This window comes from Pipistrellus hanaki, assembly GCF_964339955.1.
Source record: "Pipistrellus hanaki genome assembly, chromosome: 16".
NCBI classification, from domain to species: Eukaryota; Metazoa; Chordata; class Mammalia; order Chiroptera; family Vespertilionidae; genus Pipistrellus; species Pipistrellus hanaki.
In genome coordinates this window covers 49,150,261-49,294,439 of record NC_140518.1, presented here as the reverse complement: position 1 = coordinate 49,294,439, position 144,179 = coordinate 49,150,261, and positions in this window count along the sequence as shown.

The following is a 144,179-nucleotide window of genomic DNA, read 5'->3' as shown; positions in this document are numbered from 1 at the left end:
GACCATGTTCCCGAGCTGCCTCAGTTCATAACAGTGTGTAGGAAGTTGTTTGATAAAGTGGGCAAAGCTTATTCTTGGACCAGAAGGCAGAATATAGGAAACATCATGAAAACATGAATAATTCAGTGAAAATGACTGTAAACAGATGAGAACTTGTTTAGAACAGCTGAAAGAGAATCTCCAAATCAGTTCTTAGTGTAGAAAAGGTAGCTAAGATAAGGGAAATCCTTAATTCCAGTTAAGATCACATGAAACACTGTATGAATCCTATATTCATTACTTAAAGGAGACTAGAGTGGTAAATGTGTGTTATAGAAGGCAGAATACCATTGAAATAGAGAAAGAAACATGTTCGGCAGCTTTGGAAAGCCTTACCCTTCACTGAAATGTAGTACTACACTCTATAACACAGTTGAGAGACAATGTTCCCTAGCTGCCTCAGTTCATAACAGTGTCTAGGAAGTTGTTTGATAAAGTGGGCAAAGCTTATACTTGGGCCAGAAGGCAGAATACAGGAAACTACATGAAAACATGAATAATTAAGGGAAAATGACTGTAAACAGATGAGAGCTTGTTTAGAACAACTGAAAGAGAATCTCCAAGTCAGTTCTTAGTGTAGAAAAGGTAGCTAAGATAAGGGAAATCCTTAATTCGAGTTAAGATAACATCAAACACTGTATGAATCCTATATTGTTTACTTAAAGGAGACTAGAGTGGTAAATGTGTGTTATATAAGGCAGAATACCATTGAAATAGAGAAAGAAACACTTTCGGCAGCTTTGGAAAGCCTTACACTTCACTGAAATGTAGTACTACACTCTATAACACAGTTGAGAGACAATGTTCCCTAGCTCCCTAAGTTCATAACAGTGTGTAGGAAGTTGTTTGATAAAGTGGGCAAAGCTTATACTTGGGCCAGAAGGCAGAATATAGAAAACTACATGAAAACATGAATAATTCAGTGAAAATGACTGTAAACAGATGAGAACTTGTTTAGAACAGATGAAAGAGAATCTTCAAGCCAGTTCTTAGTGTAGAAAAGGTAGCTAAGATAAGGGAAATCCTTAATTCCAGTTAAGATCACATGAAACACTGTATGAATCCTATATTCATTACTTAAAGGAGACTAGAGTGGTAAATGTGTGTTATAGAAGGCAGAATACCATTGAAATAGAGAAAGAAACATGTTCGGCAGCTTTGGAAAGCCTTACACTTCACTGAAATGTAGTACTACACTCTATAACAGAGTTGAGAGACAATGTTCCCTAGCTTCCTCAGTTCATAACAGTGTCTAGGAAGTTGTTTGATAAAGTGGGCAAAGCTTATACTTGGGCCAGAAGGCAGAATACAGGAAACTACATGAAAACATGAATTATTCAGGGAAAATGACTGTAAACAGATGAGAGCTTGTTTAGAACAACTGAAAGAGAATCTCCAAGTCAGTTCTTAGTGTAGGAAAGGTAGCTAAGATAAGGGAAATCCTTAATTCCAGTTAAGATCACATGAAACACTGTATGAATCCTATATTCATTACTTAAAGGAGACTAGAGTGGTAAATGTGTGTTATAGAAGGCAGAATACCATTGAAATAGAGAAAGAAACATGTTCGGCAGCTTTGGAAAGCCTTACACTTCACTGAAATGTAGTGCTACACTCTATACAGAGTTGAGAGACAATGTTCCCTAGCTGCCTCAGTTCATAACAGTGTTTAGGAAGCTGTTTGATAAAGTGGGCAAAGCTTATACTTGGGCCAGAAGGCAGAATACAGGAAACTACATGAAAACATGAATTATTCAGGGAAAATTACTGTAAACAGATGAGAGCTTGCTTAGAACAACTGAAAGAGAATCTCCAAGTCAGTTCTTAGTGTAGGAAAGGTAGCTAAGATAAGGGAAATCCTTAATTCCAGTTAAGATCACATCAAACACAGTATGAATCCTATATTGTTTACTTAAAGGAGACTAGAGTGGTAAATGTGTGTTATATAAGGCAGAATACCATTGAAATAGAGAAAGAAACACTTTCGGCAGCTTTGGAAAGCCTTACACTTCACTGAAATGTAGTACTACACTCTATAACACAGTTGGAGACAATGTTCCCTAGCTCCCTCAGTTCATAACAGTGTGTAGGAAGTTGTTTGATAAAGTGGGCAAAGCTTATACTTGGGCCAGAAGGCAGAATATAGGAAACTACATGAAAACATGAATAAATCAGTGAAAATGACTGTAAACAGATGAGAACTTGTTTAGAAATGTTGAAAGAGAATCTCCAAGTCAGTTCCTAGTGTAGAAAAGGTAGCTAAGATAAGGGATATCCTTTATTCGAGTTAAGATAACATCAAACACTGTATGAATCCTATATTGTTTACTTAAAGGAGACTAGAGTGGTAAATGTGTGTTATAGAAGGCAGAATACCATTGAAATAGAGAAAGAAACATGTTCGGCAGCTTTGGAAAGCCTTACACTTCACTGAAATGTAGTACTACACTCTATAACACAGTTGAGAGACAATGTTCCCTAGCTGCCTCAGTTCATAACAGTGTGTAGGAAGTTGTTTGATAAAGTGGGCAAAGCTTATACTTGGGCCAGAAGGCAGAATACAGGAAACTACATGAAAACATGAATAATTAAGGGAAAATGACTGTAAACAGATAAGAGCTTGTTTAGAACAACTGAAAGAGAATCTCCAAGTCAGTTCTTAGTGTAGAAAAGGTAGCTAAGATAAGGGAAATCCTTAATTCGAGTTAAGATAACATCAAACACTGTATGAATCCTATATTGTTTACTTAAAGGAGACTAGAGTGGTAAATGTGTGTTATATAAGGCAGAATACCATTGAAATAGAGAAAGAAACACTTTCGGCAGCTTTGGAAAGCCTTACACTTCACTGAAATGTAGTACTACACTCTATAACACAGTTGAGAGACAATGTTCCCTAGCTCCCTCAGTTCATAACAGTGTGTAGGAAGTTGTTTGATAAAGTGGGCAAAGCTTATACTTGGGCCAGAAGGCAGAATATAGAAAACTACATGAAAACATGAATAATTCAGTGAAAATGACTGTAAACAGATGAGAACTTGTTTAGAACAGATGAAAGAGAATCTTCAAGTCAGTTCTTAGTGTAGAAAAGGTAGCTAAGATAAGGGAAATCCTTAATTCCAGTTAAGATCACATGAAACACTGTATGAATCCTATATTCATTACTTAAAGGAGACTAGAGTGGTAAATGTGTGTTATATAAGGCAGAATACCATTAAAATAGAGAAAGAAAGACTTTCGGCAGCTTTGGAAAGCCTTACACTTCACTGAAATGTAGTACTACACTCTATAACACAGTTGAGAGACAATGTTCCCTAGGTCCCTCAGTTTATAACAGTGTGTGGGAAGTTGTTTGATAAAGTGGGCAAAGCTTATACTTGGGCCAGAAGGCAGAATATAGGAAACTACATGAAAACATGAATAATTCAGTGAAAATGACTGTAAACAGATGAGAACTTGTTTAGAACAGCTGAAAGAGAATCTCCAAGTCAGTTCTTAGTGTAGAAAAGGTAGCTAAGATAAGGGAAATCCTTAATTCCAGTTAAGATCACATGAAACACTGTATGAATCCAATATTCTTTACTTAAAAGAGTCTAGAGTGGTAAATGTGTGTTATACAAGGCAGAATACCATTGAAATAGAGAAAGAAACACGTTCGGCAGCTTTGGAAAGCCTTACACTTCACTAAAATGTAGTACTACAGTCTATAACACAGTTGAGAGACAATGTTCCCGAGCTGCCTCAGTTCATAACAGTGTGTAGGAAGTTGTTTGATAAAGTGGGCAAAGCTTATACTTGGGCCAGAAGGCAGAATATTGGAAACTACATGAAAACATGAATAATTCAGTGAAAATGAATGTAAACAGATGAGAACTTGTTTAGAACAGCTGAAAGAGAATCTCCAAGTCAGTTCTTAGTGTAGAATAGGTAGCTAAGCTAAGGGAAATCCTTAATTCGAGTTAAGATAACATCAAACACTGTATGAATCCTATATTGTTTACTTAAAGGAGACTAGAGTGGTAAATGTGTGTTATATAAGGCAGAATACCATTGAAATAGAGAAAGAAACACTTTCGGCAGCTTTGGAAAGCCTTACACTTCACTGAAATGTAGTACTACACTCTATAACACAGTTGAGAGACAATGTTCCCTAGCTCCCTCAGTTCATAACAGTGTGTAGGAAGTTGTTTGATAAAGTGGGCAAAGCTTATACTTGGGCCAGAAGGCAGAATATAGAAAACTACATGAAAACATGAATAATTCAGTGAAAATGACTGTAAACAGATGAGAACTTGTTTAGAACAGATGAAAGAGAATCTTCAAGTCAGTTCTTAGTGTAGAAAAGGTAGCTAAGATAAGGGAAATCCTTAATTCCAGTTAAGATCACATGAAACACTGTATGAATCCTATATTCATTACTTAAAGGAGACTAGAGTGGTAAATGTGTGTTATATAAGGCAGAATACCATTAAAATAGAGAAAGAAAGGCTTTCGGCAGCTTTGGAAAGCCTTACACTTCACTGAAATGTAGTACTACACTCTATAACACAGTTGAGAGACAATGTTCCCTAGGTCCCTCAGTTTATAACAGTGTGTGGGAAGTTGTTTGATAAAGTGGGCAAAGCTTATACTTGGGCCAGAAGGCAGAATATAGGAAACTACATGAAAACATGAATAATTCAGTGAAAATGACTGTAAACAGATGAGAACTTGTTTAGAACAGCTGAAAGAGAATCTCCAAGTCAGTTCTTAGTGTAGAAAAGGTAGCTAAGATAAGGGAAATCCTTAATTCCAGTTAAGATCACATGAAACACTGTATGAATCCAATATTCTTTACTTAAAAGAGTCTAGAGTGGTAAATGTGTGTTATACAAGGCAGAATACCATTGAAATAGAGAAAGAAACACGTTCGGCAGCTTTGGAAAGCCTTACACTTCACTAAAATGTAGTACTACAGTCTATAACACAGTTGAGAGACAATGTTCCCGAGCTGCCTCAGTTCATAACAGTGTGTAGGAAGTTGTTTGATAAAGTGGGCAAAGCTTATACTTGGGCCAGAAGGCAGAATATTGGAAACTACATGAAAACATGAATAATTCAGTGAAAATGAATGTAAACAGATGAGAACTTGTTTAGAACAGCTGAAAGAGAATCTCCAAGTCAGTTCTTAGTGTAGAATAGGTAGCTAAGCTAAGGGAAATCCTTAATTCGAGTTAAGATAACATCAAACACTGTATGAATCCTATATTCATTGCTTAAAGGAGACTAGAGTGGTAAACGTGTGTTATACAAGGCAGATTACCATAGAAATAGAGAAAGAAACACGTTCGGCAGCTTTGGAAAGCCTTACACTTCACTGAAATGTAGTACTACACTCTATACCACAGTTGAGAGACCATGTTCCCGAGCTGCCTCAGTTCATAACAGTGTGTAGGAAGTTGTTTGATAAAGTGGGCAAAGCTTATTCTTGGACCAGAAGGCAGAATATAGGAAACATCATGAAAACATGAATAATTCAGTGAAAATGACTGTAAACAGATGAGAACTTGTTTAGAACAGCTGAAAGAGAATCTCCAAATCAGTTCTTAGTGTAGAAAAGGTAGCTAAGATAAGGGAAATCCTTAATTCCAGTTAAGATCACATGAAACACTGTATGAATCCTATATTCATTACTTAAAGGAGACTAGAGTGGTAAATGTGTGTTATAGAAGGCAGAATACCATTGAAATAGAGAAAGAAACATGTTCGGCAGCTTTGGAAAGCCTTACACTTCACTGAAATGTAGTACTACACTCTATAACACAGTTGAGAGACAATGTTCCCTAGCTGCCTCAGTTCATAACAGTGTGTAGGAAGTTGTTTGATAAAGTGGGCAAAGCTTATACTTGGGCCAGAAGGCAGAATACAGGAAACTACATGAAAACATGAATAATTAAGGGAAAATGACTGTAAACAGATGAGAGCTTGTTTAGAACAACTGAAAGAGAATCTCCAAGTCAGTTCTTAGTGTAGAAAAGGTAGCTAAGATAAGGGAAATCCTTAATTCGAGTTAAGATAACATCAAACACTGTATGAATCCTATATTGTTTACTTAAAGGAGACTAGAGTGGTAAATGTGTGTTATATAAGGCAGAATACCATTGAAATAGAGAAAGAAACACTTTCGGCAGCTTTGGAAAGCCTTACACTTCACTGAAATGTAGTACTACACTCTATAACACAGTTGAGAGACAATGTTCCCTAGCTCCCTCAGTTCATAACAGTGTGTAGGAAGTTGTTTGATAAAGTGGGCAAAGCTTATACTTGGGCCAGAAGGCAGAATATAGAAAACTACATGAAAACATGAATAATTCAGTGAAAATGACTGTAAACAGATGAGAACTTGTTTAGAACAGATGAAAGAGAATCTTCAAGTCAGTTCTTAGTGTAGAAAAGGTAGCTAAGATAAGGGAAATCCTTAATTCCAGTTAAGATCACATGAAACACTGTATGAATCCTATATTCATTACTTAAAGGAGACTAGAGTGGTAAATGTGTGTTATAGAAGGCAGAATACCATTGAAATAGAGAAAGAAACATGTTCGGCAGCTTTGGAAAGCCTTACACTTCACTGAAATGTAGTACTACACTCTATAACAGAGTTGAGAGACAATGTTCCCTAGCTTCCTCAGTTCATAACAGTGTCTAGGAAGTTGTGTGATAAAGTGGGCAAAGCTTATACTTGGGCCAGAAGGCAGAATACAGGAAACTACATGAAAACATGAATTATTCAGGGAAAATGACTGTAAACAGATGAGAGCTTGTTTAGAACAACTGAAAGAGAATCTCCAAGTCAGTTCTTAGTGTAGGAAAGGTAGCTAAGATAAGGGAAATCCTTAATTCCAGTTAAGATCACATGAAACACTGTATGAATCCTATATTCATTACTTAAAGGAGACTAGAGTGGTAAATGTGTGTTATAGAAGGCAGAATACCATTGAAATAGAGAAGGAAACACTTTTGGCAGCTTTGGAAAGCCTTACACTTCACTGCAATGTAGTACTACACTCTATAACACAGTTGAGAGACAATGTTCCCTGGCTCCCTCAGTTCATAACAGTGTGTAGGACGTTGTTTGATAAAGTGGGCAAAGCTTATACTTGGGCCAGAAGGCAGAATACAGGAAACTACATGAAAACATGAATTATTCAGGGAAAATTACTGTAAACAGATGAGAGCTTGCTTAGAACAACTGAAAGAGAATCTCCAAGTCAGTTCTTAGTGTAGGAAAGGTAGCTAAGATAAGGGAAATCCTTAATTCCAGTTAAGATCACATCAAACACAGTATGAATCCTATATTGTTTACTTAAAGGAGACTAGAGTGGTAAATGTGTGTTATATAAGGCAGAATACCATTGAAATAGAGAAAGAAACACTTTCGGCAGCTTTGGAAAGCCTTACACTTCACTGAAATGTAGTACTACACTCTATAACACAGTTGAGAGACAATGTTCCCTAGCTCCCTCAGTTCATAACAGTGTGTAGGAAGTTGTTTGATAAAGTGGGCAAAGCTTATACTTGGGCCAGAAGGCAGAATACAGGAAACTACATGAAAACATGAATTATTCAGGGAAAATGACTGTAAACAGATGAGAGCTTGTTTAGAACAACTGAAAGAGAATCTCCAAGTCAGTTCTTAGTGTAGGAAAGGTAGCTAAGATAAGGGAAATCCTTAATTCCAGTTAAGATCACATGAAACACTGTATGAATCCTATATTCATTACTTAAAGGAGACTAGAGTGGTAAATGTGTGTTATAGAAGGCAGAATACCATTGAAATAGAGAAGGAAACACTTTTGGCAGCTTTGGAAAGCCTTACACTTCACTGCAATGTAGTACTACACTCTATAACACAGTTGAGAGACAATGTTCCCTGGCTCCCTCAGTTCATAACAGTGTGTAGGACGTTGTTTGATAAAGTGGGCAAAGCTTATACTTGGGCCAGAAGGCAGAATACAGGAAACTACATGAAAACATGAATTATTCAGTGAAAATGACTGTAAACAGATGAGAACTTGTTTAGAAATGTTGAAAGAGAATCTCCAAGTCAGTTCCTAGTGTAGAAAAGGTAGCTAAGATAAGGGATATCCTTAATTCGAGTTAAGATAACATCAAACACTGTATGAATCCTATATTGTTTACTTAAAGGAGACTAGAGTGGTAAATGTCTGTTATATAAGGCAGAATACCATTGAAATAGAGAAAGAAAGACTTTCGGCAGCTTTGGAAAGCCTTACACTTCACTGAAATGTAGTACTACACTCTATAACAGAGTTGAGAGACAATGTTCCCTAGCTCCCTCAGTTCATAACAGTGTGTAGGACGTTGTTTGATAAAGTGGGCAAAGCTTATACTTGGGCCAGAAGGCAGAATATAGGAAACTACATGAAAACATGAATAATTCAGTGAAAATGACTGTAAACAGATGAGAACTTGTTTAGAACAGATGAAATATAATCTTCAAGTCAGTTCTTAGTGTAGAAAAGATAGCTAAGATTATGGAAATCCTTAATTCCAGTTAAGATCACATGAAACACTGTATGAATCCTATATTCATTGCTTAAAGGAGACTAGAGTGGTAAATGTGTGTTATAGAAGGCAGAATACCATTGAAATAGAGAAAGAAACATGTTCGGCAGCTTTGGAAAGCCTTACACTTCACTGAAATGTAGTACTACACTCTATAACAGAGTTGAGAGAAAATGTTCCCTAGCTGCCTCAGTTCATAACAGTGTTTAGGAAGTTGTTTGATAAAGTGGGCAAAGCTTATACTTGGGCCAGAAGGCAGAATACAGGAAACTACATGAAAACATGAATTATTCAGGGAAAATGACTGTAAACAGATGAGAGCTTGTTTAGAACAACTGAAAGAGAATCTCCAAGTCAGTTCTTAGTGTAGGAAAGGTAGCTAAGATAAGGGAAATCCTTAATTCCAGTTAAGATCACATGAAACACTGTATGAATCCTATATTCATTACTTAAAGGAGACTAGAGTGGTAAATGTGTGTTATAGAAGGCAGAATACCATTGAAATAGAGAAAGAAACATGTTCGGCAGCTTTGGAAAGCCTTACACTTCACTGAAATGTAGTACTACACTCTATAACAGAGTTGAGAGAAAATGTTCCCTAGCTGCCTCAGTTCATAACAGTGTTTAGGAAGTTGTTTGATAAAGTGGGCAAAGCTTATACTTGGGCCAGAAGGCAGAATACAGGAAACTACATGAAAACATGAATTATTCAGGGAAAATGACTGTAAACAGATGAGAGCTTGTTTAGAACAACTGAAAGAAAATCTCCAAGTCAGTTCTTAGTGTAGGAAAGGTAGCTAAGATAAGGGAAATCCTTAATTCCAGTTAAGATCACATCAAACACTGTATGAATCCTATATTGTTTACTTAAAGGAGACTAGAGTGGTAAATGTGTGTTATATAAGGCAGAATACCATTGAAATAGAGAAGGAAACACTTTTGGCAGCTTTGGAAAGCCTTACACTTCACTGCAATGTAGTACTACACTCTATAACACAGTTGAGAGACAATGTTCCCTGGCTCCCTCAGTTCATAACAGTGTGTAGGAAGTTGTTTGATAAAGTGGGCAAAGCTTATACTTGGGCCAGAAGGCAGAATACAGGAAACTACATGAAAACATGAATTATTCAGGGAAAATTACTGTAAACAGATGAGAGCTTGCTTAGAACAACTGAAAGAGAATCTCCAAGTCAGTTCTTAGTGTAGGAAAGGTAGCTAAGATAAGGGAAATCCTTAATTCCAGTTAAGATCACATCAAACACAGTATGAATCCTATATTGTTTACTTAAAGGAGACTAGAGTGGTAAATGTGTGTTATATAAGGCAGAATACCATTGAAATAGAGAAAGAAACACTTTCGGCAGCTTTGGAAAGCCTTACACTTCACTGAAATGTAGTACTACACTCTATAACACAGTTGAGAGACAATGTTCCCTAGCTCCCTCAGTTCATAACAGTGTGTAGGAAGTTGTTTGATAAAGTGGGCAAAGCTTATACATGGGCCAGAAGGCAGAATATAGGAAACTACATGAAAACATGAATAATTCAGTGAAAATGACTGTAAACAGATGAGAACTTGTTTAGAAATGTTGAAAGAGAATCTCCAAGTCAGTTCCTAGTGTAGAAAAGGTAGCTAAGATAAGGGATATCCTTAATTCGAGTTAAGATAACATCAAACACTGTATGAATCCTATATTGTTTACTTAAAGGAGACTAGAGTGGTAAATGTCTGTTATATAAGGCAGAATACCATTGAAATAGAGAAAGAAACACTTTCGGCAGCTTTGGAAAGCCTTACACTTCACTGAAATGTAGTACTACACTCTATAACAGAGTTGAGAGACAATGTTCCCTAGCTCCCTCAGTTCATAACAGTGTGTAGGACGTTGTTTGATAAAGTGGGCAAAGCTTATACTTGGGCCAGAAGGCAGAATATAGGAAACTACATGAAAACATGAATAATTCAGTGAAAATGACTGTAAACAGATGAGAACTTGTTTAGAACAGATGAAATAGAATCTTCAAGTCAGTTCTTAGTGTAGAAAAGATAGCTAAGATAAGGGAAATCCTTAATTCCAGTTAAGATCACATGAAACACTGTATGAATCCTATATTCATTGCTTAAAGGAGACTAGAGTGGTAAATGTGTGTTATAGAAGGCAGAATACCATTGAAATAGAGAAAGAAACATGTTCGGCAGCTTTGGAAAGCCTTACACTTCACTGAAATGTAGTACTACACTCTATAACAGAGTTGAGAGAAAATGTTCCCTAGCTGCCTCAGTTCATAACAGTGTTTAGGAAGTTGTTTGATAAAGTGGGCAAAGCTTATACTTGGGCCAGAAGGCAGAATACAGGAAACTACATGAAAACATGAATTATTCAGGGAAAATGACTGTAAACAGATGAGAGCTTGTTTAGAACAACTGAAAGAGAATCTCCAAGTCAGTTCTTAGTGTAGGAAAGGTAGCTAAGATAAGGGAAATCCTTAATTCCAGTTAAGATCACATCAAACACTGTATGAATCCTATATTGTTTACTTAAAGGAGACTAGAGTGGTAAATGTGTGTTATATAAGGCAGAATACCATTAAAATAGAGAAAGAAAGACTTTCGGCAGCTTTGGAAATCCTTACACTTCACTGAAATGTAGTACTACACTCTATAACACAGTTGAGAGACAATGTTCCCTAGGTCCCTCAGTTTATAACAGTGTGTGGGAAGTTGTTTGATAAAGTGGGCAAAGCTTATACTTGGGCCAGAAGGCAGAATATAGGAAACTACATGAAAACATGAATAATTCAGTGAAAATGACTGTAAACAGATGAGAACTTGTTTAGAACAGCTGAAAGAGAATCTCCAAGTCAGTTCTTAGTGTAGAAAAGGTAGCTAAGATAAGGGAAATCCTTAATTCCAGTTAAGATCACATGAAACACTGTATGAATCCAATATTCTTTACTTAAAAGAGTCTAGAGTGGTAAATGTGTGTTATACAAGGCAGAATACCATTGAAATAGAGAAAGAAACACGTTCGGCAGCTTTGGAAAGCCTTACACTTCACTAAAATGTAGTACTACAGTCTATAACACAGTTGAGAGACAATGTTCCCGAGCTGCCTCAGTTCATAACAGTGTGTAGGAAGTTGTTTGATAAAGTGGGCAAAGCTTAAACTTGGGCCAGAAGGCAGAATATAGGAAACTACATGAAAACATGAATAATTCAGTGAAAATGAATGTAAATAGATGAGAACTTGTTTATAACAGCTGAAAGAGAATCTCCAAGTCAGTTCTTAGTGTAGAATAGGTAGCTAAGCTAAGGGAAATCCTTAATTCGAGTTAAGATAACATCAAACACTGTATGAATCCTATATTCATTGCTTAAAGGAGACTAGAGTGGTAAACGTGTGTTATACAAGGCAGATTACCATAGAAATAGAGAAAGAAACACGTTCGGCAGCTTTGGAAAGCCTTACACTTCACTGAAATGTAGTACTACACTCTATACCACAGTTGAGAGACCATGTTCCCGAGCTGCCTCAGTTCATAACAGTGTGTAGGAAGTTGTTTGATAAAGTGGGCAAAGCTTATTCTTGGACCAGAAGGCAGAATATAGGAAACATCATGAAAACATGAATAATTCAGTGAAAATGACTGTAAACAGATGAGAACTTGTTTAGAACAGCTGAAAGAGAATCTCCAAATCAGTTCTTAGTGTAGAAAAGGTAGCTAAGATAAGGGAAATCCTTAATTAGAGTTAAGATAACATCAAACACTGTATGAATCCTATATTGTTTACTTAAAGGAGACTAGAGTGGTAAATGTGTGTTATATAAGCAGAATACCATTGAAATAGAGAAAGAAACACTTTCGGAAGCTTTGGAAAGCCTTACACTTCACTGAAATGTAGTACTACACTCTATAACACAGTTGAGAGACAATGTTCCCTAGCTGCCTCAGTTCATAACAGTGTGTAGGAAGTTGTTTGATAAAGTGGGCAAAGCTTATACTTGGGCCAGAAGGCAGAATATAGGAAACTACATGAAAACATGAATAATTCAGTGAAAATGACTGTAAACAGATGAGAACTTGTTTAGAACAGCTGAAACAGAATCTCCAAGTCAGTTCTTAGTGTAGAAAAGGTAGCTAAGATAAGGGAAATCCTTAATTCCAGTTAAGATCACATGAAACACTGTATGAATCCTATATTCATTACTTAAAGGAGACTAGAGTGGTAAATGTGTGTTATAGGAGGCAGAATACCATTGAAATAGAGAAAGAAACATGTTCGGCAGCTTTGGAAAGCCTTACACTTCACTGAAATTTAGTACTACACTCTATAACACAGTTGAGAGACAATGTTCCCTAGCTGCCTCAGTTCATAACAGTGTGTAGGAAGTTGTTTGATAAAGTGGGCAAAGCTTATACTTGGGCCAGAAGGCAGAATACAGGAAACTACATGAAAACATGAATAATTAAGGGAAAATGACTGTAAACAGATGAGAGCTTGTTTAGAACAACTGAAAGAGAATCTCCAAGTCAGTTCTTAGTGTAGAAAAGGTAGCTAAGATAAGGGAAATCCTTAATTCGAGTTAAGATAACATCAAACACTGTATGAATCCTATATTGTTTACTTAAAGGAGACTAGAGTGGTAAATGTGTGTTATATAAGGCAGAATACCATTGAAATAGAGAAAGAAACACTTTCGGCAGCTTTGGAAAGCCTTACACTTCACTGAAATGTAGTACTACACTCTATAACACAGTTGAGAGACAATGTTCCCTAGCTCCCTCAGTTCATAACAGTGTGTAGGAAGTTGTTTGATAAAGTGGGCAAAGCTTATACTTGGGCCAGAAGGCAGAATATAGAAAACTACATGAAAACATGAATAATTCAGTGAAAATGACTGTAAACAGATGAGAACTTGTTTAGAACAGATGAAAGAGAATCTTCAAGTCAGTTCTTAGTGTAGAAAAGGTAGCTAAGATAAGGGAAATCCTTAATTCCACTTAAGATCACATGAAACACTGTATGAATCCTATATTCATTACTTAAAGGAGACTAGAGTGGTAAATGTGTGTTATAGAAGGCAGAATACCATTGAAATAGAGAAAGAAACATGTTCGGCAGCTTTGGAAAGCCTTACACTTCACTGAAATGTAGTACTACACTCTATAACAGAGTTGAGAGACAATGTTCCCTAGCTTCCTCAGTTCATAACAGTGTCTAGGAAGTTGTTTGATAAAGTGGGCAAAGCTTATACTTGGGCCAGAAGGCAGAATACAGGAAACTACATGAAAACATGAATTATTCAGGGAAAATGACTGTAAACAGATGAGAGCTTGTTTAGAACAACTGAAAGAGAATCTCCAAGTCAGTTCTTAGTGAAGGAAAGGTAGCTAAGATAAGGGAAATCCTTAATTCCAGTTAAGATCACATGAAACAGTGTATGAATCCTATATTCATTACTTAAAGGAGACTAGAGTGGTAAATGTGTGTTATAAAAGGCAGAATACCATTGAAATAGAGAAAGAAACATGTTCGGCAGCTTTGGAAAGCCTTACACTTCACTGAAATGTAGTACTACACTCTATAACACAGTTGAGAGACAATGTTCCCTAGGTCCCTCTGTTTATAACAGTGTGTGGGAAGTTGTTTGATAAAGTGGGCAAAGCTTATACTTGGGCCAGAAGGCAGAATATAGGAAACTACATGAAAACATGAATAATTCAGTGAAAATGACTGTAAACAGATGAGAACTTGTTTAGAACAGCTGAAAGAGAATCTCCAAGTCAGTTCTTAGTGTAGAAAAGGTAGCTAAGCTAAGGGAAATCCTTAATTCGAGTTAAGATAACATCAAACACTGTATGAATCCTATATTCATTACTTAAAGGAGACTAGAGTGGTAAACGTGTGTTATACAAGGCAGATTACCATAGAAATAGAGAAAGAAACACGTTCGGCAGCTTTGGAAAGCCTTACACTTCACTGAAATGTAGTACTACACTCTATACCACAGTTGAGAGACCATGTTCCCGAGCTGCCTCAGTTCATAACAGTGTGTAGGAAGTTGTTTGATAATGTGGGCAAAGCTTATTCTTGGACCAGAAGGCAGAATATAGGAAACATCATGAAAACATGAATAATTCAGTGAAAATGACTGTAAACAGATGAGAACTTGTTTAGAACAGCTGAAAGAGAATCTCCAAATCAGTTCTTAGTGTAGAAAAGGTAGCTAAGATCCGGGAAATCCTTAATTCGAGTTAAGATTACATGAAACACAGTATGAATCCAATATTCTTTACTTAAAGGAGACTAGAGTGGTAAATGTGTGTTATATAAGGCAGAATACCATTAAAATAGAGAAAGAAAGACTTTTGGCAGCTTTGGAAAGCCTTACACTTCACTGAAATGTAGTAGTACACTCAGTAACATAGTTGAGAGACAATGTTCCCCAGCTGCCTCTGTTCATAACATTGTGTAGGAAGTTGTTTGATAAAGTGGGCAAAGATTATACATGTACCAGAAGGCAGAATATAGGAAACTACATGAAAACATGAATAATTCAGTGAAAATGAATGTAAACAGATGAGAACTTGTTTAGAACAGCTGAAAGAGAATCTCCAAGTCAGTTCTTAGTGTAGAATAGGTAGCTAAGCTAAGGGAAATCCTTAATTCGAGTTAAGATAACATCAAACGCTGTATGAATCCTATATTCATTGCTTAAAGGAGACTAGAGTGGTAAACGTGTGTTATACAAGGCAGAATACCATTGAAATAGAGAAAGAAACACGTTCGGCAGCTTTGGAAAGCCTTACACTTCACTAAAATGTAGTACTACACTCTATAACACAGTTGAGAGACAATGTTCCCGAGCTGCCTCAGTTCATAACAGTGTGTAGGAAGTTGTTTGATAAAGTGGGCAAAGCTTATACTTGGGCCAGAAGGCAGAATATAGGAAACTACATGAAAACATGAATAATTCAGTGAAAATGACTGTAAACAGATGAGAACTTGTTTAGAACAGCTGAAAGAGAATCTCCAAGTCAGTTCTTAGTGTAGAAAAGGTAGCTAAGATAAGGGAAATCCTTAATTCGAGTTAAGATAACATCAAACACTGTATGAATCCTATATTGTTTACTTAAAGGAGACTAGAGTGGTAAATGTGTGTTATATAAGGCAGAATACCATTGAAATAGAGAAAGAAACACGTTCGGCAGCTTTGGAAAGCCTTACACTTCACTGAAATGTAGTACTACACTCTATAACACAGTTGAGAGACAATGTTCCCTAGTTCCCTCAGTTCATAACAGTGTGTAGGAAGTTGTTTGATAAAGTGGGCAAAGCTTATACTTGGGCCAGAAGGCAGAATATAGGAAACTACATGAAAACATGAATAATTCACTGAAAATGACTGTAAACAGATGAGAACTTGTTTAGAACAGCTGAAAGAGAATCTCCAAGTCAGTTCTTAGTGTTGAAAAGGTAGCTAAGATAAGGGAAATCCTTAATTCGAGTTAAGATAACATCAAACACTGTATGAATCCTATAATGTTTACTTAAAGGAGACTAGAGTGGTAAATGTGTGTTATATAAGGCAGAATACCAATGAAATAGAGAAAGAAACACTTTTGGCAGCTTTGGAAAGCCTTACACTTCACTGAAATGTAGTACTACACTCTATAACACAATTGAGAGACAATGTTCCTGAGCTGCCTCAGTTCATAACAGTGTGTAGGCAGTTGTTTGATAAAGTGGGCAAAGCTTATACTTGGACCAGAAGGTAGAATATAGGAAACTACAGGAAAACATGAATAATTCAGTGAAAATGACTGTAAACAGATGAGAACTTGTTTAGAACAGCTGAAAGAGATTCTCCAAGTCAGTTCTTAGTGTAGAAAAGGTAGCTAAGATCCGGGAAATCCTTAATTCGAGTTAAGATCACCTGAAACACTGTATGAATCCTATATTCTTTATTTAAAGGAGACTAGAGTGGTAAATGTGTGTTATACAAGGCAGAATACCATTGAAATAGAGAAAGAAACATGTTCGGCAGCTTTGGAAAGCCTTATACTTCACTGAAATGTAGTACTACACTCTATAACACAGTTGAGAGACAATGTTCCCTAGCTGCCTCAGTTCATAACAGTGTGTAGGAAGTTGTTTGATAAAGTGGGCAAAGCTTATACTTGAAGCAGAAGGCAGAATAAAGGAAACTACATGAAAACATCAATAATTCAGTGAAAATGACTGTAAACAGATGAGAACTTGTTTTAGAAGAGCTGAAAGAGAATCTCCAAGTCAGTTCTTAGTATAGAAAAGGTAGCTAAATCCGGGAAATCCTTAATTCGAGTTAAGATCACATGAAACACTGTATGAATCCTATATTGTTTACTTAAAGGAGACTAGAGTGGTAAATGTGTGTTATATAGGGCAGAATACCATTGAAATAGAGAAAGAAACACGTTCGGCAGCTTTGGAAAGCCTTACACTTCACTGAAATGTAGTACTACACTCTATAACACAGTTGAGAGACAATGTTCCCTAGCTCCCTCAGTTCATAACAGTGTGTAGGAAGTTGTTTGATAAACTGGGCAAAGCTTATACTTGGCCCAGAAGGCAGAATATAGGAAACTACATGAAAACATGAATAATTCAGTGAAAATTACTGTAAACAGATGAGAACCTGTTTAGAACAGCTGAAAGAGAATCTCCAAGTCAGTTCTTAGTGTAGAAAAGGTAGCTAAGATAAGGGAAATCCTTAATTCCAGTTAAGATCATATGAAACACTGTATGAATCCTATATCGTTTACTTAAAGGAGACTAGAGTGGTAAATGTGTGTTATATAAGGCAGAATACCATTGAAATAGAGAAAGAAACACGTTCGGCAGCTTTGGAAAGCCTTACACTTCACTGAAATGTAGTACTACACTCTATAACACAGTTGAGAGACAATGTTCCCTAGCTCCCTCAGTTCATAACAGTGTGTAGGAAGTTGTTTGATAAAGTGGGCAAAGCTTATACTTGGGCCAGAAGGCAGAATATAGGAAACTCCATGAAAACATGAATAATTCAGTGAAAATGACTGTAAACAGATGAGAACTTGTTTAGAACAGCTGAAAGAGAACCTCCAAGTCAGTTCTCACTGTAGAAAAGGTAGCTAAGATAAGGGAAATCCTTAATTCCTGTTTAGATAACATCAAACACTGTATGAAATCTATATTCATTACTTAAAGGAGACTAGAGTGGTAAATGTGTGTTATATAAGGCAGAATACCATTGAAATAGAGAAAGAAACACTTTCGACAGCTTTGGAAAGCCTTACCCTTCACTGAAATGTAGTACTACACTCTATAACACAGTTGAGAGACAATGTTCTCTAGCTCCCTCAGTTCATAATACTGTGTAGGAAGTTGTTTGATAAAGTGGGCAAAGCTTATACTTGGGCCAGAAGGCAGAATATAGGAAACTACATGAAAACATGAATAATTCAGTGAAAATGACTGTAAACAGATGAGAACTTGTTTAGAACAGCTGAAAGAGAATCTCCAAGTCAGTTCTCAGTGTAGAAAAGGTAGCTAAGATAAGGGAAATCCTTAATTCCTGTTTAGATAACATCAAACACTGTATGAATCCTATATTGTTTACTTAAAGGAGACCAGTGGTAAATGTGTGTTATATAAGGCAGAATACCATTGAAATAGAGAAAGAAACACTTTCGGCAGCTTTGGAAAGCCTTACACTTCACTGAAATGTAGTACTACACTCTATAACACAGTTGAGAGACAATGTTCCCTAGCTGCCTCAGTTCATAACAGTGTGTAGGAAGTTGTTTGATAAAGTGGGCAAAGCTTATACTTGAAGCAGAAGGCAGAATAAAGGAAACTACATGAAAACATCAATAATTCAGTGAAAATGACTGTAAACAGATGAGAACTTGTTTTAGAAGAGCTGAAAGAGAATCTCCAAGTCAGTTCTTAGTATAGAAAAGGTAGCTAAATCCGGGCAATCCTTAATTCGAGTTAAGATCACATGAAACACTGTATGAATCCTATATTGTTTACTTAAAGGAGACTAGAGTGGTAAATGTGTGTTATATAGGGCAGAATACCATTGAAATAGAGAAAGAAACACGTTCGGCAGCTTTGGAAAGCCTTACACTTCACTGAAATGTAGTACTACACTCTATAACACAGTTGAGAGACAATGTTCCCTAGCTCCCTCAGTTCATAACAGTGTGTAGGAAGTTGTTTGATAAACTGGGCAAAGCTTATACTTGGCCCAGAAGGCAGAATATAGGAAACTACATGAAAACATGAATAATTCAGTGAAAATTACTGTAAACAGATGAGAACTTGTTTAGAACAGCTGAAAGAGAATCTCCAAGTCAGTTCTTAGTGTAAAAAAGGTAGCTAAGATAAGGGAAATCCTTAATTCCAGTTAAGATCATATGAAACACTGTATGAATCCTATATCGTTTACTTAAAGGAGACTAGAGTGGTAAATGTGTGTTATATAAGGCAGAATACCATTGAAATAGAGAAAGAAACACGTTCGGCAGCTTTGGAAAGCCTTACACTTCACTGAAATGTAGTACTACACTCTATAACACAGTTGAGAGACAATGTTCCCTAGTTCCCTCAGTTCATAACAGTGTGTAGGAAGTTGTTTGATAAAGTGGGCAAAGCTTATACTTGGGCCAGAAGGCAGAATATAGGAAACTCCATGAAAACATGAATAATTCAGTGAAAATGACTGTAAACAGATGAGAACTTGTTTAGAACAGCTGAAAGAGAACCTCCAAGTCAGTTCTCAGTGTAGAAAAGGTAGCTAAGATAAGGGAAATCCTTAATTCCTGTTTAGATAACATCAAACACTGTATGAAATCTATATTCATTACTTAAAGGAGACTAGAGTGGTAAATGTGTGTTATATAAGGCAGAATACCATTGAAATAGAGAAAGAAACACTTTCGACAGCTTTGGAAAGCCTTACACTTCACTGAAATGTAGTACTACACTCTATAACACAGTTGAGAGACAATGTTCTCTAGCTCCCTCAGTTCATAATACTGTGTAGGAAGTTGTTTGATAAAGTGGGCAAAGCTTATACTTGGGCCAGAAGGCAGAATATAGGAAACTACATGAAAACATGAATAATTCAGTGAAAATGACTGTAAACAGATGAGAACTTGTTTAGAACAGCTGAAAGAGAATCTCCAAGTCAGTTCTCAGTGTAGAAAAGGTAGCTAAGATAAGGGAAATCCTTAATTCCTGTTTAGATAACATCAAACACTGTATGAATCCTATATTGTTTACTTAAAGGAGACCAGTGGTAAATGTGTGTTATATAAGGCAGAATACCATTGAAATAGAGAAAGAAACACTTTCGGCAGCTTTGGAAAGCCTTACACTTCACTGAAATGTAGTACTACACTCTATAACACAGTTGAGAGACAATGTTCCCTAGCTGCCTCAGTTCATAACAGTGTGTAGGAAGTTGTTTGATAAAGTGGGCAAAGCTTATACTTGGGCCAGAAGGCAGAATATAGGAAACTACATGAAAACATGAATAATTCAGTGAAAATGACTGTAAACAGATGAGAACTTGTTTAGAACAGCTGAAAGAGAATCTCCAAGTCAGTTCTTAGTGTAGAAAAGGTAGCTAAGATAAGGGAAATCCTTAATTCCAGTTAAGATCATATGAAACACTGTATGAATCCTATATCGTTTACTTAAAGGAGACCAGAGTGGTAAATATGTGTTATATAAGGCAGAATACCATTGAAATAGAGAAAGAAACACTTTCGGCAGCTTTGGAAAGCCTTACACTTCACTGAAATGTAGTACTACACTCTATAACACAGTTGAGAGACAATGTTCCCTAGCTCCCTCAGTTCATAACAGTGTGTAGGAAGTTGTTTGATAAAGTGGGCAAAGCTTATACTTGGGCCAGAAGGCAGAATATAGGAAACTACATGAAAACATGAATAATTCAGTGAAAATGACTGTAAACAGATGAGAACTTGTTTAGAACAGATGAAAGAGAATCTTCAAGTCAGTTCTTAGTGTAGAAAAGGTAGCTAAGATAAGGGAAATCCTTAATTCCAGTTAAGATCACATGAAACACTGTATGAATCCTATATTCATTACTTAAAGGAGACTAGAGTGGTTAATGTGTGTTATAGTAGGCAGAATACCATTGAAATAGAGAAAGAAACACGTTCGGCAGCTTTGGAAAGCCTTACCCTTCACTGAAATGTAGTACTACACTCTATATAACACAGTTTAGAGACAATGTTCCCTAGCTCCCTCAGTTAATAACAGTGTGTAGGAAGTTGTTTGATAAAGTGGGCAAAGCTTATACTTGGGCCAGAAGGCAGAATATAGGAAACTACATGAAAACATGAATAATTCAGTGAAAATGACTGTAAACAGATGAGAACTTGTTTAGAACAGCTGAAAGAGAACCTCCAAGTCAGTTCTCAGTGTAGAAAAGGTAGCTAAGATAAGGGAAATCCTTTATTCCTGTTTAGATAACATCAAACACTGTATGAAATCTATATTCATTACTTAAAGGAGACTAGAGTGGTAAATGTGTGTTATACAAGGCAGATTACCATAGAAATAGAGAAAGAAACACGTTCGGCAGCTTTGGAAAGCCTTACACTTCACTGAAATGTAGTACTACACTCTATAACACAGTTGAGAGACAATGTTCCCGAGCTGCCTCAGTTCATAACAGTGTGTAGGAAGTTGTTTGATAAAGTGGGCAAAGCTTATTCTTGGACCAGAAGGCAGTATATAGGAAACATCATGAAAACATGAATAATTCAGTGAAAATGACTGTAAACAGATGAGAACTTGTTTAGAACAGCTGAAAGAGAATCTCCAAATCAGTTCTTAGTGTAGAAAAGGTAGCTAAGATAAGGGAAATCCTTAATTCGAGTTAAGATAACATCAAACACTGTATGAATCCTATATTGTTTACTTAAAGGAGACCGGAGTGGTAAATGTGTGTTATATAAGGCAGAATACCATTGAAATAGATAAAGAAACACTTTCGGCAGCTTTGGAAAGCCTTACACTTCACTGAAATGTAGTACTACACTCTATAACACAGTTGAGAGACAATGTTCCCTAGCTGCCTCAGTTCATAACAGTGTGTAGGAAGTTGTTTGATAAAGTGGGCAAAGCTTATACTTGGGCCAGAAGGCAGAATATGGGAAACTACATGAAAACATGAATAATTCAGTGAAAATGACTGTAAACAGATGAGAACTTGTTTAGAACAGATGAAAGAGAATCTTCAAGTCAGTTCTTAGTGTAGAAAAGGTAGCTAAGATAAGGGAAATCCTTAATTCGAGTTAAGATCACATGAAACACTGTATGAATCCTATAATCATTACTTAAAGGAGACTAGAGTGGTAAATGTGTGTTATAGAAGGCAGAATACCATTGAAATAGAGAAAGAAACACTTTCGGCAGCTTTGGAAAGCCTTACACTTCACTGAAATGTAGTACTACACTCTATAACACAGTTGAGAGACAATGTTCCCGAGCTGCCTCAGTTCATAACAGTGTGTAGGAAGTTGTTTGATAAAGTGGGCAAAGCTTATACTTGAAGCAGAAGGCAGAATAAAGGAAACTACATGAAAACATCAATAATTCAGTGAAAATGACTGTAAACAGATGAGAACTTGTTTTAGAAGAGCTGAAAGAGAATCTCCAAGTCAGTTCTTAGTATAGAAAAGGTAGCTAAATCCGGGAAATCCTTAATTCGAGTTAAGATCACATGAAACACTGTATGAATCCTATATTGTTTACTTAAAGGAGACTAGAGTGGTAAATGTGTGTTATATAGGGCAGAATACCATTGAAATAGAGAAAGAAACACGTTCGGCAGCTTTGGAAAGCCTTACACTTCACTGAAATGTAGTACTACACTCTATAACACAGTTGAGAGACAATGTTCCCTAGCTCCCTCAGTTCATAACAGTGTGTAGGAAGTTGTTTGATAAAGTGGGCAAAGCTTATACTTGGCCCAGAAGGCAGAATATAGGAAACTACATGAAAACATGAATAATTCAGTGAAAATGACTGTAAACAGATGAGAACTTGTTTAGAACAGCTGAAAGAGAATCTCCAAGTCAGTTCTTAGTGTAGAAAAGGTAGCTAAGATAAGGGAAATCCTTAATTCCAGTTAAGATCATATGAAACACTGTATGAATCCTATATCGTTTACTTAAAGGAGACTAGAGTGGTAAATGTGTGTTATATAAGGCAGAATACCATTGAAATAGAGAAAGAAACACTTTCGGCAGCTTTGGAAAGCCTTACACTTCACTGAAATGTAGTACTACACTCTATAACACAGTTGAGAGACAATGTTCCCGAGCTGCCTCAGTTCATAACAGTGTGTAGGAAGTTGTTTGATAAAGTGGGCAAAGCTTATTCTTGGACCAGAAGGCAGAATATAGGAAACTACATGAAAACATGAATTATTCACTGAAAATGACTGTAAACAGATGAGAACTTGTTTAGAACAGCTGAAAGAGAATCTCCAAGTCAGTTCTTAGTGTTGAAAAGGTAGCTAAGATAAGGGAAATCCTTAATTCGAGTTAAGATAACATCAAACACTGTATGAATCCTATAATGTTTACTTAAAGGAGACTAGAGTGGTAAATGTGTGTTATATAAGGCAGAATACCAATGAAATAGAGAAAGAAACACTTTTGGCAGCTTTGGAAAGCCTTACACTTCACTGAAATGTAGTACTACACTCTATAACACAATTGAGAGACAATGTTCCTGAGCTGCCTCAGTTCATAACAGTGTGTAGGCAGTTGTTTGATAAAGTGGGCAAAGCTTATACTTGGACCAGAAGGTAGAATATAGGAAACTACAGGAAAACATGAATAATTCAGTGAAAATGACTGTAAACAGATGAGAACTTGTTTAGAACAGCTGAAAGAGATTCTCCAAGTCAGTTCTTAGTGTAGAAAAGGTAGCTAAGATCCGGGAAATCCTTAATTCGAGTTAAGATCACCTGAAACACTGTATGAATCCTATATTCTTTACTTAAAGGAGACTAGAGTGGTAAATGTGTGTTATACAAGGCAGAATACCATTGAAATAGAAAAAGAAACACGTTCGGCAGCTTTGGAAAGCCTTATACTTCACTGAAATGTAGTACTACACTCTATAACACAGTTGAGAGACAATGTTCCCTATCTGCCTCAGTTCATAACAGTGTGTAGGAAGTTGTTTGATAAAGTGGGCAAAGCTTATACTTGAAGCAGAAGGCAGAATAAAGGAAACTACATGAAAACATCAATAATTCAGTGAAAATGACTGTAAACAGATGAGAACTTGTTTTAGAAGAGCTGAAAGAGAATCTCCAAGTCAGTTCTTAGTATAGAAAAGGTAGCTAAATCCGGGAAATCCTTAATTCGAGTTAAGATCACATGAAACACTGTATGAATCCTATATTGTTTACTTAAAGGAGATTAGAGTGGTAAATGTGTGTTATATAGGGCAGAATACCATTGAAATAGAGAAAGAAACACGTTCGGCAGCTTTGGAAAGCCTTACACTTCACTGAAATGTAGTACTACACTCTATAACACAGTTGAGAGACAATGTTCCCTAGCTCCCTCATTTCATAACAGTGTGTAGGAAGTTGTTTGATAAAGTGGGCAAAGCTTATACTTGGGCCAGAAGGCAGAATATAGGAAACTCCATGAAAACATGAATAATTCAGTGAAAATGACTGTAAACAGATGAGAACTTGTTTAGAACAGCTGAAAGAGAATCTCCAAGTCAGTTCTTAGTGTAGAAAAGGTAGCTAAGATAAGGGAAATCCTTAATTCCAGTTAAGATCATATGAAACACTGTATGAATCCTATATCGTTTACTTAAAGGAGACCAGAGTGGTAAATGTGTGTTATATAAGGCAGAATACCATTGAAATAGAGAAAGAAACACGTTCGGCAGCTTTGGAAAGCCTTACCCTTCACTGAAATGTAGTACTACACTCTATATAACACAGATGAGAGACAATGTTCCCTAGCTCCCTCAGTTAATAACAGTGTGTAGGAAGTTGTTTGATAAAGTGGGCAAAGCTTATACTTGGGCCAGAAGGCAGAATATAGGAAACTACATGAAAACATGAATAATTCAGTGAAAATGACTGTAAACAGATGAGAACTTGTTTAGAACAGCTGAAAGAGAACCTCCAAGTCAGTTCTCAGTGTAGAAAAGGTAGCTAAGATAAGGGAAATCCTTTATTCCTGTTTAGATAACATCAAACACTGTATGAAATCTATATTCATTACTTAAAAGAGACTAGAGTGGTAAATGTGTGTTATATAAGGCAGAATATCATTGAAATAGAGAAAGAAACACTTTCGGCAGCTTTGGAAAGCCTTACACTTCACTGAAATGTAGTACTATACTCTATAACACAGTTGAGAGACCATGTTCCAGAGCTGCCTCAGTTCATAACAGTGTGTAGGAAGTTGTTTGATAAAGTGGGCAAAGCTTATTCTTGGACCAGAAGGCAGAATATAGGAAACATCATGAAAACATGAATAATTCAGTGAAAATGACTGTAAACAGATGAGAACTTGTTTAGAACAGCTGAAAGAGAATCTCCAAGTCAGTTCTTAGTGTAGAAAAGGTAGCTAAGATCCGGGAAATCCTTAATTCGAGTTAAGATCACCTGAAACACTGTATGAATCCTATATTCTTTACTTAAAGGAGACTAGAGTGGTAAATGTGTGTTATACAAGGCAGAATACCATTGAAATAGAGAAAGAAACACTTTCGGCAGCTTTGGAAAGCCTTACACTTCACTGAAATGTAGTACTACACTCTATAACACAGTTGAGAGACAATGTTCCCGAGCTGCCTCAGTTCATAACAGTGTGTAGGAAGTTGTTTGATAAAGTGGGCAAAGCTTATTCTTGGACCAGAAGGCAGAATATAGGAAACTACATGAAAACATGAATTATTCACTGAAAATGACTGTAAACAGATGAGAACTTGTTTAGAACAGCTGAAAGAGAATCTCCAAGTCAGTTCTTAGTGTTGAAAAGGTAGCTAAGATAAGGGAAATCCTTAATTCGAGTTAAGATAACATCAAACACTGTATGAATCCTATAATGTTTACTTAAAGGAGACTAGAGTGGTAAATGTGTGTTATATAAGGCAGAATACCAATGAAATAGAGAAAGAAACACTTTTGGCAGCTTTGGAAAGCCTTACACTTCACTGAAATGTAGTACTACACTCTATAACACAATTGAGAGACAATGTTCCTGAGCTGCCTCAGTTCATAACAGTGTGTAGGCAGTTGTTTGATAAAGTGGGCAAAGCTTATACTTGGACCAGAAGGTAGAATATAGGAAACTACAGGAAAACATGAATAATTCAGTGAAAATGACTGTAAACAGATGAGAACTTGTTTAGAACAGCTGAAAGAGATTCTCCAAGTCAGTTCTTAGTGTAGAAAAGGTAGCTAAGATCCGGGAAATCCTTAATTCGAGTTAAGATCACCTGAAACACTGTATGAATCCTATATTCTTTACTTAAAGGAGACTAGAGTGGTAAATGTGTGTTATACAAGGCAGAATACCATTGAAATAGAAAAAGAAACACGTTCGGCAGCTTTGGAAAGCCTTATACTTCACTGAAATGTAGTACTACACTCTATAACACAGTTGAGAGACAATGTTCCCTATCTGCCTCAGTTCATAACAGTGTGTAGGAAGTTGTTTGATAAAGTGGGCAAAGCTTATACTTGAAGCAGAAGGCAGAATAAAGGAAACTACATGAAAACATCAATAATTCAGTGAAAATGACTGTAAACAGATGAGAACTTGTTTTAGAAGAGCTGAAAGAGAATCTCCAAGTCAGTTCTTAGTATAGAAAAGGTAGCTAAATCCGGGAAATCCTTAATTCGAGTTAAGATCACATGAAACACTGTATGAATCCTATATTGTTTACTTAAAGGAGATTAGAGTGGTAAATGTGTGTTATATAGGGCAGAATACCATTGAAATAGAGAAAGAAACACGTTCGGCAGCTTTGGAAAGCCTTACACTTCACTGAAATGTAGTACTACACTCTATAACACAGTTGAGAGACAATGTTCCCTAGCTCCCTCATTTCATAACAGTGTGTAGGAAGTTGTTTGATAAAGTGGGCAAAGCTTATACTTGGGCCAGAAGGCAGAATATAGGAAACTCCATGAAAACATGAATAATTCAGTGAAAATGACTGTAAACAGATGAGAACTTGTTTAGAACAGCTGAAAGAGAATCTCCAAGTCAGTTCTTAGTGTAGAAAAGGTAGCTAAGATAAGGGAAATCCTTAATTCCAGTTAAGATCATATGAAACACTGTATGAATCCTATATCGTTTACTTAAAGGAGACCAGAGTGGTAAATGTGTGTTATATAAGGCAGAATACCATTGAAATAGAGAAAGAAACACGTTCGGCAGCTTTGGAAAGCCTTACCCTTCACTGAAATGTAGTACTACACTCTATATAACACAGTTGAGAGACAATGTTCCCTAGCTCCCTCAGTTAATAACAGTGTGTAGGAAGTTGTTTGATAAAGTGGGCAAAGCTTATACTTGGGCCAGAAGGCAGAATATAGGAAACTACATGAAAACATGAATAATTCAGTGAAAATGACTGTAAACAGATGAGAACTTGTTTAGAACAGCTGAAAGAGAACCTCCAAGTCAGTTCTCAGTGTAGAAAAGGTAGCTAAGATAAGGGAAATCCTTTATTCCTGTTTAGATAACATCAAACACTGTATGAAATCTATATTCATTACTTAAAAGAGACTAGAGTGGTAAATGTGTGTTATATAAGGCAGAATATCATTGAAATAGAGAAAGAAACACTTTCGGCAGCTTTGGAAAGCCTTACACTTCACTGAAATGTAGTACTATACTCTATAACACAGTTGAGAGACCATGTTCCAGAGCTGCCTCAGTTCATAACAGTGTGTAGGAAGTTGTTTGATAAAGTGGGCAAAGCTTATTCTTGGACCAGAAGGCAGAATATAGGAAACATCATGAAAACATGAATAATTCAGTGAAAATGACTGTAAACAGATGAGAACTTGTTTAGAACAGCTGAAAGAGAATCTCCAAGTCAGTTCTTAGTGTAGAAAAGGTAGCTAAGATCCGGGAAATCCTTAATTCGAGTTAAGATCACCTGAAACACTGTATGAATCCTATATTCTTTACTTAAAGGAGACTAGAGTGGTAAATGTGTGTTATACAAGGCAGAATACCATTGAAATAGAGAAAGAAACACTTTCGGCAGCTTTGGAAAGCCTTACACTTCACTGAAATGTAGTACTACACTCTATAACACAGTTGAGAGACAATGTTCCCGAGCTGCCTCAGTTCATAACAGTGTGTAGGAAGTTGTTTGATAAAGTGGGCAAAGCTTATTCTTGGACCAGAAGGCAGAATATAGGAAACTACATGAAAACATGAATTATTCACTGAAAATGACTGTAAACAGATGAGAACTTGTTTAGAACAGCTGAAAGAGAATCTCCAAGTCAGTTCTTAGTGTTGAAAAGGTAGCTAAGATAAGGGAAATCCTTAATTCGAGTTAAGATAACATCAAACACTGTATGAATCCTATAATGTTTACTTAAAGGAGACTAGAGTGGTAAATGTGTGTTATATAAGGCAGAATACCAATGAAATAGAGAAAGAAACACTTTTGGCAGCTTTGGAAAGCCTTACACTTCACTGAAATGTAGTACTACACTCTATAACACAATTGAGAGACAATGTTCCTGAGCTGCCTCAGTTCATAACAGTGTGTAGGCAGTTGTTTGATAAAGTGGGCAAAGCTTATACTTGGACCAGAAGGTAGAATATAGGAAACTACAGGAAAACATGAATAATTCAGTGAAAATGACTGTAAACAGATGAGAACTTGTTTAGAACAGCTGAAAGAGATTCTCCAAGTCAGTTCTTAGTGTAGAAAAGGTAGCTAAGATCCGGGAAATCCTTAATTCGAGTTAAGATCACCTGAAACACTGTATGAATCCTATATTCTTTACTTAAAGGAGACTAGAGTGGTAAATGTGTGTTATACAAGGCAGAATACCATTGAAATAGAAAAAGAAACACGTTCGGCAGCTTTGGAAAGCCTTATACTTCACTGAAATGTAGTACTACACTCTATAACACAGTTGAGAGACAATGTTCCCTAGCTGCCTCAGTTCATAACAGTGTGTAGGAAGTTGTTTGATAAAGTGGGCAAAGCTTATACTTGAAGCAGAAGGCAGAATAAAGGAAACTACATGAAAACATCAATAATTCAGTGAAAATGACTGTAAACAGATGAGAACTTGTTTTAGAAGAGCTGAAAGAGAATCTCCAAGTCAGTTCTTAGTATAGAAAAGGTAGCTAAATCCGGGAAATCCTTAATTCGAGTTAAGATCACATGAAACACTGTATGAATCCTATATTGTTTACTTAAAGGAGATTAGAGTGGTAAATGTGTGTTATATAGGGCAGAATACCATTGAAATAGAGAAAGAAACACGTTCGGCAGCTTTGGAAAGCCTTACACTTCACTGAAATGTAGTACTACACTCTATAACACAGTTGAGAGACAATGTTCCCTAGCTCCCTCATTTCATAACAGTGTGTAGGAAGTTGTTTGATAAAGTGGGCAAAGCTTATACTTGGGCCAGAAGGCAGAATATAGGAAACTCCATGAAAACATGAATAATTCAGTGAAAATGACTGTAAACAGATGAGAACTTGTTTAGAACAGCTGAAAGAGAATCTCCAAGTCAGTTCTTAGTGTAGAAAAGGTAGCTAAGATAAGGGAAATCCTTAATTCCAGTTAAGATCATATGAAACACTGTATGAATCCTATATCGTTTACTTAAAGGAGACCAGAGTGGTAAATGTGTGTTATATAAGGCAGAATACCATTGAAATAGAGAAAGAAACACGTTCGGCAGCTTTGGAAAGCCTTACCCTTCACTGAAATGTAGTACTACACTCTATATAACACAGTTGAGAGACAATGTTCCCTAGCTCCCTCAGTTAATAACAGTGTGTAGGAAGTTGTTTGATAAAGTGGGCAAAGCTTATACTTGGGCCAGAAGGCAGAATATAGGAAACTACATGAAAACATGAATAATTCAGTGAAAATGACTGTAAACAGATGAGAACTTGTTTAGAACAGCTGAAAGAGAACCTCCAAGTCAGTTCTCAGTGTAGAAAAGGTAGCTAAGATAAGGGAAATCCTTTATTCCTGTTTAGATAACATCAAACACTGTATGAAATCTATATTCATTACTTAAAAGAGACTAGAGTGGTAAATGTGTGTTATATAAGGCAGAATATCATTGAAATAGAGAAAGAAACACTTTCGGCAGCTTTGGAAAGCCTTACACTTCACTGAAATGTAGTACTATACTCTATAACACAGTTGAGAGACCATGTTCCAGAGCTGCCTCAGTTCATAACAGTGTGTAGGAAGTTGTTTGATAAAGTGGGCAAAGCTTATTCTTGGACCAGAAGGCAGAATATAGGAAACATCATGAAAACATGAATAATTCAGTGAAAATGACTGTAAACAGATGAGAACTTGTTTAGAACAGCTGAAAGAGAATCTCCAAGTCAGTTCTTAGTGTAGAAAAGGTAGCTAAGATCCGGGAAATCCTTAATTCGAGTTAAGATCACCTGAAACACTGTATGAATCCTATATTCTTTACTTAAAGGAGACTAGAGTGGTAAATGTGTGTTATACAAGGCAGAATACCATTGAAATAGAGAAAGAAACACGTTCGGCAGCTTTGGAAAGCCTTATACTTCACTGAAATGTAGTACTACACTCTATAACACAGTTGAGAGACAATGTTCCCTAGCTGCCTCAGTTCATAACAGTGTGTAGGAAGTTGTTTGATAAAGTGGGCAAAGCTTATACTTGAAGCAGAAGGCAGAATAAAGGAAACTACATGAAAACATCAATAATTCAGTGAAAATGACTGTAAACAGATGAGAACTTGTTTTAGAAGAGCTGAAAGAGAATCTCCAAGTCAGTTCTTAGTATAGAAAAGGTAGCTAAATCCGGGAAATCCTTAATTTGAGTTAAGATCACATGAAACACTGTATGAATCCTATATTCATTACTTAAAGGAGACTAGAGTGGTAAATGTGTGTTATACAAGGCAGATTACCATAGAAATAGAGAAAGAAACACGTTCGGCAGCTTTGGAAAGCCTTACACTTCACTGAAATGTAGTACTACACTCTATAACACAGTTGAGAGACAATGTTCCCGAGCTGCCTCAGTTCATAACAGTGTGTAGGAAGTTGTTTGATAAAGTGGGCAAAGCTTATTCTTGGACCAGAAGGCAGTATATAGGAAACATCATGAAAACATGAATAATTCAGTGAAAATGACTGTAAACAGATGAGAACTTGTTTAGAACAGCTGAAAGAGAATCTCCAAATCAGTTCTTAGTGTAGAAAAGGTAGCTAAGATAAGGGAAATCCTTAATTCGAGTTAAGATAACATCAAACACTGTATGAATCCTATATTGTTTACTTAAAGGAGACCGGAGTGGTAAATGTGTGTTATATAAGGCAGAATACCATTGAAATAGATAAAGAAACACTTTCGGCAGCTTTGGAAAGCCTTACACTTCACTGAAATGTAGTACTACACTCTATAACACAGTTGAGAGACAATGTTCCCTAGCTGCCTCAGTTCATAACAGTGTGTAGGAAGTTGTTTGATAAAGTGGGCAAAGCTTATACTTGGGCCAGAAGGCAGAATATGGGAAACTACATGAAAACATGAATAATTCAGTGAAAATGACTGTAAACAGATGAGAACTTGTTTAGAACAGATGAAAGAGAATCTTCAAGTCAGTTCTTAGTGTAGAAAAGGTAGCTAAGATAAGGGAAATCCTTAATTCGAGTTAAGATCACATGAAACACTGTATGAATCCTATATTCATTACTTAAAGGAGACTAGAGTGGTAAATGTGTGTTATAGAAGGCAGAATACCATTGAAATAGAGAAAGAAACATGTTCGGCAGCTTTGGAAAGCCTTACACTTCACTGAAATGTAGTACTACACTCTATAACACAGTTGAGAGACAATGTTCCCTAGCTGCCTCAGTTCATAACAGTGTGTAGGAAATTGTTTGATAAAGTGGGCAAAGCTTATACTTGGAGCAGAAGGCAGAATAAAGGAAACTACATGAAAACATCAATAATTCAGTGAAAATGACTGTAAACAGATGAGAACTTGTTTTAGAAGAGCTGAAAGAGAATCTCCAAGTCAGTTCTTAGTATAGAAAAGGTAGCTAAATCCGGGAAATCCTTAATTCGAGTTAAGATCACATGAAACACTGTATGAATCCTATATTGTTTACTTAAAGGAGACTAGAGTGGTAAATGTGTGTTATATAGGGCAGAATACCATTGAAATAGAGAAAGAAACACGTTCGGCAGCTTTGGAAAGCCTTACACTTCACTGAAATGTAGTACTACACTCTATAACACAGTTGAGAGACAATGTTCCCTAGCTCCCTCAGTTCATAACAGTGTGTAGGAAGTTGTTTGATAAACTGGGCAAAGCTTATACTTGGCCCAGAAGGCAGAATATAGGAAACTACATGAAAACATGAATAATTCAGTGAAAATGACTGTAAACAGATGAGAACTTGTTTAGAACAGCTGAAAGAGAATCTCCAAGTCAGTTCTTAGTGTAGAAAAGGTAGCTAAGATAAGGGAAATCCTTAATTCCAGTTAAGATCATATGAAACACTGTATGAATCCTATATCGTTTACTTAAAGGAGACTAGAGTGGTAAATGTGTGTTATATAAGGCAGAATACCATTGAAATAGAGAAAGAAACACTTTCGGCAGCTTTGGAAAGCCTTACACTTCACTGAAATGTAGTACTACACTCTATAACACAGTTGAGAGACCATGTTCCCGAGCTGCCTCAGTTCATAACAGTGTGTAGGAAGTTGTTTGATAAAGTGGGCAAAGCTTATTCTTGGACCAGAAGGCAGAATATAGGAAACTACATGAAAACATGAATAATTCACTGAAAATGACTGTAAACAGATGAGAACTTGTTTAGAACAGCTGAAAGAGAATCTCCAAGTCAGTTCTAGTGTTGAAAAGGTAGCTAAGATAAGGGAAATCCTTAATTCGAGTTAAGATAACATCAAACACTGTATGAATCCTATAATGTTTACTTAAAGGAGACTAGAGTGGTAAATGTGTGTTATATAAGGCAGAATACCAATGAAATAGAGAAAGAAACACTTTTGGCAGCTTTGGAAAGCCTTACACTTCACTGAAATGTAGTACTACACTCTATAACACAATTGAGAGACAATGTTCCTGAGCTGCCTCAGTTCATAACAGTGTGTAGGCAGTTGTTTGATAAAGTGGGCAAAGCTTATACTTGCACCAGAAGGTAGAATATAGGAAACTACAGGAAAACATGAATAATTCAGTGAAAATGACTGTAAACAGATGAAAACTTGTTTAGAACAGCTGAAAGAGATTCTCCAAGTCAGTTCTTAGTGTAGAAAAGGTAGCTAAGATCCGGGAAATCCTTAATTCGAGTTAAGATCACCTGAAACACTGTATGAATCCTATATTCTTTACTTAAAGGAGACTAGAGTGGTAAATGTGTGTTATACAAGGCAGAATACCATTGAAATAGAGAAAGAAACACGTTCGGCAGCTTTGGAAAGCCTTATACTTCACTGAAATGTAGTACTACACTCTATAACACAGTTGAGAGACAATGTTCCCTAGCTCCCTCATTTCATAACAGTGTGTAGGAAGTTGTTTGATAAAGTGGGCAAAGCTTATACTTGGGCCAGAAGGCAGAATATAGGAAACTCCATGAAAACATGAATAATTCAGTGAAAATGACTGTAAACAGATGAGAACTTGTTTTAGAAGAGCTGAAAGAGAATCTCCAAGTCAGTTCTTAGTATAGAAAAGGTAGCTAAATCCGGGAAATCCTTAATTCGAGTTAAGATCACATGAAACACTGTATGAATCCTATATTGTTTACTTAAAGGAGACTAGAGTGGTAAATGTGTGTTATATAGGGCAGAATACCATTGAAATAGAGAAAGAAACACGTTCGGCAGCTTTGGAAAGCCTTACACTTCACTGAAATGTAGTACTACACTCTATAACACAGTTGAGAGACAATGTTCCCTAGCTGCCTCAGTTCATAACAGTGTGTAGGAAGTTGTTTGATAAAGTGGGCAAAGCTTATACTTGGGCCAGAAGGCAGAATATGGGAAACTACATGAAAACATGAATAATTCAGTGAAAATGACTGTAAACAGATGAGAACTTGTTTAGAACAGATGAAAGAGAATCTTCAAGTCAGTTCTTAGTGTAGAAAAGGTAGCTAAGATAAGGGAAATCCTTAATTCGAGTTAAGATCACATGAAACACTGTATGAATCCTATATTCATTACTTAAAGGAGACTAGAGTGGTAAATGTGTGTTATAGAAGGCAGAATACCATTGAAATAGAGAAAGAAACATGTTCGGCAGCTTTGGAAAGCCTTACACTTCACTGAAATGTAGTACTACACTCTATAACACAGTTGAGAGACAATGTTCCCTAGCTGCCTCAGTTCATAACAGTGTGTAGGAAATTGTTTGATAAAGTGGGCAAAGCTTATACTTGGAGCAGAAGGCAGAATAAAGGAAACTACATGAAAACATCAATAATTCAGTGAAAATGACTGTAAACAGATGAGAACTTGTTTTAGAAGAGCTGAAAGAGAATCTCCAAGTCAGTTCTTAGTATAGAAAAGGTAGCTAAATCCGGGAAATCCTTAATTCGAGTTAAGATCACATGAAACACTGTATGAATCCTATATTGTTTACTTAAAGGAGACTAGAGTGGTAAATGTGTGTTATATAGGGCAGAATACCATTGAAATAGAGAAAGAAACACGTTCGGCAGCTTTGGAAAGCCTTACACTTCACTGAAATGTAGTACTACACTCTATAACACAGTTGAGAGACAATGTTCCCTAGCTCCCTCAGTTCATAACAGTGTGTAGGAAGTTGTTTGATAAACTGGGCAAAGCTTATACTTGGCCCAGAAGGCAGAATATAGGAAACTACATGAAAACATGAATAATTCACTGAAAATGACTGTAAACAGATGAGAACTTGTTTAGAACAGCTGAAAGAGAATCTCCAAGTCAGTTCTTAGTGTAGAAAAGGTAGCTAAGATAAGGGAAATCCTTAATTCCAGTTAAGATCATATGAAACACTGTATGAATCCTATATCGTTTACTTAAAGGAGACTAGAGTGGTAAATGTGTGTTATATAAGGCAGAATACCATTGAAATAGAGAAAGAAACACTTTCGGCAGCTTTGGAAAGCCTTACACTTCACTGAAATGTAGTACTACACTCTATAACACAGTTGAGAGACCATGTTCCCGAGCTGCCTCAGTTCATAACAGTGTGTAGGAAGTTGTTTGATAAAGTGGGCAAAGCTTATTCTTGGACCAGAAGGCAGAATATAGGAAACTACATGAAAACATGAATAATTCACTGAAAATGACTGTAAACAGATGAGAACTTGTTTAGAACAGCTGAAAGAGAATCTCCAAGTCAGTTCTAGTGTTGAAAAGGTAGCTAAGATAAGGGAAATCCTTAATTCGAGTTAAGATAACATCAAACACTGTATGAATCCTATAATGTTTACTTAAAGGAGACTAGAGTGGTAAATGTGTGTTATATAAGGCAGAATACCAATGAAATAGAGAAAGAAACACTTTTGGCAGCTTTGGAAAGCCTTACACTTCACTGAAATGTAGTACTACACTCTATAACACAATTGAGAGACAATGTTCCTGAGCTGCCTCAGTTCATAACAGTGTGTAGGCAGTTGTTTGATAAAGTGGGCAAAGCTTATACTTGCACCAGAAGGTAGAATATAGGAAACTACAGGAAAACATGAATAATTCAGTGAAAATGACTGTAAACAGATGAAAACTTGTTTAGAACAGCTGAAAGAGATTCTCCAAGTCAGTTCTTAGTGTAGAAAAGGTAGCTAAGATCCGGGAAATCCTTAATTCGAGTTAAGATCACCTGAAACACTGTATGAATCCTATATTCTTTACTTAAAGGAGACTAGAGTGGTAAATGTGTGTTATACAAGGCAGAATACCATTGAAATAGAGAAAGAAACACGTTCGGCAGCTTTGGAAAGCCTTATACTTCACTGAAATGTAGTACTACACTCTATAACACAGTTGAGAGACAATGTTCCCTAGCTCCCTCATTTCATAACAGTGTGTAGGAAGTTGTTTGATAAAGTGGGCAAAGCTTATACTTGGGCCAGAAGGCAGAATATAGGAAACTCCATGAAAACATGAATAATTCAGTGAAAATGACTGTAAACAGATGAGAACTTGTTTTAGAAGAGCTGAAAGAGAATCTCCAAGTCAGTTCTTAGTATAGAAAAGGTAGCTAAATCCGGGAAATCCTTAATTCGAGTTAAGATCACATGAAACACTGTATGAATCCTATATTGTTTACTTAAAGGAGACTAGAGTGGTAAATGTGTGTTATATAGGGCAGAATACCATTGAAATAGAGAAAGAAACACGTTCGGCAGCTTTGGAAAGCCTTACACTTCACTGAAATGTAGTACTACACTCTATAACACAGTTGAGAGACAATGTTCCCTAGCTCCCTCATTTCATAACAGTGTGTAGGAAGTTGTTTGATAAAGTGGGCAAAGCTTATACTTGGGCCAGAAGGCAGAATATAGGAAACTCCATGAAAACATGAATAATTCAGTGAAAATGACTGTAAACAGATGAGAACTTGTTTAGAACAGCTGAAAGAGAACCTCCAAGTCAGTTCTCAGTGTAGAAAAGGTAGCTAAGATAAGGGAAATCCTTAATTCCTGTTTAGATAACATCAAACACTGTATGAAATCTATATTCATTACTTAAAGGAGACTAGAGTGGTAAATGTGTGTTATACAAGGCAGATTACCATAGAAATAGAGAAAGAAACACTTTCGGCAGCTTTGGAAAGCCTTACACTTCACTGAAATGTAGTACTACACTCTATAACACAGTTGAGAGACAATGTTCCCGAGCTGCCTCAGTTCATAACAGTGTGTAGGAAGTTGTTTGATAAAGTGGGCAAAGCTTATTCTTGGACCAGAAGGCAGTATATAGGAAACATCATGAAAACATGAATAATTCAGTAAAAATGACTGTAAACAGATGAGAACTTGTTTAGAACAGCTGAAAGAGAATCTCCAAATCAGTTCTTAGTGTAGAAAAGGTAGCTAAGATAAGGGAAATCCTTAATTGGAGTTAAGATAACATCAAACACTGTATTAATCCTATATTGTTTACTTAAAGGAGACTAGAGTGGTAAATGTGTGTTATATAAGGCAGAATACCATTGAAATAGAGAAAGAAACACTTTCGGCAGCTTTGGAAAGCCTTACACTTCACTGAAATGTAGTACTATACTCTATAACACAGTTGAGAGACCATGTTCCCGAGCTGCCTCAGTTCATAACAGTGTGTAGGAAGTTGTTTGATAAAGTGGGCAAAGCTTATTCTTGGACCAGAAGGCAGAATATAGGAAACATCATGAAAACATGAATAATTCAGTGAAAATGACTGTAAACAGATGAGAACTTGTTTAGAACAGCTGAAAGAGAATCTCCAAGTCAGTTCTCAGTGTAGAAAAGGTAGCTAAGATAAGGGAAATCCTTAATTCCTGTTTAGATAACATCAAACACTGTATGAATCCTATAATGTTTACTTAAAGGAGACCAGTGGTAAATGTGTGTTATATAAGGCAGAATACCATTGAAATAGAGAAAGAAACACTTTCGACAGCTTTGGAAAGCCTTACACTTCACTGAAATGTAGTACTACACTCTATAACACAGTTGAGAGACAATGTTCCCTAGCTGCCTCAGTTCATAACAGTGTGTAGGAAGTTGTTTGATAAAGTGGGCAAAGCTTATACTTGGGCCAGAAGGCAGAATATAGGAAACTACATGAAAACATGAATAATTCAGTGAAAATGACTCTAAACAGATGAGAACTTGTTTAGAACAGCTGAAAGAGAATCTCCAAGTCAGTTCTTAGTGTAGAAAAGGTAGCTAAGATAAGGGAAATCCTTAATTCCAGTTAAGATCATATGAAACACTGTATGAATCCTATATCGTTTACTTAAAGGAGACCAGAGTGGTAAATGTGTGTTATATAAGGCAGAATACCATTGAAATAGAGAAAGAAACACGTTCGGCAGCTTTGGAAAGCCTTACCCTTCACTGAAATGTAGTACTACACTCTATATAACACAGTTGAGAGACAATGTTCCCTAGCTCCCTCAGTTAATAACAGTGTGTAGGAAGTTGTTTGATAAAGTGGGCAAAGCTTATACTTGGGCCAGAAGGCAGAATATAGGAAACTACATGAAAACATGAATAATTCAGTGAAAATGACTGTAAACAGATGAGAACTTGTTTAGAACAGCTGAAAGAGAACCTCCAAGTCAGTTCTCAGTATAGAAAAGGTAGCTAAGATAAGGGAAATCCTTTATTCCTGTTTAGATAACATCAAACACTGTATGAAATCTATATTCATTACTTAAAGGAGACTAGAGTGGTAAATGTGTGTTATACAAGGCAGATTACCATAGAAATAGAGAAAGAAACACGTTCGGCAGCTTTGGAAAGCCTTACACTTCACTGAAATGTAGTACTACACTCTATAACACAGTTGAGAGACAATGTTCCCGAGCTGCCTCAGTTCATAACAGTGTGTAGGAAGTTGTTTGATAAAGTGGGCAAAGCTTATTCTTGGACCAGAAGGCAGTATATAGGAAACATCATGAAAACATGAATAATTCAGTGAAAATGACTGTAAACAGATGAGAACTTGTTTAGAACAGCTGAAAGAGAATCTCCAAATCAGTTCTTAGTGTAGAAAAGGTAGCTAAGATAAGGGAAATCCTTAATTCGAGTTAAGGTAACATCAAACACTGTATGAATCCTATATTGCTTACTTAAAGGAGACTAGAGTGGTAAATGTGTGTTATATAAGGCAGAATATCATTGAAATAGAGAAAGAAACACTTTCGGCAGCTTTGGAAAGCCTTACACTTCACTGAAATGTAGTACTACACTCTATAACACAATTGAGAGACAATGTTCCTGAGCTGCCTCAGTTCATAACAGTGTGTAGGCAGTTGTTTGATAAAGTGGGCAAAGCTTATACTTGCACCAGAAGGTAGAATATAGGAAACTACAGGAAAACATAAATAATTCAGTGAAAATGACTGTAAACAGATGAAAACTTGTTTAGAACAGCTGAAAGAGATTCTCCAAGTCAGTTCTTAGTGTAGAAAAGGTAGCTAAGATCCGGGAAATCCTTAATTCGAGTTAAGATCACCTGAAACACTGTATGAATCCTATATTCTTTACTTAAAGGAGACTAGAGTGGTAAATGTGTGTTATACAAGGCAGAATACCATTGAAATAGAGAAAGAAACACGTTCGGCAGCTTTGGAAAGCCTTATACTTCACTGAAATGTAGTACTACACTCTATAACACAGTTGAGAGACAATGTTCCCTAGCTCCCTCATTTCATAACAGTGTGTAGGAAGTTGTTTGATAAAGTGGGCAAAGCTTATACTTGGGCCAGAAGGCAGAATATAGGAAACTCCATGAAAACATGAATAATTCAGTGAAAATGACTGTAAACAGATGAGAACTTGTTTTAGAAGAGCTGAAAGAGAATCTCCAAGTCAGTTCTTAGTATAGAAAAGGTAGCTAAATCCGGGAAATCCTTAATTCGAGTTAAGATCACATGAAACACTGTATGAATCCTATATTGTTTACTTAAAGGAGACTAGAGTGGTAAATGTGTGTTATATAGGGCAGAATACCATTGAAATAGAGAAAGAAACACGTTCGGCAGCTTTGGAAAGCCTTACACTTCACTGAAATGTAGTACTACACTCTATAACACAGTTGAGAGACAATGTTCCCTAGCTCCCTCATTTCATAACAGTGTGTAGGAAGTTGTTTGATAAAGTGGGCAAAGCTTATACTTGGGCCAGAAGGCAGAATATAGGAAACTCCATGAAAACATGAATAATTCAGTGAAAATGACTGTAAACAGATGAGAACTTGTTTAGAACAGCTGAAAGAGAACCTCCAAGTCAGTTCTCAGTGTAGAAAAGGTAGCTAAGATAAGGGAAATCCTTAATTCCTGTTTAGATAACATCAAACACTGTATGAAATCTATATTCATTACTTAAAGGAGACTAGAGTGGTAAATGTGTGTTATACAAGGCAGATTACCATAGAAATAGAGAAAGAAACACTTTCGGCAGCTTTGGAAAGCCTTACACTTCACTGAAATGTAGTACTACACTCTATAACACAGTTGAGAGACAATGTTCCCGAGCTGCCTCAGTTCATAACAGTGTGTAGGAAGTTGTTTGATAAAGTGGGCAAAGCTTATTCTTGGACCAGAAGGCAGTATATAGGAAACATCATGAAAACATGAATAATTCAGTAAAAATGACTGTAAACAGATGAGAACTTGTTTAGAACAGCTGAAAGAAAATCTCCAAATCAGTTCTTAGTGTAGAAAAGGTAGCTAAGATAAGGGAAATCGTTAATTGGAGTTAAGATAACATCAAACACTGTATGAATCCTATATTGTTTACTTAAAGGAGACTAGAGTGGTAAATGTGTGTTATATAAGGCAGAATACCATTGAAATAGAGAAAGAAACACTTTCGGCAGCTTTGGAAAGCCTTACACTTCACTGAAATGTAGTACTATACTCTATAACACAGTTGAGAGACCATGTTCCCGAGCTGCCTCAGTTCATAACAGTGTGTAGGAAGTTGTTTGATAAAGTGGGCAAAGCTTATTCTTGGACCAGAAGGCAGAATATAGGAAACATCATGAAAACATGAATAATTCAGTGAAAATGACTGTAAACAGATGAGAACTTGTTTAGAACAGCTGAAAGAGAATCTCCAAGTCAGTTCTCAGTGTAGAAAAGGTAGCTAAGATAAGGGAAATCCTTAATTCCTGTTTAGATAACATCAAACACTGTATGAATCCTATAATGTTTACTTAAAGGAGACCAGTGGTAAATGTGTGTTATATAAGGCAGAATACCATTGAAATAGAGAAAGAAACACTTTCGACAGCTTTGGAAAGCCTTACACTTCACTGAAATGTAGTACTACACTCTATAACACAGTTGAGAGACAATGTTCCCTAGCTGCCTCAGTTCATAACAGTGTGTAGGAAGTTGTTTGATAAAGTGGGCAAAGCTTATACTTGGGCCAGAAGGCAGAATATAGGAAACTACATGAAAACATGAATAATTCAGTGAAAATGACTCTAAACAGATGAGAACTTGTTTAGAACAGCTGAAAGAGAATCTCCAAGTCAGTTCTTAGTGTAGAAAAGGTAGCTAAGATAAGGGAAATCCTTAATTCCAGTTAAGATCATATGAAACACTGTATGAATCCTATATCGTTTACTTAAAGGAGACCAGAGTGGTAAATGTGTGTTATATAAGGCAGAATACCATTGAAATAGAGAAAGAAACACGTTCGGCAGCTTTGGAAAGCCTTACCCTTCACTGAAATGTAGTACTACACTCTATATAACACAGTTGAGAGACAATGTTCCCTAGCTCCCTCAGTTAATAACAGTGTGTAGGAAGTTGTTTGATAAAGTGGGCAAAGCTTATACTTGGGCCAGAAGGCAGAATATAGGAAACTACATGAAAACATGAATAATTCAGTGAAAATGACTGTAAACAGATGAGAACTTGTTTAGAACAGCTGAAAGAGAACCTCCAAGTCAGTTCTCAGTATAGAAAAGGTAGCTAAGATAAGGGAAATCCTTTATTCCTGTTTAGATAACATCAAACACTGTATGAAATCTATATTCATTACTTAAAGGAGACTAGAGTGGTAAATGTGTGTTATACAAGGCAGATTACCATAGAAATAGAGAAAGAAACACGTTCGGCAGCTTTGGAAAGCCTTACACTTCACTGAAATGTAGTACTACACTCTATAACACAGTTGAGAGACAATGTTCCCGAGCTGCCTCAGTTCATAACAGTGTGTAGGAAGTTGTTTGATAAAGTGGGCAAAGCTTATTCTTGGACCAGAAGGCAGTATATAGGAAACATCATGAAAACATGAATAATTCAGTGAAAATGACTGTAAACAGATGAGAACTTGTTTAGAACAGCTGAAAGAGAATCTCCAAATCAGTTCTTAGTGTAGAAAAGGTAGCTAAGATAAGGGAAATCCTTAATTCGAGTTAAGGTAACATCAAACACTGTATGAATCCTATATTGCTTACTTAAAGGAGACTAGAGTGGTAAATGTGTGTTATATAAGGCAGAATATCATTGAAATAGAGAAAGAAACACTTTCGGCAGCTTTGGAAAGCCTTACACTTCACTGAAATGTAGTACTATACTCTATAACACAGTTGAGAGACCATGTTCCAGAGCTGCCTCAGTTCATAACAGTGTGTAGGAAGTTGTTTGATAAAGTGGGCAAAGCTTATTCATGGACCAGAAGGCAGAATATAGGAAACATCATGAAAACATGAATAATTCAGTGAAAATGACTGTAAACAGATGAGAACTTGTTTAGAACAGCTGAAAGAGAATCTCCAAGTCAGTTCTTAGTGTAGAAAAGGTAGCTAAGATCCGGGAAATCCTTAATTCGAGTTAAGATCACCTGAAACACTGTATGAATCCTATATTCTTTACTTAAAGGAGACTAGAGTGGTAAATGTGTGTTATACAAGGCAGAATACCATTGAAATAGAGAAAGAAACACGTTCGGCAGCTTTGGAAAGCCTTATACTTCACTGAAATGTAGTACTACACTCTATAACACAGTTGAGAGACAATGTTCCCTAGCTGCCTCAGTTCATAACAGTGTGTAGGAAGTTGTTTGATAAAGTGGGCAAAGCTTATACTTGAAGCAGAAGGCAGAATAAAGGAAACTACATGAAAACATCAATAATTCAGTGAAAATGACTGTAAACAGATGAGAACTTGTTTTAGAAGAGCTGAAAGAGAATCTCCAAGTCAGTTCTTAGTATAGAAAAGGTAGCTAAATCCGGGAAATCCTTAATTTGAGTTAAGATCACATGAAACACTGTATGAATCCTATATTCATTACTTAAAGGAGACTAGAGTGGTAAATGTGTGTTATACAAGGCAGATTACCATAGAAATAGAGAAAGAAACACGTTCGGCAGCTTTGGAAAGCCTTACACTTCACTGAAATGTAGTACTACACTCTATAACACAGTTGAGAGACAATGTTCCCGAGCTGCCTCAGTTCATAACAGTGTGTAGGAAGTTGTTTGATAAAGTGGGCAAAGCTTATTCTTGGACCAGAAGGCAGTATATAGGAAACATCATGAAAACATGAATAATTCAGTGAAAATGACTGTAAACAGATGAGAACTTGTTTAGAACAGCTGAAAGAGAATCTCCAAATCAGTTCTTAGTGTAGAAAAGGTAGCTAAGATAAGGGAAATCCTTAATTCGAGTTAAGATAACATCAAACACTGTATGAATCCTATATTGTTTACTTAAAGGAGACCGGAGTGGTAAATGTGTGTTATATAAGGCAGAATACCATTGAAATAGATAAAGAAACACTTTCGGCAGCTTTGGAAAGCCTTACACTTCACTGAAATGTAGTACTACACTCTATAACACAGTTGAGAGACAATGTTCCCTAGCTGCCTCAGTTCATAACAGTGTGTAGGAAGTTGTTTGATAAAGTGGGCAAAGCTTATACTTGGGCCAGAAGGCAGAATATGGGAAACTACATGAAAACATGAATAATTCAGTGAAAATGACTGTAAACAGATGAGAACTTGTTTAGAACAGATGAAAGAGAATCTTCAAGTCAGTTCTTAGTGTAGAAAAGGTAGCTAAGATAAGGGAAATCCTTAATTCGAGTTAAGATCACATGAAACACTGTATGAATCCTATATTCTTTACTTAAAGGAGACTAGAGTGGTAAATGTGTGTTATACAAGGCAGAATACCATTGAAATAGAGAAAGAAACACGTTCGGCAGCTTTGGAAAGCCTTATACTTCACTGAAATGTAGTACTACACTCTATAACACAGTTGAGAGACAATGTTCCCTAGCTGCCTCAGTTCATAACAGTGTGTAGGAAGTTGTTTGATAAAGTGGGCAAAGCTTATACTTGAAGCAGAAGGCAGAATAAAGGAAACTACATGAAAACATCAATAATTCAGTGAAAATGACTGTAAACAGATGAGAACTTGTTTTAGAAGAGCTGAAAGAGAATCTCCAAGTCAGTTCTTAGTATAGACAAGGTAGCTAAATCCGGGAAATCCTTAATTTGAGTTAAGATCACATGAAACACTGTATGAATCCTATATTCATTACTTAAAGGAGACTAGAGTGGTAAATGTGTGTTATACAAGGCAGATTACCATAGAAATAGAGAAAGAAACACGTTCGGCAGCTTTGGAAAGCCTTACACTTCACTGAAATGTAGTACTACACTCTATAACACAGTTGAGAGACAATGTTCCCGAGCTGCCTCAGTTCATAACAGTGTGTAGGAAGTTGTTTGATAAAGTGGGCAAAGCTTATTCTTGGACCAGAAGGCAGTATATAGGAAACATCATGAAAACATGAATAATTCAGTGAAAATGACTGTAAACAGATGAGAACTTGTTTAGAACAGCTGAAAGAGAATCTCCAAATCAGTTCTTAGTGTAGAAAAGGTAGCTAAGATAAGGGAAATCCTTAATTCGAGTTAAGATAACATCAAACACTGTATGAATCCTATATTGTTTACTTAAAGGAGACCGGAGTGGTAAATGTGTGTTATATAAGGCAGAATACCATTGAAATAGATAAAGAAACACTTTCGGCAGCTTTGGAAAGCCTTACACTTCACTGAAATGTAGTACTACACTCTATAACACAGTTGAGAGACAATGTTCCCTAGCTGCCTCAGTTCATAACAGTGTGTAGGAAGTTGTTTGATAAAGTGGGCAAAGCTTATACTTGGGCCAGAAGGCAGAATATGGGAAACTACATGAAAACATGAATAATTCAGTGAAAATGACTGTAAACAGATGAGAACTTGTTTAGAACAGATGAAAGAGAATCTTCAAGTCAGTTCTTAGTGTAGAAAAGGTAGCTAAGATAAGGGAAATCCTTAATTCGAGTTAAGATCACATGAAACACTGTATGAATCCTATATTCATTACTTAAAGGAGACTAGAGTGGTAAATGTGTGTTATAGAAGGCAGAATACCATTGAAATAGAGAAAGAAACATGTTCGGCAGCTTTGGAAAGCCTTACACTTCACTGAAATGTAGTACTACACTCTATAACACAGTTGAGAGACAATGTTCCCTAGCTGCCTCAGTTCATAACAGTGTGTAGGAAATTGTTTGATAAAGTGGGCAAAGCTTATACTTGGAGCAGAAGGCAGAATAAAGGAAACTACATGAAAACATCAATAATTCAGTGAAAATGACTGTAAACAGATGAGAACTTGTTTTAGAAGAGCTGAAAGAGAATCTCCAAGTCAGTTCTTAGTATAGAAAAGGTAGCTAAATCCGGGAAATCCTTAATTCGAGTTAAGATCACATGAAACACTGTATGAATCCTATATTGTTTACTTAAAGGAGACTAGAGTGGTAAATGTGTGTTATATAGGGCAGAATACCATTGAAATAGAGAAAGAAACACGTTCGGCAGCTTTGGAAAGCCTTACACTTCACTGAAATGTAGTACTACACTCTATAACACAGTTGAGAGACAATGTTCCCTAGCTCCCTCAGTTCATAACAGAGTGTAGGAAGTTGTTTGATAAAGTGGGCAAAGCTTATACTTGGCCCAGAAGGCAGAATATAGGAAACTACATGAAAACATGAATAATTCAGTGAAAATGACTGTAAACAGATGAGAACTTGTTTAGAAGAGCTGAAAGAGAATCTCCAAGTCAGTTCTTAGTGTAGAAAAGGTAGCTAAGATAAGGGAAATCCTTAATTCCAGTTAAGATCATATGAAACACTGTATGAATCCTATATCCTTTACTTAAAGGAGACTAGAGTGGTAAATGTGTGTTATATAAGGCAGAATACCATTGAAATAGAGAAAGAAACACTTTCGGCAGCTTTGGAAAGCCTTACACTTCACTGAAATGTAGTACTACACTCTATAACACAGTTGAGAGACAATGTTCCCGAGCTGCCTCAGTTCATAACAGTGTGTAGGAAGTTGTTTGATAAAGTGGGCAAAGCTTATTCTTGGACCAGAAGGCAGAATATAGGAAACTACATGAAAACATGAATAATTCACTGAAAATGACTGTAAACAGATGAGAACTTGTTTAGAACAGCTGAAAGAGAATCTCCAAGTCAGTTCTTAGTGTTGAAAAGGTAGCTAAGATAAGGGAAATCCTTAATTCGAGTTAAGATAACATCAAACACTGTATGAATCCTATAATGTTTACTTAAAGGAGACTAGAGTGGTAAATGTGTGTTATATAAGGCAGAATACCAATGAAATAGAGAAAGAAACACTTTTGGCAGCTTTGGAAAGCCTTACACTTCACTGAAATGTAGTACTACACTCTATAACACAATTGAGAGACAATGTTCCTGAGCTGCCTCAGTTCATAACAGTGTGTAGGCAGTTGTTTGATAAAGTGGGCAAAGCTTATACTTGCACCAGAAGGTAGAATATAGGAAACTACAGGAAAACATGAATAATTCAGTGAAAATGACTGTAAACAGATGAAAACTTGTTTAGAACAGCTGAAAGAGATTCTCCAAGTCAGTTCTTAGTGTAGAAAAGGTAGCTAAGATCCGGGAAATCCTTAATTCGAGTTAAGATCACCTGAAACACTGTATGAATCCTATATTCTTTACTTAAAGGAGACTAGAGTGGTAAATGTGTGTTATACAAGGCAGAATACCATTGAAATAGAGAAAGAAACACGTTCGGCAGCTTTGGAAAGCCTTATACTTCACTGAAATGTAGTACTACACTCTATAACACAGTTGAGAGACAATGTTCCCTAGCTCCCTCATTTCATAACAGTGTGTAGGAAGTTGTTTGATAAAGTGGGCAAAGCTTATACTTGGGCCAGAAGGCAGAATATAGGAAACTCCATGAAAACATGAATAATTCAGTGAAAATGACTGTAAACAGATGAGAACTTGTTTTAGAAGAGCTGAAAGAGAATCTCCAAGTCAGTTCTTAGTATAGAAAAGGTAGCTAAATCCGGGAAATCCTTAATTCGAGTTAAGATCACATGAAACACTGTATGAATCCTATATTGTTTACTTAAAGGAGACTAGAGTGGTAAATGTGTGTTATATAGGGCAGAATACCATTGAAATAGAGAAAGAAACACGTTCGGCAGCTTTGGAAAGCCTTACACTTCACTGAAATGTAGTACTACACTCTATAACACAGTTGAGAGACAATGTTCCCTAGCTCCCTCATTTCATAACAGTGTGTAGGAAGTTGTTTGATAAAGTGGGCAAAGCTTATACTTGGGCCAGAAGGCAGAATATAGGAAACTCCATGAAAACATGAATAATTCAGTGAAAATGACTGTAAACAGATGAGAACTTGTTTAGAACAGCTGAAAGAGAACCTCCAAGTCAGTTCTCAGTGTAGAAAAGGTAGCTAAGATAAGGGAAATCCTTAATTCCTGTTTAGATAACATCAAACACTGTATGAAATCTATATTCATTACTTAAAGGAGACTAGAGTGGTAAATGTGTGTTATACAAGGCAGATTACCATAGAAATAGAGAAAGAAACACTTTCGGCAGCTTTGGAAAGCCTTACACTTCACTGAAATGTAGTACTACACGCTATAACACAGTTGAGAGACAATGTTCCCGAGCTGCCTCAGTTCATAACAGTGTGTAGGAAGTTGTTTGATAAAGTGGGCAAAGCTTATTCTTGGACCAGAAGGCAGTATATAGGAAACATCATGAAAACATGAATAATTCAGTAAAAATGACTGTAAACAGATGAGAACTTGTTTAGAACAGCTGAAAGAGAATCTCCAAATCAGTTCTTAGTGTAGAAAAGGTAGCTAAGATAAGGGAAATCGTTAATTGGAGTTAAGATAACATCAAACACTGTATGAATCCTATATTGTTTACTTAAAGGAGACTAGAGTGGTAAATGTGTGTTATATAAGGCAGAATACCATTGAAATAGAGAAAGAAACACTTTCGGCAGCTTTGGAAAGCCTTACACTTCACTGAAATGTAGTACTATACTCTATAACACAGTTGAGAGACCATGTTCCCGAGCTGCCTCAGTTCATAACAGTGTGTAGGAAGTTGTTTGATAAAGTGGGCAAAGCTTATTCTTGGACCAGAAGGCAGAATATAGGAAACATCATGAAAACATGAATAATTCAGTGAAAATGACTGTAAACAGATGAGAACTTGTTTAGAACAGCTGAAAGAGAATCTCCAAGTCAGTTCTCAGTGTAGAAAAGGTAGCTAAGATAAGGGAAATCCTTAATTCCTGTTTAGATAACATCAAACACTGTATGAATCCTATAATGTTTACTTAAAGGAGACCAGTGGTAAATGTGTGTTATATAAGGCAGAATACCATTGAAATAGAGAAAGAAACACTTTCGACAGCTTTGGAAAGCCTTACACTTCACTGAAATGTAGTACTACACTCTATAACACAGTTGAGAGACAATGTTCCCTAGCTGCCTCAGTTCATAACAGTGTGTAGGAAGTTGTTTGATAAAGTGGGCAAAGCTTATACTTGGGCCAGAAGGCAGAATATAGGAAACTACATGAAAACATGAATAATTCAGTGAAAATGACTCTAAACAGATGAGAACTTGTTTAGAACAGCTGAAAGAGAATCTCCAAGTCAGTTCTTAGTGTAGAAAAGGTAGCTAAGATAAGGGAAATCCTTAATTCCAGTTAAGATCATATGAAACACTGTATGAATCCTATATCGTTTACTTAAAGGAGACCAGAGTGGTAAATGTGTGTTATATAAGGCAGAATACCATTGAAATAGAGAAAGAAACACGTTCGGCAGCTTTGGAAAGCCTTACCCTTCACTGAAATGTAGTACTACACTCTATATAACACAGTTGAGAGACAATGTTCCCTAGCTCCCTCAGTTAATAACAGTGTGTAGGAAGTTGTTTGATAAAGTGGGCAAAGCTTATACTTGGGCCAGAAGGCAGAATATAGGAAACTACATGAAAACATGAATAATTCAGTGAAAATGACTGTAAACAGATGAGAACTTGTTTAGAACAGCTGAAAGAGAACCTCCAAGTCAGTTCTCAGTATAGAAAAGGTAGCTAAGATAAGGGAAATCCTTTATTCCTGTTTAGATAACATCAAACACTGTATGAAATCTATATTCATTACTTAAAGGAGACTAGAGTGGTAAATGTGTGTTATACAAGGCAGATTACCATAGAAATAGAGAAAGAAACACGTTCGGCAGCTTTGGAAAGCCTTACACTTCACTGAAATGTAGTACTACACTCTATAACACAGTTGAGAGACAATGTTCCCGAGCTGCCTCAGTTCATAACAGTGTGTAGGAAGTTGTTTGATAAAGTGGGCAAAGCTTATTCTTGGACCAGAAGGCAGTATATAGGAAACATCATGAAAACATGAATAATTCAGTGAAAATGACTGTAAACAGATGAGAACTTGTTTAGAACAGCTGAAAGAGAATCTCCAAATCAGTTCTTAGTGTAGAAAAGGTAGCTAAGATAAGGGAAATCCTTAATTCGAGTTAAGGTAACATCAAACACTGTATGAATCCTATATTGCTTACTTAAAGGAGACTAGAGTGGTAAATGTGTGTTATATAAGGCAGAATATCATTGAAATAGAGAAAGAAACACTTTCGGCAGCTTTGGAAAGCCTTACACTTCACTGAAATGTAGTACTATACTCTATAACACAGTTGAGAGACCATGTTCCAGAGCTGCCTCAGTTCATAACAGTGTGTAGGAAGTTGTTTGATAAAGTGGGCAAAGCTTATTCATGGACCAGAAGGCAGAATATAGGAAACATCATGAAAACATGAATAATTCAGTGAAAATGACTGTAAACAGATGAGAACTTGTTTAGAACAGCTGAAAGAGAATCTCCAAGTCAGTTCTTAGTGTAGAAAAGGTAGCTAAGATCCGGGAAATCCTTAATTCGAGTTAAGATCACCTGAAACACTGTATGAATCCTATATTCTTTACTTAAAGGAGACCAGAGTGGTAAATGTGTGTTATATAAGGCAGAATACCATTGAAATAGAGAAAGAAACACGTTCGGCAGCTTTGGAAAGCCTTACCCTTCACTGAAATGTAGTACTACACTCTATATAACACAGTTGAGAGACAATGTTCCCTAGCTCCCTCAGTTAATAACAGTGTGTAGGAAGTTGTTTGATAAAGTGGGCAAAGCTTATACTTGGGCCAGAAGGCAGAATATAGGAAACTACATGAAAACATGAATAATTCAGTGAAAATGACTGTAAACAGATGAGAACTTGTTTAGAACAGCTGAAAGAGAACCTCCAAGTCAGTTCTCAGTATAGAAAAGGTAGCTAAGATAAGGGAAATCCTTTATTCCTGTTTAGATAACATCAAACACTGTATGAAATCTATATTCATTACTTAAAGGAGACTAGAGTGGTAAATGTGTGTTATACAAGGCAGATTACCATAGAAATAGAGAAAGAAACACGTTCGGCAGCTTTGGAAAGCCTTACACTTCACTGAAATGTAGTACTACACTCTATAACACAGTTGAGAGACAATGTTCCCGAGCTGCCTCAGTTCATAACAGTGTGTAGGAAGTTGTTTGATAAAGTGGGCAAAGCTTATTCTTGGACCAGAAGGCAGTATATAGGAAACATCATGAAAACATGAATAATTCAGTGAAAATGACTGTAAACAGATGAGAACTTGTTTAGAACAGCTGAAAGAGAATCTCCAAATCAGTTCTTAGTGTAGAAAAGGTAGCTAAGATAAGGGAAATCCTTAATTCGAGTTAAGGTAACATCAAACACTGTATGAATCCTATATTGCTTACTTAAAGGAGACTAGAGTGGTAAATGTGTGTTATATAAGGCAGAATATCATTGAAATAGAGAAAGAAACACTTTCGGCAGCTTTGGAAAGCCTTACACTTCACTGAAATGTAGTACTATACTCTATAACACAGTTGAGAGACCATGTTCCAGAGCTGCCTCAGTTCATAACAGTGTGTAGGAAGTTGTTTGATAAAGTGGGCAAAGCTTATTCATGGACCAGAAGGCAGAATATAGGAAACATCATGAAAACATGAATAATTCAGTGAAAATGACTGTAAACAGATGAGAACTTGTTTAGAACAGCTGAAAGAGAATCTCCAAGTCAGTTCTTAGTGTAGAAAAGGTAGCTAAGATTCGGGAAATCCTTAATTCGAGTTAAGATCACCTGAAACACTGTATGAATCCTATATTCTTTACTTAAAGGAGACTAGAGTGGTAAATGTGTGTTATACAAGGCAGAATACCATTGAAATAGAGAAAGAAACACGTTCGGCAGCTTTGGAAAGCCTTATACTTCACTGAAATGTAGTACTACACTCTATAACACAGTTGAGAGACAATGTTCCCTAGCTGCCTCAGTTCATAACAGTGTGTAGGAAGTTGTTTGATAAAGTGGGCAAAGCTTATACTTGAAGCAGAAGGCAGAATAAAGGAAACTACATGAAAACATCAATAATTCAGTGAAAATGACTGTAAACAGATGAGAACTTGTTTTAGAAGAGCTGAAAGAGAATCTCCAAGTCAGTTCTTAGTATAGAAAAGGTAGCTAAATCCGGGAAATCCTTAATTTGAGTTAAGATCACATGAAACACTGTATGAATCCTATATTCATTACTTAAAGGAGACTAGAGTGGTAAATGTGTGTTATACAAGGCAGATTACCATAGAAATAGAGAAAGAAACACGTTCGGCAGCTTTGGAAAGCCTTACACTTCACTGAAATGTAGTACTACACTCTATAACACAGTTGAGAGACAATGTTCCCGAGCTGCCTCAGTTCATAACAGTGTGTAGGAAGTTGTTTGATAAAGTGGGCAAAGCTTATTCTTGGACCAGAAGGCAGTATATAGGAAACATCATGAAAACATGAATAATTCAGTGAAAATGACTGTAAACAGATGAGAACTTGTTTAGAACAGCTGAAAGAGAATCTCCAAATCAGTTCTTAGTGTAGAAAAGGTAGCTAAGATAAGGGAAATCCTTAATTCGAGTTAAGATAACATCAAACACTGTATGAATCCTATATTGTTTACTTAAAGGAGACCGGAGTGGTAAATGTGTGTTATATAAGGCAGAATACCATTGAAATAGATAAAGAAACACTTTCGGCAGCTTTGGAAAGCCTTACACTTCACTGAAATGTAGTACTACACTCTATAACACAGTTGAGAGACAATGTTCCCTAGCTGCCTCAGTTCATAACAGTGTGTAGGAAGTTGTTTGATAAAGTGGGCAAAGCTTATACTTGGGCCACAAGGCAGAATATGGGAAACTACATGAAAACATGAATAATTCAGTGAAAATGACTGTAAACAGATGAGAACTTGTTTAGAACAGATGAAAGAGAATCTTCAAGTCAGTTCTTAGTGTAGAAAAGGTAGCTAAGATAAGGGAAATCCTTAATTCGAGTTAAGATCACATGAAACACTGTATGAATCCTATATTCTTTACTTAAAGGAGACTAGAGTGGTAAATGTGTGTTATACAAGGCAGAATACCATTGAAATAGAGAAAGAAACACGTTCGGCAGCTTTGGAAAGCCTTATACTTCACTGAAATGTAGTACTACACTCTATAACACAGTTGAGAGACAATGTTCCCTAGCTGCCTCAGTTCATAACAGTGTGTAGGAAGTTGTTTGATAAAGTGGGCAAAGCTTATACTTGAAGCAGAAGGCAGAATAAAGGAAACTACATGAAAACATCAATAATTCAGTGAAAATGACTGTAAACAGATGAGAACTTGTTTTAGAAGAGCTGAAAGAGAATCTCCAAGTCAGTTCTTAGTATAGAAAAGGTAGCTAAATCCGGGAAATCCTTAATTTGAGTTAAGATCACATGAAACACTGTATGAATCCTATATTCATTACTTAAAGGAGACTAGAGTGGTAAATGTGTGTTATACAAGGCAGATTACCATAGAAATAGAGAAAGAAACACGTTCGGCAGCTTTGGAAAGCCTTACACTTCACTGAAATGTAGTACTACACTCTATAACACAGTTGAGAGACAATGTTCCCGAGCTGCCTCAGTTCATAACAGTGTGTAGGAAGTTGTTTGATAAAGTGGGCAAAGCTTATTCTTGGACCAGAAGGCAGTATATAGGAAACATCATGAAAACATGAATAATTCAGTGAAAATGACTGTAAACAGATGAGAACTTGTTTAGAACAGCTGAAAGAGAATCTCCAAATCAGTTCTTAGTGTAGAAAAGGTAGCTAAGATAAGGGAAATCCTTAATTCGAGTTAAGATAACATCAAACACTGTATGAATCCTATATTGTTTACTTAAAGGAGACCGGAGTGGTAAATGTGTGTTATATAAGGCAGAATACCATTGAAATAGATAAAGAAACACTTTCGGCAGCTTTGGAAAGCCTTACACTTCACTGAAATGTAGTACTACACTCTATAACACAGTTGAGAGACAATGTTCCCTAGCTGCCTCAGTTCATAACAGTGTGTAGGAAGTTGTTTGATAAAGTGGGCAAAGCTTATACTTGGGCCAGAAGGCAGAATATGGGAAACTACATGAAAACATGAATAATTCAGTGAAAATGACTGTAAACAGATGAGAACTTGTTTAGAACAGATGAAAGAGAATCTTCAAGTCAGTTCTTAGTGTAGAAAAGGTAGCTAAGATAAGGGAAATCCTTAATTCGAGTTAAGATCACATGAAACACTGTATGAATCCTATATTCATTACTTAAAGGAGACTAGAGTGGTAAATGTGTGTTATAGAAGGCAGAATACCATTGAAATAGAGAAAGAAACATGTTCGGCAGCTTTGGAAAGCCTTACACTTCACTGAAATGTAGTACTACACTCTATAACACAGTTGAGAGACAATGTTCCCTAGCTGCCTCAGTTCATAACAGTGTGTAGGAAATTGTTTGATAAAGTGGGCAAAGCTTATACTTGGAGCAGAAGGCAGAATAAAGGAAACTACATGAAAACATCAATAATTCAGTGAAAATGACTGTAAACAGATGAGAACTTGTTTTAGAAGAGCTGAAAGAGAATCTCCAAGTCAGTTCTTAGTATAGAAAAGGTAGCTAAATCCGGGAAATCCTTAATTCGAGTTAAGATCACATGAAACACTGTATGAATCCTATATTGTTTACTTAAAGGAGACTAGAGTGGTAAATGTGTGTTATATAGGGCAGAATACCATTGAAATAGAGAAAGAAACACGTTCGGCAGCTTAAGGAAAGCCTTACACTTCACTGAAATGTAGTACTACACTCTATAACACAGTTGAGAGACAATGTTCCCTAGCTCCCTCAGTTCATAACAGAGTGTAGGAAGTTGTTTGATAAAGTGGGCAAAGCTTATACTTGGCCCAGAAGGCAGAATATAGGAAACTACATGAAAACATGAATAATTCAGTGAAAATGACTGTAAACAGATGAGAACTTGTTTAGAACAGCTGAAAGAGAATCTCCAAGTCAGTTCTTAGTGTAGAAAAGGTAGCTAAGATAAGGGAAATCCTTAATTCCAGTTAAGATCATATGAAACACTGTATGAATCCTATATCCTTTACTTAAAGGAGACTAGAGTGGTAAATGTGTGTTATATAAGGCAGAATACCATTGAAATAGAGAAAGAAACACTTTCGGCAGCTTTGGAAAGCCTTACACTTCACTGAAATGTAGTACTACACTCTATAACACAGTTGAGAGACAATGTTCCCGAGCTGCCTCAGTTCATAACAGTGTGTAGGAAGTTGTTTGATAAAGTGGGCAAAGCTTATTCTTGGACCAGAAGGCAGAATATAGGAAACTACATGAAAACATGAATAATTCACTGAAAATGACTGTAAACAGATGAGAACTTGTTTAGAACAGCTGAAAGAGAATCTCCAAGTCAGTTCTTAGTGTTGAAAAGGTAGCTAAGATAAGGGAAATCCTTAATTCGAGTTAAGATAACATCAAACACTGTATGAATCCTATAATGTTTACTTAAAGGAGACTAGAGTGGTAAATGTGTGTTATATAAGGCAGAATACCAATGAAATAGAGAAAGAAACACTTTTGGCAGCTTTGGAAAGCCTTACACTTCACTGAAATGTAGTACTACACTCTATAACACAATTGAGAGACAATGTTCCTGAGCTGCCTCAGTTCATAACAGTGTGTAGGCAGTTGTTTGATAAAGTGGGCAAAGCTTATACTTGGACCAGAAGGTAGAATATAGGAAACTACAGGAAAACATGAATAATTCAGTGAAAATGACTGTAAACAGATGAGAACTTGTTTAGAACAGCTGAAAGAGATTCTCCAAGTCAGTTCTTAGTGTAGAAAAGGTAGCTAAGATCCGGGAAATCCTTAATTCGAGTTAAGATCACCTGAAACACTGTATGAATCCTATATTCTTTACTTAAAGGAGACTAGAGTGGTAAATGTGTGTTATACAAGGCAGAATACCATTGAAATAGAGAAAGAAACACGTTCGGCAGCTTTGGAAAGCCTTATACTTCACTGAAATGTAGTACTACACTCTATAACACAGTTGAGAGACAATGTTCCCTAGCTGCCTCAGTTCATAACAGTGTGTAGGAAGTTGTTTGATAAAGTGGGCAAAGCTTATACTTGAAGCAGAAGGCAGAATAAAGGAAACTACATGAAAACATCAATATTTCAGTGAAAATGACTGTAAACAGATGAGAACTTGTTTTAGAAGAGCTGAAAGAGAATCTCCAAGTCAGTTCTTAGTATAGAAAAGGTAGCTAAATCCGGGAAATCCTTAATTCGAGTTAAGATCACATGAAACACTGTATGAATCCTATATTGTTTACTTAAAGGAGACTAGAGTGGTAAATGTGTGTTATATAGGGCAGAATACCATTGAAATAGAGAAAGAAACACGTTCGGCAGCTTTGGAAAGCCTTACACTTCACTGAAATGTAGTACTACACTCTATAACACAGTTGAGAGACAATGTTCCCTAGCTCCCTCATTTCATAACAGTGTGTAGGAAGTTGTTTGATAAAGTGGGCAAAGCTTATACTTGGGCCAGAAGGCAGAATATAGGAAACTCCATGAAAACATGAATAATTCAGTGAAAATGACTGTAAACAGATGAGAACTTGTTTAGAACAGATGAAAGAGAACCTCCAAGTCAGTTCTCAGTGTACAAAAGGTAGCTAAGATAAGGGAAATCCTTAATTCCTGTTTAGATAACATCAAACACTGTATGAAATCTATATTCATTACTTAAAGGAGACTAGAGTGGTAAATGTGTGTTATACAAGGCAGATTACCATAGAAATAGAGAAAGAAACACTTTCGGCAGCTTTGGAAAGCCTTACACTTCACTGAAATGTAGTACTACACTCTATAACACAGTTGAGAGACAATGTTCCCGAGCTGCCTCAGTTCATAACAGTGTGTAGGAAGTTGTTTGATAAAGTGGGCAAAGCTTATTCTTGGACCAGAAGGCAGAATATAGGAAACATCATGAAAACATGAATAATTCAGTGAAAATGACTGTAAACAGATGAGAACTTGTTTAGAACAGCTGAAAGAGAATCTCCAAGTCAGTTCTTAGTGTAGAAAAGGTAGCTAAGATAAGGGAAATCCTTAATTCGAGTTAAGATATCATCAAACACTGTATGAATCCTATATTGTTTACTTAAAGGAGACTAGAGTGGTAAATGTGTGTTATATAAGGCAGAATACCATTGAAATAGAGAAAGAAACACTTTCGGCAGCTTTGGAAAGCCTTACACTTCACTGAAATGTAGTACTATACTCTATAACACAGTTGAGAGACCATGTTCCCGAGCTGCCTCAGTTCATAACAGTGTGTAGGAAGTTGTTTGATAAAGTGGGCAAAGCTTATTCTTGGACCAGAAGGCAGAATATAGGAAACATCATGAAAACATGAATAATTCAGTGAAAATGACTGTAAACAGATGAGAACTTGTTTAGAACAGCTGAAAGAGAATCTCCAAGTCAGTTCTTAGTGTAGAAAAGGTAGCTAAGATAAGGGAAATCCTTAATTCGAGTTAAGATATCATCAAACACTGTATGAATCCTATATTGTTTACTTAAAGGAGACTAGAGTGGTAAATGTGTGTTATATAAGGCAGAATACCATTGAAATAGAGAAAGAAACACTTTCGACAGCTTTGGAAAGCCTTACACTTCACTGAAATGTAGTACTACACTCTATAACACAGTTGAGAGACAATGTTCTCTAGCTCCCTCAGTTCATAATACTGTGTAGGAAGTTGTTTGATAAAGTGGGCAAAGCTTATACTTGGGCCAGAAGGCAGAATATAGGAAACTACATGAAAACATGAATAATTCAGTGAAAATGACTGTAAACAGATGAGAACTTGTTTAGAACAGCTGAAAGAGAATCTCCAAGTCAGTTCTCAGTGTAGAAAAGGTAGCTAAGATAAGGGAAATCCTTAATTCGAGTTAAGATAACATCAAACACTGTATGAATCCTATATTGTTTACTTAAAGGAGACCAGTGGTAAATGTGTGTTATATAAGGCAGAATACCATTGAAATAGAGAAAGAAACACTTTCGGCAGCTTTGGAAAGCCTTACACTTCACTGAAATGTAGTACTACACTCTATAACACAGTTGAGAGACAATGTTCCCTAGCTGCCTCAGTTCATAACAGTGTGTAGGAAGTTGTTTGATAAAGTGGGCAAAGCTTATACTTGGGCCAGAAGGCAGAATATAGGAAACTACATGAAAACATGAATAATTCAGTGAAAATGACTGTAAACAGATGAGAACTTGTTTAGAACAGCTGAAAGAGAATCTCCAAGTCAGTTCTTAGTGTAGAAAAGGTAGCTAAGATAAGGGAAATCCTTAATTCCAGTTAAGATCATATGAAACACTGTATGAATCCTATATCGTTTACTTAAAGGAGACCAGAGTGGTAAATGTGTGTTATATAAGGCAGAATACCATTGAAATAGAGAAAGAAACACGTTCGGCATCTTTGGAAAGCCTTACCCTTCACTGAAATGTAGTACTACACTCTATATAACACAGTTGAGAGACAATGTTCCCTAGCTCCCTCAGTTAATAACAGTGTGTAGGAAGTTGTTTGATAAAGTGGGCAAAGCTTATACTTGGGCCAGAAGGCAGAATATAGGAAACTACATGAAAACATGAATAATTCAGTGAAAATGACTGTAAACAGATGAGAACTTGTTTAGAACAGCTGAAAGAGAACCTCCAAGTCAGTTCTCAGTGTAGAAAAGGTAGCTAAGATAAGGGAAATCCTTTATTCCTGTTTAGATAACATCAAACACTGTATGAAATCTATATTCATTACTTAAAGGAGACTAGAGTGGTAAATGTGTGTTATACAAGGCAGATTACCATAGAAATAGAGAAAGAAACACGTTCGGCAGCTTTGGAAAGCCTTACACTTCACTGAAATGTAGTACTACACTCTATAACACAGTTGAGAGACAATGTTCCCGAGCTGCCTCAGTTCATAACAGTGTGTAGGAAGTTGTTTGATAAAGTGGGCAAAGCTTATTCTTGGACCAGAAGGCAGAATATAGGAAACATCATGAAAACATGAATAATTCAGTGAAAATGACTGTAAACAGATGAGAACTTGTTTAGAACAGCTGAAAGAGAATCTCCAAGTCAGTTCTTAGTGTAGAAAAGGTAGCTAAGATCCGGGAAATCCTTAATTCGAGTTAAGATCACCTGAAACACTGTATGAATCCTATATTCTTTACTTAAAGGAGACTAGAGTGGTAAATGTGTGTTATACAAGGCAGAATACCATTGAAATAGAGAAAGAAACACGTTCGGCAGCTTTGGAAAGCCTTATACTTCACTGAAATGTAGTACTACACTCTATAACACAGTTGAGAGACAATGTTCCCTAGCTGCCTCAGTTCATAACAGTGTGTAGGAAGTTGTTTGATAAAGTGGGCAAAGCTTATACTTGAAGCAGAAGGCAGAATAAAGGAAACTACATGAAAACATCAATAATTCAGTGAAAATGACTGTAAACAGATGAGAACTTGTTTTAGAAGAGCTGAAAGAGAATCTCCAAGTCAGTTCTTAGTATAGAAAAGGTAGCTAAATCCGGGAAATCCTTAATTTGAGTTAAGATCACATGAAACACTGTATGAATCCTATATTCATTACTTAAAGGAGACTAGAGTGGTAAATGTGTGTTATACAAGGCAGATTACCATAGAAATAGAGAAAGAAACACGTTCGGCAGCTTTGGAAAGCCTTACACTTCACTGAAATGTAGTACTACACTCTATAACACAGTTGAGAGACAATGTTCCCGAGCTGCCTCAGTTCATAACAGTGTGTAGGAAGTTGTTTGATAAAGTGGGCAAAGCTTATTCTTGGACCAGAAGGCAGTATATAAGAAACATCATGAAAACATGAATAATTCAGTGAAAATGACAGTAAACAGATGAGAACTTGTTTAGAACAGCTGAAAGAGAATCTCCAAATCAGTTCTTAGTGTAGAAAAGGTATCTAAGATAAGGGAAATCCTTAATTCGAGTTAAGATAACATCAAACACTGTATGAATCCTATATTGTTTACTTAAAGGAGACCGGAGTGGTAAATGTGTGTTATATAAGGCAGAATACCATTGAAATAGATAAAGAAACACTTTCGGCAGCTTTGGAAAGCCTTACACTTCACTGAAATGTAGTACTACACTCTATAACACAGTTGAGAGACAATGTTCCCTAGCTGCCTCAGTTCATAACAGTGTGTAGGAAGTTGTTTGATAAAGTGGGCAAAGCTTATACTTGGGCCAGAAGGCAGAATATGGGAAACTACATGAAAACATGAATAATTCAGTGAAAATGACTGTAAACAGATGAGAACTTGTTTAGAACAGATGAAAGAGAATCTTCAAGTCAGTTCTTAGTGTAGAAAAGGTAGCTAAGATAAGGGAAATCCTTAATTCGAGTTAAGATCACATGAAACACTGTATGAATCCTATATTCATTACTTAAAGGAGACTAGAGTGGTAAATGTGTGTTATAGAAGGCAGAATACCATTGAAATAGAGAAAGAAACATGTTCGGCAGCTTTGGAAAGCCTTACACTTCACTGAAATGTAGTACTACACTCTATAACACAGTTGAGAGACAATGTTCCCTAGCTGCCTCAGTTCATAACAGTGTGTAGGAAATTGTTTGATAAAGTGGGCAAAGCTTATACTTGGAGCAGAAGGCAGAATAAAGGAAACTACATGAAAACATCAATAATTCAGTGAAAATGACTGTAAACAGATGAGAACTTGTTTTAGAAGAGCTGAAAGAGAATCTCCAAGTCAGTTCTTAGTATAGAAAAGGTAGCTAAATCCGGGAAATCCTTAATTCGAGTTAAGATCACATGAAACACTGTATGAATCCTATATTGTTTACTTAAAGGAGACTAGAGTGGTAAATGTGTGTTATATAGGGCAGAATACCATTGAAATAGAGAAAGAAACACGTTCGGCAGCTTTGGAAAGCCTTACACTTCACTGAAATGTAGTACTACACTCTATAACACAGTTGAGAGACAATGTTCCCTAGCTCCCTCATTTCATAACAGTGTGTAGGAAGTTGTTTGATAAAGTGGGCAAAGCTTATACTTGGGCCAGAAGGCAGAATATAGGAAACTCCATGAAAACATGAATAATTCAGTGAAAATGACTGTAAACAGATGAGAACTTGTTTAGAACAGATGAAAGAGAACCTCCAAGTCAGTTCTCAGTGTACAAAAGGTAGCTAAGATAAGGGAAATCCTTAATTCCTGTTTAGATAACATCAAACACTGTATGAAATCTATATTCATTACTTAAAGGAGACTAGAGTGGTAAATGTGTGTTATACAAGGCAGATTACCATAGAAATAGAGAAAGAAACACTTTCGGCAGCTTTGGAAAGCCTTACACTTCACTGAAATGTAGTACTACACTCTATAACACAGTTGAGAGACAATGTTCCCGAGCTGCCTCAGTTCATAACAGTGTGTAGGAAGTTGTTTGATAAAGTGGGCAAAGCTTATTCTTGGACCAGAAGGCAGAATATAGGAAACATCATGAAAACATGAATAATTCAGTGAAAATGACTGTAAACAGATGAGAACTTGTTTAGAACAGCTGAAAGAGAATCTCCAAGTCAGTTCTTAGTGTAGAAAAGGTAGCTAAGATAAGGGAAATCCTTAATTCGAGTTAAGATATCATCAAACACTGTATGAATCCTATATTGTTTACTTAAAGGAGACTAGAGTGGTAAATGTGTGTTATATAAGGCAGAATACCATTGAAATAGAGAAAGAAACACTTTCGGCAGCTTTGGAAAGCCTTACACTTCACTGAAATGTAGTACTATACTCTATAACACAGTTGAGAGACCATGTTCCCGAGCTGCCTCAGTTCATAACAGTGTGTAGGAAGTTGTTTGATAAAGTGGGCAAAGCTTATTCTTGGACCAGAAGGCAGAATATAGGAAACATCATGAAAACATGAATAATTCAGTGAAAATGACTGTAAACAGATGAGAACTTGTTTAGAACAGCTGAAAGAGAATCTCCAAGTCAGTTCTTAGTGTAGAAAAAGTAGCTAAGATAAGGGAAATCCTTAATTCGAGTTAAGATATCATCAAACACTGTATGAATCCTATATTGTTTACTTAAAGGAGACTAGAGTGGTAAATGTGTGTTATATAAGGCAGAATACCATTGAAATAGAGAAAGAAACACTTTCGACAGCTTTGGAAAGCCTTACACTTCACTGAAATGTAGTACTACACTCTATAACACAGTTGAGAGACAATGTTCTCTAGCTCCCTCAGTTCATAATACTGTGTAGGAAGTTGTTTGATAAAGTGGGCAAAGCTTATACTTGGGCCAGAAGGCAGAATATAGGAAACTACATGAAAACATGAATAATTCAGTGAAAATGACTGTAAACAGATGAGAACTTGTTTAGAACAGCTGAAAGAGAATCTCCAAGTCAGTTCTCAGTGTAGAAAAGGTAGCTAAGATAAGGGAAATCCTTAATTCGAGTTAAGATAACATCAAACACTGTATGAATCCTATATTGTTTACTTAAAGGAGACCAGTGGTAAATGTGTGTTATATAAGGCAGAATACCATTGAAATAGAGAAAGAAACACTTTCGGCAGCTTTGGAAAGCCTTACACTTCACTGAAATGTAGTACTACACTCTATAACACAGTTGAGAGACAATGTTCCCTAGCTGCCTCAGTTCATAACAGTGTGTAGGAAGTTGTTTGATAAAGTGGGCAAAGCTTATACTTGGGCCAGAAGGCAGAATATAGGAAACTACATGAAAACATGAATAATTCAGTGAAAATGACTGTAAACAGATGAGAACTTGTTTAGAACAGCTGAAAGAGAATCTCCAAGTCAGTTCTTAGTGTAGAAAAGGTAGCTAAGATAAGGGAAATCCTTAATTCCAGTTAAGATCATATGAAACACTGTATGAATCCTATATCGTTTACTTAAAGGAGACCAGAGTGGTAAATGTGTGTTATATAAGGCAGAATACCATTGAAATAGAGAAAGAAACACGTTCGGCATCTTTGGAAAGCCTTACCCTTCACTGAAATGTAGTACTACACTCTATATAACACAGTTGAGAGACAATGTTCCCTAGCTCCCTCAGTTAATAACAGTGTGTAGGAAGTTGTTTGATAAAGTGGGCAAAGCTTATACTTGGGCCAGAAGGCAGAATATAGGAAACTACATGAAAACATGAATAATTCAGTGAAAATGACTGTAAACAGATGAGAACTTGTTTAGAACAGCTGAAAGAGAACCTCCAAGTCAGTTCTCAGTGTAGAAAAGGTAGCTAAGATAAGGGAAATCCTTTATTCCTGTTTAGATAACATCAAACACTGTATGAAATCTATATTCATTACTTAAAGGAGACTAGAGTGGTAAATGTGTGTTATACAAGGCAGATTACCATAGAAATAGAGAAAGAAACACGTTCGGCAGCTTTGGAAAGCCTTACACTTCACTGAAATGTAGTACTACACTCTATAACACAGTTGAGAGACAATGTTCCCGAGCTGCCTCAGTTCATAACAGTGTGTAGGAAGTTGTTTGATAAAGTGGGCAAAGCTTATTCTTGGACCAGAAGGCAGAATATAGGAAACATCATGAAAACATGAATAATTCAGTGAAAATGACTGTAAACAGATGAGAACTTGTTTAGAACAGCTGAAAGAGAATCTCCAAGTCAGTTCTTAGTGTAGAAAAGGTAGCTAAGATCCGGGAAATCCTTAATTCGAGTTAAGATCACCTGAAACACTGTATGAATCCTATATTCTTTACTTAAAGGAGACTAGAGTGGTAAATGTGTGTTATACAAGGCAGAATACCATTGAAATAGAGAAAGAAACACGTTCGGCAGCTTTGGAAAGCCTTATACTTCACTGAAATGTAGTACTACACTCTATAACACAGTTGAGAGACAATGTTCCCTAGCTGCCTCAGTTCATAACAGTGTGTAGGAAGTTGTTTGATAAAGTGGGCAAAGCTTATACTTGAAGCAGAAGGCAGAATAAAGGAAACTACATGAAAACATCAATAATTCAGTGAAAATGACTGTAAACAGATGAGAACTTGTTTTAGAAGAGCTGAAAGAGAATCTCCAAGTCAGTTCTTAGTATAGAAAAGGTAGCTAAATCCGGGAAATCCTTAATTTGAGTTAAGATCACATGAAACACTGTATGAATCCTATATTCATTACTTAAAGGAGACTAGAGTGGTAAATGTGTGTTATACAAGGCAGATTACCATAGAAATAGAGAAAGAAACACGTTCGGCAGCTTTGGAAAGCCTTACACTTCACTGAAATGTAGTACTACACTCTATAACACAGTTGAGAGACAATGTTCCCGAGCTGCCTCAGTTCATAACAGTGTGTAGGAAGTTGTTTGATAAAGTGGGCAAAGCTTATTCTTGGACCAGAAGGCAGTATATAGGAAACATCATGAAAACATGAATAATTCAGTGAAAATGACAGTAAACAGATGAGAACTTGTTTAGAACAGCTGAAAGAGAATCTCCAAATCAGTTCTTAGTGTAGAAAAGGTATCTAAGATAAGGGAAATCCTTAATTCGAGTTAAGATAACATCAAACACTGTATGAATCCTATATTGTTTACTTAAAGGAGACCGGAGTGGTAAATGTGTGTTATATAAGGCAGAATACCATTGAAATAGATAAAGAAACACTTTCGGCAGCTTTGGAAAGCCTTACACTTCACTGAAATGTAGTACTACACTCTATAACACAGTTGAGAGACAATGTTCCCTAGCTGCCTCAGTTCATAACAGTGTGTAGGAAGTTGTTTGATAAAGTGGGCAAAGCTTATACTTGGGCCAGAAGGCAGAATATGGGAAACTACATGAAAACATGAATAATTCAGTGAAAATGACTGTAAACAGATGAGAACTTGTTTAGAACAGATGAAAGAGAATCTTCAAGTCAGTTCTTAGTGTAGAAAAGGTAGCTAAGATAAGGGAAATCCTTAATTCGAGTTAAGATCACATGAAACACTGTATGAATCCTATATTCATTACTTAAAGGAGACTAGAGTGGTAAATGTGTGTTATAGAAGGCAGAATACCATTGAAATAGAGAAAGAAACATGTTCGGCAGCTTTGGAAAGCCTTACACTTCACTGAAATGTAGTACTACACTCTATAACACAGTTGAGAGACAATGTTCCCTAGCTGCCTCAGTTCATAACAGTGTGTAGGAAATTGTTTGATAAAGTGGGCAAAGCTTATACTTGGAGCAGAAGGCAGAATAAAGGAAACTACATGAAAACATCAATAATTCAGTGAAAATGACTGTAAACAGATGAGAACTTGTTTTAGAAGAGCTGAAAGAGAATCTCCAAGTCAGTTCTTAGTATAGAAAAGGTAGCTAAATCCGGGAAATCCTTAATTCGAGTTAAGATCACATGAAACACTGTATGAATCCTATATTGTTTACTTAAAGGAGACTAGAGTGGTAAATGTGTGTTATATAGGGCAGAATACCATTGAAATAGAGAAAGAAACACGTTCGGCAGCTTTGGAAAGCCTTACACTTCACTGAAATGTAGTACTACACTCTATAACACAGTTGAGAGACAATGTTCCCTAGCTCCCTCAGTTCATAACAGTGTGTAGGAAATTGTTTGATAAAGTAGGCAAAGCTTATACTTGGGCCAGAAGGCAGAATATAGGAAACTCCATGAAAACATGAATAATTCAGTGAAAATGACTGTAAACAGATGAGAACTTGTTTAGAACAGCTGAAAGAGAATCTCCAAGTCAGTTCTTAGTGTAGAAAAGGTAGCTAAGATAAGGGAAATCCTTAATTCCAGTTAAGATCATATGAAACACTGTATGAATCCTATATCGTTTACTTAAAGGAGACTAGAGTGGTAAATGTGTGTTATATAAGGCAGAATACCATTGAAATAGAGAAAGAAACACTTTCGGCAGCTTTGGAAAGCCTTACACTTCACTGAAATGTAGTACTACACTCTATAACACAGTTGAGAGACAATGTTCCCGAGCTGCCTCAGTTCATAACAGTGTGTAGGAAGTTGTTTGATAAAGTGGGCAAAGCTTATTCTTGGACCAGAAGGCAGAATATAGGAAACTACATGAAAACATGAATAATTCACTGAAAATGACTGTAAACAGATGAGAACTTGTTTAGAACAGCTGAAAGAGAATCTCCAAGTCAGTTCTTAGTGTTGAAAAGGTAGCTAAGATAAGGGAAATCCTTAATTCGAGTTAAGATAACATCAAACACTGTATGAATCCTATAATGTTTACTTAAAGGAGACTAGAGTGGTAAATGTGTGTTATATAAGGCAGAATACCAATGAAATAGAGAAAGAAACACTTTTGGCAGCTATGGAAAGCCTTACACTTCACTGAAATGTAGTACTACACTCTATAACACAATTGAGAGACAATGTTCCTGAGCTGCCTCAGTTCATAACAGTGTGTAGGCAGTTGTTTGATAAAGTGGGCAAAGCTTATACTTGGACCAGAAGGTAGAATATAGGAAACTACAGGAAAACATGAATAATTCAGTGAAAATGACTGTAAACAGATGAGAACTTGTTTAGAACAGCTGAAAGAGATTCTCCAAGTCAGTTCTTAGTGTAGAAAAGGTAGCTAAGATCCGGGAAATCCTTAATTCGAGTTAAGATCACCTGAAACACTGTATGAATCCTATATTCTTTACTTAAAGGAGACTAGAGTGGTAAATGTGTGTTATACAAGGCAGAATACCATTGAAATAGAGAAAGAAACACGTTCAGCAGCTTTGGAAAGCCTTATACTTCACTGAAATGTAGTACTACACTCTATAACACAGTTGAGAGACAATGTTCCCTAGCTGCCTCAGTTCATAACAGTGTGTAGGAAGTTGTTTGATAAAGTGGGCAAAGCTTATACTTGAAGCAGAAGGCAGAATAAAGGAAACTACATGAAAACATCAATAATTCAGTGAAAATGACTGTAAACAGATGAGAACTTGTTTTAGAAGAGCTGAAAGAGAATCTCCAAGTCAGTTCTTAGTATAGAAAAGGTAGCTAAATCCGGGAAATCCTTAATTCGAGTTAAGATCACATGAAACACTGTATGAATCCTATATTGTTTACTTAAAGGAGACTAGAGTGGTAAATGTGTGTTATATAGGGCAGAATACCATTGAAATAGAGAAAGAAACACGTTCGGCAGCTTTGGAAAGCCTTACACTTCACTGAAATGTAGTACTACACTCTATAACACAGTTGAGAGACAATGTTCCCTAGCTCCCTCATTTCATAACAGTGTGTAGGAAGTTGTTTGATAAAGTGGGCAAAGCTTATACTTGGGCCAGAAGGCAGAATATAGGAAACTCCATGAAAACATGAATAATTCAGTGAAAATGACTGTAAACAGATGAGAACTTGTTTAGAACAGCTGAAAGAGAACCTCCAAGTCAGTTCTCAGTGTAGAAAAGGTAGCTAAGATAAGGGAAATCCTTAATTCCTGTTTAGATAACATCAAACACTGTATGAAATCTATATTCATTACTTAAAGGAGACTAGAGTGGTAAATGTGTGTTATACAAGGCAGATTACCATAGAAATAGAGAAAGAAACACTTTCGGCAGCTTTGGAAAGCCTTACACTTCACTGAAATGTAGTACTATACTCTATAACACAGTTGAGAGACCATGTTCCCGAGCTGCCTCAGTTCATAACAGTGTGTAGGAAGTTGTTTGATAAAGTGGGCAAAGCTTATTCTTGGACCAGAAGGCAGAATATAGGAAACATCATGAAAACATGAATAATTCAGTGAAAATGACTGTAAACAGATGAGAACTTGTTTAGAACAGCTGAAAGAGAATCTCCAAATCAGTTCTTAGTGTAGAAAAGGTAGCTAAGATAAGGGAAATCCTTAATTGGAGTTAAGATAACATCAAACACTGTATGAATCCTATATTGTTTACTTAAAGGAGACTAGAGTGGTAAATGTGTGTTATATAAGGCAGAATACCATTGAAATAGAGAAAGAAACACTTTCGGCAGCTTTGGAAAGCCTTACACTTCACTGAAATGTAGTACTATACTCTATAACACAGTTGAGAGACCATGTTCCCGAGCTGCCTCAGTTCATAACAGTGTGTAGGAAGTTGTTTGATAAAGTGGGCAAAGCTTATTCTTGGACCAGAAGGCAGAATATAGGAAACATCATGAAAACATGAATAATTCAGTGAAAATGACTGTAAACAGATGAGAACTTGTTTAGAACAGCTGAAAGAGAATCTCCAAGTCAGTTCTTAGTGTAGAAAAGGTAGCTAAGATAAGGGAAATCCTTAATTCGAGTTAAGATATCATCAAACACTGTATGAATCCTATATTGTTTACTTAAAGGAGACTAGAGTGGTAAATGTGTGTTATATAAGGCAGAATACCATTGAAATAGAGAAAGAAACACTTTCGACAGCTTTGGAAAGCCTTACACTTCACTGAAATGTAGTACTACACTCTATAACACAGTTGAGAGACAATGTTCTCTAGCTCCCTCAGTTCATAATACTGTGTAGGAAGTTGTTTGATAAAGTGGGCAAAGCTTATACTTGGGCCAGAAGGCAGAATATAGGAAACTACATGAAAACATGAATAATTCAGTGAAAATGACTGTAAACAGATGAGAACTTGTTTAGAACAGCTGAAAGAGAATCTCCAAGTCAGTTCTCAGTGTAGAAAAGGTAGCTAAGATAAGGGAAATCCTTAATTCCTGTTTAGATAACATCAAACACTGTATGAATCCTATATTGTTTACTTAAAGGAGACCAGTGGTAAATGTGTGTTATATAAGGCAGAATACCATTGAAATAGAGAAAGAAACACTTTCGGCAGCTTTGGAAAGCCTTACACTTCACTGAAATGTAGTACTATACTCTATAACACAGTTGAGAGACCATGTTCCAGAGCTGCCTCAGTTCATAACAGTGTGTAGGAAGTTGTTTGATAAAGTGGGCAAAGCTTATTCTTGGACCAGAAGGCAGAATATAGGAAACATCATGAAAACATGAATAATTCAGTTAAAATGACTGTAAACAGATGAGAACTTGTTTAGAACAGCTGAAAGAGAATCTCCAAGTCAGTTCTTAGTGTAGAAAAGGTAGCTAAGATCCGGGAAATCCTTAATTCCAGTTAAGATCACATGAAACACTGTATGAATCCTATATTCTTTACTTAAAGGAGACTAGAGTGGTAAATGTGTGTTATACAAGGCAGAATACCATTGAAATAGAGAAAGAAACACGTTCGGCAGCTTTGGAAAGCCTTACACTTCACTGAAATGTAGTACTACCCTCTATAACACAGTTGAGAGACAATGTTCCCGAGCTGCCTCAGTTCATAACAGTGTGTAGGCAGTTGTTTGATAAAGTGCGCAAAGCTTATACTTGGAACAGAAGGCAGAATATAGGAAACTACATGAAAACATGAATAATTCAGTGAAAATGACTGTAAACAGATGAGAACTTGTTTAGAACAGCTGAAAGAGATTCTCCAAGTCAGTTCTTAGTGTAAAAAAGGTAGCTAAGATCCGGGAAATCCTTAATTCGAGTTAAGATCACATGAAACACTGTATGAATCCTATATTCTTTACTTAAAGGAGACTAGAGTGGTAAATGTGTGTTATATAGGGCAGAATACCATTGAAATAGAGAAAGAAACACGTTCGTCAGCTTTGGAAATCCTTACACTTCACTAAAATGTAGTACTACACTCTATAACACAGTTGAGAGACAACGTTGCCTAGCTCCCTAAGTTCATAACAGTGTGTAGGAAGTTGTTTGATAAAGTGGGCAAAGCTTATACTTAGGCCAGAAGGCAGAATATAGGAAACTACATGAAAACATGAATAATTCAGTGAAAATGACTGTAAACAGATGAGAAATTGTTTAGAACAGCTGAAAGAGAATCTCCAAGTCAGTTCTTAGTGTAGAAAAGGTAGCTAAGATAAGGGAAATCCTTAATTCCAGTTAAGATCACATGAAACAATGTATGAATCCTATATTCTTTACTTAAAGGAGACTAGAGTGGTAAATATGTGTTATACAAGGCAGAATACCAGTGAAATAGAGAAAGAAAAACGTTCGAAAGCTTTGGAAAGCCTTACACTTCACTGAAATGTAGTACTACACTCTATAACACAGTTGAGAGACAATGTTCCCTAGCTCCCTAAGTTTATAACAGTGTGTAGGAAGTTGTTTGATAAAGTGGGCAAAGCTCAAAATAGGGCCAGAAGGCAGAATATAGGAAACTACATGAAAACATGAATAATTCAGTTAAAATGACTGTAAACAGATGAGAACTTGTTTAGAACAGCTGAAAGAGAATCTCCAAGGAAGTTCTTATTGTAGAAAAGGTAGCTAAGATAAGGAAAATCCTTAATTCCAGTTAAGATCACATGAAACACTGTATGAATCCTATATTCTTTACTTAAAGGAGACTAGAGTGGTAAATGTGTGTTATACCAGGCAGAATACCATTGAAATAGAGAAAGAAACACGTTCGGCAGCTTTGGAAAGCCTTACACTTCACTGAAATGTAGTACTACACTCTATAACACAGTTGAGAGACAATGTTCCCGAGCTGCCTCAGTTCATAACAGTGTGTAGGCAGTTGTTTGATAAACTGCGCAAAGCTTATACTTGGAACAGAAGGCAGAATATAGGAAACTACATGAAAACATGAATAATTCAGTGAAAATGACTGTAAACAGATGAGAACTTGTTTAGAACAGCTGAAAGAGTTTCTCCAAGTCAGTTCTTAGTGTAAAAAAGGTAGCTTAGATCCGGGAAATCCTTAATTCGAGTTAAGATCACATGAAACACTGTATGAATCCTATATTCTTTACTTAAAGGAGACTAGAGTGGTAAATGTGTGTTATACAAGGCAGAATACCATTGAAATAGAGAAAGAAACACGTTCGGCAGCTTTGGAAAGCCTTACACTTCACTGAAATGTAGTACTACACTCTATAACACAGTTGAGAGACAATGTTCCCTAGCTCCCTCAGTTTATAACAGTGTGTAGGAAGTTGTTTGATAAAGTGGGCAAAGCTCATAATAGGGCCAAAAGGCAGAATATAGGAAACTACATGAAAACATGAATAATTCAGTGAAAATGAAGGTAAACAGATGAGAACTTGTTTAGAACAGCTGAAAGAGATTCTCCAAGTCAGTTCTTTGTGTAGAAAAGGTAGCTAAATCCGGGAAATCCTTAATTTGAGTTAAGATCACATGAAACACTGTATGAATCCTATATTGTTTACTTAAAGGAGACTAGAGTGGTAAATGTGTGTTATATAGGGCAGGATACCATTGAAATAGAGAAATAAACACGTTCTGAAGCTTTGGAAAGCCTTACACTTCACTGAAATGTAGTACTACACTCTATAACACAGTTGAGAGACAATGTTCCCTAGCTCCCTCAGTTTATAACAGTGCGTAGGAAGTTGTTTGATAAAGTGGGCAAAGCTCATAATAGGGCCAGAAGGCAGAATATAGAAAACTACATGAAAACATGAATAATTCAGTTAAAATGACTATAAACAGATGAGAACTTGTTTAGAAAAGCTGAAAGAGAATCTCCAAAGGCAGTTCTTAGTGTAGAAATGGTAGGTAAGATAAGGGAAATCCTTAATTCGAGTTAAGATAACATCAAACACTGTATGAATCCTATATTCATTACTTAAAGGAGACTAGAGTGGTAAATGTGTGTTATAGAAGGCAGAATACCATTGAAATAGAGAAAGAAACATGTTCGGCAGCTGTAGAAAGCCTTACACTTCACTTAAATGTAGTACTATACTCTATAACACAGTTGAGAGACAATGTTCCCTAGCTGCATCAGTTCATAACAGTGTGTAGGAAGTTCTTTGATAAAGTGGGCAAAGCTTACTTGGGCCAGAAGGCAGAATATAGGAAACTACATGAAAACATGAATAATTCAGTGAAAATGACTGTACAGAGATGAGAACTTGTTTAGAACAGCTGAAAGAGAATCTCCAAGTCAGTTCTCAGTGTAGAAAAGGTAGCTAAGATAAGGGAAATCCTTAATTCCTGTTTAGATAACATCAAACACTGTATGAATCCTATATTGTTTACTTAAAGGAGACCAGTGGTAAATGTGTGTTATATAAGGCAGAATACCATTGAAATAGAGAAAGAAACACGTTCGGCAGCTTTGGAAAGCCTTACCCTTCACTGAAATGTAGTACTACACTCTATATAACACAGTTGAGAGACAATGTTCCCTAGCTCCCTCAGTTAATAACAGTGTGTAGGAAGTTGTTTGATAAAGTGGGCAAAGCTTATACTTGGGCCAGAAGGCAGAATATAGGAAACTACATGAAAACATGAATAATTCAGTGAAAATGACTGTAAACAGATGAGAACTTGTTTAGAACAGCTGAAAGAGAACCTCCAAGTCAGTTCTCAGTGTAGAAAAGGTAGCTAAGATAAGGGAAATCCTTTATTCCTGTTTAGATAACATCAAACACTGTATGAAATCTATATTCAATACTTAAAGGAGACTAGAGTGGTAAATGTGTGTTATACAAGGCAGATTACCATAGAAATAGAGAAAGAAACACGTTCGGCAGCTTTGGAAAGCCTTACACTTCACTGAAATGTAGTACTACACTCTATAACACAGTTGAGAGACAATGTTCCCGAGCTGCCTCAGTTCATAACAGTGTGTAGGAAGTTGTTTGATAAAGTGGGCAAAGCTTATTCTTGGACCAGAAGGCAGTATATAGGAAACATCATGAAAACATGAATAATTCAGTGAAAATGACTGTAAACAGATGAGAACTTGTTTAGAACAGCTGAAAGAGAATCTCCAAATCAGTTCTTAGGGTAGAAAAGGTAGCTAAGATAAGGGAAATCCTTAATTCGAGTTAAGGTAACATCAAACACTGTATGAATCCTATATTGCTTACTTAAAGGAGACTAGAGTGGTAAATGTGTGTTATATAAGGCAGAATATCATTGAAATAGAGAAAGAAACACTTTCGGCAGCTTTGGAAAGCCTTACACTTCACTGAAATGTAGTACTATACTCTATAACACAGTTGAGAGACCATGTTCCAGAGCTGCCTCAGTTCATAACAGTGTGTAGGAAGTTGTTTGATAAAGTGGGCAAAGCTTATTCTTGGACCAGAAGGCAGAATATAGGAAACATCATGAAAACATGAATAATTCAGTTAAAATGACTGTAAACAGATGAGAACTTGTTTAGAACAGCTGAAAGAGAATCTCCAAGTCAGTTCTTAGTGTAGAAAAGGTAGCTAAGATCCGGGAAATCCTTAATTCCAGTTAAGATCACATGAAACACTGTATGAATCCTATATTCTTTACTTAAAGGAGACTAGAGTGGTAAATGTGTGTTATACAAGGCAGAATACCATTGAAATAGAGAAAGAAACACGTTCGGCAGCTTTGGAAAGCCTTACACTTCACTGAAATGTAGTACTACCCTCTATAACACAGTTGAGATACAATGTTCCCGAGCTGCCTCAGTTCATAACAGTGTGTAGGCAGTTGTTTGATAAAGTGCGCAAAGCTTATACTTGGAACAGAAGGCAGAATATAGGAAACTACATGAAAACATGAATAATTCAGTGAAAATGACTGTAAACAGATGAGAACTTGTTTAGAACAGCTGAAAGAGATTCTCCAAGTCAGTTCTTAGTGTAAAAAAGGTAGCTAAGATCCGGGAAATCCTTAATTCGAGTTAAGATCACATGAAACACTGTATGAATCCTATATTCTTTACTTAAAGGAGACTAGAGTGGTAAATGTGTGTTATATAGGGCAGAATACCATTGAAATAGAGAAAGAAACACGTTCGTCAGCTTTGGAAATCCTTACACTTCACTAAAATGTAGTACTACACTCTATAACACAGTTGAGAGACAACGTTGCCTAGCTCCCTAAGTTCATAACAGTGTGTAGGAAGTTGTTTGATAAAGTGGGCAAAGCTTATACTTAGGCCAGAAGGCAGAATATAGGAAACTACATGAAAACATGAATAATTCAGTGAAAATGACTGTAAACAGATGAGAAATTGTTTAGAACAGCTGAAAGAGAATCTCCAAGTCAGTTCTTAGTGTAGAAAAGGTAGCTAAGATAAGGGAAATCCTTAATTCCAGTTAAGATCACATGAAACACTGTATGAATCCTATATTCTTTACTTAAAGGAGACTAGAGTGGTAAATATGTGTTATACAAGGCAGAATACCAGTGAAATAGAGAAAGAAAAACGTTCGAAAGCTTTGGAAAGCCTTACACTTCACTGAAATGTAGTACTACACTCTATAACACAGTTGAGAGACAATGTTCCCTAGCTCCCTAAGTTTATAACAGTGTGTAGGAAGTTGTTTGATAAAGTGGGCAAAGCTCAAAATAGGGCCAGAAGGCAGAATATAGGAAACTACATGAAAACATGAATAATTCAGTTAAAATGACTGTAAACAGATGAGAACTTGTTTAGAACAGCTGAAAGAGAATCTCCAAGGAAGTTCTTATTGTAGAAAAGGTAGCTAAGATAAGGAAAATCCTTAATTCCAGTTAAGATCACATGAAACACTGTATGAATCCTATATTCTTTACTTAAAGGAGACTAGAGTGGTAAATGTGTGTTATACAAGGCAGAATACCATTGAAATAGAGAAAGAAACACGTTCGGCAGCTTTGGAAAGCCTTACACTTCACTGAAATGTAGTACTACACTCTATAACACAGTTGAGAGACAATGTTCCCGAGCTGCCTCAGTTCATAACAGTGTGTAGGCAGTTGTTTGATAAACTGCGCAAAGCTTATACTTGGAACAGAAGGCAGAATATAGGAAACTACATGAAAACATGAATAATTCAGTGAAAATGACTGTAAACAGATGAGAACTTGTTTAGAACAGCTGAAAGAGTTTCTCCAAGTCAGTTCTTAGTGTAAAAAAGGTAGCTTAGATCCGGGAAATCCTTAATTCGAGTTAAGATCACATGAAACACTGTATGAATCCTATATTCTTTACTTAAAGGAGACTAGAGTGGTAAATGTGTGTTATACAAGGCAGAATACCATTGAAATAGAGAAAGAAACACGTTCGGCAGCTTTGGAAAGCCTTACACTTCACTGAAATGTAGTACTACACTCTATAACACAGTTGAGAGACAATGTTCCCTAGCTCCCTCAGTTTATAACAGTGCGTAGGAAGTTGTTTGATAAAGTGGGCAAAGCTCATAATAGGGCCAGAAGGCAGAATATAGAAAACTACATGAAAACATGAATAATTCAGTTAAAATGACTATAAACAGATGAGAACTTGTTTAGAAAAGCTGAAAGAGAATCTCCAAGGCAGTTCTTAGTGTAGAAAAGGTAGGTAAGATAAGGGAAATCCTTAATTCGAGTTAAGATAACATCAAACACTGTATGAATCCTATATTCATTACTTAAAGGAGACTAGAGTGGTAAATGTGTGTTATAGAAGGCAGAATACCATTGAAATAGAGAAAGAAACATGTTCGGCAGCTGTAGAAAGCCTTACACTTCACTTAAATGTAGTACTATACTCTATAACACAGTTGAGAGACAATGTTCCCTAGCTGCATCAGTTCATAACAGTGTGTAGGAAGTTCTTTGATAAAGTGGGCAAAGCTTACTTGGGCCAGAAGGCAGAATATAGGAAACTACATGAAAACATGAATAATTCAGTGAAAATGACTGTACAGAGATGAGAACTTGTTTAGAACAGCTGAAAGAGAATCTCCAAGTCAGTTCTTAGTGTAGAAAAGGTAGCTAAGATAAGGGAAATCCTTAATTCCAGTTAAGATCACATGAAACACTGTATGAATCCTATATTCTTTACTTAAAGGAGACTAGAGTGGTAAATGTGTGTTATACAAGGCAGAATACCATTGAAATAGAGAAAGAGACACGTTCGGCAGCTTTGGAAAGCCTTACACTTCACTGAAATGTAGTACTACACTCTATAACACAGTTGAGAGACAATGTTCCCGAGCTGCCTCAGTTCATAACAGTGTGTAGGAAGTTGTTTGATAAAGTGGGCAAAGCTTATTCTTGGACCACAAGGCAGAATATAGGAAACTGCATGAAAACATGAATAATTCAGTGAAAATGACTGTAAACAGATGAGAACTTGTTTAGAACAGCTGAAAGAGATTCTCCAAGTCAGTTCTTAGTGTAGAAAAGGTAGATAATATCCGGAAAATCCTTAATTCGAGTTAAGATCACATGAAACACTGTATGAATCCTATATTCTTTACTTAAAGAAGACTAGAGTGGTAAATGTGTGTTATACAAGGCAGAATACCATTGAAATAGAGAAAGAAACACGTTCGGCAGCTTTGGAAAGCCTTACACTTCACTGAAATGTAGTACTACACTCTATAACAGAGTTGAGAGACAATGTTCCATAGCTGCCTCAGTTCATAAGTTTGTAGGAAGGTGTTTGATAAAGTGGGCAAAGCTTATAATTGGGCCAGAAGGCAGAATATAGGAAACTACATGAAATCATGAATAATTCAATGAAAATGACTGTAAACATATGAGAACTTGTTTAGAACAGCTGAAAGAGAATCTTCAAGTCAGTTCTTAGTGTAGAAAAGGTAGCTAAGATAAGGGAAATCCTTAATTCGAGTTAAGATCACATGAAACACTGCATGAATCCTATATTCTTTACTTAAAGGAGACTAGAGTGCTAAATGTGTGTTATACAAGGCATAATGCCATTGAAATAGAGAAAGAAACACGTTCAGCAGCTTTGGAAAGCCTTACAATTCACTGAAATGTAGTACTACACTCCATAACACAGTTGTGGGACAATGTTCCCGAGCTGCCTCATTTCATAACAGTGTGTAGGAAGTTGTTTGATAAAGTGGGCTAAGAATATACTTGTACCAGAAGGCAGAGTATAGGAAACTACATGAAAACATGGATAACTCAGAGAAAATGACTGTAAACAGATTTGAACGCGTTTAGAACAGCTTAATGGGATTCTCCAAGTCAGTTCTTAGTGTAGAAAAGGTAGCTAAGATCCGGGAAATCCTTAATTCAAGTTAAGATCACATGAAACACTGTATGATTCCTATATTGTTTACTTAAAGGAGACTAGAGTGGTAAATGTGTGTGATACAAGGCAGAATACCATTGAAAGGGAGAAAGAAACACGTTTGGCAGCTTTGGAAAGCCTTACACTTCACTGAAATGTAGTACTACACTCTATAACACAGTTGAGAGACAATGTTCCCGAGCTGCCTCAGTTCATAACAGTGTGTAGGAAGTTGTTTGATAAAGTGGGCAGAGCTTATACTTGGACCAGAAGGCAGAATATAGGAAACTACATGAAGACATGGATAAATCAGAGAAAATGACTGTAAAAAGATGAGAACCCGTTTAGAACAGCTGAAAGAGATTCTCCAAGTCAGTTCTTAGTGTAGAAAAGGTAGCTAAGATCCGGGAAATACTTAATTCGAGTTAAGATCATATGAAACACTGTATGAATCCTATATTCTTTAAGTAAAGGAGACTAGAGTGGTAAATATTTGTTATACAAGGCAGAATACCATTGAAATAGAGAAAGAAGCACGTTTGGCAGCTTTGGAAACCTTACACTTCACTGAAATGTAGTAGTACACTCTAAAACACACTTGAGAGACAATGTTCCCGAGCGGCCTCAGTTCATAACAGTGTGTAGGAAGTTGTTTGATAAAGTGGGCAAAGCTTATACTTGGACCAAAAGGCACAATAAAGGAAACTACATGAAAACATGGATAATTCAGAGAAAATGACTGAAAACAGATGAGAACTCGTTTCGAACAGCTGAAAGAGATTCTCTAAGTCAGTTCTTAGTGTAGAAAAGGTAGCTAAGATCCGGGAAATCCTTAATTCGAGTTAAGATCACATGAAACACTGTATGAATCCTATATTATTTACTTAAAGGAGACTAGAGTGGTAAATGTGTGTTATACAAGGCATAATGCCATTGAAATAGAGAAAGAAACACGTTCGGCAGCTTTGGAAAGCCTTACAATTCACTGAAATGTAGTACTACACTCCATAACACAGTTGTGAGCCAATGTTCCCGAGCTGCCTTATTTCATAACAGTGTGTAGAAAGTTGTTTGATAAAGTGGGCTAAGATTATACTTGAACCAGAAGGCAGAGTATAGGAAACTACATGAAAAAATGGATAACTCAGAGAAAATGACTGTAAACAGATGAGAACGTGTTTAGAACAGCTTAATGAGATTCTCCAAGTCAGTTCTTTGTGTAGAAAAGATAGCTAAGATCCGGGAAATCCTTAATTCGAGTTAAGATCACATGAAATATGGAATGAACCCTATATTCTTTACTTAAAGGAGACTAGAGTGGTAATTGTTTGTTATACAAGGCAGAATACCATTGAAAGGGATAAAGAAACACGTTCGGCAGCTTTGGAAAGCCTTACACTTCACTGAAATGTAGTACTACACTCTATAACACAGTTGAGAAACAATGTCCCGAGCTGCCTCAGTTCATAACAGTGTGTAGGAAGTTGTTTGATAAAGTGTGCAAAGCTTATACTTGAACCAGTAGGCAGAATATAGGAAACTACATGAAAACATGGATAACTCAGAGACAATGAACTTGTTTAGAACAGCTTAATGAGATTCTCCAAGTCAGTTCTTAGTGTAGAAAAGGTAGCTAAGATCCGGGAAATCCTTAATTCAAGTTAAGATCACATGAAACACCGTATGAATCCTATATTCTTTACTTAAAGGAGACTAGAGTGGTAAATGTGTGTGATACAAGGCAGAATACCATTGAAAGGGAGAAAGAAACACGTTCGGCAGCTTTGGAAAGCCTTACACTTCACTGAAATGTAGTACTACACTCTATAACACAGTTGAGAGACAATGTTCCCGAGGTGCCTCAGTTCATAACAGTGTGTAGGAAGTTGTTTGATAAAGTGGGCAGAGCTTATACTTGGACCAGAAGGCAGAATATAGGAAACTACATGAAGACATGGATAAATCAGAGAAAATGACTGTAAAAAGATGAGAACTCATTTAGAACAGCTGAAAGAGATTCTCCAAGTCAGTTCTTAGTGTAGAAAAGTAGCTAAGATCCGGGAAATCCTTAATTCGAGTTAAGATCACATGAAACACTGTATGAATCCTATATTCTTTAAGTGAAGGAGACTAGGGTGGTAAATGTTTGTTATACAAGGCAGAATACCATTGAAATAGAGAAAGAAGCACGTTTGGCAGCTTTGGAAACCTTACACTTCACTGAAATGTAGTAGTACACTCTAAAACACACTTGAGAGACAATGTTCCCGAGCGGCCTCAGTTCATAACAGTGTGTAGGAAGTTGTTTGATAAAGTGGGCAAAGCTTATACTTGGACCAAAAGGCACAATAAAGGAAACTACATGAAAACATGGATAATTCAGAGAAAATGACTGAAAACAGATGAGAACTCGTTTCGAACAGCTGAAAGAGATTCTCTAAGTCAGTTCTTAGTGTAGAAAAGTAGCTAAGATCCGGGAAATCCTTAATTCGAGTTAAGATCACATGAAACACTGTATGAATCCTATATTCTTTACTTAAAGGAGACTAGAGTGGTATATGTGTGTTATACAAGGCAGAATGCCATTGAAATAGAGAAAGAAACACGTTCGGCAGCTTTGGAAAGCCTTACAATTCACTGAAATGTAGTACTACACTCCATAACACAGTTGTGGGCCAATGTTCCCGAGCTGCCTTATTTCATAACAGTGTGTAGAAAGTTGTTTGATAAAGTGGGCTAAGATTATACTTGAACCAGAAGGCAGAGTATAGGAAACTACATGAAAACATGGATAACTCAGAGAAAATGACTGTAAAGAGATGAGAACTCGTTTAGAACAGCTTAATGAGATTCTCCAAGTCAGTTCTTAGTGTAGAAAAGGTAGGTAAGATCCGGGAAATCCTTAATTCAAGTTAAGATCACATGAAACACTGTATGAATCCTATATTCTTTACTTAAAGGAGACTAGAGTGGTAAATGTGTGTTATACAAGGCATAATGCCATTGAAATAGAGAAAGAAACACGTTCGGCAGCTTTGGAAAGCCTTACAATTCACTGAAATGTAGTACTACACTCCAGAACACAGTTGTGGGACAATGTTCCCGAGCTGCCTCATTTCATAACAGTGTGTAGAAAGTTATTTGATAAAGTGGGCTAAGATTATACTTGTACCAGAAGGCAGAGTATAGGAAACTACATGAAAACATGGATAACTCAGAGAAAATGACTGTAAACAGATGAGAACGTGTTTATAACAGCTTAATGAGATTCTCCAAGTCAGTTCTTTGTGTAGAAAAGATAGCTAAGATCCGGGAAATCCTTAATTCGAGTTAAGATCACATGAAATATGGTATGAACCCTATATTCTTTACTTAAAGGAGACTATTGTGTTAAATGTTTGTTATACAAGGCAGAATACCATTGAAAGGGATAAAGAAACACGTTCGGCAGCTTTGGAAAGCCTTACACTTCACTGAAATGTAGTACTACACTCTATAACACAGTTGAGAGACAATGTCCCGAGCTGCCTCAGTTCATAACAGTGTGTAGGAAGTTGTTTGATAAAGTGTGCAAAGCTTATACTTGAACCAGTAGGCAGAATATAGGAAACTACATGAAAACATGGATAACTCAGAGAAAATGTAAACAGATGAGAACTTGTTTAGAACAGCTTAATGAGATTCTCCAAGTCAGTTCTTAGTGTAGAAAGGTAGCTAAGATCCGGGAAATCCTTAATTCAAGTTAAGATCACATGAAACACCGTATGAATCCTATATTCTTTACTTTAAGGAGACTAGAGTGGTAAATGTATGTGATACAAGGCAGAATACCATTGAAAGGGAGAAAGAAACACGTTCGGCAGCTTTGGAAAGCCTTACACTTCACTGAAATGTAGTACTACACTCTATGACACAGTTGAGAGACAATGTTCCCGAGGTGCCTCAGTTCATAACAGTGTGTAGGAAGTTGTTTGATAAAGTGGGCAGAGCTTATACTTGGACCAGAAGGCAGAATATAGGAAACTACATGAAGACATGGATAAATCAGAGAAAATGACTGTAAAAAGATGAGAACTCATTTAGAACAGCTGAAAGAGATTCTCCAAGTCAGTTCTTAGTGTAGAAAATGTAGCTAAGATCCGGAAAATCCTTAATTCGAGGTAATATTACATGAAACACTGTATGAATCCTATATTCTTTAAGTAAAGGAAACTAGAGTGGTAAATGTTTGTTATACAAGGCAGAATACCATTGAAATAGAGAAAGAAGCACGTTTGGCAGCTTTGGAAAGCCTTACACTTCTCTGAAATGTAGTAGTACACTCTATAACACAGTTGAGAGACAATGTTCCCGAGCTGCCTCATTTCATAACAGTGTGTAGGAAGTTGTTTGATAAAGTGTGCAAAGCTTATACTTGAACCAGTAGGCAGAATATAGGAAACTACATGAAAACATGGATAACTCAGAGAAAATGACTGTAAACAGATTTGAACTCGTTTAGAACAGCTGAAAGAGATTCTCCAAGTCAGTTCTTAGTGTACAAAAGGTAGCTAAGAACCGGGAAATCCTTAATTCGAGTTAAGATCACATGAAACATGGTATGAATCCTATATTCTTTACTTAAAGGAGACTAGAGTGGTAAATGTGTGTTATACAAGGCAGAATGCCATTAAAATAGATAAAGAAACACATTCGGCAGCTTTGGAAAGCCTTACAGTTCACTGAAATGTAGTACTACACTCCATAACACAGTTGTGGGACAATGTTCCCGAGCTGCCTCATTTCATAACAGTGTGTAGAAAGTTATTTGATAAAGTGGGCTAAGATTATACTTTTACCAGAAGGCACAGTATAGGAAACTACATGAAAACATGGATAACTCAGAGAAAATGACTGTAAACAGATGAGAACGTGTTTAGAACAGCTTAATGAGATTCTCCAAGTCAGTTCTTTGAGTAGAAAAGATAGCAAAGATCCGGGAAATCCTTAATTCGAGTTAAGATCACATGAAATATGGTATGAACCCTATATTATTTACTTAAAGGAGACTAGTGTGGTAAATGTTTGTTATACAAGGCAGAATACCATTGAAAGGGATAAAGAAACACGTTCGGCAGCTTTGGAAAGCCTTACACTTCACTGAAATGTAGTACTACACTCTATAACACAGTTGAGAGACAATGTCCCGAGCTGCCTCAGTTCATAACAGTGTGTAGAAAGTTGTTTGATAAAATGGGCTCAGATTATACTTGTACCAGAAGGCACAGTATAGGAAACTACATGAAAACATGGATAACTCAGAGAAAATGACTGTGAACAGATGAGAACTCGTTTAGAACAGCTTAATGAGATTCTCCAAGTCAGTTCTTAGTGTAGAAAAGGTAGGTAAGATCCGGGAAATCCTTAATTCAAGTTAAGATCACATGAAACACTGTATGATTCCTATATTGTTTACTTAAAGAAGACTACTGTGGTAAATGTGTGTGATACAAGGCAGAATACCATTAAAAGGGAGAAAGAAACACGTTCGGCAGCTTTGGAAAGCCTTACACTTCACTGAAATGTAGTACTACACTCTATGACACAGTTGAGAGACAATGTTCCCGAGCTGCCTCAGTTCATAACAGTCTGTAGGAAGTTGTTTGATAAAGTGGGCAGAGCTTATACTTGGACCAGAAGGCAGAATATAGGAAACTACATGAAGACATGGATAAATCAGAGAAAATGACTGTGAAAAGATGAGAACTCGTTTAGAACAGCTAAAAGAGATTCTCCAAGTCAGTTCTTAGTGTAGAAAATGTAGCTAAGATCCGGGAAATCCTTAATTGGAGTTAAGATCACATGATACACTGTATGAATCCTATATTCTTTACTTAAAGGAGACTAGAGTGGTAAATGTGTGTTATACAAGGCAGAATGCCATTGAAATAGAGAAAGAAACACGATCGGCAGCTTTGGAAAGCCTTACAATTCACTGAAATGTAGTACTACACTCCACGACACAGTTGTGGGCCAATGTTCCCGAGCTGCCTTATTTCATAACAGTGTGTAGAAAGTTGTTTGATAAAGTGGACTAAGATTATACTTGAACCAGAAGGCAGAGTATAGGAAACTACATGAAAACATGGATAACTCAGAGAAAATGACTGTAAAGAGATGAGAACTCGTTTAGAACAGCTTAATCAGATTCTCCAAGTCAGTTCGTAGTGTAGAAAAGGTAGGTAAGATCCGGGAAATCCTTAATTCGAGTTAAGATCACATGAAACACTGTATGAATCCTATATTCTTTACTTAAAGGAGACTAGAGTGGTAAATGTGTGTTATACAAGGCATAATGCCATTGAAATAGAGAAAGAAACACGTTCGGCAGCTTTGGAAAGCCTTACAATTCACTGAAATGTAGTACTACACTCCAGAACACAGTTGTGGGACAATGTTCCCGAGCTGCCTCAGTTCATAACAGTGTGTAGAAAGTTATTTGATAAAGTGGGCTAAGATTATACTTGTACCAGAAGGCAGAGTATAGGAAACTACATGAAAACATGGATAACTCAGAGAAAGTGACTGTAAACAGATGAGAACGTGTTTAGAACAGCTTAATGAGATTCTCCAAGTCAGTTCTTTGTGTAGAAAAGATAGCTAAGATCCGGGAAATCCTTAATTCGAGTTAAGATCACATGAAATATGGTATGAACCCTATATTCTTTACTTAAAGGAGACTAGAGTGGTAAATGTTTGTTATACAAGGCAGAATACCATTGAAAGGGATAAAGAGACACGTTTGGCAGCTTTGGAAAGCCTTACACTTCACTGAAATGTAGTACTACACTCTATAACACAGTTGAGAGACAATGTCCCGAGCTGCCTCAGTTCAAAACAGTGTGTAGGAAGTTGTTTGATAAAGTGTGCAAAGCTTATACTTGAACCAGTAGGCAGAATATAGGAAACTACATGAAAACATGGATAACTCAGAGAAAATGACTGTAAACAGATGAGAACTTGTTTAGAACAGCTTAATGAGATTCTCCAAGTTAGTTCTTAGTGTAGAAAAGGTAGCTAAGATCCGGGAAATCCTTAATTCAAGTTAAGATCACATGAAACACCGTATGAATCCTATATTCTTTACTTAAAGGAGACTAGAGTGGTAAATGTGTGTGATACAAGGCAGAATACCATTGAAAGGGAGAAAGAAACACGTTCGGCAGCTTTGGAAAGCCTTACACTTCACTGAAATGTAGTACTACACTCTATGACACAGTTGAGAGACAATGTTCCCGAGGTGCCGCAGTTCATAACAGTGTGTAGGAAGTTGTTTGATAAAGTGGGCAGAGCTTATACTTGGACCAGAAGGCACAATATAGGAAACTACATGAAGACGTGGATAAATCAGAGAAATGACTGTAAAAAGAGGAGAACTCATTTAGAACAGCTGAAAGAGATTCTCCAAGTCAGTTCTTAGTGTAGAAAATGTAGCTAAGATCCGGGAAATCCTTAATTCGAGGTAATATCACATGAAACACTGTATGAATCCTATATTCTTTAAGTAAAGGAAACTAGAGTGGTAAATGTTTGTTATACAAGGCAGAATACCATTGAAATAGAGAAAGAAGTACGTTTGGCAGCTTTGGAAAGCCTTACACTTCACTGAAATGTAGTAGTACACTCTATAACACAGTTGAGAGACAATGTTCCCGAGCTGCCTCATTTCATAACAGTGTGTAGGAAGTTGTTTGATAAAGTGGGCAAAGATTATACTTGTACCAGAAGGCAGAATATAGGAAACTACATGAAAACATGGATAACTCAGAGAAAATGACTGTAAACAGATTTGAACTCGTTTAGAAGAGCTGAAAGAGATTCTCCAAGTCAGTTCTTAGTGTACAAAAGGTAGCTAAGATCCGGGAAATCCTTAATTCGAGTTAAGATCACATGAAACATGGTATGAATCCTATATTCTTTACTTAAAGGAGACTAGAGTGGTAAATGTGTGTTATACAAGGCAGAATGCCATTAAAATAGATAAAGAAACACATTCGGCAGCTTTGGAAAGCCTTACAGTTCACTGAAATGTAGTACTACACTCCATAACACAGTTGTGGGACAATGTTCCTGAGCTGCCTCATTTCATAACAGTGTGTAGAAAGTTGTTTGATAAAGTGGGCTAAGATTATACTTGTACCAGAAGGCACAGTATAGGAAACTACATGAAAACATGGATAACTCAGAGAAAATGACTGTAAAGAGATGAGAACTCGTTTAGAACAGCTTAATGAGATTCTCCAAGTCAGTTCTTAGTGTAGAAAAGGTAGGTAAGATCCGGGAAATCCTTAATTCCAGTTAAGATCACATGAAACACTGTATGAATCCTATATTCTTTACTTAAAGGAGACTAGAGTGGTAAATGTGTGTTATACAAGGCAGAATACCATTGAAATAGAGAAAGAAACACGTTCGGCAGCTTTGGAAAGCCTTACACTTCACTGAAATGTAGTACTACCCTCTATAACACAGTTGAGAGACAATGTTCCCGAGCTGCCTCAGTTCATAACAGTGTGTAGGCAGTTGTTTGATAAAGTGCGCAAAGCTTATACTTGGAACAGAAGGCAGAATATAGGAAACTACATGAAAACATGAATAATTCAGTGAAAATGACTGTAAACAGATGAGAACTTGTTTAGAACAGCTGAAAGAGATTCTCCAAGTCAGTTCTTAGTGTAAAAAAGGTAGCTAAGATCCGGGAAATCCTTAATTCGAGTTAAGATCACATGAAACACTGTATGAATCCTATATTCTTTACTTAAAGGAGACTAGAGTGGTAAATGTGTGTTATATAGGGCAGAATACCATTGAAATAGAGAAAGAAACACGTTCGTCAGCTTTGGAAATCCTTACACTTCACTAAAATGTAGTACTACACTCTATAACACAGTTGAGAGACAACGTTCCCTAGCTCCCTAAGTTCATAACAGTGTGTAGGAAGTTGTTTGATAAAGTGGGCAAAGCTTATACTTAGGCCAGAAGGCAGAATATAGGAAACTACATGAAAACATGAATAATTCAGTGAAAATGACTGTAAACAGATGAGAAATTGTTTAGAACAGCTGAAAGAGAATCTCCAAGTCAGTTCTTAGTGTAGAAAAGGTAGCTAAGATAAGGGAAATCCTTAATTCCAGTTAAGATCACATGAAACACTGTATGAATCCTATATTCATTACTTAAAGGAGACTAGAGTGGTAAATATGTGTTATACAAGGCAGAATACCAGTGAAATAGAGAAAGAAAAACGTTCGAAAGCTTTGGAAAGCCTTACACTTCACTGAAATGTAGTACTACACTCTATAACACAGTTGAGAGACAATGTTCCCTAGCTCCCTAAGTTTATAACAGTGTGTAGGAAGTTGTTTGATAAAGTGGGCAAAGCTCATAATAGGGCCAGAAGGCAGAATATAGAAAACTGCATGAAAACATGAATAATTCAGTTAAAATGACTATAAACAGATGAGAACTTGTTTAGAAAAGCTGAAAGAGAATCTCCAAGGCAGTTCTTAGTGTAGAAAAGGTAGGTAAGATAAGGGAAATCCTTAATTCGAGTTAAGATAACATCAAACACTGTATGAATCCTATATTCATTACTTAAAGGAGACTAGAGTGGTAAATGTGTGTTATAGAAGGCAGAATACCATTGAAATAGAGAAAGAAACATGTTCGGCAGCTGTAGAAAGCCTTACACTTCACTTAAATGTAGTACTATACTCTATAACACAGTTGAGAGACAATGTTCCCTAGCTGCATCAGTTCATAACAGGGTGTAGGAAGTTCTTTGATAAAGTGGGCAAAGCTTACTTGGGCCAGAAGGCAGAATATAGGAAACTACATGAAAACATGAATAATTCAGTGAAAATGACTGTACAGAGATGAGAACTTGTTTAGAACAGCTGAAAGAGAATCTCCAAGTCAGTTCTTAGTGTAGAAAAGGTAGCTAAGATAAGGGAAATCCTTAATTCCAGTTAAGATCACATGAAACACTGTATGAATCCTATATTCTTTACTTAAAGGAGACTAGAGTGGTAAATGTGTGTTATACAAGGCAGAATACCATTGAAATAGAGAAAGAGACACGTTCGGCAGCTTTGGAAAGCCTTACACTTCACTGAAATGTAGTACTACACTCTATAACACAGTTGAGAGACAATGTTCCCGAGCTGCCTCAGTTCATAACAGTGTGTAGGAAGTTGTTTGATAAAGTGGGCAAAGCTTATTCTTGGACCAGAAGGCAGAATATAGGAAACTGCATGAAAACATGAATAATTCAGTGAAAATGACTGTAAACAGATGAGAACTTGTTTAGAACAGCTGAAAGAGATTCTCCAAGTCAGTTCTTAGTGTAGAAAAGGTAGATAATATCCGGAAAATCCTTAATTCGAGTTTAGATCACATGAAACACTGTATGAATCCTATATTCTTTACATAAAGGAGACTAGAGTGGTAAATGTGTGTTATACAAGGCAGAATACCATTGAAATAGAGAAAGAAACACGTTCGGCAGCTTTGGAAAGCCTTACACTTCACTGAAATGTAGTACTACACTCTATAACACAGTTGAGAGACAATGTTCCATAGCTGCCTCAGTTCATAACAGTTTGTAGGAAGGTGTTTGATAAAGTGGGCAAAGCTTATAATTGGGCCAGAAGGCAGAATATAGGAAACTACATGAAATCATGAATAATTCAATGAAAATGACTGTAAACATATGAGAACTTGTTTAGAACAGCTGAAAGAGAATCTTCAAGTCAGTTCTTAGTGTAGAAAAGGTAGCTAAGATAAGGGAAATCCTTAATTCGAGTTAAGATCACATGAAACACTGCATGAATCCTATATTCTTTACTTAAAGGAGACTAGAGTGCTAAATGTGTGTTATACAAGGCATAATGCCATTGAAATAGAGAAAGAAACACGTTCAGCAGCTTTGGAAAGCCTTACAATTCACTGAAATGTAGTACTACACTCCATAACACAGTTGTGGGACAATGTTCCCGAGCTGCCTCATTTCATAACAGTGTGTAGGAAGTTGTTTGATAAAGTGGGCTAAGAATATACTTGTACCAGAAGGCAGAGTATAGGAAACTACATGAAAACATGGATAACTCAGAGAAAATGACTGTAAACAGATTTGAACGCGTTTAGAACAGCTTAATGGGATTCTCCAAGTCAGTTCTTAGTGTAGAAAAGGTAGCTAAGATCCGGGAAATCCTTAATTCAAGTTAAGATCACATGAAACACTGTATGATTCCTATATTGTTTACTTAAAGGAGACTAGAGTGGTAAATGTGTGTGATACAAGGCAGAATACCATTGAAAGGGAGAAAGAAACACGTTTGGCAGCTTTGGAAAGCCTTACACTTCACTGAAATGTAGTACTACACTCTATAACACAGTTGAGAGACAATGTTCCCGAGCTGCCTCAGTTCATAACAGTGTGTAGGAAGTTGTTTGATAAAGTGGGCAGAGCTTATACTTGGACCAGAAGGCAGAATATAGGAAACTACATGAAGACATGGATAAATCAGAGAAAATGACTGTAAAAAGATGAGAACCCGTTTAGAACAGCTGAAAGAGATTCTCCAAGTCAGTTCTTAGTGTAGAAAAGGTAGCTAAGATCCGGGAAATACTTAATTCGAGTTAAGATCATATGAAACACTGTATGAATCCTATATTCTTTAAGTAAAGGAGACTAGAGTGGTAAATGTTTGTTATACAAGGCAGAATACCATTGAAATAGAGAAAGAAGCACGTTTGGCAGCTTTGGAAACCTTACACTTCACTGAAATGTAGTAGTACACTCTAAAACACACTTGAGAGACAATGTTCCTGAGCTCCCTCAGTTCATAATAGTGTGTAGGAAGTTGTTTGATAAAGTGGGCTAAGATTATACTTGAACCAGAAGGCAGAGTCTAGGAAACTACCTGAAAACATGGATAACTCAGAGAAAATGACTGTAAAGGGATGAGAACTCATTTAGAACAGCTTAATGAGATTCTCCAAGTCAGTTCTTAGTGTAGAAAAGGTAGGTAAGATCCGAAAAATCCTAAATTCAAGTTAAGATCACATGAAACACGGTATGAATCCTATATTCTTTACTTAAAGGAGACTAGAGTGGTAAATGTGTGTTATACGAGGCATAATGCCATTGAAATAGAGAAAGAAACACGTTTGGCAGCTTTGGAAAGCCTTACAATTCACTGAAATGTAGTACTACACTCCATAACACAGTTGTGGGACAATGTTCCGGAGCTGCCTCATTTCATAACAGTGTGTTGAAAGTTATTTGATAAAGTGGGCTAAGATTATACTTGTACCAGAAGGCAGAGTATAGGAAACTACATGAAAACATGGATAACTCAGAGAAAATGACTGTAAACAGATGAGAACGTGTTTAGAACAGCTTAATGAGATTCTCCAAGTCAGTTCTTTGTGTAGAAAATATAGGTAAGATCCGGGAAATCCTTAATTCGAGTTAAGATCACATGAAATATGGTATGAACCCTATATTATTTACTTAAAGGAGACTAGAGTGGTAAATGTTTGTTATACAAGGCAGAATACCATTGAAAGGGATAAAGGAACACGTTCGGCAGCTTTGGAAAGCCTTACACTTCACTGAAATGTAGTACTACACTCTATGACACAGTTTAGAGACAATGTTCCCGAGGTGCCTCAGTTCATAACAGTGTGTAGGAAGTTGTTTGATAAAGTGGGCAGACCTTATACTTGGACCAGAAGGCAGAATATAGGAAACTACATGAAGACATGGATAAATCAGAGAAAATGACTGTAAAAAGATGAGAACTCGTTTAGAACAGCTAAAAGAGATTCTCCAAGTCAGTTCTTAGTGTAGAAAAGGTAGCTTAGGTCCAGGAAATCCTTAATTCGAGTTAAGATCACATGAAACACTGTATGAATCCTATATTCTTTAAGTAAAGGAGACTAGAGTGGTAAATGTTTGTTATACAAGGCAGAATACCATAGAAATAGAGAAAGAAGCATGTTTGGCAGCTTTGGAAACCCTTACACTTCACTGAAATGTAGTAGTACACTCTATAACAAAGTTGAGAGACAATGTTCCCGAGCTGCCTCAGTTCATAACAGTGTGTAGGAAGTTGTTTGATAAAGTGGGCAAAGCTTATACTTGAACCAGTAGGCAGAATATAGGAAACTACATGAAAACATGGATAACTCAGAGAAAATGACTGTAAACAGATGAGAACTCGTTTAGAACAGCTTAATGAGACTCTCCAAGTCAGTTCTTAGTGTAGAAAAGGTAGCTAAGATCCGGGAAATCCTTAATTCGAGTTAAGATCACATGAAACACTGTATGAATCCTATATTCTTTACTTAAAGGAGACTAGAGTGGTAAATGTGTGTTATACAAGGCATAATGCCATTGAAATAGAGAAAGAAACACGTTCGGCAGCTTTGGAAAGCCTTACAATTCACTGAAATGTAGTACTACACTCCATAACACAGTTGTGAGCCAATGTTCCCGAGCTGCCTTATTTCATAACAGTGTGTAGAAAGTTGTTTGATAAAGTGGGCTAAGATTATACTTGAACCAGAAGGCAGAGTATAGGAAACTACATGAAAAAATGGATAACTCAGAGAAAATGACTGTAAACAGATGAGAACGTGTTTAGAACAGCTTAATGAGATTCTCCAAGTCAGTTCTTTGTGTAGAAAAGATAGCTAAGATCCGGGAAATCCTTAATTCGAGTTAAGATCACATGAAATATGGAATGAACCCTATATTCTTTACTTAAAGGAGACTAGAGTGGTAATTGTTTGTTATACAAGGCAGAATACCATTGAAAGGGATAAAGAAACACGTTCGGCAGCTTTGGAAAGCCTTACACTTCACTGAAATGTAGTACTACACTCTATAACACAGTTGAGAAACAATGTCCCGAGCTGCCTCAGTTCATAACAGTGTGTAGGAAGTTGTTTGATAAAGCGTGCAAAGCTTATACTTGAACCAGTAGGCAGAATATAGGAAACTACATGAAAACATGGATAACTCAGAGAAAATGACTGTAAACAGATGAGAACTCGTTTAGAACAGCTTAATTAGATTCTCCAAGTCAGTTCTTAGTGTAGAAAAGGTAGCTAAGATCCGGGAAATCCTTAATTCAAGTTAAGATCACGTGAAACACCGTATGAATCATATATTCTTTACTTAAAGGAGACTAGAGTGGTAAATGTGTGTGATACAAGGCAGAATACCATTGAAAGGGAGAAAGAAACACGTTCGGCAGCTTTGGAAAGCCTTACAGTTCAATGAAATGTAGTACTACAATCCATAACACAGTTGTGGGACAATGTTCCCGAGCTGCCTAATTTCATAACAGTGTGTAGAAAGTTGTTTGATAAAGTGGGCTAAGATTATACTTGTACCAGAAGGCAGAGTATAGGAAACTACATGAAAACATGGATAACTCAGAGAAAATGACTGTAAACAGATGAGAACTCGTTTAGACAGGTTAAAGAGATTCTCCAAGTCAGTTCTTAGTGTAGAAAAGGTAGGTAAGATCCGGGAAATCCTTAATTCAAGTTAAGATCACATGAAACACTGTATGATTCCTATATTGTTTACTTAAAGGAGACTACTGTCGTAAATGTGTGTGATACAAGGCAGAATACCATTGAAAGGGAGAAAGAAACATGTTCGGCAGCTTTGGAAAGCCTTACACTTCATTGAAATGTAGTACTACACTCTATAACACAGTTTAGAGACAATGTTCCCGAACTGCCTCAGTTCATAACAGTGTGTAGGAAGTTGTTTGATAAAGTGGGCAGAGCTTATATTGGACCAGAGGTGAATATAGGAAACTACATGAAGACATGGATAATTCAGAGGAAATGACTGTTAAAAGATGAGAACTCGTTTAGAACAGCTGGAAGATATTCTTCAAGTCAGTTCTTAGTGTAGAAAAGGTACCTAAGATCCGGGAAATCCTTAATTCGAGTTAAGATCACATGAAACACTGTATGATTCCTATATTGTTTAGTTAAAGGAGACTAGTGTGGTAAATGTGTGTGATACAAGGCAGCATACGATTGAAAGGGAGAAAGAAACACGTTCGGCAGCTTTGGAAAGCCTTACACTTCACTGAAATGTAGTACTACACTCCATAACACAGTTGTGGGACAATAATCCCGAGCTGCCTCATTTCATAACAGTGTGTAGAAAGTTATTTGATAAAGTGGGCTAAGATTATACTTGTACCAGAAGGCAGAGTATAGGAAACTACATGAAAACATGGATAACTCAGAGAAAATGACTGTAAACAGATGAGAACGTGTTTAGAACAGCTTAATGAGATTCTCCAAGTCAGTTCTTTGTGTAGAAAAGATAGCTAAGATCCGGGAAATCCTTAATTCGAGTTAAGATCACATGAAATATGGTATGAACCCTATATTCTTTACTTAAAGGAGACTAGAGTGGTAAATGTTTGTTATACAAGGCAGAATACCATTGAAAGGGAGAAAGAAACACGTTCGGCAGCTTTGGAAAGCCTTACACTTCACTGAAATGTAGTACTACACTCTATAACACAGTTGAGAGACAATGTCCCGAGCTGCCTCAGTTCATAACAGTGTGTAGGAAGTTGTTTGATAAAGTGTGCAAAGCTTATACTTGAACCAGTAGGCAGAATATAGGAAACTACATGAAAACATGGATAACTCAGAGACAATGACTGTAAACAGATGAGAACTTGTTTAGAACAGCTTAATGAGATTCTCCAAGTCAGTTCTTAGTGTAGAAAAGGTAGCTAAGATCCGGGAAATCCTTAATTCAAGTTAAGATCACATGAAACACCGTATGAATCCTATATTCTTTACTTAAAGGAGACTAGAGTGGTAAATGTGTGTGATACAAGGCAGAATACCATTGAAAGGGAGAAAGAAACACGTTCGGCAGCTTTGGAAAGCCTTACACTTCACTGAAATGTAGTACTACACTCTATGACACAGTTGAGAGACAATGTTCCCGAGGTGCCTCAGTTCATAACAGTGTGTAGGAAGTTGTTTGATAAAGTGGGCAGAGCTTATACTTGGACCAGAAGGCAGAATATAGGAAACTACATGAAGACATGGATAAATCAGAGAAAATGACTGTAAAAAGATGAGAACTCATTTAGAACAGCTGAAAGAGATTCTCCAAGTCAGTTCTTAGTGTAGAAAATGTAGCTAAGATCCGGAAGATCCTTAATTCGAGGTAATATCACATGAAACACTGTATGAATCCTATATTCTTTAAGTAAAGGAAACTAGAGTGGTAAATGTTTGTTATACAAGGCAGAATACCATTGAAATAGAGAAAGAAGCACGTTTGGCAGCTTTGGAAAGCCTTACACTTCACTGAAATGTAGTACTACACTCTATAACACAGTTCAGAGACAATGTTCCCGAGCTGCCTTAGTTCATAACAGTGTGTAGGAAGTTGTTTGATAAAGTGGGCAGAGCTTATACTTGGACCAGAAGGCAGAATATAGGAAACTACATGAAAACTTGGATAACTCAGAGAAAATGACTGTAAACCGATGAGAACTCATTTAGAACAGCTTAAAGAGATTCTCCAAGTCAGTTCTTAGTGTAGAAAAGTAGCTAAGATCCGGGAAATCCTTAATTCGAGTTAAGATCCCATGAAACACTGTATGAATCCTATATTCTTTAAGTGAAGGAGACTAGGGTGGTAAATGTTTGTTATACAAGGCAGAATACCATTGAAATAGAGAAAGAAGCACGTTTGGCAGCTTTGGAAACCTTACACTTCACTGAAATGTAGTAGTACACTCTAAAACACACTTGAGAGACAATGTTCCCGAGCGGCCTCAGTTCATAACAGTGTGTAGGAAGTTGTTTGATAAAGTGGGCAAAGCTTATACTTGGAGCAAAAGGCACAATAAAGGAAACTACATGAAAACATGGATAATTCAGAGAAAATGACTGAAAACAGATGAGAACTCGTTTCGAACAGCTGAAAGAGATTCTCTAAGTCAGTTCTTAGTGTAGAAAAGTAGCTAAGATCCGGGAAATCCTTAATTCGAGTTAAGATCACATGAAACACTGTATGAATCCTATATTCTTTACTTAAAGGAGACTAGAGTGGTATATGTGTGTTATACAAGGCAGAATGCCATTGAAATAGAGAAAGAAACACGTTCGGCAGCTTTGGAAAGCCTTACAATTCACTGAAATGTAGTACTACACTCCATAACACAGTTGTGGGCCAATGTTCCCGAGCTGCCTTATTTCATAACAGTGTGTAGAAAGTTGTTTGATAAAGTGGGCTAAGATTATACTTGAACCAGAAGGCAGAGTATAGGAAACTACATGAAAACATGGATAACTCAGAGAAAATGACTGTAAAGAGATGAGAACTCGTTTAGAACAGCTTAATGAGATTCTCCAAGTCAGTTCTTTGTGTAGAAAAGATAGCTAAGATCCGGGAAATCCTTAATTCGAGTTAAGATCACATGAAATATGGAATGAACCCTATATTCTTTACTTAAAGGAGACTAGAGTGGTAATTGTTTGTTATACAAGGCAGAATACCATTGAAAGGGATAAAGAAACACGTTCGGCAGCTTTGGAAAGCCTTACACTTCACTGAAATGTAGTACTACACTCTATAACACAGTTGAGAAACAATGTCCCGAGCTGCCTCAGTTCATAACAGTGTGTAGGAAGTTGTTTGATAAAGTGTGCAAAGCTTATACTTGAACCAGTAGGCAGAATATAGGAAACTACATGAAAACATGGATAACTCAGAGACAATGAACTTGTTTAGAACAGCTTAATGAGATTCTCCAAGTCAGTTCTTAGTGTAGAAAAGGTAGCTAAGATCCGGGAAATCCTTAATTCAAGTTAAGATCACATGAAACACCGTATGAATCCTATATTCTTTACTTAAAGGAGACTAGAGTGGTAAATGTGTGTGATACAAGGCAGAATACCATTGAAAGGGAGAAAGAAACACGTTCGGCAGCTTTGGAAAGCCTTACACTTCACTGAAATGTAGTACTACACTCTATGACACAGTTGAGAGACAATGTTCCCGAGGTGCCTCAGTTCATAACAGTGTGTAGGAAGTTGTTTGATAAAGTGGGCAGAGCTTATACTTGGACCAGAAGGCAGAATATAGGAAACTACATGAAGACATGGATAAATCAGAGAAAATGACTGTAAAAAGATGAGAACTCATTTAGAACAGCTGAAAGAGATTCTCCAAGTCAGTTCTTAGTGTAGAAAAGTAGCTAAGATCCGGGAAATCCTTAATTCGAGTTAAGATCACATGAAACACTGTATGAATCCTATATTCTTTAAGTGAAGGAGACTAGGGTGGTAAATGTTTGTTATACAAGGCAGAATACCATTGAAATAGAGAAAGAAGCACGTTTGGCAGCTTTGGAAACCTTACACTTCACTGAAATGTAGTAGTACACTCTAAAACACACTTGAGAGACAATGTTCCCGAGCGGCCTCAGTTCATAACAGTGTGTAGGAAGTTGTTTGATAAAGTGGGCAAAGCTTATACTTGGACCAAAAGGCACAATAAAGGAAACTACATGAAAACATGGATAATTCAGAGAAAATGACTGAAAACAGATGAGAACTCGTTTCGAACAGCTGAAAGAGATTCTCTAAGTCAGTTCTTAGTGTAGAAAAGTAGCTAAGATCCGGGAAATCCTTAATTCGAGTTAAGATCACATGAAACACTGTATGAATCCTATATTCTTTACTTAAAGGAGACTAGAGTGGTATATGTGTGTTATACAAGGCAGAATGCCATTGAAATAGAGAAAGAAACACGTTCGGCAGCTTTGGAAAGCCTTACAATTCACTGAAATGTAGTACTACACTCCATAACACAGTTGTGGGCCAATGTTCCCGAGCTGCCTTATTTCATAACAGTGTGTAGAAAGTTGTTTGATAAAGTGGGCTAAGATTATACTTGAACCAGAAGGCAGAGTATAGGAAACTACATGAAAACATGGATAACTCAGAGAAAATGACTGTAAAGAGATGAGAACTCGTTTAGAACAGCTTAATGAGATTCTCCAAGTCAGTTCTTAGTGTAGAAAAGGTAGGTAAGATCCGGGAAATCCTTAATTCAAGTTAAGATCACATGAAACACTGTATGAATCCTATATTCTTTACTTAAAGGAGACTAGAGTGGTAAATGTGTGTTATACAAGGCATAATGCCATTGAAATAGAGAAAGAAACACGTTCGGCAGCTTTGGAAAGCCTTACAATTCACTGAAATGTAGTACTACACTCCAGAACACAGTTGTGGGACAATGTTCCCGAGCTGCCTCATTTCATAACAGTGTGTAGAAAGTTATTTGATAAAGTGGGCTAAGATTATACTTGTACCAGAAGGCAGAGTATAGGAAACTACATGAAAACATGGATAACTCAGAGAAAATGACTGTAAACAGATGAGAACGTGTTTATAACAGCTTAATGAGATTCTCCAAGTCAGTTCTTTGTGTAGAAAAGATAGCTAAGATCCGGGAAATCCTTAATTCGAGTTAAGATCACATGAAATATGGTATGAACCCTATATTCTTTACTTAAAGGAGACTATTGTGTTAAATGTTTGTTATACAAGGCAGAATACCATTGAAAGGGATAAAGAAACACGTTCGGCAGCTTTGGAAAGCCTTACACTTCACTGAAATGTAGTACTACACTCTATAACACAGTTGAGAGACAATGTCCCGAGCTGCCTCAGTTCATAACAGTGTGTAGGAAGTTGTTTGATAAAGTGTGCAAAGCTTATACTTGAACCAGTAGGCAGAATATAGGAAACTACATGAAAACATGGATAACTCAGAGAAAATGTAAACAGATGAGAACTTGTTTAGAACAGCTTAATGAGATTCTCCAAGTCAGTTCTTAGTGTAGAAAGGTAGCTAAGATCCGGGAAATCCTTAATTCAAGTTAAGATCACATGAAACACCGTATGAATCCTATATTCTTTACTTTAAGGAGACTAGAGTGGTAAATGTATGTGATACAAGGCAGAATACCATTGAAAGGGAGAAAGAAACACGTTCGGCAGCTTTGGAAAGCCTTACACTTCACTGAAATGTAGTACTACACTCTATGACACAGTTGAGAGACAATGTTCCCGAGGTGCCTCAGTTCATAACAGTGTGTAGGAAGTTGTTTGATAAAGTGGGCAGAGCTTATACTTGGACCAGAAGGCAGAATATAGGAAACTACATGAAGACATGGATAAATCAGAGAAAATGACTGTAAAAAGATGAGAACTCATTTAGAACAGCTGAAAGAGATTCTCCAAGTCAGTTCTTAGTGTAGAAAATGTAGCTAAGATCCGGGAAATCCTTAATTCGAGGTAATATTACATGAAACACTGTATGAATCCTATATTCTTTAAGTAAAGGAAACTAGAGTGGTAAATGTTTGTTATACAAGGCAGAATACCATTGAAATAGAGAAAGAAGCACGTTTGGCAGCTTTGGAAAGCCTTACACTTCTCTGAAATGTAGTAGTACACTCTATAACACAGTTGAGAGACAATGTTCCCGAGCTGCCTCATTTCATAACAGTGTGTAGGAAGTTGTTTGATAAAGTGTGCAAAGCTTATACTTGAACCAGTAGGCAGAATATAGGAAACTACATGAAAACATGGATAACTCAGAGAAAATGACTGTAAACAGATTTGAACTCGTTTAGAACAGCTGAAAGAGATTCTCCAAGTCAGTTCTTAGTGTACAAAAGGTAGCTAAGATCCGGGAAATCCTTAATTCGAGTTAAGATCACATGAAACATGGTATGAATCCTATATTCTTTACTTAAAGGAGACTAGAGTGGTAAATGTGTGTTATACAAGGCAGAATGCCATTAAAATAGATAAAGAAACACATTCGGCAGCTTTGGAAAGCCTTACAGTTCACTGAAATGTAGTACTACACTCCATAACACAGTTGTGGGACAATGTTCCCGAGCTGCCTCATTTCATAACAGTGTGTAGAAAGTTGTTTGATAAAGTGGGCTAAGATTATACTTTTACCAGAAGGCACAGTATAGGAAACTACATGAAAACATGGATAACTCAGAGAAAATGACTGTAAACAGATGAGAACGTGTTTAGAACAGCTTAATGAGATTCTCCAAGTCAGTTCTTTGAGTAGAAAAGATAGCAAAGATCCGGGAAATCCTTAATTCGAGTTAAGATCACATGAAATATGGTATGAACCCTATATTATTTACTTAAAGGAGACTAGTGTGGTAAATGTTTGTTATACAAGGCAGAATACCATTGAAAGGGATAAAGAAACACGTTCGGCAGCTTTGGAAAGCCTTACACTTCACTGAAATGTAGTACTACACTCTATAACACAGTTGAGAGACAATGTCCCGAGCTGCCTCAGTTCATAACAGTGTGTAGAAAGTTGTTTGATAAAATGGGCTCAGATTATACTTGTACCAGAAGGCACAGTATAGGAAACTACATGAAAACATGGATAACTCAGAGAAAATGACTGTGAACAGATGAGAACTCGTTTAGAACAGCTTAATGAGATTCTCCAAGTCAGTTCTTAGTGTAGAAAAGGTAGGTAAGATCCGGGAAATCCTTAATTCAAGTTAAGATCACATGAAACACTGTATGATTCCTATATTGTTTACTTAAAGAAGACTACTGTGGTAAATGTGTGTGATACAAGGCAGAATACCATTAAAAGGGAGAAAGAAACACGTTCGGCAGCTTTGGAAAGCCTTACACTTCACTGAAATGTAGTACTACACTCTATGACACAGTTGAGAGACAATGTTCCCGAGCTGCCTCAGTTCATAACAGTCTGTAGGAAGTTGTTTGATAAAGTGGGCAGAGCTTATACTTGGACCAGAAGGCAGAATATAGGAAACTACATGAAGACATGGATAAATCAGAGAAAATGACTGTAAAAAGATGAGAACTCGTTTAGAACAGCTAAAAGAGATTCTCCAAGTCAGTTCTTAGTGTAGAAAAGGTAGCTAAGATCCGGGAAATCCTTAATTGGAGTTAAGATCACATGATACACTGTATGAATCCTATATTCTTTACTTAAAGGAGACTAGAGTGGTAAATGTGTGTTATACAAGGCAGAATGCCATTGAAATAGAGAAAGAAACACGATCGGCAGCTTTGGAAAGCCTTACAATTCACTGAAATGTAGTACTACACTCCACGACACAGTTGTGGGCCAATGTTCCCGAGCTGCCTTATTTCATAACAGTGTGTAGAAAGTTGTTTGATAAAGTGGACTAAGATTATACTTGAACCAGAAGGCAGAGTATAGGAAACTACATGAAAACATGGATAACTCAGAGAAAATGACTGTAAAGAGATGAGAACTCGTTTAGAACAGCTTAATCAGATTCTCCAAGTCAGTTCGTAGTGTAGAAAAGGTAGGTAAGATCCGGGAAATCCTTAATTCGAGTTAAGATCACATGAAACACTGTATGAATCCTATATTCTTTACTTAAAGGAGACTAGAGTGGTAAATGTGTGTTATACAAGGCATAATGCAATTGAAATAGAGAAAGAAACACGTTCGGCAGCTTTGGAAAGCCTTACAATTCACTGAAATGTAGTACTACACTGCAGAACACAGTTGTGGGACAATGTTCCCGAGCTGCCTCAGTTCATAACAGTGTGTAGAAAGTTATTTGATAAAGTGGGCTAAGATTATACTTGTACCAGAAGGCAGAGTATAGGAAACTACATGAAAACATGGATAACTCAGAGAAAGTGACTGTAAACAGATGAGAACGTGTTTAGAACAGCTTAATGAGATTCTCCAAGTCAGTTCTTTGTGTAGAAAAGATAGCTAAGATCCGGGAAATCCTTAATTCGAGTTAAGATCACATGAAATATGGTATGAACCCTATATTCTTTACTTAAAGGAGACTAGAGTGGTAAATGTTTGTTATACAAGGCAGAATACCATTGAAAGGGATAAAGAAACACGTTCGGCAGCTTTGGAAAGCCTTACACTTCACTGAAATGTAGTACTACACTCTATAACACAGTTGAGAGACAATGTCCCGAGCTGCCTCAGTTCAAAACAGTGTGTAGGAAGTTGTTTGATAAAGTGTGCAAAGCTTATACTTGAACCAGTAGGCAGAATATAGGAAACTACATGAAAACATGGATAACTCAGAGAAAATGACTGTAAACAGATGAGAACTTGTTTAGAACAGCTTAATGAGATTCTCCAAGTTAGTTCTTAGTGTAGAAAAGGTAGCTAAGATCCGGGAAATCCTTAATTCAAGTTAAGATCACATGAAACACCGTATGAATCCTATATTCTTTACTTAAAGGAGACTAGAGTGGTAAATGTGTGTGATACAAGGCAGAATACCATTGAAAGGGAGAAAGAAACACGTTCGGCAGCTTTGGAAAGCCTTACACTTCACTGAAATGTAGTACTACACTCTATGACACAGTTGAGAGACAATGTTCCCGAGGTGCCGCAGTTCATAACAGTGTGTAGGAAGTTGTTTGATAAAGTGGGCAGAGCTTATACTTGGACCAGAAGGCACAATATAGGAAACTACATGAAGACATGGATAAATCAGAGAAATGACTGTAAAAAGAGGAGAACTCATTTAGAACAGCTGAAAGAGATTCTCCAAGTCAGTTGTTAGTGTAGAAAATGTAGCTAAGATCCGGGAAATCCTTAATTCGAGGTAATATCACATGAAACACTGTATGAATCCTATATTCTTTAAGTAAAGGAAACTAGAGTGGTAAATGTTTGTTATACAAGGCAGAATACCATTGAAATAGAGAAAGAAGTACGTTTGGCAGCTTTGGAAAGCCTTACACTTCACTGAAATGTAGTAGTACACTCTATAACACAGTTGAGAGACAATGTTCCCGAGCTGCCTCATTTCATAACAGTGTGTAGGAAGTTGTTTGATAAAGTGGGCAAAGATTATACTTGTACCAGAAGGCAGAATATAGGAAACTACATGAAAACATGGATAACTCAGAGAAAATGACTGTAAACAGATTTGAACTCGTTTAGAAGAGCTGAAAGAGATTCTCCAAGTCAGTTCTTAGTGTACAAAAGGTAGCTAAGATCCGGGAAATCCTTAATTCGAGTTAAGATCACATGAAACATGGTATGAATCCTATATTCTTTACTTAAAGGAGACTAGAGTGGTAAATGTGTGTTATACAAGGCAGAATGCCATTAAAATAGATAAAGAAACACATTCGGCAGCTTTGGAAAGCCTTACAGTTCACTGAAATGTAGTACTACACTCCATAACACAGTTGTGGGACAATGTTCCTGAGCTGCCTCATTTCATAACAGTGTGTAGAAAGTTGTTTGATAAAGTGGGCTAAGATTATACTTGTACCAGAAGGCACAGTATAGGAAACTACATGAAAACATGGATAACTCAGAGAAAATGACTGTAAAGAGATGAGAACTCGTTTAGAACAGCTTAATGAGATTCTCCAAGTCAGTTCTTAGTGTAGAAAAGGTAGGTAAGATCCGGGAAATCCTTAATTCAAGTTAAGATCACATGAAACACTGTATGAATCCTATATTCTTTACTTAAAGGAGACTAGAGTGGTAAATGTGTGTTATACAAGGCATAATGCCATTGAAATAGAGAAAGAAACACGTTCGGCAGCTTTGGCAAGCCTTACAATTCACTGAAATGTAGTACTACACTCCAGAACACAGTTGTGGGACAATGTTCCCGAGCTGCCTCAGTTCATAACAGTGTGTAGAAAGTTATTTGATAAAGTGGGCTAAGATTATACTTGTACCAGAAGGCAGAGTATAGGAAACTACATGAAAACATGGATAAGTCAGAGAAAATGACTGTAAACAGATGAGAACGTGTTTAGAACAGCTTAATGAGATTCTCCAAGTCAGTTCTTTGTGTAGAAAAGATAGCTAAGATCCGGGAAATCCTTAATTCGAGTTAAGATCACATGAAATATGGTATGAACCCTATATTCTTTACTTAAAGGAGACTAGAGTGGTAAATGTTTTATATACAAGGCAGAATACCATTGAAAGGGATAAAGAAACACGTTTGGCAGCTTTGGAAAGCCTTACACTTCACTGAAATGTAGTACTACACTCTATAACACAGTTGAGAGACAATGTCCCGAGCTGCCTCAGTTCAAAACAGTGTGTAGGAAGTTGTTTGATAAAGTGTGCAAAGCTTATACTTGAACCAGTAGGCAGAATATAGGAAACTACATGAAAACATGGATAACTCAGAGAAAATGACTGTAAACAGATGAGAACTTGTTTAGAACAGCTTAATGAGATTCTCCAAGTTAGTTCTTAGTGTAGAAAAGGTAGCTAAGATCCGGGAAATCCTTAATTCAAGTTAAGATCACATGAAACACCGTATGAATCCTATATTCTTTACTTAAAGGAGACTAGAGTGGTAAATGTGTGTGATACAAGGCAGAATACCATTGAAAGGGAGAAAGAAACACGTTCGGCAGCTTTGGAAAGCCTTACACTTCACTGAAATGTAGTACTACACTCTATGACACAGTTGAGAGACAATGTTCCCGAGGTGCCTCAGTTCATAACAGTGTGTAGGAAGTTGTTTGATAAAGTGGGCAGAGCTTATACTTGGACCAGAAGGCAGAATATAGGAAACTACATGAAGACATGGATAAATCAGAGAAAATGACTGTAAAAAGATGAGAACTCATTTAGAACAGCTGAAAGAGATTCTCCAAGTCAGTTCTTAGTGTAGAAAATGTAGCTAAGATCCGGGAAATCCTTAATTCGAGGTAATATCACATGAAACACTGTATGAATCCTATATTCTTTAAGTAAAGGAAACTAGAGTGGTAAATGTTTGTTATACAAGGCAGAATACCATTGAAATAGAGAAAGAAGCACGTTTGGCAGCTTTGGAAAGCCTTACACTTCTCTGAAATGTAGTAGTACACTCTATAACACAGTTGAGAGACAATGTAACCGAGCTGCCTCAGTTCATAACAGTGTGTAGGAAGTTGTTTAATAAAGTGGGCAAAGCTGAGTTGCCAACGCCAGGTTCAAGACCCAGTCCAGACAAAGAAATGCTCCCATAAAGCCTGAAAAATCAGGACGAAAAGCCGTGGAGCTGGGGCGCAAGAGGCACGCACCCACCGCCTCCGGAGGCAGGCAGACAGTGGCGCTCAGGGCGCTCAGCAGCTGCTTTTCTCATATTTGGAGAAACAGAGGAAGTCATTTCTACAGAGTACAAGAGTTAAACCTGGTCATGGGAGAAGCACCTTCCTGATCAAGGCATTTCTTCACCCAGGACCCACATTTAGGATTCAAATTCTTGAAGTATTTCCTAAAAAGAGGAGGTAAGATGGCGGAAGAATAGATGGGCGGATTCTGAGCCCTCTCCCGAAGCAGAAAGAGAGAGCAACTGAGGGTCTTGTGCTGTGAGTGTTTATTGGCAAGCTGGGAGACAGCGAACACCAGAAGAAACTGCTGGGGGGCTGCTGACAGAGGTGCCCCTCACAGGGAAGCACCCACGCGGGCTGTGTCCCTGCCCGGAGCTACCTACCGGCTTGGACGGGGAAACCTCGCCATCTTGAGAGGAAGATAGGATCGTGTCAGAGGCCTGAATATCCACAGCCGCAGTGACCACCAAGCATCTGTGACCCCCAGAACGCGGATCCCAAGCGGCGCGAACACTTGCCCTCACAGGATTGCCCCACTGCTCCGCGAAAAGGATTACTGTTCTACAGTCTTTATCTATCCTTCTTTCTCCAACGCTTTATTCTATCTCAACCCTACCTTTATGCCCTCACCCTCTTTCCAATCTTTTCCTTTGATACCCTGTTTATCTTAACCCTTTCCTGCTCTAGATTTCCCCCATTCCATCTGTCTACCCCCTCCTAAAATTTCACCCTACTTGTATATATCTAATTTCCAACTACCTGCTCCAAACCCATTCACACCTCCCTCGCAGTTGTCCTAAAAACAAAAAAAAAAAAACAAAAAAAACAAAACAGTCTTACTCTCTAACTCTGAAGTTGTATGTTGAATGTTAACTTTACTGAAGTTGTATGCTTTTCTTTTATAAGATTGATTTGCCTATGCTTTTTGTTTGATTGCATGTTTTTGTTAGCTGGGTTCTAGTCACCCTTATTGGTGGTTATTAATATCGCAAACACATTTCGATTCAGTGCCTTGTGTGTTGTACCTGGTTGTGTTGTATTTTGTGCCTTTAAATCAAAGCAGGAGAGAGAGAACTACACAACCAGACATCATAGATCATGGGGAGACCAAAAAACAGCCCGCATATGAAAGAAAAGCAGGCTTCACCAGAAAAGGAAGTAAACGATATAGAGGCAAGCAACCTACCAGAGCAAGAATTCAGAGTAACAATCTTAAGATGGCTAAAAAGAATGGAAGACAAATTTGACAATTTGAGTAAGACCCAAGAGGAAATGAAAAAAACCCAAGAGGAAATGAAGATGACTCAAGATGAAATGAAAAATGACATCACTACTATGAAGAACTCAATAGATAGCATCAAGAGCAGACTAGAAGAAGCAGAGGATCGCATCAGTGAGCTAGAAGACAAGATGGAAAAAAATACCCAATTAGAGCAGCTTCTAGAAAAAAAAATTAAAAAGCAGGAGGAGAGCCTACGGGAGCTTTGGGACAATGCAAAACAAAACAATATTCGAATAATAGGGGTTCCGGAAGGAAAGAAAACCGAGGTAGACATGGAAAATGTATTTCAAGAAATAATGACAGAAAATTTTCCTGAGATAGAGAAGAAAAAACCCACACAAATCCAAGATGCTCGCAGAGTCCCAAGCAAAATGGATCCCAGAAGACCGACGCCAAGACATATTATAATTAAATTGGCAAACACCAATGACAAAGTTAGAATCTTAAAAGCAGCCAGAGAGAGACAGAAAGTTACATATAAAGGAACCCCCATCAGACTAACAACTGATTTCTCAACAGAAACTTATCAGGCCAGAAGGGAATGGGATGAAATATACAAAGTCATGCAAAGAAAGGGTCTGAATCCAAGAATACTGTACCCAGCAAGACTATCAATCAAAATTGAAGGGGAAATCAGGAGCTTCACAGACAAAAAAAGACTAAAGGAATTTATCTCCTCCAAACCAGCAATGCAAGAAATGCTCAAAGGTCTACTGTAAAAATAAATAAATAGGAAGCGAAGAAGGAACACAGGGGTATAGAATAAAAATGGCATCAAATGAGTACCTATCATTAATAACATTAAATGTAAATGGTTTAAATGCTCCAATCAAAAGACATAGGGTAACAGATTGGATAAGAAAACAAGACCCATACATCTGCTGTCTACAAGAAACCCACCTCAGAAAAAGAGATGCACACAGACTGAGGGTGAAGGGATGGAAAAAGGTTTTCCAGGCAAATGGAAATGAAAAGAAAGATGGGGTAGCAATACTTATATCTGACAAATTAGATCTCAGAGTGAAGGACATAACAAGAGACAATGAAGGCCACTTCATAATACTAAAGGGAGCAATCAAACAAGAAGAAATAACCCTGGTAAATATATATGCACCCAATACGGGAGCACCCAAATACATAAAAAAACTGCTGGAGGACATTAAGGGAGAGATTAACAGCAATACAATCATAGTAGGAGATTTTAATACCCCACTGTCACCCTTCGACAAATCATCCAAACAAAAAATCAGCAAAGAAATATCAATCCTAAATGACTCACTAGACCAGATGGAATTAATTGACATCTTCAGAACATTCCACCCCAAAGCCACAGAATATACATTCTTCTCAAATGCACATGGGACATTCTCAAAGATAGACCACATTTTGGGACATAGGCAAAGTCTCTTCAAATTCAAGAAGATAGAAATCATATCAAGCATCTTCTCAGACCATAATGGCATAAAACTGGAAATTAACTACAATAAAAATAATCCAAAGAAATCAAACACATGGAGACTAAACAGCATGCTATTAAACAAGGACTGGGTTACCAGAGAAATCAAGGAAGAAATTAAAAACATCCTGGAAACAAATGACAATGAAAACACAACAATCCAAAATCTATGGGACACAGCAAAAGCAGTTTTGAGAGGGAAGTTCATATCCTTACAAGCCTATTGCAAAAAACTAGAAAAAAGTGTAACAAATGATCTAACTCTACAACTCAAAGAGTTAGAAAAAGAGCAACAAGAAAAGCCCAGTGTAAGTAGAAGGAAGGAAATAACAAAAATCAGAGCACAGATAAACGACATAGAGACCAAAGAAACAATACATAAGATCAACAAAACCAAGAGCTGGTTCTTTGAAAGGATAAACAAGATAGATGGACCTCTAGCCAGACTAACCAAGAAACAAAGAGAGAGGACCCAAATAAACAAAATCAGAAATGAAAGAGGTGAAATAACAACAGACCCCACCGAAATACAACGGATTGTTACAAAATACTATGAACAACTCTACTCCAACAAACTGAACAACCTGGAGGAAATGGACATATTCCTAGAAAAATATAATCTTCCAAAACTCAATCAGGAAGAATCTAAAAATCTCAATAAACCAGTGACTTGGGAAGAAATTGAAACAGTCATCAAAAAGCTTCCAGCAAACAAAAGCCCAGGGCCAGATGGCTTCACAGGAGAGTTTTACCAAACATTCAAGGAAGAACTAAAAACTATCCTCCTCAGACTATTCCAAAAAATCCAAGAGGAAGGAACACTTCCAAATTCCTTCTATGAAGCCAGCATCACCCTAATACCAAAACCAGATAAAGACAACTCAATGAAAGAGAATTACAGACCAATATCCCTCATGAACATAGATGCTAAAATCCTCAACAAAATTCTAGCAAATCGACTCCAGAAGAGCATCACAAAGATCATACACCACGACCAAGTAGGATTTATTCCAGGAATGCAAGGATGGTACAATATCCGCAAATCAATAAACGTGATACATCACATAAACAAATTGAAAGATAAAAATCATATAGTCATATCAATTGATGCAGAAAAAGCATTCGATAAAATCCAACACCCTTTTCTGATAAAAACTCTTAACAAGGTGGGAGTACAAGGATCATACCTCAACATAATAAAAGCTATATATGATAAACCCACAGCCAACATTATACTCAATGGGCAAAAACTAAAACCATTCCCTCTAAGAACAGGAACAAGACAGGGATGCCCACTCTCGCCACTCCTGTTTGACATAGTACTGGAAGTACTAGCCATTGCAATTAGACAAGAGGAGGAAATAAAAGGCATCCAAATTGGAAAAGAAGAAGTAAAGTTATCCTTATTTGCCGATGACATGATATTGTACATAAAAAACCCAAAAGACTCCATTAAAAAACTAATTGACTTAATAAATGAATTTGGTAATGTAGCAGGATACAAAATTAATGCCAAGAAATCCATGGCTTTTCTATACACCAACAGAGAAACTGCAGAAACAGAGACTAAAAAAGCAATTCCATTTACCATCGCACCAAAAAAATTAAGATATCTAGGAATAACTTTAACTAAGGAAGTAAAGGACCTATATGGGGAAAACTACACGACACTGAAAAAAGAGATAGAGGAAGATGTAAGGAGATGGAAGAACATACCATGTTCATGGATTGGTAGGATCAACATCATCAAAATGTCCATACTTCCTAAAGCAATCTATAGGTTCAATGCACTCCCCATTAAAATACCAACGACATATTTCACTGACCTAGAAAGAACTCTCCAAAAGTTCATTTGGAACAATAAAAGACCCCGAATAGCCACAGCAATCCTGAGAAAGAAGAGTAAAGTAGGAGGGATCTCAATACCAGACTTCAAACTATATTACAAAGCCACTGTTCTCAAAACAGCCTGGTACTGGCACAAGAACAGACATATAGATCAATGGAATCGAATTGAGAACCCAGATATCAACCCAAATCACTATGCTCAACTAATATTTGACAAAGGAGGCACGAATATACAATGGAGTCAAGACAGTTTCTTCAATAAATGGTGTTGGGAAAATTGGACAGACACATGCAAAAGAATGAAACTAGATCACCAACTTACACCATTCACAAAAATAAACTCAAAATGGATACAGGACTTAAACATCAGACGGGAAACCATAAAAATACTAGAAGCATCCACAGGCAGCAAAATCTCAGACGTATGCCAAAAGAACTTCTTCACTGATACTACCCCTAGGGCAATGGAAGCTAAAGAGAAAATAAACAAATGGGACTACAGCAAAATAAAAAGCTTTTTTACAGCAAAAGAAACCATCAACAAAACAACAAGAAAGCCCACAGTGTGGGAGAACATATTTGCAAATGATACCACTGATAAAGGTTTAATCTCCAACATCTACAAACAGCTTATACAACTAAATAAAAGGAAGATAAATAATCCAATTAAAAAATGGGCAATGGACCTAAATAGAACATTTTCAAAAGAAGACAGAAGGAAGGCCAAAAGGCACATGAAAACATGCTCAAAGTCACTAATTGTCCGAGAGATGCAAATCAAAACAACAATGCGGTACCATCTCACACCTGTCAGAATGGCCAACATCAACAAATCAACAAACGACAAGTGTTGGCGAGGTTGCGGAGAAAAAGGAACCCTCGTGCACTGCTGGTGGGAATGTAGACTGGTGCAACCACTGTGGAGAACAGTGTGGAGTTTCCTCAAAAAACTGAAAATGGAACTCCCATTTGACCCAGTAATCCCACTTCTAGGAATATATCCCAAGAAACTAGAAACACCAATCAGAAAGGATATATGCACCCCTATGTTCATAGCAGCACAATCTACAATAGCCAGAATTTGGAAACAGCCTAAGTGTCCGTCAGCAGATGATTGGATCCAAAAACTTTGGTACATCTACACAATGGAATACTATGCGGCCATAAAAAATAAGGAATTCTCATCATTTGCAGCAAACTGGATGGAACTGGAGAACATCATGCTGAGTGAAATAAGCCAATCAATGAAAGAGAAACACCACATGACCTCACTCATTTGTGGATAACAAAGAGCATTATAAACTGATGAACCAAAAGATAGATATAGAGACAGTAAATCAACAAGTAGACTGTCAAATTACAGCGGGGAGGGGAGGAAGATCTGGGGGAGATAATAGATCAACCGAAGGACTTTTATACATGCATATAAATATAACCAATGGACACAAAACTCTGGGGAGGGAGGGGATGTGTGGGAGGGAGGGTGGGGGGCAAAAAAAAATCAATAAAATATATTAAAAAAAAAAAAAAAGTGGGCAAAGCTTATACTTGGACGAGAAGGCAGAACATAGGAAACTACATGAAAACATGGGTAATTCAGAGAAAATATAGGTAAACAGATGAGAACTCGTTTAGAACAGCTAATAGAGATTCTCCATGTAAGTTCTAAGTGTAGAAAAGGTAGCTAAGATCCTGGAAATCCTTAATTCGAGTTAAGATCACATGAAACACTGTATGAATCCTATATTCATTACTTAAAGGACACTAGAGTGATAAATGTGTGTAATACAAGGCAGAATACCATTGAAATATCGAAAGAAACAGGTTCGGCAGCTTTGGAAAGCCTTATACTTCACAGAAATGTAGTACTACACTCTATAGCACAGTTGAGAGACAATGTTCCCGAGCTGCCTCAGTTCCTAACATTGTGTAGGAAGTTGTTTGATAAAGTGGGCAAAGCTTATACTTGGACCAGAAGGCAGAATGCAGGAAACTACATGAAAACATGAACAGTTCAGAGAAAATGACTTTAAACCTATGAGAACTCGTTTAGAAAAGCTGAAGGAGATTCTCCAAGTCAGTTCTTAGTGTAGAAAAGGTAGCTAAATCCGGGAAATCCTTAATTCGAGTTAAGATAACATGAAAGACTGTATGAATTCTATATTCTTTACTTAAAGGAGACTGGAGTGGTAAATGTGTGTTATACAAGGCAGAATACCATTGAAAGGGAGAAAGAAACACGTTCGGCAGCTTTGGAAAGCCTTACACTTCACTGAAATGTAGTACTACACTCTATAACACAATTTAGAATAAATGTTCCCGAGCTGCCTCAGTTCATAACAGTGTGTAGGAAGTTGTTTGATAAAGTGGGCAAAGCTTATACTTGGACCAGAAGGACAATATAGGAAAGTACATGAAAACATGAATAGTTCAGAGAAAATGACTGTAAACAGATGAGAACTCGTTTAGAACAGCTGAAAGAGATTCTCCAAGTCAGTTCTAAGTGTTGAAAATGTAGCTAAGACCAGGAAATCCTTAATTCGAGTTAAGATCACATGAAACACTGTATGAATCTTATTTTCTTTACCTAAAGGAGACTAGAGTGGTAAATGTGTGTTATACAAAGCAGAATACTATTAAAATAGAGAAAGAAACACGTTCGGCAGCTTTGGAATGCCTTACACTTTACTGCAATGTAGTACTACACTCTATAACACAATTGAGAGACAATGTTCCTGAGCTGCCTCAGTTCATAACAGTATGTAGGAAGTTGTTTGATAAAGTGGGCAAAGCTTATACTTGGCCCAGAAGGCAGAATATAGGAAACTACATGAAAACATGAATAGTTCAGAGAAAATGACTGTAAACAGATGAGAACTCGTTTAGAACAGCTGAAATAGATTCTCCAAGTCAGTTCTTAGTGTAGAAAAGGTAGCTAAGATCTTGGAAATCCTTAATTCGAGTTAAGATCACATGAAACATTGTTTGAATTCTATATTCTTTATTTAAAGGAGACTGGAGTGGTAAATGTGTGTTATAGAAGGCAGAATACCATAGAAATAGAGAAAGAAACACGTTCGGCAGCTTTGGAAAGCCTTACACTTCACTGAAATGTAGTACTACACTCTATAACACAGTTGAGAGACAATGTTCCCGACCTGCCTCAGTTCATAACAGTGTGTAGGAAGTTTTTTATGAAGTTGGCAAAGCTTATACTTGGAACAGAAGACAGAATATTGGAAACTACATGAAAACATGAATAATTCAGAGAAAATGACTGTAAACAGATGAGAACTCGTTTAGAACAGCTGAAAGAGATTCTCCAAGTCAGTTCTTAGTGTAGAAAAGGTAGCTAAGATGCGGGAAATCCTTAATTCGAATTAAGATTACATGAAACACTGTATGAATCCTATATTCTTTACTTAAAGGAGACTGGAGTGGTAAATGTGTGTTATACAAGGCAGAATACCATTGAAATAGAGAAAGAAACACGTTCGGCAGCTTTGGAAAGCCTTACACTTCACTGAAATGTAGTACTACACTCTATAACACAGTTTAGAGTAAATGTTCCCAAGCTGCCTCAGTTCATTACAGTGTGTAGGAAGTTGTTTGATAAAGTGGGCAAAGCTTATACTTGGATCAGAAGGAGAATATAGGAATTACATGAAAACATGAATAGTTCAGAGAAAATGACTGTAAACAGATGAGAACTCGTTTAGAACAGCTAAAGAGATTGTCCAAGTCAGTTCTTAGTGTTGAAAAGGTAGCTAAGATCCAGGAAATCCTTAATTCGAGTTAAGATCACATGAAACACTGTATGAATCTTATATTCTTTACCTAAAGGAGACGAGACTGGTAAATGTGTGTTATACAAAGCAGAATGCCATTGAAATAAAGAAAGAAACACGTTCGGCAGCTTTGGAAAGCCTTACACTTCACTGAAATGTAGTACTACACTCTATAACACAGTTTAGAGTAAATGTTCCCGAGCTGCCTCAGTTCATTACAGTGTGTAGGAAGTTGTTTGATAAAGTGGGCAAAGCTTATACTTGGATCAGAAGGAGAATATAGGAAAGTACATGAAAACATGAATAGTTCAGAGAAAATGACTGTAAACAGATGAGAACTCGTTTAGAACAGCTGAAAGAGATTGTCCAAGTCAGTTCTTAGTGTTGAAAAGGTAGCTAAGATCCAGGAAATCCTTAATTCGAGTTAAGATCACATGAAACACTGTATGAATCTTATATTCTTTACCTAAAGGAGACTAGACTGGTAAATGTGTGTTATACAAAGCAGAATACCATTGAAATAAAGAAAGAAACACGTTCGGCAGCTTTGGAAAGCCTTACACTTCAATGAAATGTAGTACTACACTCTATAACATAATTGAGAGACAATGTTCCCAAGCTGCCTCTGTTCATAACAGTGTGTAGGAAGTTGTTTGTATATGTGGGCAAAGCTTATACATGGAATAGAAGGCAGAATATAGAAAACTACATGAAAACATGAATACTTCAGAGAAAATGACTGTAAACAAATGAGAACTCGTTTAGAACAGCTGAAGGAGGTTCTCCAAATCAGTTCTTAGTGTAGAAAAGGTAGCTAAGATACAGGAAATCCTTAATTCCTGTTAAGATCACATGAAACAATGTATGAATCCTATAATCTTTACTTTAAGGATACTAGAGTGGTAAATGTGTGTTATACAAGGCAGAATACTCTTGAAATAGAGAAAGAAACACCTTCTGCAGCTTCGGAAAGCCTTACACTTCACTGAAATGTAGTACTACACTCTATAACAGATTTGAGAGACAATATTCCCGAGCTGCCTCAGTTCATAACAGTGTGTAGGAAGTTGTTTGATAAAGTGGGCAAAGCTTATACTTGGACCAAAAGGCAGAATATAGGAAACTACATGAAGACATGGATAATTCAGAGAAAATGACTGTAAACAGATGAGAACTCGTTTAGAACAGCTGAAAGAGATTCTCCAAGTCAGTTCTTAGTGTAGAAAGGTAGCTAAGATCCGGGAAATCCTTAATTCGAGTTAAGATCACATGAAACACTGTATGAATACTATATTCATTACTTAAAGGACACTAGAGTGATAAATGTGTGTAATACAAGGCAGAATACCATTGAAATATCGAAAGAAACAGGTTCGGCAGCTTTGGAAAGCCTTATACTTCACAGAAATGTAGTACTACACTCTATAGCACAGTTGAGAGACAATGTTCCCGAGCTGCCTCAGTTCCTAACATTGTGTAGGAAGTTGTTTGATAAAGTGGGCAAAGCTTATACTTGGACCAGAAGGCAGAATGCAGGAAACTACATGAAAACATGACCAGTTCAGAGAAAATGACTTTAAACCTATGAGAACTCCTTGAGAAAAGCTGAAGGAGATTCTCCAAGTCAGTTCTTAGTGTAGAAAAGGTAGCTAAATCCGGGAAATCCTTAATTCGAGTTAAGATAACATGAAAGACTGTATGAATTCTATATTCTTTACTTATAGGAGACTGGAGTGGTAAATGTGTGTTATACAAGGCAGAATACCATTGAAAGGGAGAAAGAAACACGTTCGGCAGCTTTGGAAAGCCTTACACTTCACTGAAATGTAGTACTACACTCTATAACACAATTTAGAATAAATGTTCCCAAGCTGCCTCAGTTCATAACAGTGTGTAGGAAGTTGTTTGATAAAGTGGGCAAAGCTTATACTTGGACCAGAAGGACAATATAGGAAAGTACATGAAAACATGAATAGTTCAGAGAAAATGACTGTAAACAGATGAGAACTCGTTTAGAACAGCTGAAAGAGATTCTCCAAGTCAGTTCTAAGTGTTGAAAATGTAGCTAAGACCAGGAAATCCTTAATTCGAGTTAAGATCACATGAAACACTGTATGAATCTTATTTTCTTTACCTAAAGGAGACTAGAGTGGTAAATGGGTGTTATACAAAGCAGAATACTATTAAAATAGAGAAAGAAACACGTTCGACAGCTTTGGAATGCCTTACACTTTACTGCAATGTAGTACTACACTCTATAACACAATTGAGAGACAATGTTCCTGAGCTGCCTCAGTTCATAACAGTATGTAGGAAGTTGTTTGATAAAGTGGGCAAAGCTTATACTTGGCCCAGAAGGCAGAATATAGGAAACTACATGAAAACATGAATAGTTCAGAGAAAATGACTGTAAACAGATGAGAACTCGTTTAGAACAGCTGAAATAGATTCTCCAAGTCAGTTCTTAGTGTAGAAAAGGTAGCTAAGATCTTGGAAATCCTTAATTCGAGTTAAGATCACATGAAACATTGTTTGAATTCTATATTCTTTATTTAAAGGAGACTGGAGTGGTAAATGTGTGTTAAACAAGGCAGCATAACATTGAAATAGAGAAAGAAACACGTTCGGCAGCTTTGGAAAGCCTTACACTTCACTGCAATGTAGTACTACACTCTATAACACAGTTGAGAGACAATGTTCCCGAGCTGCCTCAGTTCATATCAGTGTGTAGGAAGTTTTTTATGAAGTTGGCAAAGCTTATACTTGGAACAGAAGACAGAATATTGGAAACTACATGAAAACATGAATAATTCAGAGAAAATGACTGTAAACAGATGAGAACTCGTTTAGAACAGCTGAAAGAGATTCTCCAAGTCAGTTCTTAGTGTAGAAAAGGTAGCTAAGATGCGGGAAATCCTTAATTCGAATTCAGATTACATGAAACACTGTATGAATCCTATATTCTTTACTTAAAGGAGACTGGAGTGGTAAATGTGTGTTATACAAGGCAGAATACCATTGAAATAGAGAAAGAAACACGTTCGGAAGCTTTGGAAAGCCTTACACTTCACTGAAATGTAGTACTACACTCTATAACACAGTTTAGAGTAAATGTTCCCAAGCTGCCTCAGTTCATTACAGTGTGTAGGAAGTTGTTTGATAAAGTGGGCAAAGCTTATACTTGGATCAGAAGGAGAATATAGGAAAGTACATGAAAACATGAATAGTTCAGAGAAAATGACTGTAAACAGATGAGAACTCGTTTAGAACAGCTAAAGAGATTGTCCAAGTCAGTTCTTAGTGTTGAAAAGGTAGCTAAGATCCAGGAAATCCTTAATTCGAGTTAAGATCACATGAAACACTGTATGAATCTTATATTCTTTACCTAAAGGAGACGAGACTGGTAAATGTGTGTTATACAAAGCAGAATGCCATTGAAATAAAGAAAGAAACACGTTCGGCAGCTTTGGAAAGCCTTACACTTCACTGAAATGTAGTACTACACTCTATAACACAGTTTAGAGTAAATGTTCCTGAGCTGCCTCAGTTCATTACAGTGTGTAGGAAGTTGTTTGATAAAGTGGGCAAAGCTTATACTTGGATCAGAAGGAGAATATAGGAAAGTACATGAAAACATGAATAGTTCAGAGAAAATGACTGTAAACAGATGAGAACTCGTTTAGAACAGCTGAAAGAGATTGTCCAAGTCAGTTCTTAGTGTTGAAAAGGTAGCTAAGATCCAGGAAATCCTTAATTCGAGTTAAGATCACATGAAACACTGTATGAATCTTATATTCTTTACCTAAAGGAGACTAGACTGGTAAATGTGTGTTATACAAAGCAGAATACCATTGAAATAAAGAAAGAAACACGTCCGGCAGCTTTGGAAAGCCTTACACTTCAATGAAATGTAGTACTACACTCTATAACATAATTGAGAGACAATGTTCCCGAGCTGCCTCTGTTCATAACAGTGTGTAGGAAGTTGTTTGTATATGTGGGCAAAGCTTATACATGGAATAGAAGGCAGAATATAGGAAACTACATGAAAACATGAATAATTCAGAGAAAATGACTGTAAAGAAATGAGAACTCGTTTAGAACAGCTGAAGGAGGTTCTCCAAATCAGTTCTTAGTGTAGAAAAGGTCGCTAAGATACAGGAAATCCTTAATTCCTGTTAAGATCACATGAAACAATGTATGAATCCTATAATCTTTACTTTAAGGATACTAGAGTGGTAAATGTGTGTTATACAAGGCAGAATACCATTGAAATAGAGAAAGAAACATGTTTGGCAGCTTTGGAAAGCCTTACACTTCCCTGAAATGTAGTACTACACTCTATAACACAGTTGAGAGACAATGTTCCCGTGATGCCTCAGTTCATAACACTGTGTAGGGATTTGTTTGATAAAGTGGGCAAAGCTTATACTGGGAAAGGAAGGCAGAATGTAGGAAACTACATGAAAACATGAATAATTCAGAGAAAATTACTGTAAACAGATGGGAACTCATTTAGAACAGCTGACGGCAATTCTCCAAGATCTGGGAAATCCTTAATTAGAGTTAAGATCACATGAAACAATGTATGAATCCTATAATCTTTACTTAAAGGAGACTAGAGTGGTAAATTTGTGTTATGCAAGGCAGAATACCATTGAAATAGAGAAAGAAACAAGTTTGGCAGCTTTGCAAAGCCTTACACTTCACTGAAATGTAGTACTACACTCTTTAACACAGTTGAGAGACAATATTCACGTGATGCCTCAGTTCATAACAGTGTGTAGGAAGTTGTTTGATAAAGTGGGCAAAGCTTATACTTGGCCCAGAAGGCAGAATATAGGACAGTACATGAAAACATGAATAGTTCAGAGAAAATGACTGTAAACAGATGAGAACTCGTTTAGAATAGATGAAAGAGATTCTCCAAGTCAGTTCTTAGTGTAGAAAAGGTAGCTAACATCCGGGAAATCCTTACTTCTAGTTAAGATCACATGAAACACTGTATGAATCCTACATTCTATACTTAAAGGAGACTAGAGTGGTAAATGTGTGTTATAATAAGCAGAATACCATTGAAGTAGAGAGAGAAATAGGTTTTGCAGCTTTGGAAAGCTTTACACTTCACTGAAATGTAGTACTACACTCTATAACATAATTGAGAGACAATGTTCCCGAGCTGCCTCTGTTCATAACAGTGTGTAGGAAGTTGTTTGTATATGTGGGCAAAGCTTATACATGGACCAGAAGGCAGAATAAAGGAAACTACATGAAAACATGAAGAATTCAGTGACAATGACTGTAAACAGATGACAACTTCTTCAGTACAGCTGAAAGAGATTCTCCAAGTCAGTTCTTAGTGTAGAAAAGGTAGCTGAGATCCGGGAAATCCTTAATTCGAGTTAAGATCACAGGAAACACTGTATGAATCCTATATTCTTTACTTAAAGAAGACTAGAGTGGTAAATGTGTGTTATTCAAGGCAGAATACCATTGAAATAGAGAAAGAAACACGTTCGGCAGCTTTGGAAAGCCTTACACTTCACTGAAATGTAGTACTGCACTGTATAACACAGTTGAGAGACAATGTTCCTGAGCTGCCTCAGTTCATAAAAGTGTGTAGGAAGTTGTTTGATAAAGTGGGCAAAGCTTATACTTGGACCAGAAGGCAGAATATAGGAAACTACATGAAGACATGGATAAATCAGAGAAAATTACTGTAAACAGATGAGAACTCGTTTAGAACAGCTGAAGGAGATTCTCCAAGTCAGTTCTTAGTGTAGAAAAGGTAGCTAAGATCCGGTAAATCCTTAATTTGAGTTAAGATCACATGAAACACTGTATGAATCCTATATTCTTTACCTAAAGGACACTAGAGTGGTAAATGTTTGTTATACAAGGAAGAATACCATTGAAATAGAGAAAGAAACACGTTCGGCAGCTTTGGAAAGCCTTACACTTCACTGAAATGTAGTACTACACTCCATAACACTGTTGAGAGACAATGTTCCCGAGCTGCCTCAGTTCATAACAGTGTGCAGGAAGTTGTTTGATAAAGTGGGCAAAGCTTATACTTGGCCCAGAAGGCAGAATATAGGAAACTACATGAAAAAGTGACTAATGCAGAGAAAATTACTGTAAACAGATGAGAATTCGTTTAGAACAGCTGAAGGATATTCTCCAAGTCAGTTCTTAGTGTAGAAAAGGTAGCTAAGATCCGGGAAATCCTTAATTCAAGTTAAGATCAAATGAAAGACTGTATGAATCCTATATTCTTTACTTAAAGGAGACTAGAGTGGTAAATGTGTGTTATACAAGGCAGAATACCATTGAAATAGAGAAAGAAACATGTTTGGCAGCTTTGGAAAGCCTTACACTTCACTGAAATGTAGTACTACACTCTATAACACAGTTGAGAGACAATGTTCCCGTGATGCCTCAGTTCATAACAGTGTGTAGGAAGTTGTTTGATAAAGTGGGCAAAGCTTATACTGGGAAAGGAAGGCAGAATGTTGGAAAATACATGAAAACATGACTAATGCAGAGAAAATTACTGTAAACAGATGAGAACTCGTTTAGAACAGCTGAAGGCAATTCTCCAAGTCAGTTCTTATTGTAGAAAAGGTGCCTAAGATCCGGGAAATCCTTAATTCGAGTTAAGATCACATGAAACACTGTATGAATCCTATATTTTTACTTAAAGGAGACTACAGTGGTAAATGTGTTACACAAGGCAGAATACCATTGAAATAGAGAAAGAAACACGTTCTGCAGCTTTGGAAAGCCTTACACTTCACTGAAATGGAGTACTACACTCTATAACACAGTTGAGAGACAATGTTCCCGAGCTGCCTCAGTTCATAACAGTGTGTAGGCAGTTGTTTGATAAAGTGCGCAAAGCTTATACTTGTACCAGAAGGCAGAATAGAGGAAACTACATGAAAACATGGATAATTCAGAGAAAATGACTGTAAACAGATGAGAACTCGTTTAGAAGAGCTAAAGGATATTCTCCAAGTCAGTTCTTAGTGTAGAAAAGGTAGCTAAGATCCGGGAAATCCTTAATTCAAGTTAAGATCAAATGAAAGACTGTATGAATGCTATATTCTTTACTTAAAGGAGACTAGAGTGGTAAATGTGTGTTCTACAAAGCAGAATACCATTGTAATAGAGAAAGAAACAGGTTTGGCAGCTTTGGAAAGCCTTACACTTCACTGAAATATAGTACTACACTCTATATCATAGTTGGGAGACAATATTCCCGTGCTGCCTGTTCATAACAGTGTGTAGGAAGTTGTTTGTATATGTGGGCAAAGCTTATACATGGACCAGAAGGCACAATGCAGGAAACTACATGAAAACATGAATAATTCGGAGAAAATGACAGTAAACAGATGAGAACTCGTTCAGAACAGCTGAAGGAGGTTCTCCAAGTCAGTTCTTAGTGTAGAAAAGCTAGCTAAGATCCGGGATATCCTTAATTCGAGTTAAGATAACATGAAAAACTGTATGAATCCTATATTCTTTACCTAAAGGACACTACAGTGGTAAACGTTTGTTATACATGGCAGAATACCATTGAAATAGAGAAAGAAACAAGTTCGGCAGCTTTGGAAAGCCTTACACTTCACTGAAATGTAGTACTACACTCCATAACACAGTTTAGAGACAATGTTCCCGAGCTGCCTCAGTTCATAACAGTGTTTAGGAAGTTGTTTGATAAAGTGGGCAAAGCATATACTTGGCCCAGAAGGCAGAATATAGGAAACTGCATGAAAACATGAACAGTTCAGAGAAAATGACTTTAATCCTATGAGAACTCATTTAGAAAAGCTGAAGGAGATTCTCCAAGTCAGTTCTTAGTGTAGAAAAGGTAGCTAAATCCGGGAAATCCTTAATTCGAGTTAAGATCACATGAAAGACTGTATGAATTCTATATTCTTTACTTAAAAGAGACTAGAGTGGTTAATGTGTGTTATACAAGGCAGAATACCATTGAAATAGAGAAAGAAACACGTTCTGCAGCTTTGGAAAGCCTTACACTTCACTGAAATGGAGTACTACACTCTATAACACAGTTGGGAGACAATGTTCCCGAGCTGCCTCAGTTCATAACAGTGTGTCGGAGGTTGTTTGATAAAGTGGGCAAAACTTATACTGGGAAAGGAAAGCAGAATGTAGGAAACTACATGAAAACATGACTAATGCAGAGAAAATTACTGTAAACAGATGAGAATTCGTTTAGAACAGCTGAAGGAGATTCTCCAAGTCAGTTCTTATTGTAGAAAACGTACCTAAGATCCGGGAAATCCTTAATTCGAGTTAAGATCACATTAAACACTGTATGAATCCTATATTTTTACTTAATGGAGACTACAGTGGTAAATGTGTGTTCTACAAAGCAGAATACCATTGTAATAGAGAAAGAAACAGGTTTGGCAGCTTTGGAAAGCCTTACACTTCACTGAAATATAGTACTACACTCTATATCATAGTTGGGAGACAATGTTCCCGTGCTGCCTCTGTTCATAACTGTGTGTAGGAAGTTGTTTGTATATGTGGGCAAAGCTTATACATGGACCAGAAGGCAGAATCCAGGAAACTACATGAAAACATGAATAATTCAGAGAAAATGACAGTAAACAGATGAGAACTCATTCAGAACAGCTGAAGGAGGTTCTCCAAGTCAGTTCTTAGTGTAGAAAAGGTAGCTAAGATCCGGGAAATCCTTAATTTGAGTTAAGATCACATGAAACACTGTATGTATCCTATATTCTTTACTTAAAGGACACTACAGTGGTAAATGTGTGTTATACAAAGCAGAATACCATTGAAATAGAGAAAGAAACAGGTTTGGCAGCTTTGGAAAGCCTTCCACTTCACTGAAATGTAGTACTACACTCTATAACATAGTTGAGAGACAATGTTCCCGAGCTTCCTCTGTTCATAACAGTGTGTAGGAAGTTGTTTGTATATGTGGGCAAAGCTTATACATGGACCAGATGGAAGAATATAGGAAACTACATGAAAACATGAATAATTCATAGAAAATGACTGTAAACAGATGAGAACTCGTGTAGAACAGCTGAAGGAGATTCTCAAGTCAGTTCTTAGTGTAGAAAAGCTAGCTAAGATCCGGGATATCCTTAATTCGAGTTAAGATAACATGAAAAACTGTATGAATCCTATATTCTTTACCTAAGGGACACTAGAGTGGTAAATGTTTGTTATACAAGGAAGAATACCATTGAAATAGAGAAAGAAACACGTTCGGCAGCTTTGGAAAGCCTTACACTTCACTGAAATGTAGTACTACACTCTATAACACAATTTAGAATAAATGTTCCCGAGCTGCCTCAGTTCATAACAGTGTGTAGGAAGTTGTTTGATAAAGTGGGCAAAGCTTATACTTGGACCAGAAGGACAATATAGGAAAGTACATGAAAACATGAATAGTTCAGAGAAAATGACTGTAAACAGATGAGAACTCGTTTAGAACAGCTGAAAGAGATTCTCCAAGTCAGTTCTAAGTGTTGAAAATGTAGCTAAGACCAGGAAATCCTTAATTCGAGTTAAGATCACATGAAACACTGTATGAATCTTATTTTCTTTACCTAAAGGAGACTAGAGTGGTAAATGTGTGTTATACAAAGCAGAATACTATTAAAATAGAGAAAGAAACACGTTCGGCAGCTTTGGAATGCCTTACACTTTACTGCAATGTAGTACTACACTCTATAACACAATTGAGAGACAATGTTCCTGAGCTGCCTCAGTTCATAACAGTATGTAGGAAGTTGTTTGATAAAGTGGGCAAAGCTTATACTTGGCCCAGAAGGCAGAATATAGGAAACTACATGAAAACATGAATAGTTCAGAGAAAATGACTGTAAACAGATGAGAACTCGTTTAGAACAGCTGAAATAGATTCTCCAAGTCAGTTCTTAGTGTAGAAAAGGTAGCTAAGATCTTGGAAATCCTTAATTCGAGTTAAGATCACATGAAACATTGTTTGAATTCTATATTCTTTATTTAAAGGAGACTGGAGTGGTAAATGTGTGTTAAACAAGGCAGCATAACATTGAAATAGAGAAAGAAACACGTTCGGCAGCTTTGGAAAGCCTTACACTTCACTGCAATGTAGTACTACACTCTATAACACAGTTGAGAGACAATGTTCCCGAGCTGCCTCAGTTCATAACAGTGTGTAGGAAGTTTTTTATGAAGTTGGCAAAGCTTATACTTGGAACAGAAGACAGAATATTGGAAACTACATGAAAACATGAATAATTCAGAGAAAATGACTGTAAACAGATGAGAACTCGTTTAGAACAGCTGAAAGAGATTCTCCAAGTCAGTTCTTAGTGTAGAAAAGGTAGCTAAGATGCGGGAAATCCTTAATTCGAATTAAGATTACATGAAACACTGTATGAATCCTATATTCTTTACTTAAAGGAGACTGGAGTGGTAAATGTGTGTTATACAAGGCAGAATACCATTGAAATAGAGAAAGAAACACGTTCGGCAGCTTTGGAAAGCCTTACACTTCACTGAAATGTAGTACTACACTCTATAACATAATTGAGAGACAATGTTCCCGAGCTGCCTCTGTTCATAACAGTGTGTAGGAAGTTGTTTGTATATGTGGGCAAAGCTTATACATGGAATAGAAGGCAGAATATAGGAAACTACATGAAAACATGAATAATTCAGAGAAAATGACTGTAAAGAAATGAGAACTCGTTTAGAACAGCTGAAGGAGGTTCTCCAAATCAGTTCTTAGTGTAGAAAAGGTCGCTAAGATACAGGAAATCCTTAATTCCTGTTAAGATCACATGAAACAATGTATGAATCCTATAATCTTTACTTTAAGGATACTAGAGTGGTAAATGTGTGTTATACAAGGCAGAATACCATTGAAATAGAGAAAGAAACATGTTTGGCAGCTTTGGAAAGCCTTACACTTCCCTGAAATGTAGTACTACACTCTATAACACAGTTGAGAGACAATGTTCCCGTGATGCCTCAGTTCATAACACTGTGTAGGGATTTGTTTGATAAAGTGGGCAAAGCTTATACTGGGAAAGGAAGGCAGAATGTAGGAAACTACATGAAAACATGAATAATTCAGAGAAAATTACTGTAAACAGATGGGAACTCATTTAGAACAGCTGACGGCAATTCTCCAAGATCTGGGAAATCCTTAATTAGAGTTAAGATCACATGAAACAATGTATGAATCCTATAATCTTTACTTAAAGGAGACTAGAGTGGTAAATTTGTGTTATGCAAGGCAGAATACCATTGAAATAGAGAAAGAAACAAGTTTGGCAGCTTTGCAAAGCCTTACACTTCACTGAAATGTAGTACTACACTCTTTAACACAGTTGAGAGACAATATTCACGTGATGCCTCAGTTCATAACAGTGTGTAGGAAGTTGTTTGATAAAGTGGGCAAAGCTTATACTTGGCCCAGAAGGCAGAATATAGGACAGTACATGAAAACATGAATAGTTCAGAGAAAATGACTGTAAACAGATGAGAACTCGTTTAGAATAGATGAAAGAGATTCTCCAAGTCAGTTCTTAGTGTAGAAAAGGTAGCTAACATCCGGGAAATCCTTACTTCTAGTTAAGATCACATGAAACACTGTATGAATCCTACATTCTATACTTAAAGGAGACTAGAGTGGTAAATGTGTGTTATAATAAGCAGAATACCATTGAAGTAGAGAGAGAAATAGGTTTTGCAGCTTTGGAAAGCTTTACACTTCACTGAAATGTAGTACTACACTCTATAACATAATTGAGAGACAATGTTCCCGAGCTGCCTCTGTTCATAACAGTGTGTAGGAAGTTGTTTGTATATGTGGGCAAAGCTTATACATGGACCAGAAGGCAGAATAAAGGAAACTACATGAAAACATGAAGAATTCAGTGACAATGACTGTAAACAGATGACAACTTCTTCAGTACAGCTGAAAGAGATTCTCCAAGTCAGTTCTTAGTGTAGAAAAGGTAGCTGAGATCCGGGAAATCCTTAATTCGAGTTAAGATCACAGGAAACACTGTATGAATCCTATATTCTTTACTTAAAGAAGACTAGAGTGGTAAATGTGTGTTATTCAAGGCAGAATACCATTGAAATAGAGAAAGAAACACGTTCGGCAGCTTTGGAAAGCCTTACACTTCACTGAAATGTAGTACTGCACTGTATAACACAGTTGAGAGACAATGTTCCTGAGCTGCCTCAGTTCATAAAAGTGTGTAGGAAGTTGTTTGATAAAGTGGGCAAAGCTTATACTTGGACCAGAAGGCAGAATATAGGAAACTACATGAAGACATGGATAAATCAGAGAAAATTACTGTAAACAGATGAGAACTCGTTTAGAACAGCTGAAGGAGATTCTCCAAGTCAGTTCTTAGTGTAGAAAAGGTAGCTAAGATCCGGTAAATCCTTAATTTGAGTTAAGATCACATGAAACACTGTATGAATCCTATATTCTTTACCTAAAGGACACTAGAGTGGTAAATGTTTGTTATACAAGGAAGAATACCATTGAAATAGAGAAAGAAACACGTTCGGCAGCTTTGGAAAGCCTTACACTTCACTGAAATGTAGTACTACACTCCATAACACTGTTGAGAGACAATGTTCCCGAGCTGCCTCAGTTCATAACAGTGTGCAGGAAGTTGTTTGATAAAGTGGGCAAAGCTTATACTTGGCCCAGAAGGCAGAATATAGGAAACTACATGAAAAAGTGACTAATGCAGAGAAAATTACTGTAAACAGATGAGAATTCGTTTAGAACAGCTGAAGGATATTCTCCAAGTCAGTTCTTAGTGTAGAAAAGGTAGCTAAGATCCGGGAAATCCTTAATTCAAGTTAAGATCAAATGAAAGACTGTATGAATCCTATATTCTTTACTTAAAGGAGACTAGAGTGGTAAATGTGTGTTATACAAGGCAGAATACCATTGAAATAGAGAAAGAAACATGTTTGGCAGCTTTGGAAAGCCTTACACTTCACTGAAATGTAGTACTACACTCTATAACACAGTTGAGAGACAATGTTCCCGTGATGCCTCAGTTCATAACAGTGTGTAGGAAGTTGTTTGATAAAGTGGGCAAAGCTTATACTGGGAAAGGAAGGCAGAATGTTGGAAAATACATGAAAACATGACTAATGCAGAGAAAATTACTGTAAACAGATGAGAACTCGTTTAGAACAGCTGAAGGCAATTCTCCAAGTCAGTTCTTATTGTAGAAAAGGTGCCTAAGATCCGGGAAATCCTTAATTCGAGTTAAGATCACATGAAACACTGTATGAATCCTATATTTTTACTTAAAGGAGACTACAGTGGTAAATGTGTTACACAAGGCAGAATACCATTGAAATAGAGAAAGAAACACGTTCTGCAGCTTTGGAAAGCCTTACACTTCACTGAAATGGAGTACTACACTCTATAACACAGTTGAGAGACAATGTTCCCGAGCTGCCTCAGTTCATAACAGTGTGTAGGCAGTTGTTTGATAAAGTGCGCAAAGCTTATACTTGTACCAGAAGGCAGAATAGAGGAAACTACATGAAAACATGGATAATTCAGAGAAAATGACTGTAAACAGATGAGAACTCGTTTAGAAGAGCTAAAGGATATTCTCCAAGTCAGTTCTTAGTGTAGAAAAGGTAGCTAAGATCCGGGAAATCCTTAATTCAAGTTAAGATCAAATGAAAGACTGTATGAATGCTATATTCTTTACTTAAAGGAGACTAGAGTGGTAAATGTGTGTTCTACAAAGCAGAATACCATTGTAATAGAGAAAGAAACAGGTTTGGCAGCTTTGGAAAGCCTTACACTTCACTGAAATATAGTACTACACTCTATATCATAGTTGGGAGACAATATTCCCGTGCTGCCTGTTCATAACAGTGTGTAGGAAGTTGTTTGTATATGTGGGCAAAGCTTATACATGGACCAGAAGGCACAATGCAGGAAACTACATGAAAACATGAATAATTCGGAGAAAATGACAGTAAACAGATGAGAACTCGTTCAGAACAGCTGAAGGAGGTTCTCCAAGTCAGTTCTTAGTGTAGAAAAGCTAGCTAAGATCCGGGATATCCTTAATTCGAGTTAAGATAACATGAAAAACTGTATGAATCCTATATTCTTTACCTAAAGGACACTACAGTGGTAAACGTTTGTTATACATGGCAGAATACCATTGAAATAGAGAAAGAAACAAGTTCGGCAGCTTTGGAAAGCCTTACACTTCACTGAAATGTAGTACTACACTCCATAACACAGTTTAGAGACAATGTTCCCGAGCTGCCTCAGTTCATAACAGTGTTTAGGAAGTTGTTTGATAAAGTGGGCAAAGCATATACTTGGCCCAGAAGGCAGAATATAGGAAACTGCATGAAAACATGAACAGTTCAGAGAAAATGACTTTAATCCTATGAGAACTCATTTAGAAAAGCTGAAGGAGATTCTCCAAGTCAGTTCTTAGTGTAGAAAAGGTAGCTAAATCCGGGAAATCCTTAATTCGAGTTAAGATCACATGAAAGACTGTATGAATTCTATATTCTTTACTTAAAAGAGACTAGAGTGGTTAATGTGTGTTATACAAGGCAGAATACCATTGAAATAGAGAAAGAAACACGTTCTGCAGCTTTGGAAAGCCTTACACTTCACTGAAATGGAGTACTACACTCTATAACACAGTTGGGAGACAATGTTCCCGAGCTGCCTCAGTTCATAACAGTGTGTCGGAAGTTGTTTGATAAAGTGGGCAAAACTTATACTGGGAAAGGAAAGCAGAATGTAGGAAACTACATGAAAACATGACTAATGCAGAGAAAATTACTGTAAACAGATGAGAATTCGTTTAGAACAGCTGAAGGAGATTCTCCAAGTCAGTTCTTATTGTAGAAAACGTACCTAAGATCCGGGAAATCCTTAATTCGAGTTAAGATCACATTAAACACTGTATGAATCCTATATTTTTACTTAATGGAGACTACAGTGGTAAATGTGTGTTCTACAAAGCAGAATACCATTGTAATAGAGAAAGAAACAGGTTTGGCAGCTTTGGAAAGCCTTACACTTCACTGAAATATAGTACTACACTCTATATCATAGTTGGGAGACAATGTTCCCGTGCTGCCTCTGTTCATAACTGTGTGTAGGAAGTTGTTTGTATATGTGGGCAAAGCTTATACATGGACCAGAAGGCAGAATCCAGGAAACTACATGAAAACATGAATAATTCAGAGAAAATGACAGTAAACAGATGAGAACTCATTCAGAACAGCTGAAGGAGGTTCTCCAAGTCAGTTCTTAGTGTAGAAAAGGTAGCTAAGATCCGGGAAATCCTTAATTTGAGTTAAGATCACATGAAACACTGTATGTATCCTATATTCTTTACTTAAAGGACACTACAGTGGTAAATGTGTGTTATACAAAGCAGAATACCATTGAAATAGAGAAAGAAACAGGTTTGGCAGCTTTGGAAAGCCTTCCACTTCACTGAAATGTAGTACTACACTCTATAACATAGTTGAGAGACAATGTTCCCGAGCTTCCTCTGTTCATAACAGTGTGTAGGAAGTTGTTTGTATATGTGGGCAAAGCTTATACATGGACCAGATGGAAGAATATAGGAAACTACATGAAAACATGAATAATTCATAGAAAATGACTGTAAACAGATGAGAACTCGTGTAGAACAGCTGAAGGAGATTCTCAAGTCAGTTCTTAGTGTAGAAAAGCTAGCTAAGATCCGGGATATCCTTAATTCGAGTTAAGATAACATGAAAAACTGTATGAATCCTATATTCTTTACCTAAGGGACACTAGAGTGGTAAATGTTTGTTATACAAGGAAGAATACCATTGAAATAGAGAAAGAAACACGTTCGGCAGCTTTGGAAAGCCTTACACTTCACTGAAATGTAGTACTACACTCTATAACACAATTTAGAATAAATGTTCCCGAGCTGCCTCAGTTCATAACAGTGTGTAGGAAGTTGTTTGATAAAGTGGGCAAAGCTTATACTTGGACCAGAAGGACAATATAGGAAAGTACATGAAAACATGAATAGTTCAGAGAAAATGACTGTAAACAGATGAGAACTCGTTTAGAACAGCTGAAAGAGATTCTCCAAGTCAGTTCTAAGTGTTGAAAATGTAGCTAAGACCAGGAAATCCTTAATTCGAGTTAAGATCACATGAAACACTGTATGAATCTTATTTTCTTTACCTAAAGGAGACTAGAGTGGTAAATGTGTGTTATACAAAGCAGAATACTATTAAAATAGAGAAAGAAACACGTTCGGCAGCTTTGGAATGCCTTACACTTTACTGCAATGTAGTACTACACTCTATAACACAATTGAGAGACAATGTTCCTGAGCTGCCTCAGTTCATAACAGTATGTAGGAAGTTGTTTGATAAAGTGGGCAAAGCTTATACTTGGCCCAGAAGGCAGAATATAGGAAACTACATGAAAACATGAATAGTTCAGAGAAAATGACTGTAAACAGATGAGAACTCGTTTAGAACAGCTGAAATAGATTCTCCAAGTCAGTTCTTAGTGTAGAAAAGGTAGCTAAGATCTTGGAAATCCTTAATTCGAGTTAAGATCACATGAAACATTGTTTGAATTCTATATTCTTTATTTAAAGGAGACTGGAGTGGTAAATGTGTGTTAAACAAGGCAGCATAACATTGAAATAGAGAAAGAAACACGTTCGGCAGCTTTGGAAAGCCTTACACTTCACTGCAATGTAGTACTACACTCTATAACACAGTTGAGAGACAATGTTCCCGAGCTGCCTCAGTTCATAACAGTGTGTAGGAAGTTTTTTATGAAGTTGGCAAAGCTTATACTTGGAACAGAAGACAGAATATTGGAAACTACATGAAAACATGAATAATTCAGAGAAAATGACTGTAAACAGATGAGAACTCGTTTAGAACAGCTGAAAGAGATTCTCCAAGTCAGTTCTTAGTGTAGAAAAGGTAGCTAAGATGCGGGAAATCCTTAATTCGAATTAAGATTACATGAAACACTGTATGAATCCTATATTCTTTACTTAAAGGAGACTGGAGTGGTAAATGTGTGTTATACAAGGCAGAATACCATTGAAATAGAGAAAGAAACACGTTCGGCAGCTTTGGAAAGCCTTACACTTCACTGAAATGTAGTACTACACTCTATAACACAGTTTAGAGTAAATGTTCCCAAGCTGCCTCAGTTCATTACAGTGTGTAGGAAGTTGTTTGATAAAGTGGGCAAAGCTTATACTTGGATCAGAAGGAGAATATAGGAAAGTACATGAAAACATGAATAGTTCAGAGAAAATGACTGTAAACAGATGAGAACTCGTTTAGAACAGCTAAAGAGATTGTCCAAGTCAGTTCTTAGTGTTGAAAAGGTAGCTAAGATCCAGGAAATCCTTAATTCGAGTTAAGATCACATGAAACACTGTATGAATCTTATATTCTTTACCTAAAGGAGACGAGACTGGTAAATGTGTGTTATACAAAGCAGAATGCCATTGAAATAAAGAAAGAAACACGTTCGACAGCTTTGGAAAGCCTTACACTTCACTGAAATGTAGTACTACACTCTATAACACAGTTTAGAGTAAATGTTCCTGAGCTGCCTCAGTTCATTACAGTGTGTAGGAAGTTGTTTGATAAAGTGGGCAAAGCTTATACTTGGATCAGAAGGAGAATATAGGAAAGTACATGAAAACATGAATAGTTCAGAGAAAATGACTGTAAACAGATGAGAACTCGTTTAGAACAGCTGAAAGAGATTGTCCAAGTCAGTTCTTAGTGTTGAAAAGGTAGCTAAGATCCAGGAAATCCTTAATTCGAGTTAAGATCACATGAAACACTGTATGAATCTTATATTCTTTACCTAAAGGAGACTAGACTGGTAAATGTGTGTTATACAAAGCAGAATACCATTGAAATAAAGAAAGAAACACGTTCGGCAGCTTTGGAAAGCCTTACACTTCAATGAAATGTAGTACTACACTCTATAACATAATTGAGAGACAATGTTCCCGAGCTGCCTCTGTTCATAACAGTGTGTAGGAAGTTGTTTGTATATGTGGGCAAAGCTTATACATGGAATAGAAGGCAGAATATAGGAAACTACATGAAAACATGAATAATTCAGAGAAAATGACTGTAAACAAATGAGAACTCGTTTAGAACAGCTGAAGGAGGTTCTCCAAATCAGTTCTTAGTGTAGAAAAGGTAGCTAAGATACAGGAAATCCTTAATTCCTGTTAAGATCACATGAAACAATGTATGAATCCTATAATCTTTACTTTAAGGATACTAGAGTGGTAAATGTGTGTTATACAAGGCAGAATACTCTTGAAATAGAGAAAGAAACACCTTCTGCAGCTTCGGAAAGCCTTACACTTCACTGAAATGTAGTACTACACTCTATAACAGATTTGAGAGACAATATTCCCGAGCTGCCTCAGTTCATAACAGTTTGTAGGAAGTTGTTTGATAAAGTGGGCAAAGCTTATACTTGGACCAAAAGGCAGAATATAGGAAACTACATGAAGACATGGATAATTCAGAGAAAATGACTGTAAACAGATGAGAACTCGTTTAGAACAGCTGAAAGAGATTCTCCAAGTCAGTTCTTAGTGTAGAAAGGTAGCTAAGATCCGGGAAATCCTTAATTCGAGTTAAGATCACATGAAACACTGTATGAATACTATATTCATTACTTAAAGGACACTAGAGTGATAAATGTGTGTAATACAAGGCAGAATACCATTGAAATATCGAAAGAAACAGGTTCGGCAGCTTTGGAAAGCCTTATACTTCACAGAAATGTAGTACTACACTCTATAGCACAGTTGAGAGACAATGTTCCCGAGCTGCCTCAGTTCCTAACATTGTGTAGGAAGTTGTTTGATAAAGTGGGCAAAGCTTATACTTGGACCAGAAGGCAGAATGCAGGAAACTACATGAAAACATGAACAGTTCAGAGAAAATGACTTTAAACCTATGAGAACTCGTTTAGAAAAGCTGAAGGAGATTCTCCAAGTCAGTTCTTAGTGTAGAAAAGGTAGCTAAATCCGGGAAATCCTTAATTCGAGTTAAGATAACATGAAAGACTGTATGAATTCTATATTCTTTACTTAAAGGAGACTGGAGTGGTAAATGTGTGTTATACAAGGCAGAATACCATTGAAAGGGAGAAAGAAACACGTTCGGCAGCTTTGGAAAGCCTTACACTTCACTGAAATGTAGTACTACACTCTATAACACAATTTAGAATAAATGTTCCCGAGCTGCCTCAGTTCATAACAGTGTGTAGGAAGTTGTTTGATAAAGTGGGCAAAGCTTATACTTGGACCAGAAGGACAATATAGGAAAGTACATGAAAACATGAATAGTTCAGAGAAAATGACTGTAAACAGATGAGAACTCGTTTAGAACAGCTGAAAGAGATTCTCCAAGTCAGTTCTAAGTGTTGAAAATGTAGCTAAGACCAGGAAATCCTTAATTCGAGTTAAGATCACATGAAACACTGTATGAATCTTATTTTCTTTACCTAAAGGAGACTAGAGTGGTAAATGTGTGTTATACAAAGCAGAATACTATTAAAATAGAGAAAGAAACACGTTCGGCAGCTTTGGAATGCCTTACACTTTACTGCAATGTAGTACTACACTCTATAACACAATTGAGAGACAATGTTCCTGAGCTGCCTCAGTTCATAACAGTATGTAGGAAGTTGTTTGATAAAGTGGGCAAAGCTTATACTTGGCCCAGAAGGCAGAATATAGGAAACTACATGAAAACATGAATAGTTCAGAGAAAATGACTGTAAACAGATGAGAACTCGTTTAGAACAGCTGAAATAGATTCTCCAAGTCAGTTCTTAGTGTAGAAAAGGTAGCTAAGATCTTGGAAATCCTTAATTCGAGTTAAGATCACATGAAACATTGTTTGAATTCTATATTCTTTATTTAAAGGAGACTGGAGTGGTAAATGTGTGTTAAACAAGGCAGCATAACATTGAAATAGAGAAAGAAACACGTTCGGCAGCTTTGGAAAGCCTTACACTTCACTGAAATGTAGTACTACACTCTATAACACAGTTTAGAGTAAATGTTCCCAAGCTGCCTCAGTTCATTACAGTGTGTAGGAAGTTGTTTGATAAAGTGGGCAAAGCTTATACTTGGATCAGAAGGAGAATATAGGAAAGTACATGAAAACATGAATAGTTCAGAGAAAATGACTGTAAACAGATGAGAACTCGTTTAGAACAGCTAAAGAGATTGTCCAAGTCAGTTCTTAGTGTTGAAAAGGTAGCTAAGATCCAGGAAATCCTTAATTCGAGTTAAGATCACATGAAACACTGTATGAATCTTATATTCTTTACCTAAAGGAGACGAGACTGGTAAATGTGTGTTATACAAAGCAGAATGCCATTGAAATAAAGAAAGAAACACGTTCGGCAGCTTTGGAAAGCCTTACACTTCACTGAAATGTAGTACTACACTCTATAACACAGTTTAGAGTAAATGTTCCCGAGCTGCCTCAGTTCATTACAGTGTGTAGGAAGTTGTTTGATAAAGTGGGCAAAGCTTATACTTGGATCAGAAGGAGAATATAGGAAAGTACATGAAAACATGAATAGTTCAGAGAAAATGACTGTAAACAGATGAGAACTCGTTTAGAACAGCTGAAAGAGATTGTCCAAGTCAGTTCTTAGTGTTGAAAAGGTAGCTAAGATCCAGGAAATCCTTAATTCGAGTTAAGATCACATGAAACACTGTATGAATCTTATATTCTTTACCTAAAGGAGACTAGACTGGTAAATGTGTGTTATACAAAGCAGAATACCATTGAAATAAAGAAAGAAACACGTTCGGCAGCTTTGGAAAGCCTTACACTTCAATGAAATGTAGTACTACACTCTATAACATAATTGAGAGACAATGTTCCCGAGCTGCCTCTGTTCATAACAGTGTGTAGGAAGTTGTTTGTATATGTGGGCAAAGCTTATACATGGAATAGAAGGCAGAATATAGGAAACTACATGAAAACATGAATAATTCAGAGAAAATGACTGTAAACAAATGAGAACTCGTTTAGAACAGCTGAAGGAGGTTCTCCAAATCAGTTCTTAGTGTAGAAAAGGTAGCTAAGATGCAGGAAATCCTTAATTCCTGTTAAGATCACATGAAACAATGTATGAATCCTATAATCTTTACTTTAAGGATACTAGAGTGGTAAATGTGTGTTATACAAGGCAGAATACCATTGAAATAGAGAAAGAAACATGTTTGGCAGCTTTGGAAAGCCTTACACTTCCCTGAAATGTAGTACTACACTCTATAACACAGTTGAGAGACAATGTTCCCGTGATGCCTCAGTTCATAACACTGTGTAGGGATTTGTTTGATAAAGTGGGCAAAGCTTATACTGGGAAAGGAAAGCAGAATGTAGGAAACTACATGAAAACATGAATAATTCAGAGAAAATTACTGTAAACAGATGGGAACTCATTTAGAACAGCTGACGGCAATTCTCCAAGATCTGGGAAATCCTTAATTAGAGTTAAGATCACATGAAACAATGTATGAATCCTATAATCTTTACTTAAAGGAGACTAGAGTGGTAAATTTGTGTTATGCAAGGCAGAATACCATTGAAATAGAGAAAGAAACAAGTTTGGCAGCTTTGCAAAGCCTTACACTTCACTGAAATGTAGTACTACACTCTTTAACACAGTTGAGAGACAATATTCACGTGATGCCTCAGTTCATAACAGTGTGTAGGAAGTTGTTTGATAAAGTGGGCAAAGCTTATACTTGGCCCAGAAGGCAGAATATAGGACAGTACATGAAAACATGAATAGTTCAGAGAAAATGACTGTAAACAGATGAGAACTCGTTTAGAATAGATGAAAGAGATTCTCCAAGTCAGTTCTTAGTGTAGAAAAGGTAGCTAACATCCGGGAAATCCTTACTTCTAGTTAAGATCACATGAAACACTGTATGAATCCTACATTCTATACTTAAAGGAGACTAGAGTGGTAAATGTGTGTTATAAAAAGCAGAATACCATTGAAGTAGAGAGAGAAATAGGTTTTGCAGCTTTGGAAAGCTTTACACTTCACTGAAATGTAGTACTACACTCTATAACATAATTGAGAGACAATGTTCCCGAGCTGCCTCTGTTCATAACAGTGTGTAGGAAGTTGTTTGTATATGTGGGCAAAGCTTATACATGGACCAGAAGGCAGAATAAAGGAAACTACATGAAAACATGAAGAATTCAGTGACAATGACTGTAAACAGATGACAACTTCTTCAGTACAGCTGAAAGAGATTCTCCAAGTCAGTTCTTAGTGTAGAAAAGGTAGCTGAGATCCGGGAAATCCTTAATTCGAGTTAAGATCACAGGAAACACTGTATGAATCCTATATTCTTTACTTAAAGAAGACTAGAGTGGTAAATGTGTGTTATTCAAGGCAGAATACCATTGAAATAGAGAAAGAAACACGTTCGGCAGCTTTGGAAAGCCTTACACTTCACTGAAATGTAGTACTGCACTCTATAACACAGTTGAGAGACAATGTTCCCGAGCTGCCTCAGTTCATAACAGTGTGCAGGAAGTTGTTTGATAAAGTGGGCAAAGCTTATACTGGGAAAGGAAGGCAGAATGTTGGAAAATACATGAAAACATGACTAATGCAGAGAAAATTACTGTAAACAGAGGAGAACTCGTTTAGAACAGCTGAAGGCAATTCTCCAAGTCAGTTCTTATTGTAGAAAAGGTACCTAAGATCCGGGAAATCCTTAATTCGAGTTAAGATCACATGAAACACTGTATGAATCCTATATTTTTACTTAAAGGAGACTACAGTGGTAAATGTGTTACACAAGGCAGAATACCATTGAAATAGAGAAAGAAACACGTTCTGCAGCTTTGGAAAGCCTTACACTTCACTGAAATGGAGTACTACACTCTATAACACAGTTGAGAGACAATGTTCCCGAGCTGCCTCAGTTCATAACAGTGTGTAGGAAGTTGTTTGTATATGTGGGCAAAGCTTATACATGGACTAGAAGGCAGAATATAGAAAACTACATGAAAACATGAATAATTCAGAGAAAATGACTGTAAACAGAAGAGAACTCGTTTAGAACAGCTGAAGGAGATTCTCCAAGTCAGTTCTTAGTGTAGAAAAGGTAGCTAAGATCCGGGATATCATTAATTTGAGTTAAGATGACGTGAAACACTGTATGAATCCTATATTATTTACCTAAAGGAGACTAGAGTGGTAAATGTTTGTTATACAAGGCAGAATACCATTGAAATAGAGAAAGAAACACGTTCTGCAGCTTTGGAAAGCCTTACACTTCACTGAAATGTGGTACTACACTCTATAACACAGTTGAAAGACAATGTTCCCGAGCTGCCTCAGTTCATAACAGTGTGTAGGAAGTTGTTTGATAAAGTGGGCAAAGTTATACTGGGACCAGAAGGCAGAAGGTAGGAAACTACATGAAAACATGAATAATTCAGAGATAATGACTGTAAACAGATGAGAACTCGTTCAGAACAGCTAAAGGAGATTCTCCAAGTCAGTTCTTAGTGTAGAAAAGGTAGCTAAGATCTGGGAAATCCTTAATTAGAGTTAAGATCACATGAAAGACTGTATGAATCCTTATTCTTTACTTAAAGGAGACTAGAGTGGTAAATGTGTGTTCTACAAAGCAGAATACCATTGTAATAGAGAAAGAAACAGGTTTGGCAGCTTTGGAAAACCTTACACTTCACTGAAATATAGTACTACACTCTATATCATAGTTGGGAGACAATGTTCCCGAGCTGCCTCTGTTCATAACAGTGTGTAGGAAGTTGTTTGATAAAGTGGGCAAAGTTATACATGGACCAGAAGGCAGAATGTAGGAAACTACATGAAAACATGAATAATTCAGAGATAATGACTGTAAACAGATGAGAACTCGTTCAGAACACCTAAAGGAGATTCTCCAGGTCAGTTCTTAGTGTAGAAAAGGTAGCTAAGATCCGGGAAATCCTTAATTAGAGTTAAGATCACATGAAAGACTGTATGAATTCTATATTCTTTACTTAAAGGAGACTAGAGAGTTTAATGTGTGTTATACAAGGCAGAATGCCATTAAAATAGAGAAAGAAACACGTTTGGCAGCTTTGGAAAGCCTTACACTTCACTGAAATGTAGTACTACACTCTATCACACAGTTGAGAGATAATATTCACGTGATGCCTCAGTTCATAACAGTTTGTAGGAAGTTGTTTGACAAAGTGGGCAAAGCTTATCCTGGGAAAGGAAGACAGAATGTAGGAAACTACATGAAAACACGACTAATGCAGAGAAAATTACTGTAAACAGATGAGAATTCGTTTAGAACAGCTGAAGGAGATACTCCAAGTCAGTTCTTATTGTAGAAAAGTTACCTAAGATCCGGGAAATCCTTAATTCGAGTTAAGATCACATGAAACACTGTATGAATCCTATATTCTTTACCTAAAGGACACTAGAGTGGTAAATGTTTGTTATACAAGGAAGAATACCATTGAAATAGAGAAAGAAACACGTTCGGCAGCTTTGGAAAGCCTTACACTTCACTGAAATGTAGTACTACACTCCATAACACAGTTGAGAGACAATGTTACGGAGCTGCCTCAGTTCATAACAGTGTGTAGGAAGTTGTTTGATAAAGTGGGCAAAGCATATACTTGGCCCAGAAGGCAGAATATAGGAAACTGCATGAAAACATGAACAGTTCAGAGAAAATGACTTTAAACCTATGAGAACTCGTTTAGAAAAGCTGAAGGAGATTCTCCAAGTCAGTTCTTAGTGTAGAAAAGGTAGCTAAGATCCGGGAAATCCTTAATTCGAGTTAAGATCACATGAAAGACTGTATGAATCCTACATTCTTTACTTAAAGGAGACTAGAGTGGTAAATGTGTGTTATACAAGGCAGAATTCCATTGAAATAGAGAAAGAAACATGTTTGGCAGCTTTAGAAAGCCTTACACTTCACTGAAATATAGTACTACACTCTATAACACAGTTGAGAGTCAATGTTCCCGTGATGCCTCAGTTCATAACAGTGTGTAGGAAGTTGTTTGATAAAGTGGGCAAAGCTTATACTGGGAAAGGAAGGCAGAATGTAGGAAACTACATGAAAACATGACTAATGCAGAGAAAATGACTGTAAACAGATGAGAACTCGTTCAGAACAGCTGAAAGAGATTCTCCAAGTCAGTTCTTAGAGTAAAAAAGGTAGCTAAGATCTGGGAAATCCTTAATTCGAGTTAAGATCACATGAAACACTGTATGAATCCTATATTCTTTACTTAAAGGGGACTAGAGTTGTAAATGTGTGTTATACAAGGCAGAATACCATTGAAATAGAGAAAGAAACACGTTTGGCAGCTTTGGAAAGCCTTACACTTCACTGAAATGGAGTACTACACTCTATAACACAGTTGAGAGACAATGTTCCCGAGCTGTCTCAGTTCATAACAGTGTGTCGGAAGTTGTTTGATAAAGTGGGCAAAACTTATACTGGGAAAGGAAGGCAGAATGTAGGAAACTACATGAAAACATGACTAATGCTGAGAAAATTACTGTAAACAGATGAGAACTCGTTTAGAACAGCTGAAGGAGATTCTCCAATTCAGTTCTTAGTGTAGAAAAGGTAGCTAAGATCCGGGAAATCCTTAATTCGATTTAAGATCACATGAAACACTGTATGAATCCTATATTCTTTACTTAAAGGAGACTAGAGTGGTAAATGTGTGTTCTACAAAGCAGAATACCATTGTAATAGAGAAAGAAACAGGTTTGGCAGCTTTGGAAAACCTTACACTTCACTGAAATATAGTACTACACTCTATATCATAGTTGGGAGACAATGTTCCCGAGCTGCCTCTGTTCATAACAGTGTGTAGGAAGTTGTTTGTATATGTGGGCAAAGCTTATACATGGACCAGAAGGCACAATGCAGGAAACTACATGAAAACATGAATAATTCGGAGAAAATGACAGTAAAAAGATGAGAACTCGTTCAGAACAGCTGAAGGAGGTTCTCCAAGTCAGTTCTTAGTGTAGAAAAGCTAGCTAAGATCCGGGATATCCTTAATTCGAGTTAAGATAACATGAAAAACTGTATGAATCCTATATTCTTTACCTAAAGGACACTAGAGTGGTAAATGTTTGTTATACAAGGAAGAATACCATTGAAATAGAGAAAGAAACACGTTCGGCAGCTTTGGAAAGCCTTACACTTCACTGAAATGTAGTACTACACTCCATAACACAGTTGAGAGACAATGTTCCCGAGCTGCCTCAGTTCATAACAGTGCGTAGGAAGTTGTTTGATAAAGTGGGCAAAGCATATACTTGGCCCAGAAGGCAGAATATAGGAAACTGCATGAAAACATGAACAGTTCAGAGAAAATGACTTTAAACCTATGAGAACTCGTTTAGAAAAGCTGAAGGAGATTCTCCAAGTCAGTTCTTAGTGTAGAAAAGGTAGCTAAATCCGGGAAATCCTTAATTCGAGTTAAGATAACATGAAAGACTGTATGAATTCTATATTCTTTACTTAAAGGAGACTAGAGTGGTAATTGTGTGCTATACAAGGCAGAATACCATTGAAATAGAGAAAGAAACACGTTCGGCAGCTTTGGAAAGCCTTACACTTCACTGAAATATAGTACTACACTCTATAACACAGTTGAAAGACAATGTTCCCGTGATGCCTCAGTTCATAACAGTGTGTAGGAAGTTGTTTGATAAAGTGGGCAAAGTTATACATGGACCAGAAGGCAGAATGTAGGAAACTACATGAAAACATGAATAATTCAGAGATAATGACTGTAAACAGATGAGAACTCGTTCAGAACACCTAAAGGAGATTCTCCAGGTCAGTTCTTAGTGTAGAAAAGGTAGCTAAGATCCGGGAAATCCTTAATTAGAGTTAAGATCACATGAAAGACTGTATGAATTCTATATTCTTTACTTAAAGGAGACTAGAGAGTTTAATGTGTGTTATACAAGGGAGAATGCCATTAAAATAGAGAAAGAAACATGTTTGGCAGCTTTGGAAAGCCTTACACTTCACTGAAATGTAGTACTACACTCTATCACACAGTTGAGAGATAATATTCACGTGATGCCTCAGTTCATAACAGTTTGTAGGAAGTTGTTTGACAAAGTGGGCAAAGCTTATCCTGGGAAAGGAAGACAGAATGTAGGAAACTACATGAAAACACGACTAATGCAGACAAAATTACTGTAAACAGATGAGAATTCGTTTAGAACAGCTGAAGGAGATTCTCCAAGTCAGTTCTTATTGTAGAAAAGGTACCTAAGATCCGGGAAATCCTTAATTCGAGTTAAGATCACATGAAACACTGTATGAATCCTATATTTTTACTTAATGGAGACTACAGTGGTAAATGTGTTATACAAGGCAGAATACCATTGAAATAGAGAAAGAAACACGTTCTGCAGCTTTGGAAAGCCTTACACTTCACTGAAATGGAGTACTACACTCTATAACACAGTTGAGAGACAATGTTCCCGAGCTGCCTCAGTTCATAACAGTGTGTCGGAAGTTGTTTGATAAAGTGGGCAAAGCTTATACTGGGAAAGGAAGGCAGGATGTAGGAAACTACATGAAAACATGACTAATGCAGAGAAAATGACTGTAAACAGATGAGAACTCGTTCAGAACAGCTGAAAGAGATTCTCCAAGTCAGTTCTTAGTGTAAAAAAGGTAGCTACGATCTGGGAAATCCTTAATTCGAGTTAAGATCACATGAAACACTGTATGAATCCTATATTCTTTACTTAAAGGGGACTAGAGTGGTAAATGTGTGTTATACAAGGCAGAATACCATTGAAATAGAGAAAGAAACACGTTTTGCAGCTTTGGAAAGCCTTACACTTCACTGAAATGGAGTACTACACTCTATAACACAGTTGAGAGACAATGTTCCCGAGCTGCCTCAGTTCATAACAGTGTGTCGGAAGTTGTTTGATAAAGTGGGCAAAACTTATACTGGGAAAGGAAGGCAGAATATAGGAAACTACTTAAAAACATGACTAATGCTGAGAAAATTACTGTAAACAGATGAGAACTCGTTTAGAACAGCTGAAGGAGATTCTCCAATTCAGTTCTTAGTGTAGAAAAGGTAGCTAAGATCCGGGAAATCCTTAATTCGATTTAAGATCACATGAAACACTGTATGAATCCTATATTCTTTACTTAAAGGAGACTAGAGTGGTACATGTGTGTTCTACAAAGCAGAATACCATTGTAATAGAGAAAGAAACAGGTTTGGCAGCTTTGGAAAGCCTTACACGTCACTGAAATATAGTACTACACTCTATATCATAGTTGGGAGACAATGTTCCCGTGCTGCCTGTTCATAACAGTGTGTAGGAAGTTGTTTGTATATGTGGGCAAAGCTTATACATGGACCAGAAGGCACAATGCAGGAAACTACATGAAAACATGAATAATTCGGAGAAAATGACAGTAAACAGATGAGAACTCGTTCAGAACAGCTGAAGGAGGTTCTCCAAGTCAGTTCTTAGTGTAGAAAAGCTAGCTAAGATCCGGGATATCCTTAATTCGAGTTAAGATAACATGAAAAACTGTATGAATCCTATATTCTTTACCTAAAGGACACTACAGTGGTAAATGTTTGTTATACAAGGAAGAATACCATTGAAATAGAGAAAGAAACACGTTCGGCAGCTTTGGAAAGCCTTACACTTCACTGAAATGTAGTACTACACTCCATAACACAGTTGAGAGACAATGTTCCCGAGCTGCCTCAGTTCATAACAGTGTGTAGGAAGTTGTTTGATAAAGTGGGCAAAGCATATACTTGGCCCAGAAGGCAGAATATAGGAAACTGCATGAAAACATGAACAGTTCAGAGAAAATGACTTTAAACCTATGAGAACTCGTTTAGAAAAGCTGAAGGAGATTCTCCAAGTCAGTTCTTAGTGTAGAAAAGGTAGCTAAGATCCGGGAAATCCTTAATTCGAGTTAAGATCACATGAAAGACTGTATGAATCCTACATTCTTTACTTAAAGGGGACTAGAGTTGTAAATGTGTGTTATACAAGGCAGAATACCATTGAAATAGAGAAAGAAACACGTTTGGCAGCTTTGGAAAGCCTTACACTTCACTGAAATGGAGTACTACACTCTATAACACAGTTGAGAGACAATGTTCCCGAGCTGTCTCAGTTCATAACAGTGTGTCGGAAGTTGTTTGATAAAGTGGGCAAAACTTATACTGGGAAAGGAAGGCAGAATGTAGGAAACTACATGAAAACATGACTAATGCTGAGAAAATTACTGTAAACAGATGAGAACTCGTTTAGAACAGCTGAAGGAGATTCTCCAATTCAGTTCTTAGTGTAGAAAAGGTAGCTAAGATCCGGGAAATCCTTAATTCGATTTAAGATCACATGAAACACTGTATGAATCCTATATTCTTTACTTAAAGGAGACTAGAGTGGTAAATGTGTGTTCTACAAAGCAGAATACCATTGTAATAGAGAAAGAAACAGGTTTGGCAGCTTTGGAAAGCCTTACACTTCACTGAAATATAGTACTACACTCTATATCATAGTTGGGAGACAATGTTCCCGAGCTGCCTCTGTTCATAACAGTGTGTAGGAAGTTGTTTGTATATGTGGGCAAAGCTTATACATGGACCAGAAGGCACAATGCAGGAAACTACATGAAAACATGAATAATTCGGAGAAAATGACAGTAAAAAGATGAGAACTCGTTCAGAACAGCTGAAGGAGGTTCTCCAAGTCAGTTCTTAGTGTAGAAAAGCTAGCTAAGATCCGGGATATCCTTAATTCGAGTTAAGATAACATGAAAAACTGTATGAATCCTATATTCTTTACCTAAAGGACACTAGAGTGGTAAATGTTTGTTATACAAGGAAGAATACCATTGAAATAGAGAAAGAAACACGTTCGGCAGCTTTGGAAAGCCTTACACTTCACTGAAATGTAGTACTACACTCCATAACACAGTTGAGAGACAATGTTCCCGAGCTGCCTCAGTTCATAACAGTGTGTAGGAAGTTGTTTGATAAAGTGGGCAAAGCATATACTTGGCCCAGAAGGCAGAATATAGGAAACTGCATGAAAACATGAACAGTTCAGAGAAAATGACTTTAAACCTATGAGAACTCGTTTAGAAAAGCTGAAGGAGATTCTCCAAGTCAGTTCTTAGTGTAGAAAAGGTAGCTAAATCCGGGAAATCCTTAATTCGAGTTAAGATAACATGAAAGACTGTATGAATTCTATATTCTTTACTTAAAGGAGACTAGAGTGGTAATTGTGTGCTATACAAGGCAGAATACCATTGAAATAGAGAAAGAAACACGTTCGGCAGCTTTGGAAAGCCTTACACTTCACTGAAATGTAGTACTACACTCTATAACACAGTTGAAAGACAATGTTCCCGAGCTGCCTCAGTTCATAACAGTGTGTAGGAAGTTGTTTGATAAAGTGGGCAAAGTTATACATGGACCAGAAGGCAGAATGTAGGAAACTACATGAAAACATGAATAATTCAGAGATAATGACTGTAAACAGATGAGAACTCGTTCAGAACACCTAAAGGAGATTCTCCAGGTCAGTTCTTAGTGTAGAAAAGGTAGCTAAGATCCGGGAAATCCTTAATTAGAGTTAAGATCACATGAAAGACTGTATGAATTCTATATTCTTTACTTAAAGGAGACTAGAGAGTTTAATGTGTGTTATACAAGGCAGAATGCCATTAAAATAGAGAAAGAAACACGTTTGGCAGCTTTGGAAAGCCTTACACTTCACTGAAATGTAGTACTACACTCTATCACACAGTTGAGAGATAATATTCACGTGATGCCTCAGTTCATAACAGTTTGTAGGAAGTTGTTTGACAAAGTGGGCAAAGCTTATCCTGGGAAAGGAAGACAGAATGTAGGAAACTACATGAAAACACGACTAATGCAGACAAAATTACTGTAAACAGATGAGAATTCGTTTAGAACAGCTGAAGGAGATTCTCCAAGTCAGTTCTTATTGTAGAAAAGGTACCTAAGATCCGGGAAATCCTTAATTCGAGTTAAGATCACATGAAACACTGTATGAATCCTATATTTTTACTTAATGGAGACTACAGTGGTAAATGTGTTATACAAGGCAGAATACCATTGAAATAGAGAAAGAAACACGTTCTGCAGCTTTGGAAAGCCTTACACTTCACTGAAATGGAGTACTACACTCTATAACACAGTTGAGAGACAATGTTCCCGAGCTGCCTCAGTTCATAACAGTGTGTCGGAAGTTGTTTGATAAAGTGGGCAAAGCTTATACTGGGAAAGGAAGGCAGAATGTAGGAAACTACATGAAAACATGACTAATGCAGAGAAAATGACTGTAAACAGATGAGAATTCGTTCAGAACAGCTGAAAGAGATTCTCCAAGTCAGTTCTTAGTGTAAAAAAGGTAGCTACGATCTGGGAAATCCTTAATTCGAGTTAAGATCACATGAAACACTGTATGAATCCTATATTCTTTACTTAAAGGGGACTAGAGTGGTAAATGTGTGTTATACAAGGCAGAATACCATTGTAATAGAGAAAGAAACAGGTTTGGCAGCTTTGGAAAGCCTTACACGTCACTGAAATATAGTACTACACTCTATATCATAGTTGGGAGACAATGTTCCCGTGCTGCCTGTTCATAACAGTGTGTAGGAAGTTGTTTGTATATGTGGGCAAAGCTTATACATGGACCAGAAGGCACAATGCAGGAAACTACATGAAAACATGAATAATTCGGAGAAAATGACAGTAAACAGATGAGAACTCGTTCAGAACAGCTGAAGGAGGTTCTCCAAGTCAGTTCTTAGTGTAGAAAAGCTAGCTAAGATCCGGGATATCCTTAATTCGAGTTAAGATAACATGAAAAACTGTATGAATCCTATATTCTTTACCTAAAGGACACTACAGTGGTAAATGTTTGTTATACAAGGAAGAATACCATTGAAATAGAGAAAGAAACACGTTCGGCAGCTTTGGAAAGCCTTACACTTCACTGAAATGTAGTACTACACTCCATAACACAGTTGAGAGACAATGTTCCCGAGCTGCCTCAGTTCATAACAGTGTGTAGGAAGTTGTTTGATAAAGTGGGCAAAGCATATACTTGGCCCAGAAGGCAGAATATAGGAAACTGCATGAAAACATGAACAGTTCAGAGAAAATGACTTTAAACCTATGAGAACTCGTTTAGAAAAGCTGAAGGAGATTCTCCAAGTCAGTTCTTAGTGTAGAAAAGGTAGCTAAGATCCGGGAAATCCTTAATTCGAGTTAAGATCACATGAAAGACTGTATGAATCCTACATTCTTTACTTAAAGGAGACTAGAGTGGTAAATGTGTGTTATACAAGGCACAATACCATTGAAATAGAGAAAGAAACATGTTTGGCAGCTTTAGAAAGCCTTACACTTCACTGAAATATAGTACTACACTCTATAACACAGTTGAGAGTCAATGTTCCCGTGATGCCTCAGTTCATAACAGTGTGTAGGAAGTTGTTTGATAAAGTGGGCAAAGCTTATACTGGGAAAGGAAGGCAGAATGTAGGAAACTACATGAAAACATGACTAATGCAGAGAAAATGACTGTAAACAGATGAGAACTCGTTCAGAACAGCTGAAAGAGATTCTCCAAGTCAGTTCTTAGTGTAAAAAAGGT